A 114,944-nucleotide genomic window follows, 5' to 3' on the forward strand; every position below is an offset into this window, starting at 1 on the left:
TCTGTCAATTAACTACACCATATGTGGATGAGAGGGAAAGTATGACAATGGCCATAGAGTCTGTGTTAAAAAACGCGGGCATCAAAGTTTCGCCAATAACTATTTAGTTTACTGTGACTGATTGACTTGCAAACTCGCGATTGAAAGTAGTTCAGACATTTATGCTCCTTGGTTTAACGATAGCCCACTCGATCACGCGCATCACGACGCACGCTGCTCGCGCCATAGCTAAATGACTGAGATTTGTTTTAAACGTATCTAGTTTTATGTGCTTTTCTATTGCTTCGATAACCTTACTTAAATCCATATTATACCCTCAAATACCTTTTAAAACATTACCAGCTACTCTGTCCTGACTACAAACACAAATCGAGGAAGTGCTAGCATACACAATAGCAGACGACGGTAACCGCGTAACCGCGAATTAACGCAAGACCTATTTTAAGGGAGTGAACAGGCCCAGTATAGCTACGCCAATAAAACGGTCAACTACTGCGACACTCTGATGACTTGCGACTTTTGGCCATTTTCATACTTTTCCTCTCATCCACTTTTGACTACATCATTTAAGAATCTCATAGCTTCAAACAGTGAAAATGTTTGAAATAATGCAATTTTCCCAGCAATACATTGTTTTTATAAAGATTTGTTTGAATTCACTGATCGCCATGTTATGGAAAGCTCTAACAGATACTACACGTTAGTAAAAGATATTCAAGGGCCTTACATGGAAGGTTAATTACGCCTTGTCTAGTAAAACGTCCAGCTTGAAGCAGCTCGTTGTCATTAGGAGGCTCAGCAGCAATCATTCGACCTCCTATATTTGGATTTGGTGCAGCTACAATGAGAAAATTTGGATTCAAGCCCTCATGTCCAAATTAACATTAAAAATCATTTATTCTACCTCCCCGGTAGGCATTGGCTGATCCACGCAGAAATTGTGCAGAATACAACCAGCACTAAAGATCGCGCATACCTTTTCAGGTATGTAGCAAAGGTTCCCTCCAGTCGCGTCCAAGCAGCGGAACCGCATTTTTAAAATGCCATTGACACGTTCAATGACATTGCGCCCTAAATGATAAAGATAATCAATGAATGGCTTAAGTAAAACATAGGTCATTTAGAAGTCACATTATCTTAGAGGGGCAATACAATGGTTAGATAAGCATTGCAAAATGGCTTTAGATTACAAGAATTATCTAGCGCTGCGAACAACCCAATATTAGTTGGTATGTGACATCGATATGATCGGTTCACATTTCGCCGAGATTCGAATTTTTTGAAGTAATTTAAAACTGAGGTTCATCTACTAATCTATTGTGATAATCGCAATGCGCGGAAACTATTTCTTTTCAATTCCTCGTCAAAATGACGTAAGAGGTCGAGAGCCAGCCCCTCGCGCGCTTCAATTCAAAGTTTCCAACTAGGCTACCAACGATTAGGCTTAAACCCAAGGATTATTTCTCGTAAACTTTTCACCTGTCTAAGGCATAGTATTTATAGGTAACTAGCTGTTACCCGCGGCGTCGCTCGCGTGAAATAAGAACTTCCATCAAAATGATATAAAGAGTGGGTAGATTTTACTGATTCGACTAATATTTTTGTAGCACCCTGGGAGCGAAGGCACTCGGCCCCTAGAGATGCATTTTATATCACTTTACACGCGGACATTGTTCCATAAAAAGGGTTTTTTAGTTTTTGGCCGCCATTTAAAAACATGGCAACAAATCGAACCCAAAAGACCATTCAGCTCGTCTATAGGTTAAAGGAAACTAGTCTACTAAATATTCGCGAAATCGGTTGAAACGCGCGGACTTTGTTGCGTAGAGAAGATTTTTTTAAATTTCTGGGCGCCATTTTTTAAGATGACAGCGGATTGGAAAAATCTTTCTTAGCACGTGCCTAATACTTATGAGTAACGTCCCTGCAAAGATTCAGTCTTCTAGGGCAAGCGGTTTGGGCTGGGCGTTGATTATCAGTCAGTCTGTCAGTCAGTCAGTCAGTCAGTCAGGACTTTGATTTATATAGATATAGATAAACGTATTTGAAATGTTACGATTTAATTGTGAAAAACTTTACGGTTTAGCTCGCACATTCAAAATAGAGTTTTTACAATAAATATCATTGCTTGGAGGTTAATTATATGATAATTAATTACTTTTAAGTCGCAGCGGAAACAATTTTAATCAATATTTTCATGACCATAAAAACCCGGGCACTAAGTTCCTTTTTCCTAGCCACCAAATACCATAAAATATCTAAAAATATAACCAAACCAAACCTTTAATATGAAGGTTAAAATATAGACATAAAACATGGAAAATATATATTTTAATTAATTTCCGCCCACCTTAATTTTAACAAATTATCCTATAATTAACCTTGAATAAATGATATCAGAAGTGAGATGAGACTAGAAGTGAGGGGCTCTAGCATTGGTAGTATATCGTGGCACTAGTGAACAAATTTGAGGATTTTATTCGCCGCTTCCATCGCGCCTACACTACTGAGAAAAAAATTGGTCGACTTCCAAAAACATTTCCTACCCCATTCCCCTCAACCTAAAGCGCGGAACACGGACGGGGCTCCTTGAATCTACTTCGGCCGTCTACCGCCACGAGCGTCTCACGTTTTGGAGGGAAAATTCAAAAACCGCTACTAGAGGGCCAACCGTTGGTGTCTTATCAAGAATATTCACTTTCGCCGAGTGAAGAAGTTGGTTAGATCAGTACTTCTAGTCTCATCTCACTTCTGATGATATTTATTGAACAAAACTGTATTTTGAATGTGCCAGCTAAACCGTAAAGTTTAGCCTTTAATTGAGAATTGTGCCTTGAACAGAAGCTATTGAATTCCATTTTCTATCTCCAATTTCCCACGTTACTTTCCTCGCGAAAGTTCAATAGATCTTCTACAACAAGAGTCCTACAGTATGCGGATTTTTACTCCTATTATTTTCTCATCTGAAATTCGGAGGTGACCCGTTTCCGCGCAGTTCTATTTTTGACACCTTAAAAACCTCTAAACCCCTTTCAGCACAGTTTGCAAGCAAAGCATTTTTATTTTCTTGTAGATTACATTTTACAAGTTGGGAAAACCAAAATATTACCTCTCCGTGTCGAGATGATTATATAAACTTAAGTATCCAATGAAAACGTCCACCTTTTTGCCTCATCCTTTCCCGCGCTTTGCGCTTCCGCATTTCATCCTTACTCTCAACATTATCTTCCTCCGTTTTACATACAAAAATCAAATACTCACTAAAAGAAGAGGCAAAAACCTGCTGGCTCTTTACAACCACTAAATTTGACTTAATATCCAACTTCTAAAAACAAATATTTTCTGGTAGATAAAATAACAGCCAACAAGCAAAGAAAAATTCTCAAGAATGGCTCTCGCAAATTTAATAGGTCTATTTTCAACTAGGTGGGCGTATCTGATTAGATTTAAAATATACATGTATATTTTTGAAATTTTTGGTCTGGCTGTTATCTACACCTAGATGGTTTTCAGTGAAACAAACAAGGAGCATAAACACAATAGTGGAAGCTTCAGTCTTATTTAAAACATGTAAAACAATTATCATCTCTGCAAATAGCTTAAACATGTCTTTTTTACCAATGCCAAACCGTTTGGGTTTTTGTAAAGCAATCTCAGCACCAAAAAAACATTTTTTGATACAAAATAAATGTTTTATATTCTTATTAAGAATAAAACAAGAGGATAAAAAAGGTCTGTCCTCTCGTAATTTTTTAAACTTTTATCATGATTACTCTATACAACAGTAACATGGAGTATAAACCCATTAGTGGAAGCAGTATTTTTTTTCGAACCAATCTCGCTTAGGTTTATCCTCTCTAGACTTCGCTAAAAACGCATTACTCCTACGTAAAATATTAATAGACAGGCAAGGATTCATACCATTAAAGAAGGAGCTCAATATTATCCATATTTTCATTTCATATACAGAGAAAAGAAATTATTATGTTTCTGAGAGGAGCTTCCCATTTTGGTTGTTGTTTTGAAAAGTATATCGAAATGCACGGGCCTTGACAGATATATGAGGCAATGAAGGAAATATATCGCATGCACGGGCCTTGGTAGATATAGGAGGCGATGATAATCTCTCTCTTTGCACGAGAGGTTTATCTTTAATATTTAAATAAATATAATTATTTTTAATTATTTCAATCTTCAATAAATAACATTAATAATAGTTAAATCGTTTAAAATAAAGTTATACCTATTATCATCTCAAACTTTTCTAATATTGACGTTTAAAGTGAAGGGTACCCCTCTTGCCCGCTTTCGTCAAATTTTGGGGAATATATACGATTCGTTTCCATTATAATAGTAAGGAAAAAGCGCAATTGCGAAAACCTTTGGTGGCCGATCCCACCTTAGGGAGGCTAGACGTTTCTCGTAACCCTAGCTGATCGCCGCGTATATCCTAAAACCAAACGATGATAATGGAGTAGAAGCCAATGATACAGATTGGTGTCTATGTGGAATAGACGGAAGACCAGTGGATGGTGGTGTTAGAAGCCAGTGTAAGTGCAGACTGGAGTCAATGTGGGATTGACAAAGAACAGAAGATGGTGGTGTTGGAAGTCAGAAAAGTACCAGACTAGTGTTCATGTGGGATGGACGAAGACCAAACATGGTGGTGTGAGAACTCAAATATAGAGTAGCCAACGGAGAGAAATACAATTTTCCAAATTTCTGTGAACTGTCAATGCGGTCCGGAAATTGGGAACACGTTTGCTCCGATACGCAAACTGCGAACGCGGTCACGTGGGTGTAACAACGGACAGACAGACACACAGACAGACAGACACACACACAGACACGGCCGTTACAGAACCTCTCCTGGACTACGTCACACGGAGAGGTAAAAATTCGAAAACACTGATGCTTCGCGAGTTTAAATACGCGCGGGAACGTACTTTTTTCGAAAGTTTCCGCTTTCACTCGAAATTTTCACGCAACTCGCGCCTATGAAAACGAGCCCTCACCTCCTAGCCTCTCCCCTTCCGTTCCTTTGGGCGAGTGTGACGCGGTTTCTTGGATCAAGACTGTTTAAGACTCAAAAGTGAAAGTAAAAGTAAAAAATATGCGGCTTTACCTCCACACCCGTCTGTCCCACGCGCATTTCTTTTGATGTTTTTTTCGTGGATGTGGAGTTACAGACATACAGTAAGTCAGTGCTAGTCATTATTTCGTAGTCTCCGAAAATCAGATATCGTGTTTCTGTTGTTATGGTTCAAAACTATGGTGGGACGAGGAAAAATGTTTAGCCCTTGTGGGGATTGTATGAAAACTTCAAGAAGTTTGTGCAATAAAGACGAAAAGAGGAAATCAGATGAAGATGGGATTTTGAAAAATAAGCTTCCTATAAAGAAAGGAAAAGATGCCCCAGAATCAAATACAGTTCTTCAATGTCCAGAACTGGAGCCTGAAAAGGTTTAAAATAAGCTTTATGACACCAAGAAAATAAGGGTTTTGGAGCAGTGGCTGGAGGGAAGATCTTGGCTAACATATTCGGAGAATTCTGGAATGAAATGAATGTATGTACTCTTTTTTCCAAGATTTGTGAAGAGAAGAGAAATCCATTTGTTGCGGGTTGTAAAAATTTAAGAATTATGACTGTTAAAATCGCAAGGAAACCATCACCCATAAAACTTACACTGACAAGCTAAATATGACCACGAATCCTCAAAATCAGAAAATCAGAGTATCCCTCCTAAAAATGGACCATATAACTAGATCAAGGGTGGAGATAAAATTTCGAACTGTTCACTACGTGAAAAGTCAGGCAATTCATACAATCACTTTTCTGGTCTCTACGCATTGCAAGAAGCTAACGGGGTGGATCTTGGAAACCGTTACTTAACACATCACAATGTTGTTCCAGAATTTTGAAAGTTCATTGCCCAAAGTTTAAAGGAAGATGTAATTCGGAAATTAAACGAAACCGAAGTGTTTGGATTAATATTGGATGGCTCGACCGGTTGTTCGATGGAATATCATGAAATTGTTTATGTTACTTTCACGAGTGAAGAAGGCGATTCCACAGTGTGTCACCTTGGCGTGAAAGTAGTTGTGCTATGGACATTTTCAACTCTTTGACGAAGTTTTTCGATGAATCAAGGAACCGTTAAAGAAATGTTAGAAAAGGCAGACAAATATCGAAAAACATAGAATGCCGAATAGATTGAAGTTTACTGAACTTTATTAAATATAGTACAGAGGGCACTTATGTCGCGTACTTTATAATATAACTTTCAACTGTAAGATATTACATTGTATGTAATATCGAGTGTTAATTATTTTAATTATATTTAGAAGCATTTTAATGGTGTTTTAACTATTTTAAGGATATTTATGAGTATTTTTAACTAGCCTTAAGATTGAGCAGAAGTCAACTTATATAAACACGGGTCTTGACGACCGTGGAGAGGCGAGAGAAGTGAATTTGAAAACGGGTGAAGAGTTTCGCTTTTGCTTCACCATTTGAATCGCGTTTTTGTCAGGCAAATCGCGATTTACTGTTGAAGCGAAGCTCCTAAAAAAGCAACTGGAAAAGCTAGATTGAAAACGGGCCTTAAAGGTTTACCTTTTGTTTTTTTAACCTTTTCTTTTCGATCAGTTACATCTTTAGCACGGTTGTTTAATAAGTGTCTTAGGAACTTTTCTAAGATGACTTTGGGTAATTTAGGATTAAGACATTCATTACATTTCAATGAATTTGAAAAATACGGATATATAATATCCATGTAAGTTTGATAAGTTTTTGACGAGGAACTAGATTCCGGGAGAGTTAAACAAAATCTAAAACTAGACCCAACAAACAAACAAACAAAAAATGACTAGGGTATTGTAAGCCACCCCGATTTTGCGCTTCGATAAGGGCGTAAAGATTTGAATTGCGCTCACAATCGTTCAAAACTAATTTTCCTAAACATTCATGGCAGGTTGCATTTCCTGTGCAATCTTTACCAAATACCCACCAACTCGAGCGAAGTGCAGTTATCGATTTTGAAATTTATCTTTAGGAATACTCATTCAATTAATAAATAAAACTATGTCATTTACAGTATTTATAGTACCATTTGTGGCCAAGCGTTCTATACGGTTTAGAATTATTTTCAAAAAACCTGGCTGGGCGTTGGTGTTTTAAATAATTGATAAATTTCTGATTAATGTTCCAAAACTTTGTTGGCGACTAGGGGCTGTCAAAGAACACAGATACCGCTCATGATTTAGACATACGTAAATTATTTCAGCACTTCTAACTGAACTTAAAACTTGAATCCACAATCACCATCTTTTCCCACGCTTACGTTTAACTTTCCCGAAGCTTTTATACTCCCAATTTTTAGCTAGAATTCAATGGCTATGTTACAGGAAGGTACATCTGTTTGATAGTTATATCATTCGTTAGAGCACAACCCTCTCAATCTTGGTGTCATGGATTCGTTTTCAGGTTGACCCCTACAAGAAGAACTCCAGATTCCCGAAAGAGATAATCCATTTACCAGGATTCTATTAATGGTGGGAGTGCACAAACCCTGTTAGATAAGTCTTTAGATATCCAGAATCTAAATATCGAGGTCGTAGGTTCTAGACTCACGTTGAGCGCTAGGCTTCGTTTTTAAGTTTATCCCTAAAAATAGGACTCCAGATTCTCGAAAGAGATAATCCAGTTACAAGAATTTTATTGATGGTGGAATTATACGAGTCCGGCTAGTTCAGTCGGTAGAGCATGAGGCTCTTAATCTTCGGATCGTGGGCTCCAGCCCTACGATGAGCGGTTGGCATCGTTTTGAAATTTACCCTTACCAAAAAAAAAGAACTCCAGATTCCCGAATTTACAAAGAATTCAACTGATGGCGGAAATGTAAAAGCCAGGCAAGCTCAGTCGGTAGAGCACGAGATTAGTAATCTCGAGGTCGTGGATGTGAGACTCACGTTGGCCGCTAGAAATCGTTTTTAGAAACATACGTTCAAAAAAACTCCAGATTCTCGAAAAATTCTGTCAGTCAGTAAAGCACGAGACTCTTAATCTCAGGGTCATAGTTTCGAGCCCCACGCTGGGCACTAGGCATCGTTTTTAAGTTGACCCCTACAATAATCACTCCAGAATTTCGGAAAAGATAGTTCATTTACAAGAATTCTAATAATGGTGGAAATATATGAGCCCGGAAAGGTCAGTCGGTAGAGCATTAGAGTGTAAATTTCGGGGTTGTGGGTTCGATTTCCACGATGGGTGCTAGGCATCATTTTTAAGTTTACCCGTACAAAAAGAACTCCTGATTCTCGAAAGAGATAATCCATTTTCAAGAAAACTATTTGGGGTAGTGGGTTCCAGCCCCGCTTGGGGCGCTAGGCATCGTATTTAGCCACATCGAAGCCTGTCTTTGCGAGTCTTCTTGTTTGTCCGGACAGGTTGTGGCATAATGCCCTAAGAGTCCGCACTTATAGCATTCTACGTGACTTAAATCGTTTTGCTCTGACTTAAGCTGTGAAGGAGTCTTTGGTCTTTTGGTATTTCTTGCATTTGATGTCGCAACCTTTGATTTCGTGCCTCCCCGGCGGTTTAGTTAAAACCGCGGCTGTGGGAGAATTTCTTCTTCCACTGGATTCACGCGGGGTAGACTTTGCAGGATACAATGAGCTAGAGGGGGTCGCTCGTAAAATTTTTTCCGTTACGCGGCTCTTTTCTATAAAACTGCGCATTGTCCTTATGTTGTCGTTAAAGACATGGATTCGTATCTCGGGGAGGATATTTTTCTTGCAAATACCAACAAGTTCAGAGTCAGTGTACGGAACGCGTAGGTTTTGATTCATCGTGGTAATACTGGCGATATACGCGTCAAAAGAGACACTAGCAGGTTGTTTAAATTGCGCTATTTCTAGGCGGAGGGATTCCTCCACTCGTACCGAACAGAAATAGTCTCTAAACGCGCCTTTCACGGTACGCCACGTAATTGTTTAATTAGGCCTATTCAAGTCTCTAAACCAGATTAATGCACGGCCCCTCAATATTTGGGGAAGAAGCGCGATAATGTCAGATCCTGACATGCTGTGATAATCCGCGAATTCATTCAAAGTCCGAAGGAATTCCGGCGCGCTTTCACCTTCAACACCACTAAATATTAAGTGAGGGGGTGGTTTTGGCCTATTTTTGGCGGCTGGTGTAGTTCCTATGTTCGCTAACGTAGTCGCAAGTGTTTGAATTATTTGAGTCAAAACATTTGGCGCTGCACCTTGCGGTGGCGGCGGCGGAGGTTGGATTCCTCCTGCCGCTTGTCCTTGGCCATGCGTAGGACTAGTACCAAGTCTTGGAGGAACACTCCTCGGGGGAGTATAAGATCCCGATAACTGCGCGTTGAGCGCCGCGAACAAAGCTTGCGGATCAGCGGGATTCATGACGTGACAGTTAATTAGTTCAAGCACAAGATACAAGTAATGTTCACAAGTATGTGTTAAGTAGTACAAATGGTAAAGTCAGTCTTAACGGGTCCGGGCAAGCTCTCCACTTTATGTAACCGTAAAATTTAGTTGTAGGAAAGGGGGCCAAACTTCACGGCTCGCAAAGAATTTAAATTAAAACCAACCAATTAAGAAGTTCCCAGGTTCCCGTTTAAAGGACTTATTGTCCATGACTAACTATAATTACCAGATGGTCCATGGCGAAGTAATCGATAGGCACAGGTTGAATGCAAAAGAACTTTTATTAAACGTTCACGAAAAATAATAATCGGTTTTTTCCGCGAACACGGACTAGACTGCTCTCAAGGTCCATCCACACTACAGATATTTCGCACGCCTCGCACGCGTTGCCCGATCGCTAGCTTGGCAAAACAATAAGACGCCTTTTGCAAAATATTGCTGTGAAATATGACTCCTTTCCAAAATATTTCTGTAAAATATGGCGCTTTTTCCAAAATATTGCTGTAAAATATGACGCCTTTTCCAAAATAGTGCTGTAAAAAATGACGCCTTTTCCAAATGTTACCATTCATTTCCAAATAATTCGCGTAATTTTCCATAATTTGGCCTTTACGTTCATTTGCTTCCCAAATTATTTGAAGACTCTTGCAAAAACTTGATGATTACTTCATTTACAACCCAAATAGAATGCAACCTTTTCTGAAATATTTCTCGACTAAAATCAGCCTGTTCAAAAATTTTGATGATTACTTCTTTTACAACTCAAATAAAACGAGACCTTGTCCTAATTTGTTTCTCAGTTACAATCCACCTTTTCAAATACTATTAGCATAAATCTCATAATTTTTGTAGATTTACCTTTTCTTAGTAAGATCTAGAATAAGCTACAACACTATTTGTAAGATATAGCTCGGCTGCAGACGACGGAGTTAGGTTTTTCTGGAATTCTAGGGGAATATGGTAAATACATGCAATTTTAAAATTTTGCAAAATTTTTAGACCAACTTGCGGCGGGTTTACAATTTTTGTACCATTTTTTCCGAACTCCTCGTGGCCGAATTAGTCAGAAACCGCTGTTAGTTGAGTTAGTTAGATGAAGTGCAATCCTACCGCGTTTTCTCTCCTCTTTGTTTTCAATGCCGCTCTCCTATTCCAAGATTTAAAAATATCGTGGGGAATTTAAACCCCGAAAAATGTGTATAGTAGGTTTTGCCCAGGGAAATTACAATTATAGCTTAAGTAAATTTTTTGAACTAAGGATTACGGGTAATCATTTTTATAGGGTAGGGAATCAAGGTTCTATGGCTAAGATTTTCTGTAGAGGTAATCATTTAAGCACTTCTATACGCTACGGGTAATCGTTTTACCATTGATAAAGACTAAGCTAAAATAATTATAACATAAGTAAATTAATTGAATTATCGATTAAGAATAACCATTTCAGCGCAGTTAAGGTATTCTATAAGACTTCATACTGCTCTTAATGTATAAGGAGGGTTTTTTGTTTGGATGTAGTTTTTTTGTATTGTATTAATTGTTTCGAAACAATTCCACAGAACTACAATTCGGGCCCTCAATATGTGGTTAAAATTTCAAAAAGATCCACCCATTAGTTTATTGTATAAAAAATAAAGTTGCTAAGGGTGGTTTTCATTTGCATAAAATTAGTCAGTGTTTTTGGTGAAAAAGTTAAATTTTCCCATAGAAATAGCATGGAGATTTTCTCAAATTTAGCCATTTTGTGGCGACCCTTTTGAAATGAAATATTAGTTTGTTACGTTTGGGAACGGTTTTAAATCAAAATTTAAACCTTTTTCTAGGATCGTTTTTAAGGTTTTTGAGAAAAATTAAGTTTAAGTGCTAATTTTCATGTTTTTTAATTATTCTTTGACTTACGTTGTGCAGGCTACATCATTTATGACGTAGGTTTGGAAACTTTGTATAGAGGGAGAAACTAAATCTTTTGGGCAATGGCCGCCGCGTTTTGTCACCTTAAAGATTATTTTTGAGCTTTGAGAACGTTGATGAGCTTTAAAAGATCTGATTTTGATTTTAATATTTTTTGTAAGTAATACTTTATTTTGATTCAATACTAAAAAATTTTTGGGTACGATTTAGTCACTAATTAAATTTCATTTATTGATTGCTAAACCTCGGTCTTAGCAATAGTACTTTTCGGCTGTAGGTAGTACGGTAGGTAGAAGATATTTGCAGCTATAGTAATTTTTACTTCTCCGTGTGACGTAGTCCAGGAGAGGTTCTGTAACGGCCGTGTCTGTCTGTGTGTGTGTCTGTCTAACTGTCTGTGTGTGTGTCTGTCTGTCTGTCTGTCTGTCTGTCCGTTGTTACACCCACGAGACCGCGTTCGCAGTTTGCGTATCGGAGCAAACGTGTTCCCAATTTCTGGACCGCATTGACAGTTCACAGAAATTTGGAAAATTGTATTTCTCTCTGTTGGCTACTCTATACTTGAGTTCTCACACGGATATACGCGGCGATCAGATAGGGTTACGAAAAACGTCTAGCCTCCCTAAGTTGGGATCACCACCAAAGGTTTTCGCAATTGCGCTTTTTCCTTACTATTATAATGGAAACGAATCGTATATATACCCCAAAATTTTAGGAAAGCGGGCAAGAAGATTAAAATTGAAGATTAATATAATTAAAAATAATTATATTTATTTAAATATTAAAGATAAACCTCTCGTGCAAAGAGAGAGATTAAATCATTGCCTCCTATATCTACCAAGGCCCGTGCATGCGATATATTTATTTCATTGCCTCCTAAATCTATCAAGACCCGTGCATTGCGATGTATTTTTCAAAACAACAACAAAATGGGAAGCTCATCTCAGAAACATATAGCGATTTCCACTGACTGCATTAGAGCACTCTAAGTGCACTCTCGGCGCGTTTTCGTCCGCCACTGGGAACACGAGTGCAACACTTGCCCAGAATCGCGTTTTCCACTGACCCCAAAAACTGCCCGAGAATTGCTCTTTCGTGCTCCGAAAAATTAGACGGAGCGTCGGTGCTCGAGTATGACGTAATAAAATTAAAATGGCGGACCACGCGGAATCTCATAGAAGACAGGCACTCGCTTATGCTTATGCATTTCTGGATTCATCTTCTCAAAGTTCTGAAGATGAAGAATATGAGGTTTTTTACTTTAAAGATATTGCGCCTCGTCCTAAAACCAATAATTAAATCAGAGACGTTGTCAATCATTACTCAAAATAGATTTTTTGTAAATTAATTGAAATGTTAATTCTATTGGTTGGTTTCAGCCCATTTGCGTCAAGATATACACACTTTATTACAATTTCGTCTCCGGCGCCAATTTTGATTATTCAGAGCGCGCTCGGACCTCTCGATCGTGTTCCACTGACGAAACTATACTCTCTAAAACTCGCTGAGGGCAGTTACGTCATCCTAACCCTGAGAGCACTCTTTGGAGCAGTCAGTGGAAATCGCTAATAATAATTTCTTTTCTTTGCATATGAAATGAAAATATGGATAATATTGCGCTCCTTCTTTAATGGTATGAATCCTTGCCTGTCTATTAATATTTTACGTAGGAGTAATACGTTTTTAGCGAAGTCTAGAGAGGATAAAAATAAGCGAGATTGTTTCGAAAAAAAATACTGCTTCCACTAATGGGTTTATACTCCTTGTTACTGTTGTATAGAGTAATCACGATAAAAGCTTAAAAAATTACTAGAGGACAGACCTTTTTATCCTCTTGTTTTATTCTTAATAAGAATACAAAACATTTATTTTGTATCAAAAATATTTTTTGGTGCTAAGATTGCTTTAGAAAAATCCAAACGGTTAGGCATTGGTAAAAAAGACATGTGTAAGCTATTTGCAGAGATGATAATTGTTTTACATGTTTTAAATAAGACTGAAGCTTCCACTATTGTGTTTATGCGCCTTGTTTGTTTCACTGAAAACCATCTAGGTGTAGATAACAGACAGACCAAAAATTTCAAAAATATATATTTTAAATCTAATCAGATACGCCCACCTAGTTAAAAATAGACCTTTTAAATTTGCGGGAGCCATTCTTGAGAATTTTTCTTTGCTTGTCGGTTGTCAATTTATCTACCAGTAAATATTTGTGTTGGAAGTCGGATATTAAGTTAAATTAAGTGGTTGTAAAGAGCCAGCAGGTTTTTGCCGCTTCTTTTTGTGAGTATTTGATTTTTGTATGTAAAATGGAGGAAGATAATGTTGAGAGCAAGGATGAAATGCGGAAGCGCAAAGCGCGGGAAAGGATGAGGGCAAAAAGATCAGACCTTGAGTTTAAGAAGAGAGAAAATGAAAGGAGAAGAGTTTTAGCAGCTCAGAAAAAAGCTAAGGTTGAATGTACAGGTTCTAGTACGTCTAGTCCTAGTACCTGTTTTGCCATTAGTTCTATTGCGTCGTCAGTAGGCCACGATGGTAGTAAGATTGAAGGTACGGTTTCTAGTGTTTCTAGTCCTAATTTGTTTGTTGGTTCTATTGCGCCGCCAGTTGGCCACAGTAGAATGAAGGATAATGTATTAGACGGAAGTACAAGTGAAGTTGCTAAAAACCTAGCGTTAATTACTGCCGACGAAGCGATGAATTTAGTTAGTAATATTTCAGATAGTTCTGTAATGGTAGCCAACGATGAACAAGTACCTTCTACGTCTCATGGTAATGTTTATCCGTTAGAGAGAATGAGAATTTTGAGACAGAATGAAGAGTATAGAATGAAGGAGGCGCGATCAATGGCGAAAAAGCGGGAGAATGAGGCTTATCGTGAAAGGGAAAATCAGGTTGGCATACCTACCAAGAGAGTTAAAAGGTTTGATGAGTGGTATAGAGCAAGCGAACGAGTAAAGGACCAGTTGAGTAAGGCTAGTAAACGCCAAGATGCAGAGTACGTTGAAGCTGAACGTGTTAGAAATCAGTTGAGTAAGGCTAGTAAACGCCAAGATGCTGAGTACGTTGAAGCTGAACGTGTTAGAAATCAGTTGGGTAAGGCTAGTAAACGCCAAGATGCAGAGTACATTGAAGCTGAACGTGTTAGAAATCAGTTGAGTAAGGCTGCCAGTCGTGCAAATGTGGAGTTTAGGAACCCTGAATAGATTTTCTGTGGCAGAAAGAAGAAAAGATCCTGTGTTTATAGAGCAGACGTATTTTGAAAGCATAAAAGAAGGTCCAACGTGGCCATGTGAAGGGTGTTCAAATCTTTTTTTTAAAGCATCGGGTAGCTTAGTTGAGTCTAAAGTGTTTTTGGCAGTTCCTGGGATTCACGGTCGTGAATTGGGTGACAAAGTATTTTTATGTAGTGCTTCTAATAATGCTGTCAAGAAGAACGAAATCCCCAAGTTTTCCAGAGAAAATGGATTTGAATTTCCTGAAGTTCCGTCAGAACTAGTTAATTTGTCTCATTTGGAGGAAAGGATGATTTAACCACGAATACCTTTTATGCAAATAAGAAGGTTGGGTTGTGATAAACAAAGAGGGATTAAGGGAAACGTGGTCAACGTTCCTATAAATGTCGAGTCTACAGTGTCAGTGTTACCACGGTTACCTAGTGAAACAGATACTATTCAAATTGAGTTTATGAGGAGAATGCAATATAACACACCATATTTGTATGAAACTGTTAGGCCTAAAAAATTCACGAAGCTCTTAAGGTTTTGGTGAAAACACCGTTGTATATTAAGCATGGAATATCTGTAAGAGTCGATATATTGGATCCAATTCCAGAAGAACTTGAACTTATTGTTGACTAAAATGATCGTCAGTTAAATCAAGATGATATATTAAGGGAAAACCCAGTAGGGTCAGTGAATTTAGAGAACGAAAATGATAGCGATGATATGTGGAATGAAGTCAATGAAGCTAACGAATTTAATTTATTACCAGTTGGGAATCAAGACACGTTGTTAGTGTCATTGTCCGATTTCCTTCCGACTAACACCATGCATGTTAAGTTTGCTCCTGGTGAATATCAAACGCCAATGTCTTTGCTCTATGACGAGGACGCTGAGGAATTGTCATTCCCCATTATTTATGTCGGTCAGAAGAGAAACCTTAAGGTTAAAGGTAGGTTTGGGGATATTGCCAAGTGGGAGCTTCGTAATGTTGATCGACTTTGTGCCAAGAATGTCTCAAAATTGTTTTACGCTTTCGTTAAGTTGGAAACAATGAAAGTTAGTGAATCTATACAAGTGTGTATGAGAAAAACCAAGAGAAAAGATGTCTTTAATTACACTGCTGGGTTTTTATCTTCTGCTGGTGCACTTGATTCAATTGTTAAGCAGGATGACGGTTTTAGAATATTAGAGAAATTGCAGTCCTCGCCTTCATATTGGCAGCATAGGCAGAAAGAGTTGATGGCTATGATTAGGCAGCTTGGTACGGCTACATTTTTCATAACGTTTTCCGCTGCAGAAGGCAAATGGCCGAAGCTTTTGAACATACTGAGAGTGACCTCAGGTCTAGAACGCTTAGAGGGTAATGAAATTAGGAATTTAAGTTTTTCGGAAAAGGCCAAGTTGATTCAGAATGATCCTGTTACTTGTGCTAGATATTTTGACCACCGTTTAAGGGCTCTGCTTAAAGCTTTGCAAAAACTAGGTCCCCTTGGTGTTATTGAAGATTATTACTTTAGAGTTGAAATACAGCAAAGAGGGTCTCCCCATCAACATGGGTTGATATGGATTAAAGATGCGCCTAAGCTCAAAGATGATTTGTCGAATGTTAGAGAGGTAGAGGACTTTATTGATAAAGTTATTTCTTGCGCTGGTAAATTGAACGATGATAATGGTGATTTGTTAACGTCTTTGCAAATGCACAAGCACACGACAACTTTAAGGAAAAAGGTAAATAACAGTTCAGTTTGTAGTTTTGGAATTCCATTTCCTCCCATGCCTAGAACTATTGTTTATGATCCGAGTTTAAGAGAACCCGGTACTCTTGACGAAGAACTGAAATGTAAGAGGAATTCCAAAAAATTGAATGAACTTTTGCAATCGAAAGAAAAGGAATTTTGGGTAGATAGTTTCGAGGAGTTGTTGGCAAAGTTTCGAATGAGTGAAGAGGAATATATTAAATTAGTTACGTATGACATAAAAAAGAAAGTTGTTTTATTGAAAAGACACCCTAAAGATACTAGGGTTAATCCGTACAACCCGTGCACTTTGCGCCTTTGGCAAGCGAATATGGATATTCAGTTTGTACTTGATCGTTACGCTCTGGTTATGTATATTGTGTCTTATATAGGAAAATCTCAGCGTGGCATGTCAATGCTTTTACGTGAAGCTGCTAAACGAGCACAGTCAGATAAATGTACGGTAAAGCAAAAGTTTAAAGGGATAGCAAATCAGTTTTTGAATGCGCACAAGGTAAGCGCGCAAGAAGCGGCATATAGTGTTTTACAAATTCCAGTCTCTAGATGTAGTCGAGCCTGTATTTACGTTAATACAAATTTGCCCGAAAATCGAGTCCATATTCTCAAAAGCAAAACCGAGCTTGAACAGTTGTCAGAAGATAGTATGGACGTTTTCGCTTCTGGAATGTTGGACCATTATGTTCAAAGGGCAGATGATTTAGAGGCAGTAACGTTAGCTCAATTTGTGACGTGGTACGAGTTTTCCAAAAGTCGTAGAGTTGCAAAAACCCAAAATCATATTGATGACAATGAAAACCTTGAAGTTGAATGTGCTAAATGGTTGAAACTGAAAAATGATTCAGGTTCTTCTAAAATTATGCGGTATCGGAGATTCAATTTAGTGAAAGAACCCGAACAGTATTATCGTGAGCAAATAATGTTGTTCTCGCCTCGGCGTGATGACGTAGGGACATTTTGACAAAGGATCTGAAATCAGAGTATGAACTTAAACTTGAGATAATAATGGAATGTAGAAAAGAATTTCATAACGAAATTGACGAAGCGGCCATTGAACAGGCTGTCCGAGATTTCGAAAGTGAAGCTATTGACGCTGATCTTACCTATATTCAGCCTGAATTAGAACATCGAAATGAAATAGATAGATCTTTAATTGTTGAAGATTCTGAATTTCTAATAAATACGGTTCAGGAGTCTATAGGAAATATTACCCGTGATATTCTTGATGGTAATGTGGAAAGAACTATTGCTCCGTCAGTGACGTTAGTCAATGATTCTGAGTACAATGTACTTGTTAGAATACTGAATGTGAAACAGAAAGAAATATTTTACGAAGTTCTGCATCATTTAAAATGCAAGGAAACGCCTTTACGGCTATTTGTTACAGGAGGCGCTGGTGTTGGAAAAAGCGTTTTGATAAGTGCCATATTTGAAGCTGTTACTAGTTTTTACAATAAGCAGCCAGGGTCTAATTCCTCGGAAGTTAAAGTTTTGCGATGCGCACCTACCGGCAAGGCTGCCTTTAATATAGGTGGCGCTACTTTGCATAGTACCTTTTGTCTACCGGTTAGTCAATTTGCCGGGAATATTTCCAGGCTAGAAAGTGAAACTCTTCACAATTGTAGATTGATGTATGGTCAAGTGAAATTGGTAATTATTGACGAAATATCAATGGTTGGAGCCAAGGTTTTTAACCGAGTTAACGCGAGATTGCAAGAGATAATGGGTTGTCCAGATTATTTCGGTGGTGTATCTGTACTGTTAGTTGGAGATTTTAACCAACTTAGACCAGTGCGCGATCATTTCGCTTTTCAAAGTCAAAGTGATAGTGACAATCCATATGCGTCTTTAATTGGTAACCCAATATGGGAGGAATTCCTATTTAGTGAACTTGAAGAAATTATGAGGCAAAAAGATGATAAGAGGTTTGCGGAAGCTTTGAATAGAATGTCTGTGGGAACTATGAATCAGGATGATATTGACTTATTCGTAAGTTTAGAAGTAAACAGAGAGCTTGTACCGCCAAAAGAAGCGATACATCTTTTCCCTACTAACGTTGAAGTCAACCAATTTAACCAAGAGACTCTATTAAAATTGAGTACGGAAAAGTGCATTTCAATTTCAGTAGATGTTGTAAATGGTGATCTTAGTAGCGAAGTTAAAAGTAACATTCTTTCCCACGTTCAGACGTTAGCAACGTCTGATACGTATGGTCTTCCTAAAGAACTAACACTCGCCTGCGGTGCGAGATATATGATGACTAACAATGTCGATACGTCTGATGGACTAACGAATGGTGCGACAGGTTGGTTAAGGAAGATAGAGTACGGTAAAAATAGGCTCGGGGAACAAATTCCGTTCAGGGTTTGGATTGAGTTTGCTGATGCTTATGTTGGGAAGTGTTTGGGACAAAAGTGTCTTGGATTGTACGAGCAGAATAACTGTAACAGGACTTAGACTCCTGTCGAGAATGTTCTTAAGGCATTTAGTAGAAAATGGAGGCAAAATAATGTTTCAGTCTCTAGGAGACAGTTTCCTTTGGTAATTTTTGAGGCTATTACGATACACAAGAGTCAAGGCGATACATACTCGTCTGTAGTAGTGCATTGTAATCCCAGAAAGAAATTAGAGAGAACTCATTTATACGTTGCTTGTAGTAGGGCTAGAAACGCCTCCTTTTGTATATTGAGGGTAAATTTCAAGTTCCTAATGCTCCTAAAAACAATCAAGTAGAATTGGAACTTCAAAGATTGCGAGATACGAAGAGTATTGTATTACCGTTCTTGAACGAACAAGTTTACATTTATGTTCATAATGTGCAGTCCTTAAACGCACATTTGGAAGATATTTTAGCAGACAGTACCGTAATAAGAAATGCCCACTTATTATGCTTTGTTGAAACGTGGAAGAAGGAAACCGATGAGTTTCGTGTGCCATCCTTTAAGGAAGTGGGCGGTAATTATCTGCCAAGAACGGCACGTAGAATTGATTTTGGTTCTTCCATTTATTTAAAAGATACACCAGAAAATGTAGTTAACGATTTGGAAAATAGGGTTTTGCGAACCGATAGACCTTTCAGAAATTCGCATGTGGGACGCTGTTGGTTAGATGTTTCCATTGAAAAAGAACCGATGAGTGTGTAATAATTTGAGAAAATAACGATACTGAATTTTAAGTTAAAATCAAGTTTATTTACGGACCGAAGTCAATCGTTATAAATAAGTTCAAGTTAAAATCAAGACAAAATCAAGACAAAATCAAGACAAAATCAAGACAAAATCAAGACAAAATCAAGACTAGCTTATCAAAAACTTCGAATCTTAAATTACAGTTCGGTTACAATCTCTTATCTTATCGCATATATTTTAACATTGGTTTTTTAAGCTATACTAAAACACTTTAGGCCTAAAATCTATTTTTTCCGATTACTAGTTTTTTAATCTATTTTCTACAATCTCCCCGCCGATGGCGAATTAGTGAGTCCATCTTTAATTGATCTCCAGAGGACATATCAGGTCAATTGGTCTTTTGAGAATGACTTGTGATGGGAGCCGAATGGAGCACGAACGTAGTTTCCCATCTCGACCTTCGAATACTTCTTCGATGCGAACCATCTTCCACATATGTCGAGGAAGGTTGTCATCCTTTAGTAAGGCCAATTCTCCTGGTTTGACGTTGAGTGAAGAAGTCTTTTGGGATACTTGATGGGCGGATCTCAATTCCAATATATACTCCTTCCGCCACCGCTTCCAGAAATGATCAAGTAGCCGTTGTTGAAGTTTCCATCGCCGCCTTAATTCATCCTTCAATTCCTTGCTATTCAACTTGGGATCAGGAGGCAAGGAGGTTACACGGTGACCAGTGAGAAAGTGACTTGGCGTTAGTGGTTCTTCGTCGTACTCTTCGCCAACATAAGTTATTGGACGAGAATTTAGAACTGCTTCTACTTCCGTTAAAACTGTCGTCAATTCCTCGAATGATAAGAACGATCGGCCGAGTATCTTCTTTAGACAGGATTTCGTGGATCTGACTAAACGCTCGTAGAACCCGCCCCACCATGCGGCGCGTTCTACAATGTACTTCCAGACAACTCCTTGTTGTCCGAAGAACTCCTTCACTTCATCATTATTAATTCGTTTCCACAGCAACTGCAATTCTCGATCTGCTCGTTTGAATGTCAATGCATTGTCGCTGTAGACTACTTTGATCATTCCTCTTCGGGAGATAAACCTTCGAAAAGCCAGGAGGAACGACTTAGTCGACAGGTCCGACACCATCTCAAGATGCAACGCTCGCGTGACTCCACAAGTGAATAACGCTATATAAGATTTTTGTCTTTCATTTGCGCCTTTGGTAAATATAGGTCCTGCAAAGTCAAGACCTGTGACTTCAAACGGTTCCGCTTGTCGAACTCGGTCAGCTGGTAATGGTGCGGTCTCTTCTTTAGTCGGTTTAACCCTGAGCTTCTTACATATGAGACATCTACCGATTCTCTTCTTAACTTGCTGTCTGGCCTTTAAGATCCAAAACCTTTTCCGAATTTTGGCCATGGTGGAAGATGTTCCCAGATGTAATACTTTTTCGTGGGCGTAATCGATTTGCAACAACGAAAATTTATGTCCGTCGGGTAATATGATGGGATGTTTTTCATCATAAGAAAATGTAGAACATTGTAGGCGTCCCCCAATTCTGATTATTCCATCGTCATCGAGAATTGGGTTATACTTCAAAATAGTTGAGTTTTCTGCTAATCTCTGTTTGAGTTTTAGGCTATTTAGTTCTTCGGGAAAGCTCTGCTGTTGGGTTAATCTGATCCAATATAGTTCTGAGGTTTTCAATTCTTCGGCGGTTAGGACTCCGAAAGTTCTTGTTTCAGGAGTTTTCTTCAGATTAGAGACGTATCTCATGACCCAAGCAGTGACTCTTAGAACCCTTGAAATGGCACTGAAGTTTTCAAGTGTAAACATGGGTTCGAATTTTCTAACGTTGCAAAGATTTTGAGCAGTCGTTGTTTGCTTGGCTCTTAATTCTTCGCGTACGTCATCTTCTTCAATTACTGGTGTGTTTTTTGGCCAGTAAATTTCAGGCAGGCTGAGCCATGAAGGTCCTCTCCACCAATTGCGGTTCCTTGTCAGTTCATTGGCTGCTTGTCCTCTGCTGAGATAGTCTGCTGGATTTTCAAGGCCTGGACAATGATTCCATGATTGTGGCTCGCTCAGTTGTTGAATCTCGACGACTCGATTATTTACGAATGGCTTCCAACGACTGGCTTGGCCTTTAATCCAATGAATTGTGATATCCGAGTCACTCCAGTAGTATATTTTTGGGTTCTTGTCCTTAAAGTTATTTCGTATACGATGAGTGAATCTAGCACCAACAAGGGCGCCCATTAATTCGAGTCTCGGAATTGTAAGTTGTTTGATAGGGGCCACACGGCTTCGGGATCCAATGAGGCTAACAGTGATCAATCCATCCTTTGACATACTTCGCACATATAAACACGCTCCGTAAGCCCTTTGACTTGCGTCAGTGAAGCAGTGAAGTTGAACCGAAACTTCCAAAAATGAAGCGCTAGATGGTAAGTAACTCCTAGGGATTGTAAGTTCATTTAAGGTCGGCAAATCGCTGCACCATGATTTCCAACGACGAGTTAACTCGGATGGCAATTCTTCGTCCCAAGAGCACCCTTTCTCCCAAATGGCTTGGAACAAGATCTTGACAGTTATCGTGAAGGGCATTACGAGGCCAAGTGGGTCGAAGATTCTGGCGGAGGCGCTAAGTATGCACCTCTTTGTATCTTTAAGTGATGATATATACTCCAAAAGGCCTTCGACCTTAAAGAAGAAAACGTCCTTTTTCTTATCCCATGAGAGACCCAAAACCTTCAAAGCGCAAGGTGAAGCAAAGGAAATATCTTCTGTTGTCGGTTCAATCCATCCTTCCTTCCTCCATCGATCTTCAAGGTCTCTCGAGTTGCTTTGCCATTTTCTAAGCGACATATTGGCGTCCTTTAGGATTGCCTTGGCTTGTTTAGATTCTTCGAATGCGTCGTTATCGCTATGAGCTCCGGATATGAGGTCGTCCACGTATAAATCTTCGTTCAGCTTCTTGCAAGTAGTTTCATATTGACCTTCATATTTCTTCACATGATATCTTACGGTGGCAGACAGTAGGAATGGACTAGATGTCAGGCCAAAAAGTACTCTTGTAAAACAGTAGGTTTTGATTTCCATATCCTTCTCTGGCATTAATGGGTTCCTTGACCATAAGAATCTGACTGAGTTTCGGTCTTCCTGTTTTAGTGAAATTTGCAAAAAGGCTTGTGCAACGTCCGACATATATGCAACCTTGTACTTCCGAAACCTCACAAGCACGTCTAACAGGTCAGGGTTCAAGTTTGGACCGGATAAGAGGCATTCGTTTAAGGAAGGATTTCCAACATCGTGAGCTGAGCCATCAAAAACTATTCGGACTTTAGTGGTCGTCCTTTCACTTTTAATCACCGGTTGGTGAGGAAGGTAGAATAGTCTTGGTGTTCTTGAATCGTTTCCTGAGATTGTGACTTCTTTGATGATACCTTTATCTTCATATTCTTGGATGATTGACTGGTAATTGCTATATAGCAAAGGATCCCGACAAAATCTTCTCGTTAAACTCAAGAATCTCCTTTTTGCTCCAGAATAATTGCTGGTAAGTTCAAGGTGTTCATCTCTCCAAGGTAGTGAAACTTGATATCGTTGGTTTACGAATTGAATTCCTTGTTCGAACTTCCGTAAAGCTTCTTGATGTTCCATGGATGATTGATTTCCACTTTCCACTATGCCCAAGGACTCGATTTCCCAATGCGACCGAAGAATTTTATTGAGTTCTTCTTCTTGACTTACGACATTAGTGATTAATGTAGTAGATAATCCCGACGAAACTTGCATACTCAGTATAGATACAGGACCGTGTATCAACCAACCAAATTCGCTCTCAATAGATACCAAGTTCTCGTTCAGCCGTTCAATGTTTCCGTTTAGAAGGCTCCAATAATACTCTGTACCAATGAGGATGTGAATTTCATCACTGCAATCTTCGCCATTTGGTATTTGATCCGCGAACCGTAGTCTCCTTTGTCCAATTTCCTTTCCTATGACATTTCCAGGTACTTCGATTTTTGCCGTAGTGATTTCTTCAGACTCTACTGCTTCCAGCTTTATAACTTTTTCATTATAAAGACTCTTGATCGTGACTTCCACCCTTCGACAATGCATGGGTTTGGGGCTTTCGTTTCCAAACACATGGACTTGAAGAAGTTCTTCTCCAACAACGGGAAAGTTGAGATCATGGGAGGTACTGCGTTTGATGAACGTACGTTGGCTGCCTCCGTCTAGAAGTACTCGTATTAATTTCTCCCTTGTTCCGTTCTGAAGTCTTACTACGGCCGTTTGGAGTAAGATAGTATTCGCTCTTCGGGTACAGGATGATGCTGAGAGTTGTACCGTCATGTCTTTTGTTGTGTCTTCATTATTACCGTCCCTTTGGCCACAGACAGATATGTGATGTCTTTTTTGGCAGTGCGAACAAGCGAGTTTAACCCTGCAATCCCTTGCCAGATGTCTACCAGAAACGCAGACATAGCAACGGCCTTTCTTGAGTAAAATGGTTTTCCGTTTTTCGACCGTCTGATATTTCTCGCAGTTCTCCGAGCGGTGTGTGGCTTCTTCGCAGAACATGCAGGTTTCGGGTGTTTTTGAGAGAGTGTGTAAAGCAGCTGCAGAATGTTCTGATGGTGGTTTGAATCTCGGTGGGTAATCAAACTTATTACCAGTCTTGAATGGCTTGTGATCTGGAGGTCTATTATTTCTTCGAGTTTCTTCTGGTTCGTGGAGTCTTCGTACAGATCTTGTGTAAGACAAGGACCTTTCCCTACTCTCCACTTCGTGACGTATGAATGCCAACAATTGATTGACGTCCTCAGCCTCTTCTGATGATGGTTTTTGCCTGCAGTATTCCAAAGCGATATCCGGTGGAACTAACTTCAGGATAATAGAGCTAATTACTCCCGCGTACTTTCCAGTGGCTTCACCCAAATTTATGAGACTTCTGACTTCGATCTCGCAATGGTCGTACAACCTTCGAAGCGCAGCTAAGTCCGATGATCTTCTTACCGAGGACATGTCTAGAAGTCTGTTAGTGTGTGTGTTTCGGATAACATCCTTCATTCCAAATCGCTCCTTGAGGTTCTTGATTGCCAAAAAATAATTTTCTTCGCTCAAGGTTAATCCTGTTATAGAGTTAAGAGCCGTTCCTCCAAGATAAGATTTCAGGTACACGAACTTGTCAATGCTTCCCAGTGATTCGTCTTTATGGATTGCAACTTCGAACTGCGGCCAGAACTGCATCCACTGGCTTACTTCTCCATAAAACTTTCCAAGTTCCAGCTTAGGGAGTCTTGTCCTCGCGACGGGTCGTCTTACATCTTCATTACCCAAAACTGTGTCACTACTTGCCGTGCTACTTAGTCTTCGTCTACTGCGAGCTTCCGGTTGAAGGTTCCATTTAATCTTCGCCTTAGTCTTGATAACGTCTGTTTCATATACTTCAGATGCCAGTATGTCCGATTCTAGTTCTTCGTCATCGAGTTCGTTTTCGATAATGGCATTCAAATCCTTTAGTACCTTGTCTTTAGCGGCAATTTGTTCCAAAAGGCCGTCTAAGATCTCCGTCGAGGTTTCCTGTTCGTCGTCAATGATTTTCTCTATCTTGTTAATTAACTTCGACAACTGTTGCCTATGGACTGTCCGTTTCTTCTTATTTCGCTCGAATTGTCTCGCCGTTGATTCCGCCATTTAAATTCAGTACGTCCGAAAGGTTCTCGAAATTTCTTAATCCTTATTCTAGTCCGTTACTTTATAACTAGCCTTCTAAGTTCCCGGGTTTCGGCACCATGTAATAATTTGAGAAAATAACGATACTGAATTTTAAGTTAAAATCAAGTTTATTTACGGACCGAAGTCAATCGTTATAAATAAGTTCAAGTTAAAATCAAGACAAAATCAAGACAAAATCAAGACAAAATCAAGACAAAATCAAGACAAAATCAAGACAAAATCAAGACTAGCTTATCAAAAACTTCGAATCTTAAATTACAGTTCGGTTACAATCTCTTATCTTATCGCATATATTTTAACATTGGTTTTTTAAGCTATACTAAAACACTTTAGGCCTAAAATCTATTTTTTCCGATTACTAGTTTTTTAATCTATTTTCTACAGAGTGTTTGGTTGTTATACAAATCGCCCGGAGCGAGTTTAAGATTAGTGATTGAGGATTTTAATCCGTTATTCGATATTAGATATGATGCCTCTGTTCCAACAGTTTTTGTGGGAGATTTCAACATAAAGGCGAAAAGAACCGCTGACATATGAGATAGAGTTCCCACAAATCATTTTCAAAAAGAGGGGAAAGTAATGTTGTGTATCTAGTAGGCCAATAATAGAGCTAGATAAGATGCGATAAAGTAGATAAAAACAAGACTTATACATATATAAGCGTCGGCGGGAATAACGGGGGATCACTTGGGATCTTGACAGTAGAAGCAATTAGTAATAATTGTAGTAGTAGTAGTAATTGTAAAATATAACTAGCCATAAATGTAAATAAAAGTAGTTTTACCCAATGTAAATGTGTCTCACTTAAATACACAACAGATAAGATAAGAGAGTAGAAAATAGACTGGCCTACTGTTTAAATAATTAATAAAAAGTATACATTATAACATCTTCCTTTTCCATAAAATAGTCTTACAATACATAATTATCTGTTCTCTTTATTATTCTCAATATTTTTTTCTTTTATTGAAATCGTTTTGGTAAAGGTCTTGTCCATAACGTACTGGAGGGATACTAATACGGCCACGGCTGGTTCTAGGCTCGAAACGTCTCATTTTTAATTTGGATGTTTTAAATAAATTATTATTTAACTCTAATTACACGTGGTTTATCTCCGTAAATTTCTTTAATTTTCTAAATTACTTCACACCCGTGTATAATAATAGTTATGTTTGACATTTTTTACTTACTTGTCTCATATCAGAAAGTGCAGGATACTCATTTAGTACTCCAGACAAACTACTCTTTCCAATTACTTCCCTTCTGTCACTCATTGTTTTATCCATTTTGGAGTCGATTAAGACCCAGTCAATCTCGGATTTTTTCATTTCTAAGGCCATCTGCGATTTATGTGCGGCAATGCTTTCTTCGTCTTCGAATGTTGGAAAATCTGCTTCCGTAGGAGATGTTTCCAACGGAAAATTTTCAAGTTTGAACACTATATAATTAATTTATAAAACAACTAACCCATTAAATCGCAAGTCGATTGTTTTATACGAAAGAGACATTTGTTTTCTTCATTGGGTAAAATTCTTATAGCTTTTCATAACGATCATCGACGTGAAAATATGATTTTGGTTAAAGTAGTTTTTGAGTGAATTTTCGACCAGCTTGTTTTTTTATTCTCAGAAGGGGCCTTAAGAAAAACCTTCATATTATTAATCTTAGAAAACAAAATAGGCTGATAGAGGTGGGATTCGAATCCACGCCCCCGAAGAGACTGGTGCCTAAAACCAGCGCCTTAGAACACTCGGCCACTCTAGCTAGAATCAAACGTCACCTCAGACTAATAAGCAAATGGTTCATATTATTAATCGAAGTAAACAAAACAAGCTGATAGAGGTGGGATTCGATCCCACGCCCCGAACAGACTGGTGCCTAAAACTAGCGCCTTAGACCACTCGGCCACTCTACCTGGAAACAAAGGTCACCTTAGACTAATAAGAAAGAGCTTCATATTATTAATCCTAGAAAACAAAATAGGGTGATAGAGGTGGGATTCGAACCCATGCCCCCGAAGAGTCTGGTGCCTAAAACCAGCGCCTTAGACCACTCGGCCACTCTACCTGGAAACAAGGGTCACCTCAGACTAATAAAAAAGAGCTTCATATTATTAATCCTAGAAAACAAAATCGGCTGATAGAGGTGGGATTCGAATCCACGGCCCCGAAGAGACTGGTGCCTAAAACCAGCGCCTTAGAACACTCGGCCACTCTAGCTAGAAACAAACGTCACCTCAGACTAATAAGCAAAAGCTTCATATTATTAATCTTAGAAAACAAAATGGGCTGATAGAGGTGGGATTCGAATCCACGCGCCCGAAGAGACTGGTGCCTAAAACAAGCGCCTTAGACCACTCGGCCACTCTACCTAGAAACAAACGTCACCTCAGACTAATAAGCAAAAGATTCATATTATTAATGTTAGAAAACAAAATGGACTGATGGAGGTGGGATTCGACCCAACGCCCTCCGAAGAGAAAGATGCCTTAAAACAGCGTCTTAGACCACTCGGCCACTCTACCTGGATACAATAGACACCATAGACTAATAAGAAAAAGCTTCATATCATTAATCCTAGAAAACAAAATAGGCTGATAGACGTGGGATTTGAACCCACGCCCCCGAAGAGACTGGTGCCTAAAACCAGCGCCTCAGACCACTCAGCCACTCTACCGGAAAGCACTAGCAAACTCAGTCTATTAAGCAAAAGCTTCAAATTATTAATCTTAGAAAACAAAATGGCTGATAGAGGTGGGATTCGAACCCACGCTCCCGAAGAGACTGGTGCCAAAAACCAGCGCCTTTGCCCGCTCGGCCACTCTACCTTGAACAAACTTCTCCTCATACTAATAAGCAAATGGGTCATATTATTAATCGAAGTAAACAAAACAAGCAGATAGAGGTGGGATTCGATCCCACGAACCGAACAGACTGGTGCCAAATATCAGCTCCTTAAACCATTCGGCAACTCTAACTGGGAATCAAAAGTCTTCTCAGACTTATAAGCAAAAGCTTCATATTATTAATCCTAGAAAACAAAATAAACTGATAAAGGTGGGATTCGAACCCACGCCCCCGAAGAGACTGGTGCCTAAAACCAGCGCCTCAGACCACTCGGCCACTCTACCTAAAAGCAACAGCAAACTAAGTCTATTAAGCAAAGGCTTCATATTTTTAATCTTAGAAAACAAAATTGGCTGATAGAGGTGGGATTCGAATCCACGTCCCCGAAGAGACTGGTGCCTAAAACCCGCGCCTTAGACCACTCGGCCACTCTACCTGGAAACAAAAGTCACCTCATACTAATAAGCAAAAGATTCATATTATTAATCGAAGAAAACAAAACAAGCTGATAGAGGTGGGATTCGAACCCACGCCCCCGAAGAGACTGGTGCCTAAAACCAGCGCCTTAGACCACTCGGCCACTCTACCTGGATACAATAGACACCACAGACTAATAAGAAAAAGCTTCATATCATTAATCCTAGAAAACAAAATAGAAAAGAAAATAGGCTGACAAGGGTGGGATTCAATCCTACGCCCCCGAAGAGACTGGTGCCTAAAACCAGCCTCTTAGACGACTCGGCCACTCTACCTGGAAAGACAAGTCACCTCAGACTAATAAGCAAATGGTTCATATTATTAATCGAAGAAAACAAAACAAGCTGATAGAGGTGGGATTCGAACCCACGCCCCCGAAGAGACTGGTGCCTAAAACCAGCGCCTTAGACCACTCGGCCACTCTACCTGAAAACAAACGTCACCTCAGACTAATAAGCAAATGGTTCATATTATTAATCGAAGAAAACAAAACAAGCTGATAGGGGTTGGATTCGATCCCACGCCCCGAACAGACTGGTGCCAAAAGTCACAGCCTTAAACCACTCGGCCACTCTAACTGGGAATCAGAAGTCATCTCAGACTTATAAGCAAAAGCTTCATATTATTAATCCTAGAAAACATAATACGCTGATAGAGGTGGGATTCGAATCCACGCCCCCGAAGAGACTGGTGCCTAAAACCAGCGCCGTAGACCAAGAAACAAACGTCACCTCAGACTAATAAGCAAAAGATTCATTTTATTAATGTTAGAAAACAAAATGGACTGATAGAGGTGGGATTCGACCCCACGCCCTCCGAAGACAAAGGTGCCTTAAAACAGCGTCTTAGACCACTCGGCCACTCTACCTGAAAGCAATAGCAAAGTAAGTCTATTAAGCAAAGGCTTCATATTATTAATCCTAGAAAAAAAATAGGCTGATAGAGGTGGGATTTGAACCCACGCCCCCGAAGAGACTGGTGCCTAAAACCAGCGCCTTAGACCACTCGGCCACTCTACCTGAGAGCAATAGCAAACTCAGTCTATTAAGCAAAAGCTTCATATTATTAATCTTAGAAAAGAAAATAGGCTGACAAAGGTGGGATTCGATCCCACGCCCCCGAAGAGACTGGTGCCTAAAACCAGCGCCTTAGACCACTCGGCCACTCTACCTGAAAACAAACGTCACCTCAGACTAATAAGCAAATGGTTCATATTATTAATCGAAGAAATCAAAACAAGCTGATAGGGGTTGGATTCGATCCCACGCCCCGAACAGACTGGTGCCAAAAGTCACCGCCTTAAACCACTCGGCCACTCTAACTGGGAATCAGAAGTCATCTCAGACTTATAAGCAAAAGCTTCATATTATTAATCCTAGAAAACATAATACGCTGATAGAGGTGGGATTCGAATCCACGCCCCCGAAGAGACTGGTGCCTAAAAACAGCGCCGTAGACCAAGAAACAAACGTCACCTCAGACTATTAAGCAAAAGATTCATTTTATTAATGTTAGAAAACAAAATGGACTGATAGAGGTGGGATTCGAACCCACGCCCTCCGAAGACAAAGGTGCCTTAAAACAGCGTCTCAGACCACTTGGTCACACTACCTGAAAGCAATACCAAACTAAGTCTATTAACAAAGGCTTCATATTTTTAATCTTAGAAAACAAAACAAGCTGATAGATGTGGGATTCGAACCCACGCCCCCGAAGAGACTGGTGCCTAAAACCAGCGCCTTAGACCGCTCGGCCACTCTACCTGACAGCAATAGCAAACTCAGTCTATTAAGCAAAAGCTTCATATTATTAATCTTAGAAAACAAAATAGGCAGATAGAGGTGGGATTCGAATCCACGCCCCCGAAGAGACTGGTGCCAAAAACCAGCGCCTTAGAACACTCGGCCACTCAAACTAGAAACATACGTCACCTCAGACTAATAAGCAAATGGTTCATATTATTAATCGAAGTAAACAAAACAAGCTGATAGAGGTGGGATTCAATCCCACGCCCCGAACAGACTGGTGCCTAAAACCAGCGCCTTAGACCACTCGGCCACTCTACCTGGAAACAAAGGTCACCTCAGACTAATAAGCAAAAGATTCATATTATTAATCTTAGAAAACAAAATAGGCTGATAGAGGTGGGATTCGAACCAACGCCCACCGAAGAAAATGGTGCCTTAAACCAGCGTCTTAGACCACTCGGCCACGCTACCTGGAAACAATAGACACCACAGACTAATAAGAAAAAGCTTCATATTATTAATCCTAGAAAAAAAAATAAGCTGATTGAGGTGGGATTTGAACCCACGCCCCCGAAGTGACTGGTGCCTAAAACCAGCGCCTCAGACCACTCGTCCACTCTACCTGAGAGCATTAGCAAACTCAGTCTATTAAGCAAAAGCTTCATATTATTAATCTTAGAAAAGAAAATAGGCTGACAAAGGTGGGATTCGATCCCACGCCCCCGAAGAGACTGGTGCCTAAAACCAGCGCCTTAGACCACTCGGCCACTCAACCTGAAAACAAACGTCACCTCAGACTAATAAGCAAATGGTTCGTATTATTATTCGAAGAATACAAAACAAGCTGATAGGGGTTGGATTCGATCCCACGCTCCGAACAGACTGGTGCCAAAAGTCACCGCCTTAAACCATTCGGCCACTCTAACTGGGAATTAGAAGTCATCTCAGACTTATAAGCAAAAGCTTCATATTATTAATCTTAGAAAACAACATACGCTGATGGAGGTGGGATTCGAATCCACGCCCCCGAAGAGACTGGTGCCTAAACCCAGCGCCTTAGACCACTCGGCCACTCTACCTAGAAACAAACGTCACCTCAGACTAATAAGCAAAAGATTCATATTATTAATGTTAGAAAACAAAATGGACTGATAGAGTTGGGATTCGACCCCACGCCCTCCGAAGACAAAGGTGCCTTAAAACAGCGTCTTAGACCACTCGGCCACTCTACCTGAGAGCAATACCAAACTCAGTCTATTAAGCAAAAGCTTCATATTATTAGTCTTAGAAAACAAAATAGGCTGATAGAGGTGGGATTCGAACCCACGCCCCCGAAGAGACTGGTGCCTAAAACCAGCGCCTTAGACCACTCGGCCACTCTACCTGGTAACAAAGGTCACCTCAGACTAATAAGAAAGAGCTTCATATTATTAATCCTAGAAAACAAAATAGGCTGATAGAGGTGGAATTCGAACCCTCGCCCCCGAAGAGACTGGTGCCTAAAACCAGCGCCTTAGACCGCTCGGCCACTCTACCTTGAACAAAATTCACCTTATACTAATAAGCAAATAGGTCATATTATTAATCGAAGTAAACAAAACAAGCTGATAGAGGTGGGATTCGATCCCACGCCCCGAACAGACTGGTGCCAAAAATCAGCGCCTTAAACCACTCGGCCACTCTACCTAGAAACAAACGTCACCTCAGACTAATAGGCAAAAGATTCATATTATTAATGTTAGAAAACAAAATGGACTGATAGAGGTGGGATTCGACCCCACGCCCTCCGAAGGCAAAGGTGCCTTAAAACAGCGTCTTAGACCACTCGGCCACTCTTCCTGAGAGCAATAGCAAACTAAGTCTATTAAGCAAAGGCTTCATATTTTTATTCTTAGAAAACAAAATAGGCTGATAGAGGTGGGTTTCGAATCCACGCCCCCGAAGAGTCTGGTGCCTAAAACCAGTGCCTCAGACCACTCGGCCACTCTACCTGAGAGCAATAGCAAACTCAGTCTATTAAGTAAAAGCTTCATATTATTAGTCTTAGAAAACAAAATTGGCTGATAGAGGTGGGATTCGAACCCACGCCCCCGAAGAGACTGGTGCCTAAAACCAGCGCCTTAGACCGCTCGGCCACTCTACCTGGAAACAACAGTCACCTCATACTAATAAGCAAATAGGTCATATTATTAATCGAAGTAAACAAAACAAGCTGATAGAGGTGGGATTCGATCCCACGCCCCGAACAGACTGGTGCCAAAAATCAGCGCCTTAAACCACTCGGCCACTCTACCTAGAAACAAACGTCACCTCAGACTAATAAGCAAAAGATTCATATTATTAATGTTAGAAAACAAAATGGACTGATAGAGGTGGGATTCGACCCCACGCCCTCCGAAGGCAAAGGTGCCTTAAAACAGCGTCTCAGACCACTCGGTCACACTACCTGAAAGCAATACCAAACTAAGTCTATTAACAAAGGCTTCATATTTTTAATCTTAGAAAACAAAACAAGCTGATAGATGTGGGATTCGAACCCACGCCCCCGAAGAGACTGGTGCCTAAAACCAGCGCCTTAGACCGCTCGGCCACTCTACCTGACAGCAATAGCAAACTCAGTCTATTAAGCAAAAGCTTCATATTATTAATCTTAGAAAACAAAATAGGCAGATAGAGGTGGGATTCGAATCCACGCCCCCGAAGAGACTGGTGCCAAAAACCAGCGCCTTAGAACACTCGGCCACTCTACCTGGTAACAAAGGTCACCTCAGACTAATAAGAAAGAGCTTCATATTATTAATCCTAGAAAACAAAATAGGCTGATAGAGGTGGGATTCGAACCCTCGCCCCCGAAGAGACTGGTGCCTAAAACCAGCGCCTTAGACCGCTCGGCCACTCTACCTTGAACAAAATTCACCTTATACTAATAAGCAAATAGGTCATATTATTAATCGAAGTAAACAAAACAAGCTGATAGAGGTGGGATTCGATCCCACGCCCCGAACAGACTGGTGCCAAAAATCAGCGCCTTAAACCACTCGGCCACTCTACCTAGAAACAAACGTCACCTCAGACTAATAGGCAAAAGATTCATATTATTAATGTTAGAAAACAAAATGGACTGATAGAGGTGGGATTCGACCCCACGCCCTCCGAAGGCAAAGGTGCCTTAAAACAGCGTCTTAGACCACTCGGCCACTCTTCCTGAGAGCAATAGCAAACTAAGTCTATTAAGCAAAGGCTTCATATTTTTATTCTTAGAAAACAAAATAGGCTGATAGAGGTGGGTTTCGAATCCACGCCCCCGAAGAGTCTGGTGCCTAAAACCAGTGCCTCAGACCACTCGGCCACTCTACCTGAGAGCAATAGCAAACTCAGTCTATTAAGTAAAAGCTTCATATTATTAGTCTTAGAAAACAAAATTGGCTGATAGAGGTGGGATTCGAACCCACGCCCCCGAAGAGACTGGTGCCTAAAACCAGCGCCTTAGACCGCTCGGCCACTCTACCTGGAAACAACAGTCACCTCATACTAATAAGCAAATAGGTCATATTATTAATCGAAGTAAACAAAACAAGCTGATAGAGGTGGGATTCGATCCCACGCCCCGAACAGACTGGTGCCAAAAATCAGCGCCTTAAACCACTCGGCCACTCTACCTAGAAACAAACGTCACCTCAGACTAATAGGCAAAAGATTCATATTATTAATGTTAGAAAACAAAATGGACTGATAGAGGTGGGATTCGACCCCACGCCCTCCGAAGGCAAAGGTGCCTTAAAACAGCGTCTTAGACCACTCGGCCACTCTTCCTGAGAGCAATAGCAAACTAAGTCTATTAAGCAAAGGCTTCATATTTTTATTCTTAGAAAACAAAATAGGCTGATAGAGGTGGGTTTCGAATCCACGCCCCCGAAGAGTCTGGTGCCTAAAACCAGTGCCTCAGACCACTCGGCCACTCTACCTGAGAGCAATAGCAAACTCAGTCTATTAAGTAAAAGCTTCATATTATTAGTCTTAGAAAACAAAATTGGCTGATAGAGGTGGGATTCGAACCCACGCCCCCGAAGAGACTGGTGCCTAAAACCAGCGCCTTAGACCGCTCGGCCACTCTACCTGGAAACAACAGTCACCTCATACTAATAAGCAAATAGGTCATATTATTAATCGAAGTAAACAAAACAAGCTGATAGAGGTGGGATTCGATCCCACGCCCCGAACAGACTGGTGCCAAAAATCAGCGCCTTAAACCACTCGGCCACTCTACCTAGAAACAAACGTCACCTCAGACTAATAAGCAAAAGATTCATATTATTAATGTTAGAAAACAAAATGGACTGATAGAGGTGGGATTCGACCCCACGCCCTCCGAAGGCAAAGGTGCCTTAAAACAGCGTCTCAGACCACTCGGTCACACTACCTGAAAGCAATACCAAACTAAGTCTATTAACAAAGGCTTCATATTTTTAATCTTAGAAAACAAAACAAGCTGATAGATGTGGGATTCGAACCCACGCCCCCGAAGAGACTGGTGCCTAAAACCAGCGCCTTAGACCGCTCGGCCACTCTACCTGACAGCAATAGCAAACTCAGTCTATTAAGCAAAAGCTTCATATTATTAATCTTAGAAAACAAAATAGGCAGATAGAGGTGGGATTCGAATCCACGCCCCCGAAGAGACTGGTGCCAAAAACCAGCACCTTAGAACACTCGGCCACTCTACCTAGAAACATACGTCACCTCAGACTAATAAGCAAATGGTTCAAATTATTAATCGAAGTAAACAAAACAAGCTGATAGAGGTGGGATTCAATCCCACGCCCCGAACAGACTGGTGCCTAAAACCAGCGCCTTAGACCACTCGGCCACTCTACCTGGAAACAAAGGTCACCTCAGACTAATAAGCAAAAGATTCATATTATTAATCTTAGAAAACAAAATAGGCTGATAGAGGTGGGATTCGAACCAACGCCCCCCGAAGAAAATGGTGCCTTAAACCACCGTCTTAGACCACTCGGCCACTCTACCTGGAAACAAAGGTCACCTCAGACTAATAAGAAAAAGCTTCATATTATTAATCCTAGAAAAAAAAATAGGCTGATAGAGGTGGGATTTGAACCCACGCCCCGGAAGTGACTGGTGCCTAAAACCAGCGCCTCAGACCACTCGTCCACTCTACCTGAGAGCATTAGCAAACTCAGTCTATTAAGCAAAAGCTTCATATTATTAATCTTAGAAAAGAAAATAGGCTGACAAAGGTGGGATTCGATCCCACGCCCCCGAAGAGACTGGTGCCTAAAACCAGCGCCTTAGACCACTCGGCCACTCAACCTGAAAACAAACGTCACCTCAGACTAATAAGCAAATGGTTCGTATTATTATTCGAAGAATACAAAACAAGCTGATAGGGGTTGGATTCGATCCCACGCTCCGAACAGACTGGTGCCAAAAGTCACCGCCTTAAACCATTCGGCCACTCTAACTGGGAATTAGAAGTCATCTCAGACTTATAAGCAAAAGCTTCATATTATTAATCTTAGAAAACAACATACGCTGATGGAGGTGGGATTCGAATCCACGCCCCCGAAGAGACTGGTGCCTAAAACCAGCGCCTTAGACCACTCGGCCACTCTACCTAGAAACAACCGTCACCTCAGACTAATAAGCAAAAGATTCATATTATTAATGTTAGAAAACAAAATGGACTGATAGAGTTGGGATTCGACCCCACGCCCTCCGAAGACAAAGGTGCCTTAAAACAGCGTCTTAGACCACTCGGCCACTCTACCTGAGAGCAATACCAAACTCAGTCTATTAAGCAAAAGCTTCATATTATTAGTCTTAGAAAACAAAATAGGCTGATAGAGGTGGGATTCAAACCCACGCCCCCGAAGAGACTGGTGCCTAAAACCAGCGCCTTAGACCACTCGGCCACTCTACCTGGTAACAAAGGTCACCTCAGACTAATAAGAAAGAGCTTCATATTATTAATCCTAGAAAACAAAATAGGCTGATAGAGGTGGGATTCGAACCCTCGCCCCCGAAGAGACTGGTGCCTAAAACCAGCGCCTTAGACCGCTCGGCCACTCTACCTTGAACAAAATTCACCTTATACTAATAAGCAAATTGGTCATATTATTAATCGAAGTAAACAAAACAAGCTGATAGAGGTGGGATTCGATCCCACGCCCCGAACAGACTGGTGCCAAAAATCAGCGCCTTAAACCACTCGGCCACTCTACCTAGAAACAAACGTCACCTCAGACTAATAAGCAAAAGATTCATATTATTAATGTTAGAAAACAAAATGGACTGATAGAGGTGGGATTCGACCCCACGCCCTCCGAAGGCAAAGGTGCCTAAAAACAGCGTCTTAGACCACTCGGCCACTCTACCTGAAAGCAATAGCAAACTAAGTCTATTAAGCAAAGGCTTCATATTTTTATTCTTAGAAAACAAAATAGGCTGATAGAGGTGGGTTTCGAATCCACGCCCCCGAAGAGTCTGGTGCCTAAAACCAGTGCCTCAGACCACTCGGCCACTCTACCTGAGAGCAATAGCAAACTCAGTCTATTAAGTAAAAGCTTCATATTATTTGTCTTAGAAAACAAAATTGGCTGATAGAGGTGGGATTCGAACCCACGCCCCCGAAGAGACTGGTGCCTAAAACCAGCGCCTTAGACCGCTCGGCCACTCTACCTGGAAACAACAGTCACCTCATACTAATAAGCAAATGGTTCATATTATTAATCGAAGAAAACAAAACAAGCTGATAGAGGTGGGATTCGAACCCTCGCCCCCGAAGAGACTGGTGCCTAAAACCATCGAATTAGACCACTCGGCCACTCTACTTGGAAACAAAGGTCACCTCAGACTAATAAGAAAGAGCTTCATATTATTAATCCTAGAAAACAAAATTGGCTGATAGAGGTGGGATTCGAACCCACGCCCCCGAAGAGTCTGGTGCCTAAAACCAGCGCCTCAGACCACTCGGCCACTCTACCTGAAAGCAATATCAAACTCAGTCTATTAAGCAAAAGCTTCATATTATTAATCCTAGAAAACAAAATTGGCTGATAGAGGTGGGATTCGAACCCACGCCCCCAAAGAGACTGGTGCCTAAAACCAGCGCCTTAGACCACACGGCCACTCTACCTCACAGCAATAGCAAACTCAGTCTATAAATCAAAAGCTTCATATTTTTAATCTTAGAAAACAAAATAGGCTGATAGAGCTGGGTTTCGAATCCACGCCCCCGAAGAGACTGGTGCCTAAAACCAGCGCCTTAGACCACTCGGCTCATCGACCCAGAAACAAACGTCACCTCAGACTAATAAGCAAAAGATTCATATTATTAATGCTAGAAAATAAAATGGACTGATAGAGGTGGGATTCGAACCAACGCCCCCCGAAGACAATGTTGCCTTAAACCAGCGTCTTCGACCACTCGGCCACAATACCTGGAATTAATAAACACCACAGACTAATAAGAAAAAGCTTCATATTATTAATCCTAGAAAACAAAATAGGCTGATAGAGGTGGGATTCGAACCCTCGCCCCCGAAGAGACTGGTGCCTAAAACCAGCGCCTTAGACCGCTCGGCCACTCTACCTTGAACAAAATTCACCTTATACTAATAAGCAAATAGGTCATATTATTAATCGAAGTAAACAAAACAGGCTGATAGAGGTGGGATTCGATCCCACGCCCCGAACAGACTGGTGCCAAAAATCAGCGCCTTAAACCACTCGGCCACTCTACCTAGAAACAAACGTCACCTCAGACTAATAAGCAAAAGATTCATATTATTAATGTTAGAAAACAAAATGGACTGATAGAGGTGGGATTCGACCCCACGCCCTCCGAAGGCAAAGGTGCCTTAAAACAGCGTCTTAGACCACTCGGCCACTCTACCTGAGAGCAATAGCAAACTAAGTCTATTAAGCAAAGGCTTCATATTTTTATTCTTAGAAAACAAAATAGGCTGATAGAGGTGGATTTCGAATCCACGCCCCCGAAGAGTCTGGTGCCTAAAACCAGTGCCTCAGACCACTCGGCCACTCTACCTGAGAGCAGTAGCAAACTCAGTCTATTAAGTAAAAGCTTCATATTATTAGTCTTAGAAAACAAAATTGGCTGATAGAGGTGGGATTCGAACCCACGCCCCCGAAGAGACTGGTGCCTAAAACCAGCGCCTTAGACCGCTCGGCCACTCTACCTGGAAACAACAGTCACCTCATACTAATAAGCAAATGGTTCATATTATTAATCGAAGAAAACAAAACAAGCTGATAGAGGTGGGATTCGAACCCTCGCCCCCGAAGAGACTGGTGCCTAAAACCAGCGAATTAGACCACTCGGCCACTCTACTTGGAAACAAAGGTCACCTCAGACTAATAAGAAAGAGCTTCATATTATTAATCCTAGAAAACAAAATTGGCTGATAGAGGTGGGATTCGAACCCACGCCCCCGAGGAGTCTGGTGCCTAAAACCAGCGCCTCAGACCACTCGGCCACTCTACCTGAAAGCAATAGCAAACTCAGTCTATTAAGCAAAAGCTTCATATTATTAATCCTAGAAAACAAAATTGGCTGATAGAGGTGGGATTCGAACCCACGCCCCCAAAGAGACTGGTGCCTAAAACCAGCGCCTCAGACCACTCGGCCACTCTACCTGGAAAGAAAAGTCACCTCATACTAGTAAGCAAATGGTTCATATTATTAATCGAAGAAAATAAAACAAGCTGATAGAGGTGGGATTCGAACCCACGCCCCCGAAGAGACTGGTGCCTAAAACCAGTGCCTTAGACCGCTCGGCCACTCTACCTGGAAACAAAAGTCACCTCATACTAATAAGCAAATGGTTCATATTATTAATCGAAGAAAACAAAACAAGCTGATAGAGGTGGGATTCGAACCCACGCCCCCGAAGAGACTGGTGCCTAAAACCAGCGCCTTAGACCACACGGCCACTCTACCTCACAGCAATAGCAAACTCAGTCTATAAATCAAAAGCTTCATATTTTTAATCTTAGAAAACAAAATAGGCTGATAGAGCTGGGTTTCGAATCCACGCCCCCGAAGAGACTGGTGCCTAAAACCAGCGCCTTAGACCACTAGGCTCATCTACCCAGAAACAAACGTCACCTCAGACTAATAAGCAAAAGATTCATATTATTAATGCTAGAAAATAAAATGGACTGATAGAGGTGGGATTCGAACCAACGCCCCCCGAAGACAATGTTGCCTTAAACCTGCGTCTTCGACCACTCGGCCACAATACCTGGAATTAATAAACACCACAGACTAATAAGAAAAAGCTTCATATTATTAATCCTAGAAAACAAAATAGGCTGATAGAGGTGGGATTTGAACCCTCGCCCCCGAAGAGACTGGTGCCTAAAACCAGCGCCTCTGACCAAACAGCCACTCTACCTGAAAGCAATAGCAAACTCAGTCTATTAAGCAAAAGCTTCATATTATTAATGCTAGAAAACAAAATGGACTGATAGAGGTGGGATTCGAACCAACGCCCCCCGAAGACAATGTTGCCTTAAACCAGCGCCTTAGACCGCTCGGCCACTCTACCTTGAACAAAATTCATATCATACTAATAAACAAATGGGTCATATTATTAATCGAAGTAAACAAAACAAGCAGATAGAGGTGGGATTCGATCCCGCGAACCGAACAGACTGGTGCCAAAAATCAGCTCCTTAAACCATTCGGCCACTCTACCTGGAAACAAAGGTCACCTCAGACTAATAAGAAAGAGCTTCATATTATTAATCCTAGAAAACAAAATTGGCTGATAGAGGTGGGATTCGAACCCACGCCCCCAAAGAGACTGGTGCCTAAAACCAGCGCCTCAGACCACTCGGCCACTCTACCTGGAAAGAAAAGTCACCTCATACTAGTAAGCAAATGGTTCATATTATTAATCGAAGAAAACAAAACAAGCTGATAGAGGTGGGATTCGAACCCACGCCCCCGAAGAGACTGGTGCCTAAAACCAGCGCCTTAGACCACACGGCCACTCTACCTCACAGCAATAGCAAACTCAGTCTATAAAGCAAAAGCTTCATATTTTTAATTAAGAAAACAAAATAGGCTGATAGAGCTGGGTTTCGAATCCACGGCCCCGAAGAGACTGGTGCCTAAAACCAGCGCCTTAGACCACTCGGCTCATCTACCCAGAAACAAACGTCACCTCAGACTAATAAGCAAAAGATTCATATTATTAATGCTAGAAAACAAAATGGACTGATAGAGGTGGGATTCGAACCAACGCCCCCCGAAGACAATGTTTCCTTAAACCAGCGTCTTACACCACTCGGCCACAATACCTGGAATTAATAAACACCACAGACTAATAAGAAAAAGCTTCATATTATTAATCTTAGAAAACAAAATAGGCTGATAGAGGTGGGATTTGAACCCACGCCCCCGAAGAGACTGGTGCCTAAAACCAGCGCCTCTGACCACTCAGCCACTCTACCGGAAAGCACTAGCAAACTCAGTCTATTAAGCAAAAGCTTCATATTATTAATCTTAGAAAACAAAATGGCTGATAGAGGTGGGATTCGAACCCACGCTCCCGAAGAGACTGGACCCAAAACCCAGCACCTTTGCCCGCTCGGCCACTCTACCTTGAAGAAAATTCACCTCATACTAATAAGCAAATGGGTCATATTATTAATCGAAGTAAACAAAACAAGCAGATAGAGGTGGAATTCGATCCCACGAACCGAACAGACTGGTGCCAAAAATCAGCTCCTTAAACCATTCGGCCACTCTTACTGGGAATCAAAAGTCTTCTCAGACTTATAAGCAAAAGCTTCATATTATTAATCCTAGAAAACAAAATAAACTGATAAAGGTGGGATTCGGACCCACGCCCCCGAAGAGTCTGGTGCCTAAAACCAGCGCCTCAGACCACTCGGCCACTCTACCTGGAAACAACAGTCACCTCATACTAATAAGCAAAAGATTCATTTTATTAATGTTAGAAAACAAAATGGACTGATATAGGTGGGATTCGAATCCACGCCCTCCGAAGACAAAGGTGCCGTAAAACAGCGTCTAAGACCACTCGGCCACTCTACCTGAAAGAAATAGCTAACTAAGTCTATTAAGCAAAGGCTTCATATTTTTAATCTTAGAAAACAAAATTGGCTGATAGAGGTGGGTTTCGAATCCACGCCCCCGAAGAGACTGGTGCCTAAAACCAGCGCCTTAGACCACTCGGCCACTCTACCTAGAAACAAACGTCACCTCTGACTAATAAGCAAAAGATTCATATTATTAATGATAGAAAACAAAATGGACTGATAGAGGTGGGATTCGAACCAACGCCCCCCGAAGACAGTGTTGCCTTAAACCAGCGTCTTAGACCACTCGGCCACAATACCTGGAATTGATAAACACCACAGACTAATAAGAAAAAGCTTCATATTATTAATCCTAGAAAACAAAATAGGCTGATAGAGGTGGGATTTGAACCCACGCCCCCGAAGAGACTGGTGCCTAAAACCAGCGCCTCAGACCACTCAGCCACTCTACCGGAAAGCACTAGCAAAATCAGTCTATTAAGCAAAAGCTTCATATTATTAATCTTAGAAAACAAAATGGCTGATAGAGGTGGGATTCGAACCCACGCTTCCGAAGAGACTGGTGCCAAAAACCAGCGCCTTTGCCCGCTCGGCCACTCTACCTTGAACAAACTTCACCTCATACTAATAAGCAAATGGGTCATATTATTAATCGAAGTAAACAAAACAAGCAGATAGAGGTGGGATTCGATCCCACGAACCGAACAGACTGGTGCCAAATATCAGCTCCTTAAACCATTCGGCCACTCTAACTGGGAATCAAAAGTCTTCTCAGACTTATAAGCAAAAGCTTCATATTATTAATCCTAGAAAACAAAATAATCTGATAAAGGTGGGATTCGAACCCACGCCGCCGAAGAGTCTGGCGCCTAAAACCAGCGCCTCAGACCACTCAGCATCTCTACCTGAGAGCAATAGCAAACTCAGTCTATTAAGCAAAAGCTTCATATTATTAGTCTCAGAAAACAAAATAGGCTGATAGAGGTGGGATTCGAACCCACGCCCCCGAAGAGACTGGTGCCTAAAACCAGCGCCTTAGACCGCTCGGCCACTCTACCTGGAAACATCAGTCACCTCATACTAATAAGGAAAAGATTCATATTATTAATCGAAGAAAACAAAACAAGCTGATAGAGGTGGGATTCGAACCCACGCCCCCGAAGAGACTGGTGCCTAAAACCAGCGCCTTAGACCACTCGGCCACTCTACCTGGAAACAATAGACACCACAGACTAATAAGAAAAAGCTTCATATCATTAATCCTAGAAAACAAAATAGGCTGATAGACGTGGGATTTGAACCCACGCCCCCGAAAAGACTGGTGCCTAAAACCAGCGCCTTAGACCGCTCGGCCACTCTACCTGGAAAAAAAAGTCACCTCATACTAATAAGCAAATGGTTCATATTATTAATCGAAGAAAACAAAACAAGCTGAAAGAGGTGGGATTCGAACCCCACGCCCCCGAAGAGACTGGTGCCTAACACCAGCGCCTTAGACCACTCAGCCACTCTACCTTTAAACAAAAGTCACCTCAGACTAATAAGAAAGAGCTTCATATTATTAATCCTAGAAAACAAAATTGGCTGATAGAGGTGGGATTCGAACCCACGCCCCCGAGGAGTCTGGTGCCTAAAACCAGCGCCTCAGACCACTCGGCCACTCTACCTGAAAGCAATAGCAAACTCAGTCTATTAAGCAAAAGCTTCATATTATTAATCCTAGAAAACAAAATTGGCTGATAGAGGTGGGATTCGAACCCACGCCCCCAAAGAGACTGGTGCCTAAAACCAGCGCCTCAGACCACTCGGCCACTCTACCTGGAAAGAAAAGTCACCTCATACTAGTAAGCAAATGGTTCATATTATTAATCGAAGAAAATAAAACAAGCTGATAGAGGTGGGATTCGAACCCACGCCCCCGAAGAGACTGGTGCCTAAAACCAGTGCCTTAGACCGCTCGGCCACTCTACCTGGAAACAAAAGTCACCTCATACTAATAAGCAAATGGTTCATATTATTAATCGAAGAAAACAAAACAAGCTGATAGAGGTGGGATTCGAACCCACGCCCCCGAAGAGACTGGTGCCTAAAACCAGCGCCTTAGACCACACGGCCACTCTACCTCACAGCAATAGCAAACTCAGTCTATAAATCAAAAGCTTCATATTTTTAATCTTAGAAAACAAAATAGGCTGATAGAGCTGGGTTTCGAATCCACGCCCCCGAAGAGACTGGTGCCTAAAACCAGCGCCTTAGACCACTAGGCTCATCTACCCAGAAACAAACGTCACCTCAGACTAATAAGCAAAAGATTCATATTATTAATGCTAGAAAATAAAATGGACTGATAGAGGTGGGATTCGAACCAACGCCCCCCGAAGACAATGTTGCCTTAAACCTGCGTCTTCGACCACTCGGCCACAATACCTGGAATTAATAAACACCACAGACTAATAAGAAAAAGCTTCATATTATTAATCCTAGAAAACAAAATAGGCTGATAGAGGTGGGATTTGAACCCTCGCCCCCGAAGAGACTGGTGCCTAAAACCAGCGCCTCTGACCAAACAGCCACTCTACCTGAAAGCAATAGCAAACTCAGTCTATTAAGCAAAAGCTTCATATTATTAATGCTAGAAAACAAAATGGACTGATAGAGGTGGGATTCGAACCAACGCCCCCCGAAGACAATGTTGCCTTAAACCAGCGCCTTAGACCGCTCGGCCACTCTACCTTGAACAAAATTCATATCATACTAATAAACAAATGGGTCATATTATTAATCGAAGTAAACAAAACAAGCAGATAGAGGTGGGATTCGATCCCGCGAACCGAACAGACTGGTGCCAAAAATCAGCTCCTTAAACCATTCGGCCACTCTACCTGGAAACAAAGGTCACCTCAGACTAATAAGAAAGAGCTTCATATTATTAATCCTAGAAAACAAAATTGGCTGATAGAGGTGGGATTCGAACCCACGCCCCCAAAGAGACTGGTGCCTAAAACCAGCGCCTCAGACCACTCGGCCACTCTACCTGGAAAGAAAAGTCACCTCATACTAGTAAGCAAATGGTTCATATTATTAATCGAAGAAAACAAAACAAGCTGATAGAGGTGGGATTCGAACCCACGCCCCCGAAGAGACTGGTGCCTAAAACCAGCGCCTTAGACCACACGGCCACTCTACCTCACAGCAATAGCAAACTCAGTCTATAAAGCAAAAGCTTCATATTTTTAATTAAGAAAACAAAATAGGCTGATAGAGCTGGGTTTCGAATCCACGGCCCCGAAGAGACTGGTGCCTAAAACCAGCGCCTTAGACCACTCGGCTCATCTACCCAGAAACAAACGTCACCTCAGACTAATAAGCAAAAGATTCATATTATTAATGCTAGAAAACAAAATGGACTGATAGAGGTGGGATTCGAACCAACGCCCCCCGAAGACAATGTTTCCTTAAACCAGCGTCTTACACCACTCGGCCACAATACCTGGAATTAATAAACACCACAGACTAATAAGAAAAAGCTTCATATTATTAATCTTAGAAAACAAAATAGGCTGATAGAGGTGGGATTTGAACCCACGCCCCCGAAGAGACTGGTGCCTAAAACCAGCGCCTCTGACCACTCAGCCACACTACCGGAAAGCACTAGCAAACTCAGTCTATTAAGCAAAAGCTTCATATTATTAATCTTAGAAAACAAAATGGCTGATAGAGGTGGGATTCGAACCCACGCTCCCGAAGAGACTGGACCCAAAACCCAGCACCTTTGCCCGCTCGGCCACTCTACCTTGAAGAAAATTCATATCATACTAATAAACAAATGGGTCATATTATTAATCGAAGTAAACAAAACAAGCAGATAGAGGTGGGATTCGATCCCGCGAACCGAACAGACTGGTGCCAAAAATCAGCTCCTTAAACCATTCGGCCACTCTACCTGGAAACAAAGGTCACCTCAGACTAATAAGAAAGAGCTTCATATTATTAATCCTAGAAAACAAAATTGGCTGATAGAGGTGGGATTCGAACCCACGCCCCCAAAGAGACTGGTGCCTAAAACCAGCGCCTCAGACCACTCGGCCACTCTACCTGGAAAGAAAAGTCACCTCATACTAGTAAGCAAATGGTTCATATTATTAATCGAAGAAAACAAAACAAGCTGATAGAGGTGGGATTCGAACCCACGCCCCCGAAGAGACTGGTGCCTAAAACCAGCGCCTTAGACCACACGGCCACTCTACCTCACAGCAATAGCAAACTCAGTCTATAAAGCAAAAGCTTCATATTTTTAATTAAGAAAACAAAATAGGCTGATAGAGCTGGGTTTCGAATCCACGGCCCCGAAGAGACTGGTGCCTAAAACCAGCGCCTTAGACCACTCGGCTCATCTACCCAGAAACAAACGTCACCTCAGACTAATAAGCAAAAGATTCATATTATTAATGCTAGAAAACAAAATGGACTGATAGAGGTGGGATTCGAACCAACGCCCCCCGAAGACAATGTTTCCTTAAACCAGCGTCTTACACCACTCGGCCACAATACCTGGAATTAATAAACACCACAGACTAATAAGAAAAAGCTTCATATTATTAATCTTAGAAAACAAAATAGGCTGATAGAGGTGGGATTTGAACCCACGCCCCCGAAGAGACTGGTGCCTAAAACCAGCGCCTCTGACCACTCAGCCACTCTACCGGAAAGCACTAGCAAACTCAGTCTATTAAGCAAAAGCTTCATATTATTAATCTTAGAAAACAAAATGGCTGATAGAGGTGGGATTCGAACCCACGCTCCCGAAGAGACTGGACCCAAAACCCAGCACCTTTGCCCGCTCGGCCACTCTACCTTGAAGAAAATTCACCTCATACTAATAAGCAAATGGGTCATATTATTAATCGAAGTAAACAAAACAAGCAGATAGAGGTGGAATTCGATCCCACGAACCGAACAGACTGGTGCCAAAAATCAGCTCCTTAAACCATTCGGCCACTCTTACTGGGAATCAAAAGTCTTCTCAGACTTATAAGCAAAAGCTTCATATTATTAATCCTAGAAAACAAAATAAACTGATAAAGGTGGGATTCGGACCCACGCCCCCGAAGAGTCTGGTGCCTAAAACCAGCGCCTCAGACCACTCGGCCACTCTACCTGGAAACAACAGTCACCTCATACTAATAAGCAAAAGATTCATTTTATTAATGTTAGAAAACAAAATGGACTGATATAGGTGGGATTCGAATCCACGCCCTCCGAAGACAAAGGTGCCGTAAAACAGCGTCTAAGACCACTCGGCCACTCTACCTGAAAGAAATAGCTAACTAAGTCTATTAAGCAAAGGCTTCATATTTTTAATCTTAGAAAACAAAATTGGCTGATAGAGGTGGGTTTCGAATCCACGCCCCCGAAGAGACTGGTGCCTAAAACCAGCGCCTTAGACCACTCGGCCACTCTACCTAGAAACAAACGTCACCTCTGACTAATAAGCAAAAGATTCATATTATTAATGATAGAAAACAAAATGGACTGATAGAGGTGGGATTCGAACCAACGCCCCCCGAAGACAGTGTTGCCTTAAACCAGCGTCTTAGACCACTCGGCCACAATACCTGGAATTGATAAACACCACAGACTAATAAGAAAAAGCTTCATATTATTAATCCTAGAAAACAAAATAGGCTGATAGAGGTGGGATTTGAACCCACGCCCCCGAAGAGACTGGTGCCTAAAACCAGCGCCTCAGACCACTCAGCCACTCTACCGGAAAGCACTAGCAAAATCAGTCTATTAAGCAAAAGCTTCATATTATTAATCTTAGAAAACAAAATGGCTGATAGAGGTGGGATTCGAACCCACGCTTCCGAAGAGACTGGTGCCAAAAACCAGCGCCTTTGCCCGCTCGGCCACTCTACCTTGAACAAACTTCACCTCATACTAATAAGCAAATGGGTCATATTATTAATCGAAGTAAACAAAACAAGCAGATAGAGGTGGGATTCGATCCCACGAACCGAACAGACTGGTGCCAAATATCAGCTCCTTAAACCATTCGGCCACTCTAACTGGGAATCAAAAGTCTTCTCAGACTTATAAGCAAAAGCTTCATATTATTAATCCTAGAAAACAAAATAATCTGATAAAGGTGGGATTCGAACCCACGCCGCCGAAGAGTCTGGCGCCTAAAACCAGCGCCTCAGACCACTCAGCATCTCTACCTGAGAGCAATAGCAAACTCAGTCTATTAAGCAAAAGCTTCATATTATTAGTCTCAGAAAACAAAATAGGCTGATAGAGGTGGGATTCGAACCCACGCCCCCGAAGAGACTGGTGCCTAAAACCAGCGCCTTAGACCGCTCGGCCACTCTACCTGGAAACATCAGTCACCTCATACTAATAAGGAAAAGATTCATATTATTAATCGAAGAAAACAAAACAAGCTGATAGAGGTGGGATTCGAACCCACGCCCCCGAAGAGACTGGTGCCTAAAACCAGCGCCTTAGACCACTCGGCCACTCTACCTGGAAACAATAGACACCACAGACTAATAAGAAAAAGCTTCATATCATTAATCCTAGAAAACAAAATAGGCTGATAGACGTGGGATTTGAACCCACGCCCCCGAAAAGACTGGTGCCTAAAACCAGCGCCTTAGACCGCTCGGCCACTCTACCTGGAAAAAAAAGTCACCTCATACTAATAAGCAAATGGTTCATATTATTAATCGAAGAAAACAAAACAAGCTGAAAGAGGTGGGATTCGAACCCCACGCCCCCGAAGAGACTGGTGCCTAACACCAGCGCCTTAGACCACTCAGCCACTCTACCTTTAAACAAAAGTCACCTCAGACTAATAAGAAAGAGCTTCATATTATTAATCCTAGAAAACAAAATAGGCTGATAAAGGTGGGATTCGAACCCACCCCCCGGAGAGTCTGGTGCCTAAAACCAGCGCCTCTGACCACTCGGCCACTCTACCTGACAGCAATAGCAAACTCAGTCTATTAAGCAAAAGCTTCATATTATTAATCTAAGAAAAGAAAATAGGCTGATAAAGGTGGGATTCGAACCCACGCCCCCGAAGAGACTGGTGCCTAAAACCAGCGCCTTAGACCGCTCGGCCACTCTACCTGGAAACAAATGTTACCTCATACTAATAAGCAAATGGTTCATATTATTAATCGAAGAAAACAAAACAAGCTGATAGAGGTGGGATTCGAACCCACGCCCCCGAAGAGACTGGTGCCTAAAACCAGCGCCTTAGACCACCCGGCCACTCTATCTAGAAAAAAAAGGCACCTCATACTAATAAGCAAATGGTTCATATTATTAAACGAAGTAAACAAAACAAGCTGATAGAGGTGGGATTCGAACCCACGCCCCCGAAGAGACTGTTGCCAAAAATCAGCGCCTTAGACCACTCGGCCACTCTACCTGGAAAGAAAAGTCACCTCAGACTAATAAGAAAGAGCTTCATATTATTAATCTTAGAAAACAAAATAGGCTGATAGATGTGGGATTCGAATCCACGCCCCTGAAGAGACTGGTGACTAAAACCAGCGCCTTAGACCACTCGGCCACTCTACCTAGAAACAAACGTCACCTCAGACTAATAAGCAAAAGATTCATATTATTAATGTTAGAAAACAAAATGGACTGATAGAGGTGGGATTCGAACCCACGCCCCCGAAGAGACTGGTGCCTAAAACCAGCGCCTTAGACCGCTCGGCCACTCTATCTAGAATAAAAAGTCACCTCATACTAATAAGCAAATGGTTCATATTATTAATCGAAGTAAACAAAACAAGCTGATAGAGGTGGGATTCGATCCCACGCCCCGAACAGACTGGTGCCAAAAATCAGCGCCTTAGACCACTCGGCCACTCTAACTGGGAATCAAAAGTCTTCTCAGACTTATAAGCAAAAGCTTCATACTATTAATCCTAGAAAACAAAATAGGCTGATAGAGGTGGGATTCGAAGCCACGCCCCCGAAGAGAATGGTGCCTTAAACCAGCATCTTAGACCACTCGGCCACTCTACCTAAAAGCAATAGCAAACTAAGTCTATTAAGCAAAGGCTTCATATTTTTAATCTTAGAAAACAAAATAGGCTGATAGAGGTGGGATTCGAATCCACGCCCCCGAAGAGACTGGTGCCTAAAACCAGCGCCTTAGACCGCTCGGCCACTCTACCTGGAAACAAATGTCACCTCATACTAATAAGCAAATGGTTCATATTATTAATCGAAGAAAACAAAACAAGCTGATAGAGGTGGGATTCAAACCCACGCCCCCGAAGAGACTGGTGCCTAAAACCAGCGCCTTAGACCACTCGGCCACTCTACCTGGAAACAAAGGTCACCTCAGACTAATAAGAAAGAGCTTCATATTATTAATCTTAGAAAACAAAATAGGCTGATAGATGTGGGATTCGAATCCACGCCCCTGAAGAGACTGGTGCCTAAAACCAGCGCCTTAGACCACTCGGCCACTCTACCTAGAAACAAACGTCACCTCAGACTAATAAGCAAAAGATTCATATTATTAATATTAGAAAACAAAATGGACTGATAGAGGTGGGATTCGAACCAACGCCCCCGAAGAGACTGGTGCCTAAAACCAGCGCCTTAGACCGCTCGGCCACTCTATCTAGAAAAAAAAGGCACCCCATACTAATAAGCAAATGGTTCATATTATTAAACGAAGTAAACAAAACAAGCTGATAGAGGTGGGATTCGATCCCTTGCCCCGAACAGACTGGTGCCAAAAATCAGCGCCTTAGACCACTCGGCCACTCTAACTGGGAATCAAAAGTCTTCTCAGACTTATAAGCAAAAGCTTCATACTATTAATCCTAGAAAACAAAATAGGCTGATAGAGGTGGGATTCGAAGCCACGCCCCCGAAGAGTCTGGTGCCTAAAACCAGCGCCTCAGACCACTCGGCCACTCTACCTGACGGCAATAGCAAACTCAGTCTGTTAAGCAAAAGCTTCATATTATTAATCCTAGACAAATGGACTGATAGAGGTGGGATTCGAACCCACGCCCCCAAGAGACTGGTGCCTAAAACCAGCGCCTTAGACCGCTCAGCCACTCTACCTGGCAACAAAAGTCACCTCAGACTAATAAGAAAGAGCTTCATATTATTAATCCTAGAAAACAAAATAGGCTGATAAAGGTGGGATTCGAACCCACGCCCGCGAAGAGTCTGGTGCCTAAAACCAGCGCCTCTAACCACTCGGCCACTCTACCTGACAGCAATAGCAAACTCAGTCTATTAAGCAAAAGCTTCATATTATTAATCTTAGAAAAGAAAATAGGCTGATAAATGTGGGATTGGAACCCACGCCCCCGAAGAGACTGGTGCCTAAAACCAGCGCCTTAGACCACTCGGCCACTCTCCCTTTAAACAAACGTCACCTCAGACTAATAAGCAAATGGTTCATATTATTAATCGAAGAAAACAAAACAAGCTGATAGAGGTGGGATTCAATCCCACGCCCCGAAGAGACTGGTGCCAAAAATCACCGCCTTAAACCATTCGGCCACTCTAACTGGGAATCAGAAGTCATCTCAGACTTATAAGCAAAAGCTTCATATTATTAATGCTAGAAAATAAAATGGACTGATAGAGGTGGGATTCGAACCGACGCCCCCCGAAGACAATTTTGCCTTAAACCAGCGTCTTAGACCACTCGGCCGCTCTACCTTTAAACAATAGAGTCCACAGACTAATAAGAAAAAGCTTCATATTATTAATCCTAGAAATCAAAATAGGCTGATAGAGGTGGGATTTCAACCCACGCCCCCGAAGAGACTGGTGCCTAAAACCAGCGCCTTAGACCACTCGGCCACTCTACCTGAGAGCAATAGCAAACTCAGTCTATTAAGCAAAAGCTTCATATTATTAATCTTAGAAAAGAAAATAGGCTGACAAAGGTGGGATTCAATCCCACGCCCCCGAAGAGACTGGTGCCTAAAACCAGCGCCTTAGACCACTCGGCCACTCAACCTGAAAACAAACGTCACCTCAGACTAATAAGCAAATGGTTCGTATTATTATTCGAAGAATACAAAACAAGCTGATAGGGGTTGGATTCGATCCCACGCTCCGAACAGACTGGTGCCAAAAGTCACCGCCTTAAACCATTCGGCCACTCTAACTGGGAATTAGAAGTCATCTCAGACTTATAAGCAAAAGCTTCATATTATTAATCTTAGAAAACAACATACGCTGATGGAGGTTGGATTCGAATCCACGCCCCCGAAGAGACTGGTGCCTAAAACCAGCGCCTTAGACCACTCGGCCACTCTACCTAGAAACAAACGTCACCTCAGACTAATAAGCAAAAGATTCATATTATTAATGTTAGAAAACAAAATGGACTGATAGAGTTGGGATTCGACCCCACGCCCTCCGAAGACAAAGGTGCCTTAAAACAGCGTCTTAGACCACTCGGCCACTCTACCTGAGAGCAATACCAAACTCAGTCTATTAAGCAAAAGCTTCATATTATTAGTCTTAGAAAACAAAATAGGCTGATAGAGGTGGGATTTGAACCCACGCCCCCGAAGAGACTGGTGCCTAAAACCAGCGCCTTAGACCATTCGGCCACTCTACCTGGAAACAAAGGTCACCTCAGACTAATAAGAAAGAGCTTCATATTATTAATCCTAGAAAACAAAATAGGCTGATAGAGGTGGGATTCGCGCCCTCGCCCCCGAAGAGACTGGTGCCTAAAACCAGCGCCTTAGACCGCTCGGCCACTCTACCTTGAACAAAATTCACCTTATACTAATAAGCAAATAGGTCATATTATTAATCGAAGTAAACAAAACGAGCTGATAGAGGTGGGATTCGATCCCACGCCCTGAACAGACTGGTGCCAAAAATCAGCGCCTTAAACCACTCGGCCACTCTACCTAGAAACAAACGTCACCTCAGACTAATAAGCAAAAGATTCATATTATTAATGTTAGAAAACAAAATGGACTGATAGAGGTGGGATTCGACCCCACGCCCTCCGAAGGCAAAGGTGCCTTAAAACAGCGTCTTAGACCACTCGGCCACTCTACCTTAGAGCAATAGCAAACTAAGTCTATTAAGCAAAGGCTTCATATTTTTATTCTTAGAAAACAAAATAGGCTGATAGAGGTGGGTTTCGAATCCACGCCCCCGAAGAGTCTGGTGCCTAAAACCAGTGCCTCAGACCACTCGGCCACTCTACCTGAGAGCAATAGCAAACTCAGTCTATTAAGTAAAAGCTTCATATTATTAGTCTTAGAAAACAAAATTGGCTGATAGAGGTGGGATTCGAACCCACGCCCCCGAAGAGACTGGTGCCTAAAACCAGCGCCTTAGACCACTCGGCCACTCTACTTGGAAACAAAGGTCACCTCAGACTAATAAGAAAGAGCTTCATATTATTAATCCTAGAAAACAAAATTGGCTGATAGAGGTGGGATTCGAACCCACGCCCCCAAAGAGACTGGTGCCTAAAACCAGCGCCTCAGACCACTCGGCCACTCTACCTGGAAAGAAAAGTCACCTCATACTAGTAAGCAAATGGTTCATATTATTAATCGAAGAAAATAAAACAAGCTGATAGAGGTGGGATTCGAACCCACGCCCACGAAGCGACTGGTGCCTAAAACCAGCGCCTTAGACCACACGGCCACGCTACCTCACAGCAATAGCAAACTCAGTCTATAAATCAAAAGCTTCATATTTTTCATCTTAGAAAACAAAATAGGCTGATAGAGCTGGGTTTCGAATCCACGCCCCCGAAGAGACTGGTGCCTAAAACCAGCGCCTTAGACCACTCGGCTCATCTACCCAGAAACAAACGTCACCTCAGACTAATAAGCAAAAGATTCATATTATTAATGCTAGAAAATAAAATGGACTGATAGAGGTGGGATTCGAACCAACGCCCCCCGGAGACAATGTTGCCTTAAACCAGCGTCTTCGACCACTCGGCCACAATACCTGGAATTAATAAACACCACAGACTAATAAGAAAAAGCTTCATATTATTAATCCTAGAAAACAAAATAGGCTAATAGAGGTGGGATTTGAACCCTCGCCCCCGAAGAGACTGGTGCCTAAAAATAGCGCCTCTGACCAAACAGCCACTCTACCTGAAAGCTATAGCAAACTCAGTCTATTAAGCAAAAGCTTCATATTATTAATGCTAAAAAACAAAATGGACTGATAGAGGTGGGATTCGAACCAACGCCCCCCGAAGACAATGTTGCCTTAAACCAGCGCCTTAGACCGCTAGGCCACTCTACCTTGAACAAAATTCATATCATACTAATAAACAAATGGGTCATATTATTAATCGAAGTAAACAAAACAAGCAGATAGAGGTGGGATTCGATCCCGCGAACCGAACAGACTGGTGCCAAAAATCAGCTCCTTAAACCATTCGGCCACTCTACCTGGAAACAAAGGTCACCTCAGACTAATAAGAAAGAGCTTCATATTATTAATCCTAGAAAACAAAATTGGCTGATAGAGGTGGGATTCGAACCCACGCCCCCAAAGAGACTGGTGCCTAAAACCAGCGCCTCAGGCCACTCGGCCACTCTACCTGGAAAGAAAAGTCACCTCATACTAGTAAGCAAATGGTTCATATTATTAATCGAAGAAAACAAAACAAGCTGATAGAGGTGGGATTCGAACCCACGCCCCCAAAGAGACTGGTGCCTAAAACCAGCGCCTCAGACCACTCGGCCACTCTACCTGGAAAGAAAAGTCACCTCATACTAGTAAGCAAATGGTTCATATTATTAATCGAAGAAAACAAAACAAGCTGATAGAGCTGGGTTTCGAATCCACGCCCCCGAAGAGACTGGTGCCTAAAACCAGCGCCTTAGACCACTCGGCTCATCTACCCAGAAACAAACGTCACCTCAGACTAATAAGCAAAAGATTCATATTATTAATGCTAGAAAACAAAATGGACTGACTGAGGTGGGATTCGAACCAACGCCCCCGAAGACAGTGTTGCCTTAAACCAGCGTCTTAGACCACTCGGCCACAATACCTGGAATTGATAAACACCACAGACTAATAAGAAAAAGCTTCATATTATTAATCCTAGAAAACAAAATAAACTGATAAAGGTGGGATTCGAACCCACGCCCCCGAAGAGTCTGGTGCCTAAAACCAGCGCCTCAGACCACTCAGCCACTCTACCTGAGAGCAATAGCAAACTCAGTCTATTAAGCAAAAGCTTCATATTATTAGTCTCAGAAAACAAAATAGGCTGATAGAGGTGGGATTCGAACCCACGCCCCCGAAGAGACTGGTGCCTAAAACCAGCGCCTTAGACCGCTCGGCCACTCTACCTGGAAACAACAGTCACCTCATACTAATAAGCAAAAGATTCATTTTATTAATGTTAGAAAACAAAATGGACTGATATAGGTGGGATTCGACCCCACGCCCTCCGAAGACAAAGGTGCCTAAAACCAGCGCCTTAGACCACTCGGCCACTCTACCTGGATACAATAGACACCACAGACTAATAAGAAAAAGCTTCATATCATTAATCCTAGAAAACAAAATAGGCTGATAGACGTGGGATTCGAATCCACGCCCCTGAAGAGACTGGTGACTAAAACCAGCGCCTTAGACCACTCGGCCACTCTACCTAGAAACAAACGTCACCTCAGACTAATAAGCAAAAGATTCATATTATTAATGTTAGAAAACAAAATGGACTGATAGAGGTGGGATTCGAACCCACGCCCCCGAAGAGACTGGTGCCTAAAACCAGCGCCTTAGACCGCTCGGCCACTCTAACTGGGAATCAAAAGTCTTCTCAGACTTATAAGCAAAAGCTTCATACTATTAATCCTAGAAAACAAAATAGGCTGATAGAGGTGGGATTCGAAGCCACGCCCCCGAAGAGAATGGTGCCTTAAACCAGCATCTTAGACCACTCGGCCACTCTACCTAAAAGCAATAGCAAACTAAGTCTATTAAGCAAAGGCTTCATATTTTTAATCTTAGAAAACAAAATAGGCTGATAGAGGTGGGATTCAAATCCACGCCCCCGAAGAGACTGGTGCCTAAAACCAGCGCCTTAGACCGCTCGGCCACTCTACCTGGAAACAAATGTCACCTCATACTAATAAGCAAATGGTTCATATTATTAATCGAAGAAAACAAAACAAGCTGATAGAGGTGGGATTCGAACCCACGCCCCCGAAGAGACTGGTGCCTAAAACCAGCGCCTTAGACCACTCGGCCACTCTACCTGGAAACATGGGTCACCTCAGACTAATAAGAAAGAGCTTCATATTATTAATCTTAGAAAACAAAATAGGCTGATAGATGTGGGATTCGAATCCACGCCCCTGAAGAGACTGGTGCCTAAAACCAGCGCCTTAGACCACTCGGCCACTCTACCTAGAAACAAACGTCACCTCAGACTAATAATAAAAAGATTCATATTATTAATGTTAGAAAACAAAATGGACTGATAGAGGTGGGATTCGAACCAACGCCCCCGAAGAGACTGGTGCCTAAAACCAGCGCCTTAGACCGCTCGGCCACTCTATCTAGAAAAAAAAGGCACCTCATACTAATAAGCAAATGGTTCATATTATTAATCGAAGTAAACAAAACAAGCTGATAGAGGTGGGATTCGATCCCACGCCCCCGAAGTGACTGGTGCCTAAAACCAGCGCCTCAGACCACTCGTCCACTCTAAATGAGAGCATTAGCAAACTCAGTCTATTAAGCAAAAGCTTCATATTATTAATCTTAGAAAAGAAAATAGGCTGACAAAGGTGGGATTCGATCCCACGCCCCCGAAGAGACTGGTGCCTAAAACCAGCGCCTTAGACCACTCGGCCACTCAACCTGAAAACAAACGTCACCTCAGACTAATAAGCAAATGGTTCGTATTATTATTCGAAGAATACAAAACAAGCTGATAGGGGTTGGATTCGATCCCACGCTCCGAACAGACTGGTGCCAAAAGTCACCGCCTTAAACCATTCGGCCACTCTAACTGGGAATTAGAAGTCATCTCAGACTTATAAGCAAAAGCTTCATATTATTAATCTTAGAAAACAACATACGCTGATGGAGGTGGGATTCGAATCCACGCCCCCGAAGAGACTGGTGCCTAAAACCAGCGCCTTAGACCACTCGGCCACTCTACCTAGAAACAAACGTCACCTCAGACTAATAAGCAAAAGATTCATATTATTAATGTTAGAAAACAAAATGGACTGATAGAGTTGGGATTCGACCCCACGCCCTCCAAAGACAAAGGTGCCTTAAAACAGCGTCTTAGACCACTCGGCCACTCTACCTGAGAGCAATACCAAACTCAGTCTATTAAGCAAAAGCTTCATATTATTAGTCTTAGAAAACAAAATAGGCTGATAGAGGTGGGATTCGAACCCACGCCCCCGAAAGACTGGTGCCTAAAACCAGCGCCTTAGACCACTCGGCCACTCTACCTGGAAACAAAGGTCACCTCAGACTAATAAGAAAGAGCTTCATATTATTAATCCTAGAAAACAAAATAGGCTGATAGAGGTGGGATTCGAACCCTCGCCCCCGAAGAGACTGGTGCCTAAAACCAGCGCCTTAGACCGCTCGGCCAATCTACCTTGAACAAAATTCACCTTATACTAATAAGCAAATAGGTCATATTATTAATCGAAGTAAACAAAACAAGCTGATAGAGGTGGGATTCGATCCCACGCCCCGAACAGACTGGTGCCAAAAATCAGCGCCTTAAACCACTCGGCCACTCTACCTAGAAACAAACGTCACCTCAGACTAATAAGCAAAAGATTCATATTATTAATGTTAGAAAACAAAATGGACTGATAGAGGTGGGATTCGACCCCACGCCCTCCGAAGGCAAAGGTGCCTTAAAACAGCGTCTTAGACCACTCGGCCACTCTACCTGAGAGCAATAGCAAACTAAGTCTATTAAGCAAAGGCTTCATATTTTTATTCTTAGAAAACAAAATAGGCTGATAGAGGTGGGATTCGAACCCACGCCCCCGAAGAGACTGGTGCCTAAAACCAGCGCCTTAGACCGCTCGGCCACTCTACCTGGAAACAACAGTCACCTCATACTAATAAGCAAATGGTTCATATTATTAATCGAAGAAAACAAAACAAGCTGATAGAGGTGGGATTCGAACCCTCGCCCCCGAAGAGACTGGTGCCTAAAACCAGCGAATTATACCACTCGGCCACTCTACTTGGAAACAAAGGTCACCTCAGACTAATAAGAAAGAGCTTCATATTATTAATCCTAGAAAACAAAATTGGCTGATAGAGGTGGGATTCAAACCACGCCCCCGAAGAGTCTGGTGCCTAAAACCAGCGCCTCAGACCACTCGGCCACTCTACCTGATAGCAATAGCAAACTCAGTCTATTAAGCAAAAGCTTCATATTATTAATCTTAGAAAACAAAATGGCTGATGGAGGTGGGATTCGAACCCACGCCCCCGAAGAGACTGGTGCCTAAAACCAGCGCCTTAGAACCCTCGGCCACTCTACCTGGAAAAAAAGTCACCTCATATTAATAAGCAAATGGTTCATATTATTAATCGAAGTAAACAAAACAAGATGATAGAGGTGGGATTCGAACCCTCGCCCCCGAAGAGACTGGTGCCTAAAACCAGCGAATTAGACCACTCGGCCACTCTACTTGGAAACAAAGGTCACCTCAGACTAATAAGAAAGAGCTTCATATTATTAATCTTAGAAAACAAAATAGGCTGATAGATGTGGGATTCGAATCCACGCCCCTGAAGAGACTGGTGCCTAAAACCAGCGCCTTAGACCACTCGGCCACTCTACCTAGAAACAAACGTCACCTCAGACTAATAATAAAAAGATTCATATTATTAATGTTAGAAAACAAAATGGACTGATAGAGGTGGGATTCGAACCAACGCCCCCGAAGAGACTGGTGCCTAAAACCAGCGCCTTAGACCGCTCGGCCACTCTATCTAGAAAAAAAAGGCACCTCATACTAATAAGCAAATGGTTCATATTATTAATCGAAGTAAACAAAACAAGCTGATAGAGGTGGGAATCGATCCCACGCCCCGAACAGACTGGTGCCAAAAATCAGCGCCTTAGACCACTCGGCCACTCTAACTGGGAATCAAAAGTCTTCTCAGACTTATAAGCAAAAGCTTCATACTATTAATCCTAGAAAACAAAATAGGCTGATAGAGGTGGGATTCGAAGCCACGCCCCCGAAGAGTCTGGTGCCTAAAACCAGCGCCTCAGACCACTCGGCCACTCTACCTAGAAACAAACGTCACCTTAGACTAATAAGCAAATGGTTCATATTATTAATCGAAGTAAACAAAACAAGCTGATAGAGGTGGGATTCGATCCCACGCCCCGAACAGACTGGTGCCTAAAACCAGCGCCTTGGACCACTCGGCCACTCTACCTGGAAACAAAGGTCACCTCAGACTAATAAGAAAAAGATTCATATTATTAATCTTAGAAAACAAAATAGGCTGATAGAGGTGGGATTCGAACCAACGCCCCCCGAAGAAAATGGTGCCTTAAACCAGCGTCTTAGACCACTCGGCCACGCTACCTGGAAACAATAGACACCACAGACTAATAAGAAAAAGCTTCATATTATTAATCCTAGAAAAAAAAATAGGCTGATACAGGTGGGATTTGAACCCACGCCCCCGAAGTGACTGGTGCCTAAAACCAGCGCCTCAGACCACTCGTCCACTCTAAATGAGAGCATTAGCAAACTCAGTCTATTAAGCAAAAGCTTCATATTATTAATCTTAGAAAAGAAAATAGGCTGACAAAGGTGGGATTCGATCCCACGCCCCCGAAGAGACTGGTGCCTAAAACCAGCGCCTTAGAACACTGGGCCACTCAACCTGAAAACAAACGTCACCTCAGACTAATAAGCAAATGGTTCGTATTATTATTCGAAGAATACAAAACAAGCTGATAGGGGTTGGATTCGATCCCACGCTCCGAACAGACTGGTGCCAAAAGTCACCGCCTTAAACCATTCGGCCACTCTAACTGGGAATTAGAAGTCATCTCAGACTTATAAGCAAAAGCTTCATATTATTAATCTTAGAAAACAACATACGCTGATGGAGGTGGGATTCAAATCCACGCCCCCGAAGAGACTGGTGCCTAAAACCAGCGCCTTAGACCACTCGGCCACTCTACCCAGAAACAAACGTCACCTCAGACTAATAAGCAAAAGATTCATATTATTAATGTTAGAAAACAAAATGGACTGATAGAGTTGGGATTCGACCCCACGCCCTCCAAAGACAAAGGTGCCTTAAAACAGCGTCTTAGACCACTCGGCCACTCTACCTGATAGCAATAGCAAACTCAGTCTATTAAGCAAAAGCTTCATATTATTAATCTTAGAAAACAAAATGGCTGATGGAGGTGGGATTCGAACCCACGCCCCCGAAGAGACTGGTGCCTAAAACCAGCGCCTTAGAACCCTCGGCCACTCTACCTGGAAAAAAAGTCACCTCATATTAATAAGCAAATGGTTCATATTATTAATCGAAGTAAACAAAACAAGATGATAGAGGTGGGATTCGAACCCTCGCCCCCGAAGAGACTGGTGCCTAAAACCAGCGAATTAGACCACTCGGCCACTCTACTTGGAAACAAAGGTCACCTCAGACTAATAAGAAAGAGCTTCATATTATTAATCTTAGAAAACAAAATAGGCTGATAGATGTGGGATTCGAATCCACGCCCCTGAAGAGACTGGTGCCTAAAACCAGCGCCTTAGACCACTCGGCCACTCTACCTAGAAACAAACGTCACCTCAGACTAATAATAAAGAGATTCATATTATTAATGTTAGAAAACAAAATGGACTGATAGAGGTGGGATTCGAACCAACGCCCCCGAAGAGACTGGTGCCTAAAACCAGCGCCTTAGACCGCTCGGCCACTCTATCTAGAAAAAAAAGGCACCTCATACTAATAAGCAAATGGTTCATATTATTAATCGAAGTAAACAAAACAAGCTGATAGAGGTGGGAATCGATCCCACGCCCCGAACAGACTGGTGCCAAAAATCAGCGCCTTAGACCACTCGGCCACTCTAACTGGGAATCAAAAGTCTTCTCAGACTTATAAGCAAAAGCTTCATACTATTAATCCTAGAAAACAAAATAGGCTGATAGAGGTGGGATTCGAAGCCACGCCCCCGAAGAGTCTGGTGCCTAAAACCAGCGCCTCAGACCACTCGGCCACTCTACCTAGAAACAAACGTCACCTTAGACTAATAAGCAAATGGTTCATTTTATTAATCGAAGTAAACAAAACAAGCTGATAGAGGTGGGATTCGATCCCACGCCCCGAACAGACTGGTGCCTAAAACCAGCGCCTTGGACCACTCGGCCACTCTACCTGGAAACAAAGGTCACCTCAGACTAATAAGAAAAAGATTCATATTATTAATCTTAGAAAACAAAATAGGCTGATAGAGGTGGGATTCGAACCAACGCCCCCCGAAGAAAATGGTGCCTTAAACCAGCGTCTTAGACCACTCGGCCACGCTACCTGGAAACAATAGACACCACAGACTAATAAGAAAAAGCTTCATATTATTAATCCTAGAAAAAAAAATAGGCTGATACAGGTGGGATTTGAACCCACGCCCCCGAAGTGACTGGTGCCTAAAACCAGCGCCTCAGACCACTCGTCCACTCTAAATGAGAGCATTAGCAAACTCAGTCTATTAAGCAAAAGCTTCATATTATTAATCTTAGAAAAGAAAATAGGCTGACAAAGGTGGGATTCGATCCCACGCCCCCGAAGAGACTGGTGCCTAAAACCAGCGCCTTAGAACACTGGGCCACTCAACCTGAAAACAAACGTCACCTCAGACTAATAAGCAAATGGTTCGTATTATTATTCGAAGAATACAAAACAAGCTGATAGGGGTTGGATTCGATCCCACGCTCCGAACAGACTGGTGCCAAAAGTCACCGCCTTAAACCATTCGGCCACTCTAACTGGGAATTAGAAGTCATCTCAGACTTATAAGCAAAAGCTTCATATTATTAATCTTAGAAAACAACATACGCTGATGGAGGTGGGATTCAAATCCACGCCCCCGAAGAGACTGGTGCCTAAAACCAGCGCCTTAGACCACTCGGCCACTCTACCCAGAAACAAACGTCACCTCAGACTAATAAGCAAAAGATTCATATTATTAATGTTAGAAAACAAAATGGACTGATAGAGTTGGGATTCGACCCCACGCCCTCCAAAGACAAAGGTGCCTTAAAACAGCGTCTTAGACCACTCGGCCACTCTACCTGAGAGCAATACCAAACTCAGTCTATTAAGTAAAAGCTTCATATTATTAGTCTTAGAAAACAAAATAGGCTGATAGAGGTGGGATTCGAACCCACGCCCCCGAAAGACTGGTGCCTAAAACCAGCGCCTTAGACCACTCGGCCACTCTACCTGGAAACAAAGGTCACCTCAGACTAATAAGAAAGAGCTTCATATTATTAATCCTAGAAAACAAAATAGGCTGATAGAGGTGGGATTCGAACCCTCGCCCCCGAAGAGACTGGTGCCTAAAACCAGCGCCTTAGACCGCTCGGCCACTCTACCTTGAACAAAATTCACCTTATACTAATAAGCAAATAGGTCATATTATTAATCGAAGTAAACAAAACAAACTGATAGAGGTGGGATTCGATCCCACGCCCCGAACAGACTGGTGCCAAAAATCAGCGCCTTAAACCACTCGGCCACTCTACCTAGAAACAAACGTCACCTCAGACTAATAAGCAAAAGATTCATATTATTAATGTTAGAAAACAAAATGGACTGATAGAGGTGGGATTCGACCCCACGCCCTCCGAAGGCAAAGGTGCCTTAAAACAGCGTCTTAGACCACTCGGCCACTCTACCTGAGAGCAATAGCAAACTAAGTCTATTAAGCAAAGGCTTCATATTTTTATTCTTAGAAAACAAAATAGGCTGATAGAGGTGGGATTCGAACCCTCGCCCCCGAAGAGACTGGTGCCTAAAACCAGCGAATTAGACCACTCGGCCACTCTACTTGGAAACAAAGGTCACCTCAGACTAATAAGAAAGAGCTTCATATTATTAATCCTAGAAAACCAAATTGGCTGATAGACGTGGGATTCGAACCCACGCCCCCGAAGAGTCTGGTGCCTAAAACCAGCGCCTCAGACCACTCGGCCACTCTACCTGATAGCAATAGCAAACTCAGTCTATTAAGCAAAAGCTTCATATTATTAATCTTAGAAAACAAAATGGCTGATAGAGGTGGGATTCGAACCCACGCCCCCGAAGAGACTGGTGCCTAAAACCAGCGCCTTAGACCCCTCGGCCACTCTACCTGGAAAAAAAGTCACCTCATATTAATAAGCAAATGGTTCATATTATTAATCGAAGTAAACAAAACAAGATGATAGAGGTGGGATTCGAACCCTCGCCCCCGAAGAGACTGGTGCCTAAAACCAGCGAATTAGACCACTCGGCCACTCTACTTGGAAACAAAGGTCACCTCAGACTAATAAGAAAGAGCTTTATATTATTAATCCTAGAAAACAAAATTGGCTGATAGAGGTGAGATTCGAACCCACGCCCCCAAAGAGACTGGTGCCTAAATCCAGCGCCTCAGACCACTCGGCCACTCTACCTGGAAAGAAAAGTCACCTCATACTAGTAAGCAAATGGTTCATATTATTAATCGAAGAAAATAAAACAAGCTGATAGAGGTGGGATTCGAACCCACGCCCCCGAAGAGACTGGTGCCTAAAACCAGTGCCTTAGACCGCTCGGCCACTCTACCTGGAAAGAAAAGTCACCTCATACCAGTAAGCAAATGGTTCATATTATTAATCGAAGAAAACAAAACAAGCTGATAGAGGTGGGATTCGAACCCACGCCCCCGAAGAGACTGGTGCCTAAAACCAGCGCCTTAGACCACACGGCCACTCTACCTCACAGCAATTGCAAACTCAGTCTATAAATCAAAAGCTTCATATTTTTAATCTTAGAAAACAAAATAGGCTGATAGAGCTGGGTTTCGAATCCACGCCCCCGAAGAGACTGGTGCCTAAAACCAGCGCCTTAGACCACTCGGCTCATCTACCCAGAAACAAACGTCACCTCAGACTAATAAGCAAAAGATTCATATTATTAATGCTAGAAAATAAAATGGACTGGTAGAGGTGGGATTCGAACCAACGCCCCCCGAAGACAATGTTGCCTTAAACCAGCGCCTTAGACCGCTCGGCCACTCTACCTTGAACAAAATTCATATCATACTAATAAACAAATGGGTCATATTATTAATCGAAGTAAACAAAACAAGCAGATAGAGGTGGGATTCGATCCCGCGAACCGAACAGACTGGTGCCAAAAATCAGCTCCTTAAACCATTCGGCCACTCTACCTGGAAACAAAGGTCACCTCAGACTAATAAGAAAGAGCTTCATATTATTATTCCTAGAAAACAAAATTGGCTGATAGAGGTGGGATTCGGACCCACGCCCCCGAAGAGTCTGGTGCCTAAAACCAGCGCCTCAGACCACTCAGCCACTCTACCTGAGAGCAATAGCAAACTCAGTCTATTAATCAAAAGCTTCATATTATTAGTATTAGAAAACAAAATAGGCTGATAGAGGTGGGTTTCGAACCCACGCCCCCGAAGAGACTGGTGCCTAAAACCAGCGCCTTAGACCGCTCGGCCACTCTACCTGGAAACAACAGTCACCTCATACTAATAAGCAAAAGATTCATTTTATTAATGTTAGAAAACAAAATGGACTGATATAGGTGGGATTCGACCCCACGCCCTCCGAAGACAAAGTGCCGTAAAACAGCGTCTAAGACCACTCGGCCACTCTACCTGAAAGAAATAGCTAACTAAGTCTATTGAGCAAAGGCTTCATATTTTTAATCTTAGAAAACAAAATTGGCTGATAGAGGTGGGTTTCGAATCCACGCCCCCGAAGAGACTGGTGCCTAAAACCAGCGCCTTAGACCACTCGGCCACTCTACCTAGAAACAAACGTCACCTCAGACTAATAAGCAAAAGATTCATTTTATTAATGATGGAAAACAAAATGGACTGATAGAGGTGAGATTCGAACCAACGCCCCCCGAAGACAGTGTTGCCTTAAACCAGCGTCTTAGACCACTCGGCCACAATACCTGGAATTGATAAACACCACAGACTAATAAGAAAAAGCTTCATATTATTAATCCTAGAAAACAAAATAGGCTGATAGAGGTGGGATTTGAACCCACGCCCCCGAAGAGACTGGTGCCTAAAACCAGCGCCTCAGCCCACTCAGCCACTCTACCGGAAAGCACTAGCAAACTCAGTCTATTAAGCAAAAGCTTCATATTATTAATCTTAGAAAACAAAATGGCTGATAGAGGTGGGATTCGAACCCACGCTCCCGAAGAGACTGGTGCCAAAAACCAGCGCCTTTGCCCGCTCGGCCACTCTACCTTGAACAAACTTCACCTCATACTAATAAGCAAATGGGTCATATTATTAATCGAAGTAAACAAAACAAGCAGATAGAGGTGGGATTCGATCCCACGAACCGAACAGACTGGTGCCAAATATCAGCTCCTTAAACCATTTGGCCACTCTAACTGGGAATCAAAAGTCTTCTCAGACTTATAAGCAAAAGCTTCATATTATTAATCCTAGAAAACAAAATAAACTGATAAAGGTGGGATTCTAACCCACGCCCCCGAAGAGTCTGGTGCCTAAAACCAGCGCCTCAGACCACTCAGCCACTCTACCTGAGAGCAATAGCAAACTCAGTCTATTAAGCAAAAGCTTCATATTATTAGTCTCAGAAAACAAAATAGGCTGATAGAGGTGGGATTCGAACCCACGCCCCCGAAGAGACTGGTGCCTAAAACCAGCGCCTTAGACCGCTCGGCCACTCTACCTGGAAACAACAGTCACCTCATTCTAATAAGCAAAAGATTCATATTATTAATCGAAGAAAACAAAACAAGCTGATAGAGGTGGGATTCGAACCCACGCCCCCGAAGAGACTGGTGCTTAAAACCAGCGCCTTAGACCACTCGGCCACTCTACCTGGAAACAATAGACACCACAGACTAATAAGAAAAAGCTTCATATCATTAATCCTAGAAAACAAAATAGGCTGATAGACGTGGGATTTGAACCCACGCCCCCGAAAAGACTGGTGCCTAAAACCAGCGCCTTAGACCGCTCGGCCACTCTACCTGGAAACAAAAGTCACCTCAGACTAATAAGAAAGAGCTTCATATTATTAATCCTAGAAAACAAAATAGGCTGATAAAGGTGGGATTCGAACCCACCCCCCGGAGAGTCTGGTGCCTAAAACCAGCGCCTCAGACCACTCGGCCACTCTACCTGACAGCAATAGCATACTCAGTCTATTAAGCAAAAGCTTCATATTATTAATCTTAGAAAAGAAAATAGGCTGATAAAGGTGGGATTCGAACCCACGCCCCCGAAGAGACTGGTGCCTAAAACCAGCGCCTTAGACCGCTCGGCCACTCTACCTGGAAACAAATGTCACCTCATACTAATAAGCAAATGGTTCATATTATTAATCGAAGAAAACAAAACAAGCTGATATAGGTGGGATTCGAACCCACGCCCCCGAAGAGACTGGTGCCTAAAACCAGCGCCTTAGACCACCCGGCCAGTCTACCTGGAAACAAAGGTCACCTCAGACTAATAAGAAAGAGCTTCATATTATTAATCTTAGAAAACAAAATAGGCTGATAGATGTGGGATTCGAATCCACGCCCCTGAAGAGACTGGTGACTAAAACCAGCGCCTTAGACCACTCGGCCACTCTACCTAGAAACAAACGTCACCTCAGACTAATAAGCAAAAGATTCATATTATTAATGTTAGAAAACAAAATGGACTGATAGAGGTGGGATTCGAACCCACGCCCCCGAAGAGACTGGTGCCTAAAACCAGCGCCTTAGACCGCTCGGCCACTCTATCTAGAATAAAAAGTCACCTCATACTAATAAGCAAATGGTTCATATTATTAATCGAAGTAAACAAAACAAGCTGATAGAGGTGGGATTCGATCCCACGCCCCGAACAGACTGGTGCCAAAAATCAGCGCCTCAGACCACTCGGCCACTCTAACTGGGAATCAAAAGTCTTCTCAGACTTATAAGCAAAAGCTTCATACTATTAATCCTAGAAAACAAAATAGGCTGATAGAGGTGGGATTCGAAGCCACGCCCCCGAAGAGAATGGTGCCTTAAACCAGCATCTTAGACCACTCGGCAACTCTACCTAAAAGCAATAGCAAACTAAGTCTATTAAGCTCAGGCTTCATATTTTTAATCTTAGAAAACAAAATAGGCTGATAGAGGTGGGATTCGAATCCACGCCCCCGAAGAGACTGGTGCCTAAAACCAGCGCCTTAGACCGCTCGGCCACTCTACCTGGAAACAAATGTCACCTCATACTAATAAGCAAATGGTTCATATTATTAATCGAAGAAAACAAAACAAGCTGATATAGGTGGGATTCGAACCCACGCCCCCGAAGAGACTGGTGCCTAAAACCAGCGCCTTAGACCACCCGGCCACTCTACCTGGAAACAAAGGTCACCTCAGACTAATAAGAAAGAGCTTCATATTATTAATCTTAGAAAACAAAATAGGCTGATAGATGTGGGATTCGAATCCACGCCCCTGAAGAGACTGGTGACTAAAACCAGCGCCTTAGACCACTCGGCCACTCTACCTAGAAACAAACGTCACCTCAGACTAATAAGCAAAAGATTCATATTATTAATGTTAGAAAACAAAATGGACTGATAGAGGTGGGATTCGAACCCACGCCCCCGAAGAGACTGGTGCCTAAAACCAGCGCCTTAGACCGCTCGGCCACTCTATCTAGAATAAAAAGTCACCTCATACTAATAAGCAAATGGTTCATATTATTAATCGAAGTAAACAAAACAAGCTGATAGAGGTGGGATTCGATCCCACGCCCCGAACAGACTGGTGCCAAAAATCAGCGCCTCAGACCACTCGGCCACTCTAACTGGGAATCAAAAGTCTTCTCAGACTTATAAGCAAAAGCTTCATACTATTAATCCTAGAAAACAAAATAGGCTGATAGAGGTGGGATTCGAAGCCACGCCCCCGAAGAGAATGGTGCCTTAAACCAGCATCTTAGACCACTCGGCCACTCTACCTAAAAGCAATAGCAAACTAAGTCTATTAAGCTCAGGCTTCATATTTTTAATCTTAGAAAACAAAATAGGCTGATAGAGGTGGGATTCGAATCCACGCCCCCGAAGAGACTGGTGCCTAAAACCAGCGCCTTAGACCGCTCGGCCACTCTACCTGGAAACAAATGTCACCTCATACTAATAAGCAAATGGTTCATATTATTAATCGAAGAAAACAAAACAAGCTGATAGAGGTGGGATACGAACCCACGCCCCCGAAGAGGCTGGTACCTAAAACCAGCGCCGTAGACCACTAGGCCACTCTACCTGGAAACAAAGGTCACCTCAGACTAATAAGAAAGAGCTTCATATTATTAATCTTAGAAAACAAAATAGGCTGATAGATGTGGGATTCGAATCCACGCCCCTGAAGAGACTGGTGCCTAAAACCAGCGCCTTAGACCACTCGGCCACTCTACCTAGAAACAAACGTCACCTCAGACTAATAAGCAAAAGATTCATATTATTAATGTTAGAAAACAAAATGGACTGATAGAGGTGGGATTCGAACCAACGCCCCTTAAGAGACTGGTGCCTAAAACCAGCGCCTTAGACCGCTCGGCCACTCTATATAGAAAAAAAGGCACCACATACTAATAAGCAAATGGTTCATATTATTAATCGAAGTAAACAAAACAAGCTGATATAGGTGGGATTCGATCCCACGCCCCGAACAGACTGGTGCCTTAAACCAGCGTCTTAGACCACTCGGCCACTCTACCTAAAAGCAATAGCAAACTAAGTCTATTAAGCAAAGGCTTCATATTTTTAATCTTAGAAAACAAAATACGCTGATAGAGGTGGGATTCGAATCCACGCCCCCGAAGAGACTGGTGCCTAAAACCCGCGCCTTAGACCACTCGGCCACTCTACATGGAAACAAAAGTCACCTCATACTAATAAGCAAAAGATTCATATTATTAATCGAAGAAAACAAAACAAGCTGATAGACGTGGGATTCGAACCCACGCCCCCAAGAGACTGGTGCCTAAAACCAGCGCCTTAGACCGCTCGGCCACTCTAACTGGAAACAAAAGTCACCTCATACTAATAAGCAAATGGTTCATATTATTAATCGAAGAAAACAAAACAAGCTGAAAGAGGTGGGATTCGAACCCACGCCCCCGAAGAGACTGATGCCTAAAACCAGCGCCTCAGACCACTCGGCCACTCTACCTGACAGCAATAGCAAACTCAGTCTATTAAGCAAAAGCTTCATATTATTAATCTTAGAAAAGAAAATAGGCTGATAAATGTGGGATTGGAACCCACGCCCCCGAAGAGACTGGTGCCTAAAACCAGCGCCTTAGACCACTCGGCCACTCTCCCTTTAAACAAACGTCACCTCAGACTAATAAGCAAATGGTTCATATTATTAATCGAAGAAAACAAAACAAGCTGATAGAGGTGGGATTCGATCCCACGCCCCGAAGAGACTGGTGCCAAAAATCACCGCCTTAAACCATTCGGCCACTCTAACTGGGAATCAGAAGTCATCTCAGACTTATAAGCAAAAGCTTCATATTATTAATGCTAGAAAATAAAATGGACTGATAGAGGTGGGATTCGAACCGACGCCCCCCGAAGACAATTTTGCCTTAAACCAGCGTCTTAGACCACTCGGCCGCTCTACCTGGATACAATAGACTCCACAGACTAATAAGAAAAAGCTTCATATTATTAATCCTAGAAATCAAAATAGGCTGATAGATGTGGGATTTCAACCCACGCCCCCGAAGAGACTGGTGCCTAAAACCAGCGCCTTAGACCACTCGGCCACTCTACCTGAAAGCAATAGCAAACTCAGTCTATTAAGCAAAAGCTTCATATTATTAATCTTAGAAAAGAAAACAGGCTGATAAAGGTGGGATTCGATCCCACGCCCCCGAAGAGACTGGTGCCTAAAACCAGCGCCTTAGACCACTCGGCCACTCTACCTGAAAACAAACGTCACCTCAGACTAATAAGCAAATGGTTCATATTATTAATCGAAGAAAACAAAACAAGCTGATAGGGGTTGGATTCGATCCCACGTCCCGAACAGACTGGTGCCAAAAGTCACCGCCTTAAACCACTCGGCCACTCTAACTGGGAGTCAGAAGTCATCTCAGACTTATAAGCAAAAGCTTCATATTATTAATCCTAGAAAACATAATATGCTGATAGAGGTGGGATTCGAATCCACGCCCCCGAAGAGACTGGTGCCTAAAACCAGCGCCGTAGACCAAGAAACAAACGTCACCTCAGACTATTAAGCAAAAGATTCATTTTATTAATGTTAGAAAACAAAATGGACTGATAGAGGTGGGATTCGAACCCACGCCCTCCGAAGACAAAGGTGCCTTAAAACAGCGTCTCAGACCACTCGGTCACACTACCTAAAAGCAATACCAAACTAAGTCTATTAACAAAGGCTTCATATTTTTAATCTTAGAAAACAAAACAAGCTGATAGATGTGGGATTCGAACCCACGCCCCCGAAGAGACTGGTGCCTAAAACCAGCGCCTTAGACCGCTCGGCCACTCTACCTGACAGCAATAGCAAACTCAGTCTATTAAGCAAAAGCTTCATATTATTAATCTTAGAAAACAAAATAGGCAGATAGAGGTGGGATTCGAATCCACGCCCCCGAAGAGACTGGTGCCAAAAACCAGCGCCTTAGAACACTCGGCCACTCTACCTAGAAACAAACGTCACCTCAGACTAATAAGCAAATGGTTCATATTATTAATCGAAGTAAACAAAACAAGCTGATAGAGGTGGGATTCGATCCCACGCCCCGAACAGACTGGTGCCTAAAACCAGCGCCTTCGACCACTCGGCCACTCTACCTGGAAACAAAGGTCACCTCAGACTAATAAGCAAAAGATTCATATTATTAATCTTAGAAAACAAAATAGGCTGATAGAGGTGGGACTCGAACCAACGCCCCCCGAAGAAAATGGTGCCTTAAACCAGCGTCTTAGACCACTCGGCCACGCTACCTGGAAACAATAGACACCACAGACTAATAAGAAAAAGCTTCATATTATTAATCCTAGAAAAAAAAATAGGCTGATAGAGGTGGGATTTGAACCCTCGCCCCCGAAGTGACTGGTGCCTAAAACCAGCGCCTCAGACCACTCGTCCACTCTACCTGAGAGCATTAGCAAACTCAGTCTATTAAGCAAAAGCTTCATATTATTAATCTTAGAAAAGAAAATAGGCTGACAAAGGTGGGATTCGATCCCACGCCCCCGAAGAGACTGGTGCCTAAAACCAGCGCCTTAGACCACTCGGCCACTCAACCTGAAAACAAACGTCACCTCAGACTAATAAGCAAATGGTTCGTATTATTATTCGAAGAATACAAAACAAGCTGATTGGGGTTGGATTCGATCCCACGCTCCGAACAGACTGGTGCCAAAAGTCACCGCCTTAAACCATTCGGCCACTCTAACTGGGAATTAGAAATCATCTCAGACTTATAAGCAAAAGCTTCATATTATTAATCTTAGAAAACAACATACGCTGATGGAGGTGGGATTCGAATCCACGCCCCCGAAGAGACTGGTGCCTAAAACCAGCGCCTTAGACCACTCGGCCACTCTACCTAGAATCAAACGTCACCTCAGACTAATAAGCAAAAGATTCATATTATTAATGTTAGAAAACAAAATGGACTGATAGAGTTGGGATTCGACCCCACGCCCTCCGAAGACAAAGGTGCCTTAAAACAGCGTCTTAGACCACTCGGCCACTCTACCTGAGAGCAATACCAAACTCAGTCTATTAAGCAAAAGCTTCATATTATTAGTCTTAGAAAACAAAATAGGCTGATAGAGGTGGGATTCGAACCCACGCCCCCGAAGAGACTGGTGCCTAAAACCAGCGCCTTAGACCACTCGGCCACTCTACCTGGAAACAAAGGTCACCTCAGACTAATAAGAAAGAGCTTCATATTATTAATCCTAGAAAACAAAATAGGCTGATAGAGGTGGGATTCGAACCCTCGCCCCCGATTAGACTGGTGCCTAAAACCAGCGCCTTAGACCGCTAGGCCACTCTACCTTGAACAAAATTCACCTTATACTAATTAGCAAATAGGTCATATTATTAATCGAAGTAAACAAAACAAGCTGATAGAGGTGGGATTCGATCCCACGCCCCGAACAGACTGGTGCCTAAAATCAGCGCCTTAGACCACTCGGCCACTCTACCTAGAAACAAACGTCACCTCAGACTAATAAGCAAAAGATTCATATTATTAATGTTAGAAAACAAAATGGACTGATAGAGGTGGGATTCGACCCCACGCCCTCCGAAGGCAAAGGTGCCTTAAAACAGCGTCTTAGACCACTCGGCCACTCTACCTGAGAGCAATAGCAAACTAAGTCTATTAAGCAAAGGCTTCATATTTTTATTCTTAGAAAACAAAATAGGCTGATAGAGGTGGGTTTCGAATCCACGCCCCCGAAGAGTCTGGTGCCTAAAACCAGTGCCTCAGACCACTCGGCCACTCTACCTGAGAGCAATAGCAAACTCAGTCTATTAAGTAAAAGCTTCATATTATTAGTCTTAGAAAACAAAATTGGCTGATAGAGGTGGGATTCGAACCCACGCCCCCGAAGAGACTGGTGCCTAAAACCAGCGCCTTAGACCGCTCGGCCACTCTACCTGGAAACAACAGTCCCCTCATACTAATAAGCAAATGGTTCATATTATTAATCGAAGAAAACAAAACAAGCTGATAGAGGTGGGATTCGAACCCTCGCCCCCGAAGAGACTGGTGCCTAAAACCAGCGAATTAGACCACTCGGCCACTCTACTTGGAAACAAAGTTCACCTCAGACTAATAAGAAAAAGCTTCATATTATTAATCCTAGAAAACAAAATTGGCTGATAGAGGTGGGATTCGAACCCACGCCCCCGAAGAGTTTGGTGCCTAAAACCAGCTCCTCAGACCACTCGACCACTCTACCTGAAAGCAATAGCAAACTCAGTCTATTAAGCAAAAGCTTCATATTATTAATCTTAGAAAACAAAATGGCTGATAGAGGTGGGATTCGAACCCACGCCCCCGAAGAGACTGGTGCCTAAAACCAGCGCCTTAGACCCCTCGGCCACTCTACCTGGAAAAAAAGTCACCTCATACTAATAAGCAAATGGTTCATATTATTAATCGAAGTAAACAAAACAAGCTGATAGAGGTGGGATTCGAACCCTCGCCCCCGAAGAGACTGGTGCCTAAAACCAGCGAATTAGACCACTCGGCCACTCTACTTGGAAACAAAGGTCACCTCAGACTAATAAGAAAGAGCTTCATATTATTAATCCTAGAAAACAAAATTGGCTGATAGAGGTAAGATTCGAACCCACGCCCCCAAAGAGACTGGTGCCTAAAACCAGCGCCTCAGACCACTCGGCCACTCTACCTGGAAAGAAAAGTCACCTCATACTAGTAAGCAAATGGTTCATATTATTAATCGAAGAAAATAAAACAAGCTGATAGAGGTGGGATTCGAACCCACGCCCCCGAAGAGACTGGTGCCTAAAACCAGAGCCTTAGACCGCTCGGCCACTCTACCAGCAAACAAAAGTCACCTCATACTAATAAGCAAATGGTTCATATTATTAATCGAAGAAAACAAAACAAGCTGATAGAGGTGGGATTCGAACCCACGCCCCCGAAGAGACTGGTGCCTAAAACCAGCGCCTTAGACCACACGGCCACTCTACCTCACAGCAACAGCAAACTCAGTCTATAAATCAAAAGCTTCATATTTTTAATCTTAGAAAACAAAATAGGCTGATAGAGCTGGGTTTCGAATCCACGCCCCCGAAGAGACTGGTGCCTAAAACCAGCGCCTTAGACCACTCGGCTCATCTACCCAGAAACAAACGTCACCTCAGACTAATAAGCAAAAGATTCATATTATTAATGCTAGAAAATAAAATGGACTGATAGAGGTGGGATTCGAACCAACGCCCCCCGAAGAGACTGGTGCCTAAAACCAGCGCCTTAGACCGCTCGGCCACTCTACCTGGAAACAACAGTCACCTCATACTAATAAGCAAATGGTTCATATTATTAATCGAAGTAAACAAAACAAGCTGATAGAGGTGGGATTCGAACCCTCGCCCCCGAAGAGACTGGTGCCTAAAACCAGCGAATTAGACCACTCGGCCACTCTACTTGGAAACAAAGTTCACCTCAGACTAATAAGAAAAAGCTTCATATTATTAATCCTAGAAAACAAAATTGGCTGATAGAGGTGGGATTCGAACCCACGCCCCCGAAGAGTTTGGTGCCTAAAACCAGCGCCTCAGACCACTCGACCACTCTACCTGAAAGCAATAGCAAACTCAGTCTATTAAGCAAAAGCTTCATATTATTAATCTTAGAAAACAAAATGGCTGATAGAGGTGGGATTCGAACCCACGCCCCCGAAGAGACTGGTGCCTAAAACCAGCGCCTTAGACCCCTCGGCCACTCTACCTGGAAAAAAAGTCACCTCATACTAATAAGCAAATGGTTCATATTATTAATCGAAGTAAACAAAACAAGCTGATAGAGGTGGGATTCGAACCCTCGCCCCCGAAGAGACTGGTGCCTAAAACCAGCGAATTAGACCACTCGGCCACTCTACTTGGAAACAAAGGTCACTTCAGACTAATAAGAAAGAGCTTCATATTATTAATCCTAGAAAACAAAATTGGCTGATAGAGGTAAGATTCGAACCCACGCCCCCAAAGAGACTGGTGCCTAAAACCAGCGCCTCAGACCACTCGGCCACTCTACCTGGAAAGAAAAGTCACCTCATACTAGTAAGCAAATGGTTCATATTATTAATCGAAGAAAATAAAACAAGCTGATAGAGGTGGGATTCGGACCCACGCCCCCGAAGAGACTGGTGCCTAAAACCAGTGCCTTAGACCGCTCGGCCACTCTACCTGGAAACAAAAGTCACCTCATACTAATAAGCAAATGGTTCATATTATTAATCGAAGAAAACAAAACAAGCTGATAGAGGTGGGATTCGAACCCACGCCCCCGAAGAGACTGGTGCCTAAAACCAGCGCCTTAGACCACACGGCCACTCTACCTCACAGCAACAGCAAACTCAGTCTATAAATCAAAAGCTTCATATTTTTAATCTTAGAAAACAAAATAGGCTGATAGAGCTGGGTTTCGAATCCACGCCCCCGAAGAGACTGGTGCCTAAAACCAGCGCCTTAGACCACTCGGCTCATCTACCCAGAAACAAACGTCACCTCAGACTAATAAGCAAAAGATTCATATTATTAATGCTAGAAAATAAAATGGACTGATAGAGGTGGGATTCGAACCAACGCCCCCCGAAGACAATGTTGCCTTAAACCAGCGTCTTCGACCACTCGGCCACAATACCTGGAATTAATAAACACCACAGACTAATAAGAAAAAGCTTCATATTATTAATCCTAGAAAACAAAATAGGCTGATAGAGGTGGGATTTGAACCCTCGCCCCCGAAGAGACTGGTGCCTAAAACCAGCGCCTCTGACCAAACAGCCACTCTACCTGAAAGCAATAGCAAACTCAGTCTATTAAGCAAAAGCTTCATATTATTAATGCTAGAAAACAAAATGGACTGATAGAGGTGGGATTCGAACCAACGCCCCCCGAAGACAATGTTGCCTTAAACCAGCGCCCTAGACCGCTCGGCCACTCTACCTTGAACAAAATTCATAACATACTAATAAACAAATAGGTCATATTATTAATCGAAGTAAACAAAACAAGCAGATAGAGGTGGGATTCGATCCCGCGAACCGAACAGACTGGTGCCAAAAATCAGCTCCTTAAACCATTCGGCCACTCTACCTGGAAACAAAGGTCACCTCAGACTAATAAGAAAGAGCTTCATATTATTAATCCTAGAAAACAAAATTGGCTGATAGAGGTGGGATTCGAACCCACGCCCCCAAAGAGACTGGTGCCTAAAACCAGCGCCTCAGACCACTCGGCCACTCTACCTGGAAAGAAAAGTCACCTCATACTAGTAAGCAAATGGTTCATATTATTAATCGAAGAAAACAAAACAAGCTGATAGAGGTGGGATTCGAACCCACGCCCCCGAAGAGACTGGTGCCTAAAACCAGCGCCTTAGACCACACGGCCACTCTACCTCACAGCAATAGCAAACTCAGTCTATAAAGCAAAAGCTTCATATTTTTAATCTTAGAAAACAAAATAGGCTGATAGAGCTGGGTTTCGAATCCACGCCCCCGAAGAGACTGGTGCCTAAAACCAGCGCCTTAGACCACTCGGCTCATCTACCCAGAAACAAACGTCACCTCAGACTAATAAGCAAAAGATTCATATTATTAATGCTAGAAAATAAAATGGACTGATAGAGGTGGGATTCGAACCCACGCCCCCGAAGAGACTGGTGCCTAAAACCAGCGCCTTAGACCACACGGCCACTCTACCTCACAGCAATAGCAAACTCAGTCTATAAAGCAAAAGCTTCATATTTTTAATCTTAGAAAACAAAATAGGCTGATAGAGCTGGGTTTCGAATCCACGCCCCCGAAGAGACTGGTGCCTAAAACCAGCGCCTTAGACCACTCGGCTCATCTACCCAGAAACAAACGTCACCTCAGACTAATAAGCAAAAGATTCATATTATTAATGCTAGAAAATAAAATGGACTGATAGAGGTGGGATTCGAACCCACGCCCCCGAAGAGACTGGTGCCTAAAACCAGCGCCTTAGACCACACGGCCACTCTACCTCACAGCAACAGCAAACTCAGTCTATAAATCAAAAGCTTCATATTTTTAATCTTAGAAAACAAAATAGGCTGATAGAGCTGGGTTTCGAATCCACGCCCCCGAAGAGACTGGTGCCTAAAACCAGCGCCTTAGACCACTCGGCTCATCTACCCAGAAACAAACGTCACCTCAGACTAATAAGCAAAAGATTCATATTATTAATGCTAGAAAATAAAATGGACTGATAGAGGTGGGATTCGAACCAACGCCCCCCGAAGACAATGTTGCCTTAAACCAGCGTCTTCGACCACTCGGCCACAATACCTGGAATTAATAAACACCACAGACTAATAAGAAAAAGCTTCATATTATTAATCCTAGAAAACAAAATAGGCTGATAGAGGTGGGATTTGAACCCTCGCCCCCGAAGAGACTGGTGCCTAAAACCAGCGCCTCTGACCAAACAGCCACTCTACCTGAAAGCAATAGCAAACTCAGTCTATTAAGCAAAAGCTTCATATTATTAATGCTAGAAAACAAAATGGACTGATAGAGGTGGGATTCGAACCAACGCCCCCCGAAGACAATGTTGCCTTAAACCAGCGCCCTAGACCGCTCGGCCACTCTACCTTGAACAAAATTCATAACATACTAATAAACAAATAGGTCATATTATTAATCGAAGTAAACAAAACAAGCAGATAGAGGTGGGATTCGATCCCGCGAACCGAACAGACTGGTGCCAAAAATCAGCTCCTTAAACCATTCGGCCACTCTACCTGGAAACAAAGGTCACCTCAGACTAATAAGAAAGAGCTTCATATTATTCATCCTAGAAAACAAAATTGGCTGATAGAGGTGGGATTCGAACCCACGCCCCCAAAGAGACTGGTGCCTAAAACCAGCGCCTCAGACCACTCGGCCACTCTACCTGGAAAGAAAAGTCACCTCATACTAGTAAGCAAATGGTTCATATTATTAATCGAAGAAAACAAAACAAGCTGATAGAGGTGGGATTCGAACCCACGCCCCCGAAGAGACTGGTGCCTAAAACCAGCGCCTTAGACCACACGGCCACTCTACCTCACAGCAATAGCAAACTCAGTCTATAAAGCAAAAGCTTCATATTTTTAATCTTAGAAAACAAAATAGGCTGATAGAGCTGGGTTTCGAATCCACGCCCCCGAAGAGACTGGTGCCTAAAACCAGCGCCTTAGACCACTCGGCTCATCTACCCAGAAACAAACGTCACCTCAGACTAATAAGCAAAAGATTCATATTATTAATGCTAGAAAACAAAATGGACTGATAGAGGTGGGATTCGAACCAACGCCCCCCGAAGACAATGTTGCCTTAAACCAGCCACCACAATACCTGGAATTAATAAACACCACAGACTAATAAGAAAAAGCTTCATATTATTAATCTTAGAAAACAAAATAGGCTGATAGAGGTGGGATTTGAACCCACGCCCCCGAAGAGACTGGTGCCTAAAACCAGCGCTTCTGACCACTCAGCCACTCTACCGGAAAGCACTAGCAAACTCAGTCTATTAAGCAAAAGCTTCATATTATTAATCTTAGAAAACAAAATGGCTGATAGAGGTGGGATTCGAACCCACGCTCCCGAAGAGACTGGTGCCAAAAACCAGCGCCTTTGCCCGCTCGGCCACTCTACCTTGAACAAAATTCACCTCATACTAATAAGCAAATGGGTCATATTATTAATCGAAGTAAACAAAACAAGCAGATAGAGGTGGTATTCGATCCCACGAACCGAACAGACTGGTGCCAAAAATCAGCTCCTTAAACCATTCGGCCACTCTTACTGGGAATCAAAAGTCTTCTCAGACTTATTAGCAAAAGCTTCATATTATTAATCCTAGAAAACAAAATAGGCTGATAGAGGTGGGTTTCGAACCCACGCCCCCGAAGAGACTGGTGCCTAAAACCAGCGCCTTAGACCGCTCGGCCACTCTACCTGGAAACAACAGTCACCTCATACTAATAAGCAAAAGATTCATTTTATTAATGTTAGAAAACAAAATGTACTGATATAGGTGGGATTCGACCCCACGCCCTCCGAAGACAAAGGTGCCGTAAAACAGCGTCTAAGACCACTCGGCCACTCTACCTGAAAGAAATAGCTAACTAAGTCTATTAAGCAAAGGCTTCATATTTTTAATCTTAGAAAACAAAATTGGCTGATAGAGGTGGGTTTCGAATCCACGCCCCCGAAGAGACTGGTGCCAAAAACCAGCGCCTTTGCCCGCTCGGCCACTCTACCTTGAACAAACTTCACCTCATACTAATAAGCAAATGGGTCATATTATTAATCGAAGTAAACAAAACAAGCAGATAGAGGTGGGATTCGATCCCACGAACCGAGCAGACTGGTGCCAAATATCAGCTCCTTAAACCATTCGGCCACTCTAACTGGGAATCAAAAGTCTTCTCAGACTTATAAGCAAAAGCTTCATATTAATAATCCTAGAAAACAAAATAAACTGATAAAGGTGGGATTCGAACCCACGCCCCCGAAGAGTCTGGTGCCTATAACCAGCGCCTCAGACCACTCAGCCACTCTACCTAAGAGCAATAGCAAACTCAGTCTATTAAGCAAAAGCTTCATATTATTAGTCTCAGAAAACAAAATAGGCTGATAGAGGTGGGATTCGAACCCACGCCCCCGAAGAGACTGGTGCCTAAAACCAGCGCCTTAGACCGCTCGGCCACTCTACCTGGAAACAACAGTCACCTCATACTAATAAGCAAAAGATTCATTTTATTAATGTTAGAAAACAAAATGTACTGATATAGGTGGGATTCGACCCCACGCCCTCCGAAGACAAAGGTGCCGTAAAACAGCGTCTAAGACCACTCGGCCACTCTACCTGAAAGAAATAGCTAACTAAGTCTATTAAGCAAAGGCTTCATATTTTTAATCTTAGAAAACAAAATTGGCTGATAGAGGTGGGTCTCGAATCCACGCCCCCGAAGAGACTGGTGCCTAAAACCAGCGCCTTAGACCACTCGGCCACTCTACCTAGAAACAAACGTCACCTCAGACTAATAAGCAAAAGATTCATATTATTAATGATAGAAAACAAAATGGACTGATAGAGGTGGGATTCGAACCAACGCCCCCCGAAGACAGTGTTGCCTTAAACCAGCGTCTTAGACCACTCGGCCACAATACCTGGAATTGATAAACACCACAGACTAATAAGAAAAAGCTTCATATTAATAATCCTAGAAAACAAAATAAACTGATAAAGGTGGGATTCGAACCCACGCCCCCGAAGAGTCTGGTGCCTATAACCAGCGCCTCAGACCACTCAGCCACTCTACCTAAGAGCAATAGCAAACTCAGTCTATTAAGCAAAAGCTTCATATTATTAGTCTCAGAAAACAAAATAGGCTGATAGAGGTGGGATTCGAACCCACGCCCCCGAAGAGACTGGTGCCTAAAACCAGCGCCTTAGACCGCTCGGCCACTCTACCTGGAAACAACAGTCACCTCATACTAATAAGCAAAAGATTCATTTTATTAATGTTAGAAAACAAAATGGACTGATATAGGTGGGATTCGACCCCACGCCCTCCGAAGACAAAGGTGCCTAAAACCAGCGCCTTAGACCACTCGGCCACTCTACCTGGATACAATAGACACCACAAACTAATAAGAAAAAGCTTCATATCATTAATCCTAGAAAACAAAATAGGCTGATAGACGTGGGATTTGAACCCACGCCCCCGAAGAGACTGGTGCCTAAAACCAGCGCCTTAGACCGCTGGGCCACTCTACCTGGAAACAAAAGTCACCTCATACTAATAAGCAAATGGTTCATATCATTAATCCTAGAAAACAAAACAAGCTGAAAGAGGCGGGATTCGAACCCCACGCCCCCGAAGAGACTGGTGCCTAACACCAGCGCCTTAGACCACTCGGCCACTCTACCTGTAGACAAAAGTCACCTCAGACTAATAAGAAAGAGCTTCATATTATTAATCCTAGAAAATAAAACAAGCTGATAGAGGTGGGATTCGGACCCACGCCCCCGAAGAGACTGGTGCCTAAAACCAGTGCCTTAGACCGCTCGGCCACTCTACCTGGAAACAAAAGTCACCTCATACTAATAAGCAAATGGTTCATATTATTAATCGAAGAAAACAAAACAAGCTGATAGAGGTGGGATTCGAACCCACGCCCCCGAAGAGACTGGTGCCTAAAACCAGCGCCTTAGACCACACGGCCACTCTACCTCACAGCAACAGCAAACTCAGTCTATAAATCAAAAGCTTCATATTTTTAATCTTAGAAAACAAAATAGGCTGATAGAGCTGGGTTTCGAATCCACGCCCCCGAAGAGACTGGTGCCTAAAACCAGCGCCTTAGACCACTCGGCTCATCTACCCAGAAACAAACGTCACCTCAGACTAATAAGCAAAAGATTCATATTATTAATGCTAGAAAATAAAATGGACTGATAGAGGTGGGATTCGAACCAACGCCCCCCGAAGACAATGTTGCCTTAAACCAGCGTCTTCGACCACTCGGCCACAATACCTGGAATTAATAAACACCACAGACTAATAAGAAAAAGCTTCATATTATTAATCCTAGAAAACAAAATAGGCTGATAGAGGTGGGATTTGAACCCTCGCCCCCGAAGAGACTGGTGCCTAAAACCAGCGCCTCTGACCAAACAGCCACTCTACCTGAAAGCAATAGCAATCTCAGTCTATTAAGCAAAAGCTTCATATTATTAATGCTAGGAAACAAAATGGACTGATAGAGGTGGGATTCGAACCAACGCCCCCCGAAGACAATGTTGCCTTAAACCAGCGCCCTAGACCGCTCGGCCACTCTACCTTGAACAAAATTCATAACATACTAATAAACAAATAGGTCATATTATTAATCGAAGTAAACAAAACAAGCAGATAGAGGTGGGATTCGATCCCGCGAACCGAACAGACTGGTGCCAAAAATCAGCTCCTTAAACCATTCGGCCACTCTACCTGGAAACAAAGGTCACCTCAGACTAATAAGAAAGAGCTTCATATTATTAATCCTAGAAAACAAAATTGGCTGATAGAGGTGGGATTCGAACCCACGCCCCCAAAGAGACTGGTGCCTAAAACCAGCGCCTCAGACCACTCGGCCACTCTACCTGGAAAGAAAAGTCACCTCATACTAGTAAGCAAATGGTTCATATTATTAATCGAAGAAAACAAAACAAGCTGATAGAGGTGGGATTCGAACCCACGCCCCCGAAGAGACTGGTGCCTAAAACCAGCGCCTTAGACCACACGGCCACTCTACCTCACAGCAATAGCAAACTCAGTCTATAAAGCAAAAGCTTCATATTTTTAATCTTAGAAAACAAAATAGGCTGATAGAGCTGGGTTTCGAATCCACGCCCCCGAAGAGACTGGTGCCTAAAACCAGCGCCTTAGACCACTCGGCTCATCTACCCAGAAACAAACGTCACCTCAGACTAATAAGCAAAAGATTCATATTATTAATGCTAGAAAATAAAATGGACTGATAGAGGTGGGATTCGAACCCACGCCCCCGAAGAGACTGGTGCCTAAAACCAGCGCCTTAGACCACACGGCCACTCTACCTCACAGGAATAGCAAACTCAGTCTATAAAGCAAAAGCTTCATATTTTTAATCTTAGAAAACAAAATAGGCTGATAGAGCTGGGTTTCGAATCCACGCCCCCGAAGAGACTGGTGCCTAAAACCAGCGCCTTAGACCACTCGGCTCATCTACCCAGAAACAAACGTCACCTCAGACTAATAAGCAAAAGATTCATATTATTAATGCTAGAAAATAAAATGGACTGATAGAGGTGGGATTCGAACCCACGCCCCCGAAGAGACTGGTGCCTAAAACCAGCGCCTTAGACCACACGGCCACTCTACCTCACAGCAACAGCAAACTCAGTCTATAAATCAAAAGCTTCATATTTTTAATCTTAGAAAACAAAATAGGCTGATAGAGCTGGGTTTCGAATCCACGCCCCCGAAGAGACTGGTGCCTAAAACCAGCGCCTTAGACCACTCGGCTCATCTACCCAGAAACAAACGTCACCTCAGACTAATAAGCAAAAGATTCATATTATTAATGCTAGAAAATAAAATGGACTGATAGAGGTGGGATTCGAACCAACGCCCCCCGAAGACAATGTTGCCTTAAACCAGCGTCTTCGACCACTCGGCCACAATACCTGGAATTAATAAACACCACAGACTAATAAGAAAAAGCTTCATATTATTAATCCTAGAAAACAAAATAGGCTGATAGAGGTGGGATTTGAACCCTCGCCCCCGAAGAGACTGGTGCCTAAAACCAGCGCCTCTGACCAAACAGCCACTCTACCTGAAAGCAATAGCAAACTCAGTCTATTAAGCAAAAGCTTCATATTATTAATGCTAGAAAACAAAATGGACTGATAGAGGTGGGATTCGAACCAACGCCCCCCGAAGACAATGTTGCCTTAAACCAGCGCCCTAGACCGCTCGGCCACTCTACCTTGAACAAAATTCATAACATACTAATAAACAAATAGGTCATATTATTAATCGAAGTAAACAAAACAAGCAGATAGAGGTGGGATTCGATCCCGCGAACCGAACAGACTGGTGCCAAAAATCAGCTCCTTAAACCATTCGGCCACTCTACCTGGAAACAAAGGTCACCTCAGACTAATAAGAAAGAGCTTCATATTATTCATCCTAGAAAACAAAATTGGCTGATAGAGGTGGGATTCGAACCTACGCCCCCAAAGAGACTGGTGCCTAAAACCAGCGCCTCAGACCACTCGGCCACTCTACCTGGAAAGAAAAGTCACCTCATACTAGTAAGCAAATGGTTCATATTATTAATCGAAGAAAACAAAACAAGCTGATAGAGGTGGGATTCGAACCCACGCCCCCGAAGAGACTGGTGCCTAAAACCAGCGCCTTAGACCACACGGCCACTCTACCTCACAGCAATAGCAAACTCAGTCTATAAAGCAAAAGCTTCATATTTTTAATCTTAGAAAACAAAATAGGCTGATAGAGCTGGGTTTCGAATCCACGCCCCCGAAGAGACTGGTGCCTAAAACCAGCGCCTTAGACCACTCGGCTCATCTACCCAGAAACAAACGTCACCTCAGACTAATAAGCAAAAGATTCATATTATTAATGCTAGAAAACAAAATGGACTGATAGAGGTGGGATTCGAACCAACGCCCCCCGAAGACAATGTTGCCTTAAACCAGCCACCACAATACCTGGAATTAATAAACACCACAGACTAATAAGAAAAAGCTTCATATTATTAATCTTAGAAAACAAAATAGGCTGATAGAGGTGGGATTTGAACCCACGCCCCCGAAGAGACTGGTGCCTAAAACCAGCGCTTCTGACCACTCAGCCACTCTACCGGAAAGCACTAGCAAACTCAGTCTATTAAGCAAAAGCTTCATATTATTAATCTTAGAAAACAAAATGGCTGATAGAGGTGGGATTCGAACCCACGCTCCCGAAGAGACTGGTGCCAAAAACCAGCGCCTTTGCCCGCTCGGCCACTCTACCTTGAACAAAATTCACCTCATACTAATAAGCAAATGGGTCATATTATTAATCGAAGTAAACAAAACAAGCAGATAGAGGTGGTATTCGATCCCACGAACCGAACAGACTGGTGCCAAAAATCAGCTCCTTAAACCATTCGGCCACTCTTACTGGGAATCAAAAGTCTTCTCAGACTTATTAGCAAAAGCTTCATATTATTAATCCTAGAAAACAAAATAGGCTGATAGAGGTGGGTTTCGAACCCACGCCCCCGAAGAGACTGGTGCCTAAAACCAGCGCCTTAGACCGCTCGGCCACTCTACCTGGAAACAACAGTCACCTCATACTAATAAGCAAAAGATTCATTTTATTAATGTTAGAAAACAAAATGTACTGATATAGGTGGGATTCGACCCCACGCCCTCCGAAGACAAAGGTGCCGTAAAACAGCGTCTAAGACCACTCGGCCACTCTACCTGAAAGAAATAGCTAACTAAGTCTATTAAGCAAAGGCTTCATATTTTTAATCTTAGAAAACAAAATTGGCTGATAGAGGTGGGTTTCGAATCCACGCCCCCGAAGAGACTGGTGCCAAAAACCAGCGCCTTTGCCCGCTCGGCCACTCTACCTTGAACAAACTTCACCTCATACTAATAAGCAAATGGGTCATATTATTAATCGAAGTAAACAAAACAAGCAGATAGAGGTGGGATTCGATCCCACGAACCGAGCAGACTGGTGCCAAATATCAGCTCCTTAAACCATTCGGCCACTCTAACTGGGAATCAAAAGTCTTCTCAGACTTATAAGCAAAAGCTTCATATTAATAATCCTAGAAAACAAAATAAACTGATAAAGGTGGGATTCGAACCCACGCCCCCGAAGAGTCTGGTGCCTATAACCAGCGCCTCAGACCACTCAGCCACTCTACCTAAGAGCAATAGCAAACTCAGTCTATTAAGCAAAAGCTTCATATTATTAGTCTCAGAAAACAAAATAGGCTGATAGAGGTGGGATTCGAACCCACGCCCCCGAAGAGACTGGTGCCTAAAACCAGCGCCTTAGACCGCTCGGCCACTCTACCTGGAAACAACAGTCACCTCATACTAATAAGCAAAAGATTCATTTTATTAATGTTAGAAAACAAAATGTACTGATATAGGTGGGATTCGACCCCACGCCCTCCGAAGACAAAGGTGCCGTAAAACAGCGTCTAAGACCACTCGGCCACTCTACCTGAAAGAAGTAGCTAACTAAGTCTATTAAGCAAAGGCTTCATATTTTTAATCTTAGAAAACAAAATTGGCTGATAGAGGTGGGTTTCGAATCCACGCCCCCGAAGAGACTGGTGCCTAAAACCAGCGCCTTAGACCACTCGGCCACTCTACCTAGAAACAAACGTCACCTCAGACTAATAAGCAAAAGATTCATATTATTAATGATAGAAAACAAAATGGACTGATAGAGGTGGGATTCGAACCAACGCCCCCCGAAGACAGTGTTGCCTTAAACCAGCGTCTTAGACCACTCGGCCACAATACCTGGAATTGATAAACACCACAGACTAATAAGAAAAAGCTTCATATTAATAATCCTAGAAAACAAAATAAACTGATAAAGGTGGGATTCGAACCCACGCCCCCGAAGAGTCTGGTGCCTATAACCAGCGCCTCAGACCACTCAGCCACTCTACCTAAGAGCAATAGCAAACTCAGTCTATTAAGCAAAAGCTTCATATTATTAGTCTCAGAAAACAAAATAGGCTGATAGAGGTGGGATTCGAACCCACGCCCCCGAAGAGACTGGTGCCTAAAACCAGCGCCTTAGACCGCTCGGCCACTCTACCTGGAAACAACAGTCACCTCATACTAATAAGCAAAAGATTCATTTTATTAATGTTAGAAAACAAAATGGACTGATATAGGTGGGATTCGACCCCACGCCCTCCGAAGACAAAGGTGCCTAAAACCAGCGCCTTAGACCACTCGGCCACTCTACCTGGATACAATAGACACCACAAACTAATAAGAAAAAACTTCATATCATTAATCCTAGAAAACAAAATAGGCTGATAGACGTGGGATTTGAACCCACGCCCCCGAAGAGACTGGTGCCTAAAACCAGCGCCTTAGACCGCTGGGCCACTCTACCTGGAAACAAAAGTCACCTCATACTAATAAGCAAATGGTTCATATCATTAATCCTAGAAAACAAAACAAGCTGAAAGAGGCGGGATTCGAACCCCACGCCCCCGAAGAGACTGGTGCCTAACACCAGCGCCTTAGACCACTCGGCCACTCTACCTGTAGACAAAAGTCACCTCAGACTAATAAGAAAGAGCTTCATATTATTAATCCTAGAAAACAAAACAAGCTGAAAGAGGTGGGATTCGAACCCCACGCCCCCGAACAGACTGGTGCCAAAAATCAGCGACTTAGACCACTCGGCCACTCTAACTGGGAAACAAAAGTCTTCTCAGACTTATAAGCAAAAGCTTCATACTATTAATCCTAGAAAACAAAATAGGCTGATAGAGGTGGGATTCGAAGCCACGCCCCCGAAGAGTCTGGTGCCTAAAACCAGCGCCTCAGACCACTCGGCCACTCAACCTGACAGCAAAGGCAGACTCAGTCTGTTAAGCAAAAGCTTCATATTATTAATCCTAGACAAATGGACTGATAGAGGTGGGATTCGAACCCACGCTCCCCGAAGAGAATGGTGCCTTAAACCAGCGTCTTAGACCACTCGGCCACTCTACCTAAAAGCAATAGCAAACTAAGTCTATTAAGCAAAGGCTTCATATTTTTAATCTTAGAAAACAAAATAGGCTGATAGAGGTGGGATTCGAATCCACGCCCCCGAAGAGACTGGTGCCTAAAACCCGCGCCTTAGACCACTCGGCCACTCTACCTGGAAACAAAAGTCACCTCATACTAATAAGCAAATGGTTCATATTATTAATCGAAGAAAACAAAACAAGCTGAAAGAGGTGGGATTCGAACCCCACGCCCCCGAAGAGACTGGTGCCTAACACCAGCGCCTTAGACCACTCGGCCACTCTACCTTTAAACAAAAGTCACCTCAGACTAATAAGAAAGAGCTTCATATTATTAATCCTAGAAAACAAAATAGGCAGATAAAGGTGGGATTCGAACCCACCCCCCGGAGAGTCTGGTGCCTAAAACCAGCGCCTCAGACCACTCGGCCACTCTACCTGACAGCAATAGCAAACTCAGTCTATTAAGCAAAAGCTTCATATTATTAATCTTAGAAAAGAAAATAGGCTGATAAAGGTGGGATTCGAACCCACGCCCCCGAAGAGTCTGGTGCCTATAACCAGCGCCTCAGACCACTCAGCCACTCTACCTAAGAGCAATAGCAAACTCAGTCTATTAAGCAAAAGCTTCATATTATTAGTCTCAGAAAACAAAATAGGCTGATAGAGGTGGGATTCGAACCCACGCCCCCGAAGAGACTGGTGCCTAAAACCAGCGCCTTAGACCGCTCGGCCACTCTACCTGGAAACAACAGTCACCTCATACTAATAAGCAAAAGATTCATTTTATTAATGTTAGAAAACAAAATGGACTGATATAGGTGGGATTCGACCCCACGCCCTCCGAAGACAAAGGTGCCTAAAACCAGCGCCTTAGACCACTCGGCCACTCTACCTGGATACAATAGACACCACAAACTAATAAGAAAAAGCTTCATATCATTAATCCTAGAAAACAAAATAGGCTGATAGACGTGGGATTTGAACCCACGCCCCCGAAGAGACTGGTGCCTAAAACCAGCGCCTTAGACCGCTGGGCCACTCTACCTGGAAACAAAAGTCACCTCATACTAATAAGCAAATGGTTCATATCATTAATCCTAGAAAACAAAACAAGCTGAAAGAGGCGGGATTCGAACCCCACGCCCCCGAAGAGACTGGTGCCTAACACCAGCGCCTTAGACCACTCGGCCACTCTACCTGTAGACAAAAGTCACCTCAGACTAATAAGAAAGAGCTTCATATTATTAATCCTAGAAAATAAAACAAGCTGATAGAGGTGGGATTCGGACCCACGCCCCCGAAGAGACTGGTGCCTAAAACCAGTGCCTTAGACCGCTCGGCCACTCTACCTGGAAACAAAAGTCACCTCATACTAATAAGCAAATGGTTCATATTATTAATCGAAGAAAACAAAACAAGCTGATAGAGGTGGGATTCGAACCCACGCCCCCGAAGAGACTGGTGCCTAAAACCAGCGCCTTAGACCACACGGCCACTCTACCTCACAGCAACAGCAAACTCAGTCTATAAATCAAAAGCTTCATATTTTTAATCTTAGAAAACAAAATAGGCTGATAGAGCTGGGTTTCGAATCCACGCCCCCGAAGAGACTGGTGCCTAAAACCAGCGCCTTAGACCACTCGGCTCATCTACCCAGAAACAAACGTCACCTCAGACTAATAAGCAAAAGATTCATATTATTAATGCTAGAAAATAAAATGGACTGATAGAGGTGGGATTCGAACCAACGCCCCCCGAAGACAATGTTGCCTTAAACCAGCGTCTTCGACCACTCGGCCACAATACCTGGAATTAATAAACACCACAGACTAATAAGAAAAAGCTTCATATTATTAATCCTAGAAAACAAAATAGGCTGATAGAGGTGGGATTTGAACCCTCGCCCCCGAAGAGACTGGTGCCTAAAACCAGCGCCTCTGACCAAACAGCCACTCTACCTGAAAGCAATAGCAATCTCAGTCTATTAAGCAAAAGCTTCATATTATTAATGCTAGAAAACAAAATGGACTGATAGAGGTGGGATTCGAACCAACGCCCCCCGAAGACAATGTTGCCTTAAACCAGCGCCCTAGACCGCTCGGCCACTCTACCTTGAACAAAATTCATAACATACTAATAAACAAATAGGTCATATTATTAATCGAAGTAAACAAAACAAGCAGATAGAGGTGGGATTCGATCCCGCGAACCGAACAGACTGGTGCCAAAAATCAGCTCCTTAAACCATTCGGCCACTCTACCTGGAAACAAAGGTCACCTCAGACTAATAAGAAAGAGCTTCATATTATTAATCCTAGAAAACAAAATTGGCTGATAGAGGTGGGATTCGAACCCACGCCCCCAAAGAGACTGGTGCCTAAAACCAGCGCCTCAGACCACTCGGCCACTCTACCTGGAAAGAAAAGTCACCTCATACTAGTAAGCAAATGGTTCATATTATTAATCGAAGAAAACAAAACAAGCTGATAGAGGTGGGATTCGAACCCACGCCCCCGAAGAGACTGGTGCCTAAAACCAGCGCCTTAGACCACACGGCCACTCTACCTCACAGCAATAGCAAACTCAGTCTATAAAGCAAAAGCTTCATATTTTTAATCTTAGAAAACAAAATAGGCTGATAGAGCTGGGTTTCGAATCCACGCCCCCGAAGAGACTGGTGCCTAAAACCAGCGCCTTAGACCACTCGGCTCATCTACCCAGAAACAAACGTCACCTCAGACTAATAAGCAAAAGATTCATATTATTAATGCTAGAAAATAAAATGGACTGATAGAGGTGGGATTCGAACCCACGCCCCCGAAGAGACTGGTGCCTAAAACCAGCGCCTTAGACCACACGGCCACTCTACCTCACAGGAATAGCAAACTCAGTCTATAAAGCAAAAGCTTCATATTTTTAATCTTAGAAAACAAAATAGGCTGATAGAGCTGGGTTTCGAATCCACGCCCCCGAAGAGACTGGTGCCTAAAACCAGCGCCTTAGACCACTCGGCTCATCTACCCAGAAACAAACGTCACCTCAGACTAATAAGCAAAAGATTCATATTATTAATGCTAGAAAATAAAATGGACTGATAGAGGTGGGATTCGAACCCACGCCCCCGAAGAGACTGGTGCCTAAAACCAGCGCCTTAGACCACACGGCCACTCTACCTCACAGCAACAGCAAACTCAGTCTATAAATCAAAAGCTTCATATTTTTAATCTTAGAAAACAAAATAGGCTGATAGAGCTGGGTTTCGAATCCACGCCCCCGAAGAGACTGGTGCCTAAAACCAGCGCCTTAGACCACTCGGCTCATCTACCCAGAAACAAACGTCACCTCAGACTAATAAGCAAAAGATTCATATTATTAATGCTAGAAAATAAAATGGACTGATAGAGGTGGGATTCGAACCAACGCCCCCCGAAGACAATGTTGCCTTAAACCAGCGTCTTCGACCACTCGGCCACAATACCTGGAATTAATAAACACCACAGACTAATAAGAAAAAGCTTCATATTATTAATCCTAGAAAACAAAATAGGCTGATAGAGGTGGGATTTGAACCCTCGCCCCCGAAGAGACTGGTGCCTAAAACCAGCGCCTCTGACCAAACAGCCACTCTACCTGAAAGCAATAGCAAACTCAGTCTATTAAGCAAAAGCTTCATATTATTAATGCTAGAAAACAAAATGGACTGATAGAGGTGGGATTCGAACCAACGCCCCCCGAAGACAATGTTGCCTTAAACCAGCGCCCTAGACCGCTCGGCCACTCTACCTTGAACAAAATTCATAACATACTAATAAACAAATAGGTCATATTATTAATCGAAGTAAACAAAACAAGCAGATAGAGGTGGGATTCGATCCCGCGAACCGAACAGACTGGTGCCAAAAATCAGCTCCTTAAACCATTCGGCCACTCTACCTGGAAACAAAGGTCACCTCAGACTAATAAGAAAGAGCTTCATATTATTCATCCTAGAAAACAAAATTGGCTGATAGAGGTGGGATTCGAACCCACGCCCCCAAAGAGACTGGTGCCTAAAACCAGCGCCTCAGACCACTCGGCCACTCTACCTGGAAAGAAAAGTCACCTCATACTAGTAAGCAAATGGTTCATATTATTAATCGAAGAAAACAAAACAAGCTGATAGAGGTGGGATTCGAACCCACGCCCCCGAAGAGACTGGTGCCTAAAACCAGCGCCTTAGACCACACGGCCACTCTACCTCACAGCAATAGCAAACTCAGTCTATAAAGCAAAAGCTTCATATTTTTAATCTTAGAAAACAAAATAGGCTGATAGAGCTGGGTTTCGAATCCACGCCCCCGAAGAGACTGGTGCCTAAAACCAGCGCCTTAGACCACTCGGCTCATCTACCCAGAAACAAACGTCACCTCAGACTAATAAGCAAAAGATTCATATTATTAATGCTAGAAAACAAAATGGACTGATAGAGGTGGGATTCGAACCAACGCCCCCCGAAGACAATGTTGCCTTAAACCAGCCACCACAATACCTGGAATTAATAAACACCACAGACTAATAAGAAAAAGCTTCATATTATTAATCTTAGAAAACAAAATAGGCTGATAGAGGTGGGATTTGAACCCACGCCCCCGAAGAGACTGGTGCCTAAAACCAGCGCTTCTGACCACTCAGCCACTCTACCGGAAAGCACTAGCAAACTCAGTCTATTAAGCAAAAGCTTCATATTATTAATCTTAGAAAACAAAATGGCTGATAGAGGTGGGATTCGAACCCACGCTCCCGAAGAGACTGGTGCCAAAAACCAGCGCCTTTGCCCGCTCGGCCACTCTACCTTGAACAAAATTCACCTCATACTAATAAGCAAATGGGTCATATTATTAATCGAAGTAAACAAAACAAGCAGATAGAGGTGGTATTCGATCCCACGAACCGAACAGACTGGTGCCAAAAATCAGCTCCTTAAACCATTCGGCCACTCTTACTGGGAATCAAAAGTCTTCTCAGACTTATTAGCAAAAGCTTCATATTATTAATCCTAGAAAACAAAATAGGCTGATAGAGGTGGGTTTCGAACCCACGCCCCCGAAGAGACTGGTGCCTAAAACCAGCGCCTTAGACCGCTCGGCCACTCTACCTGGAAACAACAGTCACCTCATACTAATAAGCAAAAGATTCATTTTATTAATGTTAGAAAACAAAATGTACTGATATAGGTGGGATTCGACCCCACGCCCTCCGAAGACAAAGGTGCCGTAAAACAGCGTCTAAGACCACTCGGCCACTCTACCTGAAAGAAATAGCTAACTAAGTCTATTAAGCAAAGGCTTCATATTTTTAATCTTAGAAAACAAAATTGGCTGATAGAGGTGGGTTTCGAATCCACGCCCCCGAAGAGACTGGTGCCAAAAACCAGCGCCTTTGCCCGCTCGGCCACTCTACCTTGAACAAACTTCACCTCATACTAATAAGCAAATGGGTCATATTATTAATCGAAGTAAACAAAACAAGCAGATAGAGGTGGGATTCGATCCCACGAACCGAGCAGACTGGTGCCAAATATCAGCTCCTTAAACCATTCGGCCACTCTAACTAGGAATCAAAAGTCTTCTCAGACTTATAAGCAAAAGCTTCATATTAATAATCCTAGAAAACAAAATAAACTGATAAAGGTGGGATTCGAACCCACGCCCCCGAAGAGTCTGGTGCCTATAACCAGCGCCTCAGACCACTCAGCCACTCTACCTAAGAGCAATAGCAAACTCAGTCTATTAAGCAAAAGCTTCATATTATTAGTCTCAGAAAACAAAATAGGCTGATAGAGGTGGGATTCGAACCCACGCCCCCGAAGAGACTGGTGCCTAAAACCAGCGCCTTAGACCGCTCGGCCACTCTACCTGGAAACAACAGTCACCTCATACTAATAAGCAAAAGATTCATTTTATTAATGTTAGAAAACAAAATGTACTGATATAGGTGGGATTCGACCCCACGCCCTCCGAAGACAAAGGTGCCGTAAAACAGCGTCTAAGACCACTCGGCCACTCTACCTGAAAGAAGTAGCTAACTAAGTCTATTAAGCAAAGGCTTCATATTTTTAATCTTAGAAAACAAAATTGGCTGATAGAGGTGGGTTTCGAATCCACGCCCCCGAAGAGACTGGTGCCTAAAACCAGCGCCTTAGACCACTCGGCCACTCTACCTAGAAACAAACGTCACCTCAGACTAATAAGCAAAAGATTCATATTATTAATGATAGAAAACAAAATGGACTGATAGAGGTGGGATTCGAACCAACGCCCCCCGAAGACAGTGTTGCCTTAAACCAGCGTCTTAGACCACTCGGCCACAATACCTGGAATTGATAAACACCACAGACTAATAAGAAAAAGCTTCATATTAATAATCCTAGAAAACAAAATAAACTGATAAAGGTGGGATTCGAACCCACGCCCCCGAAGAGTCTGGTGCCTATAACCAGCGCCTCAGACCACTCAGCCACTCTACCTAAGAGCAATAGCAAACTCAGTCTATTAAGCAAAAGCTTCATATTATTAGTCTCAGAAAACAAAATAGGCTGATAGAGGTGGGATTCGAACCCACGCCCCCGAAGAGACTGGTGCCTAAAACCAGCGCCTTAGACCGCTCGGCCACTCTACCTGGAAACAACAGTCACCTCATACTAATAAGCAAAAGATTCATTTTATTAATGTTAGAAAACAAAATGGACTGATATAGGTGGGATTCGACCCCACGCCCTCCGAAGACAAAGGTGCCTAAAACCAGCGCCTTAGACCACTCGGCCACTCTACCTGGATACAATAGACACCACAAACTAATAAGAAAAAACTTCATATCATTAATCCTAGAAAACAAAATAGGCTGATAGACGTGGGATTTGAACCCACGCCCCCGAAGAGACTGGTGCCTAAAACCAGCGCCTTAGACCGCTGGGCCACTCTACCTGGAAACAAAAGTCACCTCATACTAATAAGCAAATGGTTCATATCATTAATCCTAGAAAACAAAACAAGCTGAAAGAGGCGGGATTCGAACCCCACGCCCCCGAAGAGACTGGTGCCTAACACCAGCGCCTTAGACCACTCGGCCACTCTACCTGTAGACAAAAGTCACCTCAGACTAATAAGAAAGAGCTTCATATTATTAATCCTAGAAAACAAAACAAGCTGAAAGAGGTGGGATTCGAACCCCACGCCCCCGAACAGACTGGTGCCAAAAATCAGCGACTTAGACCACTCGGCCACTCTAACTGGGAAACAAAAGTCTTCTCAGACTTATAAGCAAAAGCTTCATACTATTAATCCTAGAAAACAAAATAGGCTGATAGAGGTGGGATTCGAAGCCACGCCCCCGAAGAGTCTGGTGCCTAAAACCAGCGCCTCAGACCACTCGGCCACTCAACCTGACAGCAAAGGCAGACTCAGTCTGTTAAGCAAAAGCTTCATATTATTAATCCTAGACAAATGGACTGATAGAGGTGGGATTCGAACCCACGCTCCCCGAAGAGAATGGTGCCTTAAACCAGCGTCTTAGACCACTCGGCCACTCTACCTAAAAGCAATAGCAAACTAAGTCTATTAAGCAAAGGCTTCATATTTTTAATCTTAGAAAACAAAATAGGCTGATAGAGGTGGGATTCGAATCCACGCCCCCGAAGAGACTGGTGCCTAAAACCCGCGCCTTAGACCACTCGGCCACTCTACCTGGAAACAAAAGTCACCTCATACTAATAAGCAAATGGTTCATATTATTAATCGAAGAAAACAAAACAAGCTGAAAGAGGTGGGATTCGAACCCCACGCCCCCGAAGAGACTGGTGCCTAACACCAGCGCCTTAGACCACTCGGCCACTCTACCTTTAAACAAAAGTCACCTCAGACTAATAAGAAAGAGCTTCATATTATTAATCCTAGAAAACAAAATAGGCAGATAAAGGTGGGATTCGAACCCACCCCCCGGAGAGTCTGGTGCCTAAAACCAGCGCCTCAGACCACTCGGCCACTCTACCTGACAGCAATAGCAAACTCAGTCTATTAAGCAAAAGCTTCATATTATTAATCTTAGAAAAGAAAATAGGCTGATAAAGGTGGGATTCGAACCCACGCCCCCGAAGAGACTGGTGCCTAAAACCAGCGCCTTAGACCGCTCGGCCACTCTACCTGGAAACAAATGTCACCTCATACTAATAAGCAAATGGTTCATATTATTAATCGAAGAAAACAAAACAAGCTGATAGAGGTGGGATTCGAACCCACGCCCCCGAAGAGACTGGTGCCTAAAACCAGCGCCTTAGACCACCCGGCCACTCTACCTGGAAACAAAGGTCACCTCAGACTAATAAGAAAGAGCTTCATATTATTAATCTTAGAAAACAAAATAGGGTGATAGATGTGGGGTTCGAATCCACGCCCCTGAAGAGACTGGTGCCTAAAACCAGCGCCTTAGACCACTCGGCCACTCTACCTAGAAACAAACGTCACCTCAGACTAATAAGCAAAAGATTCATATTATTAATGTTAGAAAACAAAATGGACTGATAGAGGTGGGATTCGAACCAACGCCCCCGAAGAGACTGGTGCCTAAAACCAGCGCCTTAGACCGCTCGGCCACTCTATCTAGAAAAAAAAGGCACCTCATACTAATAAGCAAATGGTTCATATTATTTATCGAAGTAAACAAAACAAGCTGATAGAGGTGGGATTCGATCCCACGCCCCGAACAGACTGGTGCCAAAAATCAGCGCCTTAGACCACTCGGCCACTCTAACTGGGAATCAAAAGTCTTCTCAGACTTATAAGCAAAAGCTTCATACTATTAATCCTAGAAAACAAAATAGGCTGATAGAGGTGGGATTCGAAGCCACGCCCCCGAAGAGAATGGTGCCTTAAACCAGCATCTTAGACCACTCGGCCACTCTACCTAAAAGCAATAGCAAACTAAGTCTATTAAGCAAAGGCTTCATATTTTTAATCTTAGAAAACAAAATAGGCTGATAGAGGTGGGATTCGAATCCACGCCCCCGAAGAGACTGGTGCCTAAAACCAGCGCCTTAGACCGCTCGGCCACTCTACCTGGAAACAAATGTCACCTCATACTAATAAGCAAATGGTTCATATTATTAATCGAAGAAAACAAAACAAGCTGATAGAGGTGGGATTCGAACCCACGCCCCCGAAGAGATTGATGCCTAAAACCAGCGCCTTAGACCACTTGGCCAATCTACCTGGAAACAAAGGTCACCTCAGACTAATAAGAAAGAGCTTCATATTATTAATCTTAGAAAACAAAATAGGCTGATAGATGTGGGATTCGAATCCACGCCCCTGAAGAGACTGGTGCCTAAAACCAGCGCCTTAGACCACTCGGCCACTCTACCTAGAAACAAACGTCACCTCAGACTAATAAGCAAAAGATTCATATTATTAATGTTAGAAAACAAAATGGACTGATAGAGGTGGGATTCGAACCAACGCCCCCGAAGAGACTGGTGCCTAAAACCAGCGCCTTAGACCGCTCGGCCACTCTATCTAGAAAAAAAAGGCACCTCATACTAATAAGCAAATGGTTCATATTATTAATCGAAGTAAACAAAACAAGCTGATAGAGGTGGGATTCGATCCCACGCCCCGAACAGACTGGTGCCAAAAATCAGCGCCTTAGACCACTCGGCCACTCTAACTGGGAATCAAAAGTCTTCTCAGACTTATAAGCAAAAGCTTCATACTATTAATCCTAGAAAACAAAATAGGCTGATAGAGGTGGGATTCGAAGCCACGCCCCCGAAGAGTCTGGTGCCTAAAACCAGCGCCTCAGACCACTCGGCCACTCTACCTGACGGCAATAGCAAACTCAGTCTGTTAAGCAAAAGCTTCATATTATTAATCCTAGACAAATGGACTGATAGAGGTGGGATTCGAACCCACGCTCCCCGAAGAGAATGGTGCCTTAAACCAGCGTCTTAGACCACTCGACCACTCTACCTAAAAGCAATAGCAAACTAAGTCTATTAAGCAAAGGCTTCATATTTTTAATCTTAGAAAACAAAATAGGCTGATAGAGGTGGGATTCGAATCCACGCCCCCGAAGAGACTGGTGCCTAAAACCCGCGCCTTAGACCACTCGGCCACTCTACCTGGAAACAAAAGTCACCTCATACTAATAAGCAAATGGTTCATATTATTAATCGAAGAAAACAAAACAAGCTGAAAGAGGTGGGATTCGAACCCCACGCCCCCGAAGAGACTGGTGCCTAACACCAGCGCCTTAGACCACTCGGCCACTCTACCTTTAAACAAAAGTCACCTCAGACTAATAAGAAAGAGCTTCATATTATTAATCCTAGAAAACAAAATAGGCAGATAAAGGTGGGATTCGAACCCACCCCCCGGAGAGTCTGGTGCCTAAAACCAGCGCCTCAGACCACTCGGCCACTCTACCTGACAGCAATAGCAAACTCAGTCTATTAAGCAAAAGCTTCATATTATTAATCTTAGAAAAGAAAATAGGCTGCTAAAGGTGGGATTCGAACCCACGCCCCCGAAGAGACTGGTGCCTAAAACCAGCGCCTTAGACCGCTCGGCCACTCTACCTGGAAACAAATGTCACCTCATACTAATAAGCAAATGGTTCATATTATTAATCGAAGAAAACAAAACAAGCTGATAGAGGTGGGATTCGAACCCACGCCCCCGAAGAGACTGGTGCCTAAAACCAGCGCCTTAGACCACCCGGCCACTCTACCTGGAAACAAAGGCCACCTCAGACTAATAAGAAAGAGCTTCATATTATTAATCTTAGAAAACAAAATAGGGTGATAGATGTGGGGTTCGAATCCACGCCCCTGAAGAGACTGGTGCCTAAAACCAGCGCCTTAGACCACTCGGCCACTCTACCTAGAAACAAACGTCACCTCAGACTAATAAGCAAAAGATTCATATTATTAATGTTAGAAAACAAAATGGACTGATAGAGGTGGGATTCGAACCAACGCCCCCGAAGAGACTGGTGCCTAAAACCAGCGCCTTAGACCGCTCGGCCACTCTATCTAGAAAAAAAAAGGCACCTCATACTAATAAGCAAATGGTTCATATTATTTATCGAAGTAAACAAAACAAGCTGATAGAGGTGGGATTCGATCCCACGCCCCGAACAGACTGGTGCCAAAAATCAGCGCCTTAGACCACTCGGCCACTCTAACTGGGAATCAAAAGTCTTCTCAGACTTATAAGCAAAAGCTTCTACTATTAATCCTAGAAAACAAAATAGGCTGATAGAGGTGGGATTCGAAGCCACGCCCCCGAAGAGAATGGTGCCTTAAACCAGCATCTTAGACCACTCGGCCACTCTACCTAAAAGCAATAGCAAACTAAGTCTATTAAGCAAAGGCTTCATATTTTTAATCTTAGAAAACAAAATAGGCTGATAGAGGTGGGATTCGAATCCACGCCCCCGAAGAGACTGGTGCCTAAAACCAGCGCCTTAGACCGCTCGGCCACTCTACCTGGAAACAAATGTCACCTCATACTAATAAGCAAATGGTTCATATTATTAATCGAAGAAAACAAAACAAGCTGATAGAGGTGGGATTCGATCCCACGCCCCGAACAGACTGGTGCCAAAAATCAGCGCCTTAGACCACTCGGCCACTCTAACTGGGAATCAAAAGTCTTCTCAGACTTATAAGCAAAAGCTTCATACTATTAATCCTAGAAAACAAAATAGGCTGATAGAGGTGGGATTCGAAGCCACGCCCCCGAAGAGTCTGGTGCCTAAAACCAGCGCCTCAGACCACTCGGCCACTCTACCTGACGGCAATAGCAAACTCAGTCTGTTAAGCAAAAGCTTCATATTATTAATCCTAGACAAATGGACTGATAGAGGTGGGATTCGAACCCACGCTCCCCGAAGAGAATGGTGCCTTAAACCAGCGTCTTAGACCACTCGACCACTCTACCTAAAAGCAATAGCAAACTAAGTCTATTAAGCAAAGGCTTCATATTTTTAATCTTAGAAAACAAAATAGGCTGATAGAGGTGGGATTCGAATCCACGCCCCCGAAGAGACTGGTGCCTAAAACCCGCGCCTTAGACCACTCGGCCACTCTACCTGGAAACAAAAGTCACCTCATACTAATAAGCAAATGGTTCATATTATTAATCGAAGAAAACAAAACAAGCTGAAAGAGGTGGGATTCGAACCCCACGCCCCCGAAGAGACTGGTGCCTAACACCAGCGCCTTAGACCACTCGGCCACTCTACCTTTAAACAAAAGTCACCTCAGACTAATAAGAAAGAGCTTCATATTATTAATCCTAGAAAACAAAATAGGCAGATAAAGGTGGGATTCGAACCCACCCCCCGGAGAGTCTGGTGCCTAAAACCAGCGCCTCAGACCACTCGGCCACTCTACCTGACAGCAATAGCAAACTCAGTCTATTAAGCAAAAGCTTCATATTATTAATCTTAGAAAAGAAAATAGGCTGCTAAAGGTGGGATTCGAACCCACGCCCCCGAAGAGACTGGTGCCTAAAACCAGCGCCTTAGACCGCTCGGCCACTCTACCTGGAAACAAATGTCACCTCATACTAATAAGCAAATGGTTCATATTATTAATCGAAGAAAACAAAACAAGCTGATAGAGGTGGGATTCGAACCCACGCCCCCGAAGAGACTGGTGCCTAAAACCAGCGCCTTAGACCACCCGGCCACTCTACCTGGAAACAAAGGTCACCTCAGACTAATAAGAAAGAGCTTCATATTATTAATCTTAGAAAACAAAATAGGGTGATAGATGTGGGGTTCGAATCCACGCCCCTGAAGAGACTGGTGCCTAAAACCAGCGCCTTAGACCACTCGGCCACTCTACCTAGAAACAAACGTCACCTCAGACTAATAAGCAAAAGATTCATATTATTAATGTTAGAAAACAAAATGGACTGATAGAGGTGGGATTCGAACCAACGCCCCCGAAGAGACTGGTGCCTAAAACCAGCGCCTTAGACCTCTCGGCCACTCTATCTAGAAAAAAAAGGCACCTCATACTAATAAGCAAATGGTTCATATTATTTATCGAAGTAAACAAAACAAGCTGATAGAGGTGGGATTCGATCCCACGCCCCGAACAGACTGGTGCCAAAAATCAGCGCCTTAGACCACTCGGCCACTCTAACTGGGAATCAAAAGTCTTCTCAGACTTATAAGCAAAAGCTTCTACTATTAATCCTAGAAAACAAAATAGGCTGATAGAGGTGGGATTCGAAGCCACGCCCCCGAAGAGAATGGTGCCTTAAACCAGCATCTTAGACCACTCGGCCACTCTACCTAAAAGCAATAGCAAACTAAGTCTATTAAGCAAAGGCTTCATATTTTTAATCTTAGAAAACAAAATAGGCTGATAGAGGTGGGATTCGAATCCACGCCCCCGAAGAGACTGGTGCCTAAAACCAGCGCCTTAGACCGCTCGGCCACTCTACCTGGAAACAAATGTCACCTCATACTAATAAGCAAATGGTTCATATTATTAATCGAAGAAAACAAAACAAGCTGATAGAGGTGGGATTCGATCCCACGCCCCGAACAGACTGGTGCCAAAAATCAGCGCCTTAGACCACTCGGCCACTCTAACTGGGAATCAAAAGTCTTCTCAGACTTATAAGCAAAAGCTTCATACTATTAATCCTAGAAAACAAAATAGGCTGATAGAGGTGGGATTCGAAGCCACGCCCCCGAAGAGAATGGTGCCTTAAACCAGCATCTTAGACCACTCGGCCACTCTACCTAAAAGCAATAGCAAACTAAGTCTATTAAGCAAAGGCTTCATATTTTTAATCTTAGAAAACAAAATAGGCTGATAGAGGTGGGATTCGAATCCACGCCCCCGAAGAGACTGGTGCCTAAAACCAGCGCCTTAGACCGCTCGGCCACTCTACCTGGAAACAAATGTCACCTCATACTAATAAGCAAATGGTTCATATTATTAATCGAAGAAAACAGAACAAGCTGATAGAGGTGGGATTCGAACCCACGCCCCCGAAGAGACTGATGCCTAAAACCAGCGCCTTAGACCACTTGGCCAATCTACCTGGAAACAAAGGTCACCTCAGACTAATAAGAAAGAGCTTCATATTATTAATCTTAGAAAACAAAATAGGCTGATAGATGTGGGATTCGAATCCACGCCCCTGAAGAGACTGGTGCCTAAAACCAGCGCCTTAGACCACTAGGCCACTCTACCTAGAAACAAACGTCACCTCAGACTAATAAGCAAAAGATTCATATTATTAATGTTAGAAAACAAAATGGACTGATAGAGGTGGGATTCGAACCAACGCCCCCGAAGAGACTGGTGCCTAAAACCAGCGCCTTAGACCGCTCGGCCACTCTATCTAGAAAAAAAAGGCACCTCATACTAATAAGCAAATGGTTCATATTATTAATCGAAGTAAACAAAACAAGCTGATAGAGGTGGGATTCGATCCCACGCCCCGAACAGACTGGTGCCAAAAATCAGCGCCTTAGACCACTCGGCCACTCTAACTGGGAATCAAAAGTCTTCTCAGACTTATAAGCAAAAGCTTCATACTATTAATCCTAGAAAACAAAATAGGCTGATAGAGGTGGGATTCGAAGCCACGCCCCCGAAGAGTCTGGTGCCTAAAACCAGCGCCTCAGACCACTCGGCCACTCTACCTGACGGCAATAGCAAACTCAGTCTGTTAAGCAAAAGCTTCATATTATTAATCCTAGACAAATGGACTGATAGAGGTGGGATTCGAACCCACGCTCCCCGAAGAGAATGGTGCCTTAAACCAGCGTCTTAGACCACTCGACCACTCTACCTAAAAGCAATAGCAAACTAAGTCTATTAAGCAAAGGCTTCATATTTTTAATCTTAGAAAACAAAATAGGCTGATAGAGGTGGGATTCGAATCCACGCCCCCGAAGAGACTGGTGCCTAAAACCCGCGCCTTAGACCACTCGGCCACTCTACATGGAAACAAAAGTCACCTCATACTAATAAGCAAAAGATTCATATTATTAATCGAAGAAAACAAAACAAGCTGATAGAGGTGGGATTCGAACCCACGCCCCCGAAGAGACTGGTGCCTAAAACCAGCGCCTTAGACCACTCGGCCACTCTACCTGGAAACAATAGACACCACAGACTAATTAGAAAAAGCTTCATATCATTAATCCTAGAAAACAAAATGGGCTGATAGACGTGGGATTCGAACCCACGCCCCCAAGAGACTGGTGCCTAAAACCAGCGCCTTAGACCGCTCGGCCACTCTAACTGGAAACAAAAGTCACCTCATACTAATAAGCAAATGGTTCATATTATTAATCGAAGAAAACAAAACAAGCTGAAAGAGGTGGGATTCGAACCCCACGCCCCCGAAGAGACTGGTGCCTAACACCAGCGCCTTAGACCACTCGGCCACTCTACCTGGAAACAAAAGTCACCTCAGACTAATAAGAAAGAGCTTCATATTATTAATCCTAGAAAACAAAATGGGCTGATAAAGGTGGGATTCGAACCCACGCCCCCGAAGAGTCTGGTGCCTAAAACCAGCGCCTCAGACCACTCGGCCACTCTACCTGACAGCAATAGCAAACTCAGTCTATTAAGCAAAAGCTTCATATTATTAATCTTAGAAAAGAAAATAGGCTGATAAATGTGGGATTGGAACCCACGCCCCCGAAGAGACTGGTGCCTAAAACCAGCGCCTTAGACCACTCGGCCACTCTCCCTTTAAACAAACGTCACCTCAGACTAATAAGCAAATGGTTCATATTATTAATCGAAGAAAACAAAACAAGCTGATAGAGGTGGGATTCGATCCCACGCCCCGAAGAGACTGGTGCCAAAAATCACCGCCTTAAACCATTCGGCCACTCTAACTGGGAATCAGAAGTCATCTCAGACTTATAAGCAAAAGCTTCATATTATTAATGCTAGAAAATAAAATGGACTGATAGAGGTGGGATTCGAACCGTCGCCCCCCGAAGACAATTTTGCCTTAAACCAGCGTCTTAGACCACTCGGCCGCTCTACCTGGAAACAATAGACTCCACAGACTAATAAGAAAAAGCTTCATATTATTAATCCTAGAAATCAAAATAGGCTGATAGAGGTGGGATTTCAACCCACGCCCCCGAAGAGACTGGTGCCTGAAACCAGCGCCTCTGACCACTCGACCACTCTACCTGAAAGCAATAGCAAACTCAGTCTATTAAGCAAATGGTTCATATTATTAATCGAAGAAAAGAAAATAGGCTGATAAAGGTGGGATTCAATCCCACGCCCCCGAAGAGACTGGTGCCTAAAACCAGCGCCTTAGACCACTCGACCACTCTACCTGAAAAGAAACGTCACCTCAGACTAATAAGCAAATGGTTCATATTATTAATCGAAGAAAACAAAACAAGCTGATAGAGGTGGGATTCGATCCCACGCCCCGAACAGACTGGTGCCAAAAATCACCGCCTTAAACCATTCGGCCACTCTAACTTTTTTTATGCCCTGCTTTAAAAACCTTTGTACGATTAAATATGTGTGATGAGGAAGACAAAGAGCACATACAAGCAACAGTATTTTTCATGGAAATGGTTCGCAAATGGTTCGAAATCCACGAGGTCCATAATAAAACTTATGCCATCCTTCTAAGAGTGCCAAATAAGTTGCCGTTTACAGAGATAAGCGACGAAAGACTTGATTGGCTTGTAGAAGAATTCCTTCCTTTTATTGCCATGATGCAGGAAAATGCAACAAACACAAGCGACTGCTTCACCAAAGAAACTTTTGAAGCCATACAAACTACCTCAAGATCCACTGTTGGAGTCGTACGATATTTGTTAAATAGTGGGTTTCACTACATTTTCACCCGAAAACTTTCAAGCGATGGGGTTGAGGAAACGTATTGTCATATAAGGCGCTCTGGTGGATATAACGACCAAATGGATGTTCGGTCATTCTCTTTAAGCCTCGAACATCACCTGCGAATTGGAATTTTGGTAGGCACTGGTTACTCTAACTGCAGCCGTGCCTCTACATCTAAAGCAGTTGTGGATCATGAAGGCGATACTACTCAAATTGCAGCAAATGTCTCAGACAATAGTACAGATCTCAACTTGCCTAGTCATTTGAATATGATATTAAACAGAATGGAGAACTTAACCATTTCGGATAACTCACATGTTACTATTAGAAATTTATCAATTGCGATGATTGGAGGTTATCTAGTAAAAATTGCTCATGAAACAACTAATTGTTTAGATTGCATTGAAAAACTATTTCAACCTACTTCCAATGCACCACATTTAGTTCTAATTAGAGAACAAGATCGTGGTGGTTTGAATTCGCCTTCGCGATTATTACTAGCGTCGCTAGCGCTCGTAACAGATTTTGCACAAGGGTCTTACATTTATTTCCACGGAACAAACCTCTTCAAAATTATATGCAAGCAATTTTAGCACATTTTAGAAAGCCTTTTAAATGTCATTGCGGCAATACAGAATTATCAAAAAAACTTCTTGAAAAATATTTGAGACCTCTTTTTACAAACTATGCTAACGATGCAACTGATAGAGTGGGAAGTTTCAAGAAACATAATAAAAAGATTTTATCCCTAAAGGTACTAAAAGTTTAGAAAATATACCTGTTAAAGTATACAAATCGAAATAACTTATGTAATTAATGTTTCAAATAAACTTTCTAAGTTCAATAACAACGCACTATTGCTTTTGCATAAATAGGAATATTACATATCAATTTAATTAGGTAAATACACAATTAATTCACCCTTAAATTATTTTTCGTTGAAATAGATAAAAATCTGTAAATTGCATACAATATGAAATAACTATTTAGCCAATATTGGATATCTAGTCAAGATCAATTTCAATAGTGAGAACAAGACCACGAAAAACTTTGAAAAATCGCGCCCGCTATTGAGGCAAAACGACAATCCTATACAAGCCAAAGTCCCCCCTAGTTTTAGAGGCGCTTTCCTCGCTCCCGAGCGAAGCGTCTTTGGGGAGGGAGGGAGGTTGGTAGGGGAAAAACACGTTTATTGGGAGAGAGAGCTTTCAGCAAGTAGGATATATAATAGGCCTTTTTAAAAAGTTCCCTGTACAAACGATGTAATGGGGGAGGAAAGCGGAGATGGAAGGCATTTTTCCCTCCCGCTTTTCTGCGCGCGCCCCATGTGAAACGTCATTTTTTAAATCGCCTATTATACAGGCTCCTTGGTCTCCGGCCTTCTATCACGGTAGTAATAGCATTGATAAAGAATGCGCGTGGGGAAATTTGTTTTCACGCTATAGGATAGGCAACACCCTATCTCGGACGGCAGCTTATTCTGTATATACAGCTACAGTCTGGTTTTAGAAGCAAACATTCAACAATCACGTGTATATTTAACCTATTTGAGAACCTTCTAGAACATTTAAGCAAGGACTTATATGTAATCATCGTCTTCGTGGACCTAACTAAAGCCTTTGACACAGTCCAACACGCTATTTTGCTAAGAGATTTGCAAAAATCGGGAGTCACTGGAAAAGCGCTAACGTGGCATAAAAATTATCTCCAAGGCAGGGAGCAGAGTGTTTGCCATAATGGCTTCTCCGCCAAAAAGCTTACCATTACCCACGGAGTTCCTCAAGGCGTGTTCTGGGCCCATTGCTATTCAATCTATATACTTCAAAAATCCATGAAGCGCTCGAGCACACGGAAGCCCATGAATATGCTGATGACACCGCTATAATAGCCTCCAACAAAAACCTAGAAAATCTAATAATAGACGTCGATAACGACTTAGATAAACTGAATAAGACGTTAAAATCCAGGGGACTGTTAATAAATCTAGAGAAAACTAAATTCATGATTCTCGCCCCAAAACCCAAGATGAGATTACACTCTAAAAACATTGACAGCATCTATAATGGACGGATCATGCGTGTGCAATCTTTTAAATACCTAGGTGTTTGGTTAGATGAACAATTAAACTGGACTCACCAAATAGATTACATTACGAAGAAGGTCCGATCCAGGATTTGGCTCCTCAAACCACTACAGAACAGCCTAGATATCGATACACTACGGATGCTATACATTGCGTGCATTCAGCCGATAATAGACTATGGAAATATCTTCTACTAACGCTAGTAAAACAATACATGCACAATTGCACGCCTTGTATACTTCCTGCTCAAAATTAATTGCCAAAGCCAAAAAGTTCTCATCGGCCACACTGGCATTGACAACCGCCAAAATAGACACACCTTATCAAAGATACCTGATGGCTATCTTAATATTAATGTATAAATCAAAAATGGCCATGTTCCCCAGTACCTATTACTTCATTTCCCTAAATTACTAAAACGCAGTACGCGTAATGAATTAAATTTTTATGTGCAAACTTTTAACTCTAAGTATAGAAATAAAAGCACTAAACACAAAGGCGTCAGCCTTTGGAATGACCTACACAACAATATTAAAGGCTCAACTTCTATAAATATTTTTAAAAGAGAAATTAATAATTATGTTAAGGTCATTTCACTGTAAAATACTATAACTTCTAATAATTTAACCTAAGGTACATCTTTGTAAATAAGAATCACTCTTAAAGATTGCTCCTGAATAAAAGCATTTATTTATTTATTTATTTTATTTTTATTTATACTCTGTTACAACATCGGTTGTCAGCACGCGATAATACATAGTATTATGTATCCCGGTGTCTAGTGCATCAGGTGAAAGAAGCTTCAGCAGCTTAAATAGAGTTAAATCATTCACGCGAACATATATGCAGGAAAAGTAGATTGTCCAATCTAACCTTGATTTCTATAAATAGAGACCTACAAACAACAAATTAAGAGAAAGTCCGTTACTAGTTGACAAATTTGCCAGTAAGAGCAACAGACGAATAAATTTTTTTCAGTAATGTTTTGCAGAAATCTGTCTATTGTCTAATTATGCTATAATACTGAACTTTAATACATTATACTTCTCTATATCAATAATATGGTAAAAATAGTTGTTAATTGAATGTTATCGACTCTGTGGAACTAAAGTTTTTCCTTGAAATTTTAGAAGGAGCCCCAAATCTTCCTTAGCCTATCTGCAAAAAAATCCTGGCGGCGCCACTGTGGTTCAGCGCTTTCAGGGCGGCCTGACTGTCTGTAAATTCTCACAGTCCGTCTGATATACCCTTTCTTGATGCAGTAGTCCACGCAATAACAGACGGTCCGTGACATTTAGGCGCCGCTACTTAGGCGCTGGTTATTTGGGCGCCGCCATTTAGCCGCCAAGACAATTAGGCTTTGTGGCATTTAGGCGCTGTGACATGTAGGCGCCAAGACAATTCGGCGCCGTGACATTTACGTGCCAATAATTTTTCCACTATTTCTTCTAAAAATCCGTAATGACCTCTCAATTTGGCAACCCGTGTATTGTCCCTGTGCGTCACTGCAATCCCCATTAAAGGACACGAAACCTTCCCAGGTAGCAATTCACCATGCAAATTACGAGTATTTTGAGTGATCTTAGTGTATATAATGTGTTTGGGTTTTTCATAAGTGTAAAACACGTGGAGTATACGTTGAATATATCACATTAATAGCGCTGATGATTTAGGACGTGTAAAACACGTGGAGCATAGGTGGATAATATCACGTTAATTTTGGTGTTGAATTAGGGAGTGTAAAACACGCGGGTTATAGGTTGAAACTATCACGTTAATTGTGGAGTATATTTAGACGTGTAAAACACGTGGAGTTTTGGTAGAACACTTCACGTTAATTTGGTGCGTATGTAAAGCGTGTACAACACGTGGAGTATAGGTTGAAAATATCACGTTAATAGAGCGGATGATTTAGGACGTGTAAAACAAGTGAATAATATCACGTTAATTGTGTTGATTTAGGGAGTGTAAAACACGTGGGGATTAGGTTGAAACTACCACGCTAGTTGTGTTGTATATTTAGACGCATAAAACACGTGGAGTTTTGGTTGAACACATCACGTTAATTAGGTGGCGATTTAAAGCGTGTACAACACGTGGAGTATAGGTTGAAAATATCACGTTAATAGAGCTGATGATTTAGGATATTGTAAAACGCGTGGGGAATAGGTTGAAACTATCACATTAATTGTGGTGTATATTTAGACGTGTAAAACACTTGGAGTTTTGGTTGAACTCAGCACGTTAATTTGGTGGGGATTCAAAGGGCCACTCGTACGCTGAACGGCCCCTATGCTTTCCTGCATATCCTCCCTTTAAATATCATTGTAATGTGGTGAAATCTATCGGGAGTTAGTCGTACTAAAAGGAAAGGGAGTCTCCCTTGTCAACCCTCCTTACTTATCCCTTTCATTTTCCCCCTTCTGTCGTCCCCTAAAACCTTCAACTGGTTGTAAAATTCTGAAAAATTCTACTACTGAGGAATCAGGGTAATTTTATTTCGCCATCTAGTGGTATTTAGTTTCCATTTTTTTATTCAATTATAACCATACATTACTTTTTAGAAATTTTATCAATGCTAAATCATTTATTTAAAAATAAAAGGAACAACTTTTGTTTTTACTTAAAATTTATTGATTACTTTAATATCCGCTAGGGAATAACTGGTTTAAATAATTGCAACGGTTTTACTTTTCGAAATTTTAACGGTATAACGAACTCTCACTAAAATTCTAAAGCCCTCCAAACCCCTTAAGACACCCTGATATTTTGTATGTCTATCTTAGCTTCCCTCAGTCCTAGCAGGGGTCCGAGTCAGGAGTAGAAAATACCGAGAAGGGCAAGCCTTTTATAGGGTAATGGCAGCCCTCTGCCTTCGACTGTATTAAGCTCTATGGGGAAATAACATGGGGTGCCTGCCATTAGTCTACTGTTAAATTTCACCTTTTCAAACTCCAATAGGGGACACAAAAGCACCTCTTGTAGTTCACGCTTTAACAATTCAATGAGAATCAGAAGAGATGTACTCAGAAGTAAAAACGTTCCACATCGTCCCATCAAAGAAAGGCGAGGGGCCGGCCATCCTTGACAGCGCTAAATTTATTTCAAGTAATCCATAATCGGTGCACCGTGACCTAGTGATTAGTCCCTCGAAGAAGGCTTTGGTTTCTTCACCTTTTAGCTTCAATAATAGAGCCTTTTATTCCGAATTTATTATTACTTCCTTTGTGTTATTTGTAAACGTTTTTTTATTTTTAAAAATGTACTGTAGGGCATTTTGTTGGGAGTGCATAATGCAAAGGCAAGACGTAAGATAATAGGAAAAAAGTAATAATAGAAATCTTAAAAACGTAACGAACGTCAATATTTGAGGTATAGTAGAATCCATCGTTCGATTGACTAGAGATTTGCGCATAAGAAAGGGTTTTCTAAGGGGAAATTTACCTATTACAAGTTTGGTGGTGTCTACTATAAAATTAAATTCATGGGGTCTACTGGCCTTGTGCCCACTTAATTAATTAAAAATGTTCAAAGGTTAACTATTTTAAGTGGGCAATGTCCAATTTTTAAAATTAACGTGCTTGGGCTCCACAGGCCACATGTCCAAGCAGTTTTAAAAAAAAATCGTAGTTTCTCAGTCTGATTCTGAGTATTGAGAAGAGTCGGCTTCTGCAATTTCAAATCGGCTTCGTTGAATTTTGGGCAGCTCCTCCTTTGTCGGGGCGTCCACCATACCGCGATGTGGGTGTATTAGTTTTGGGTCGTCATGACCAAAATTAATTTTTTTTTCAAGTTTCCCTGTTCGAAATCAAACTAACTTTAGTTTCGTCTAGTTAAGCAATACTATTTCTTAGAAATGTCCGGTCCTTTACTTCAAATTTCACTCTGTTTTCAAATATGAGATCTAATAGCTCTGGAATATAACTGTAAGTTTTAGGCTCCAAAACTTTGACAGTGTGCCAAGTTTTAGAGCGTTTACTGTATCTTCGAGTGTCCCTTTATAAGAAAAATTATCTCAGAGAAGTTAAAAGCATTGCCAAGATATACGAAAATTACCGTAGGGTTTTGTCTTTCGTCACAGCTTGCTTTCGCCCTACATGATGGTTATGGTCCAAAATAGCTAAGGTTATTCGTAACTGATAACCCTTAAAACTACAAGTTAAAAAGAGAAGTTCTGCATTTACGTTTGGTATACTGTGTTGCAAAAAAGGTTGGTATGGCCAAAGTACAGTGGACTAATTTAAGTGGAAAATGTTCTATGGCTTTACAAGTTATGATTTGAGTGTTTTACGGAAGAACCCTTAAGTAAGAAACTGAAATCAATGCTAATTTAATTAAGGGCTCATCCCTTAAACACTAGGCAGTGTCCCATAAGGCAAAATAGGGTTTCCACCATTTTCAACTCAAAATTACCCAAAGAACATCCCACCGTACTTCGGTGTAATCACCCTTTCTTGGAACACCCTGTTTAATATACGAGTGCTTTCAAAATTCAATTTAGGCGTGTTTAATAAAATTGAATGACCTTAATGAAACTCTTTTTGGGGCATACATCAACATTGGGCTGTTTAAGTTTTCACAAATCCCGTTTGTCTATAGGAAACACCATATACCCAAAATTTTTCACACGCATCGTCATTGGTGCAAATTGTATAACGACTTTTATATGTTACAATACCAGTAATTTAAAAAATATGGCATTCGTTCAAGAGTACGCGGGTTTAGAACAATACGCCTGAGAGCGTTCAATGCGCATGACCCTTGTTTAAGCCACGGATTACTCTCAAGTTGTTCAACCGTTAAATCACCGTGATCGCAGCTAAATTTGCCTGCTTTAGGCATATTCCAGTCGTGAACATTTGTCACATGGAACAGACTAGTACTCCAAAGTTCCTGACAACAAAGGGAGGGTGAAATGGAAAATTAAATGATTTTTTATAGATTCATCTACTAATTATAAGATCAATATGCATAGTGGAACGTCCAAGCAACAACGCCGAGTGATTTCAAAATTGCAATTAGTTTGGGATTTCATGGATAATTGTAAATAAGTGCCTCCAACCAATCGCGTAACGCCTTGCCTTTTTATTAACAAAACTATCTAGACAAGCTACGTATCGAATTAAATCTATTGCGAGATTCGATAAAATTTGTGCGCGACGTCACAATTGTGTCCCGAGATATGGAGCGTGACACGAGAACTTGGTTACCCGATTAATCGGAGATACTTATAAAATTATCCATGAAATCTCAAACTAATTGCAATTTTAAAATAATTCTATAATTAGTAGAAGAATCGATAAAAACACTTAATTTTCCTTTTCACCCTCCCTTTAATAACATTGAATAAAATAGTTAAATCGTTGAAATCAAACTCATTTCTTAATACTCGCATTGCTTGTGGAATGCCGTTACACCAAATTGAAGAATACCAGATGTGGTTTCGTAAATGAGGTGCCCAATGTGCTAGGTCTTTGCACCCTTTCTCCTTAGCGCTCTACACATATATGTTTCGTATTTCTTATTTAATAGCGATATTTTTAAGCATTCTTACATCAGTTATGCTTGCCAAAATATTTTTCCCCCCATGCCCAACATCATGAGAGTGTTTGACTTTCTGGTCGAATAGTGATCCAGCCTTTCCACAATTTTCTGTTATTCGTTAATTGCTTATTTATGGCTTTTAAGATCTGGGTATTTATCTTACTCATTTCCTTTTCAATTGAAACATGACCATCTGTCACAATCTCTTTAATTTTAATATTATGCTGATTTGCTAAGTCAATTGTTTCTTTGACTGCTAACTTGAAAGCTAAAAATTCCATATTCGGGCTTTTGCCGTCAGCGTGTCTAACGTCACGGTTGTTAAAAGCGATGACCTTTTGTGTTGAATAGTCTGCTAATGAGTAAGTGCAGTACATGGCAGTGTGGCCTGATGGGAACATTAATACAATGTTTTATTCTTAGCCTGATTGATATCATTTGTAACAAGTTGGGAAAACCAAAATATTACCTCTCCGAGTCAAGAGGTCTACTACTACTACTACAAAGTTATTTACCTAGATATGGAATTATTTCTCTTTTTGAAGTAAAAATTTACGAAATATTGAAGCAGTATTCCAAGCATAGCGAATATACAGTAAAGCAGACGACATTTTACATCCAATAAGGATAAATCTTGGACACATGGAAATCAGTTAATGGCAAAAAGAACAGGAAATGAAGTCTACGCTTCAGCTGTTTACCCTATACTCTGATAGCTACATTCACAACTGGTTAGCAGTGTAAACACTATCGTCTCGTCTCACCTCAACAATATTCTTAGTTTGCCAACATAAGTGTTAACGTTAAATAATACCAAAGCTAAATTGTAGCTAGACGCACTGATAGTCAATGCGCACCTTAAAGAGAATAAAACTCTGTAGCTTAGCCCTACTAATCTAATTGCCACCATGATCTTTTCTTCTATTATAAAATCTTAACCTGATTATTTAAGAGTGTATTTAACTTTCGGCTCACTCTGAACCGTTGATGTCTCTTCATTTCAGACACGAAAATCAAAACCCAAAGTTTACTTCACCTCAGGCCTCAATTATTTACTCTATATTTCACTAAGCTTATTGCAAGTCATACTACCCGCCGGAGTCTAGATCTTAGCTTTCTTCATGAATTTACTAAACCAAGGATTATTCTATATACAGATGTAGTATAGCTTATGTAATATATAAACAGCCATTTCAAATAATAATATTAAAAAAATCTTTGGAATATCAAAATGAAACAGAGCTTTAAAGCTACAAAAGCACTAAATGCATCATAATTACGAAAAGTATTTCATCATATTCACTTTATATTAAGGATAAAGGGAATATTATGGTTCTGTAGGATTTCTTTACACATCAAAACAAAACGAACTTTTAACGCAGCGCACTGCGGCACTAGTGTAATAACGGACGGACACGCACAGACAATAACATAGACTGCTTTTTAACTCTTTCCGTATTAATTTTGAATTGAGAAACAAGATTATCTTAAATATTAAAATAAATATAATTAATATTTAATATTTTCTTCGTTAGTTATTCGCCTTATTGAACGTTACATCGTTTTAAAAAAGAACAATTAAACATTCTTGAGAGACTTGACTAATATTGGCGTTTGAAATGAAGCATACGCCGGTTGCTTCGCCTTACTAAAATAGGTAGTATATAATGGTTTCGAATCGCAGCTATGGATAAGAACAGCGCAATTGCGTGAACCTTTGGTGGAAGCCCCACCTTAGGGAGGCCGGACGTTTCTCGTAACCCTAGCCGATCCCCGCGTATGTCTTAACCTTAAGGATGCTGATGGAGTAGAAGCCAGGTGTGCAGACTGGTGTCCATGTGGAATGGAAAAAAACAATGACCAGAAGATGGTGGTGTGTAGAAACCAGTGTGTACAGACTGGTGTCCATGTGGGATGGACAAAGACTAGAAGATGGTGGGGATTAGAAGCCAGTGTTTACAGACTGGTGTTCCATGTGGGATGGACAAAGACCAGAAGATGGTGGTGTGTGCAGACTGGTGTCCAAGTGGGATGGACGAAGAGCAGAAAATGGTGGTAAGTAGAAGCCAGTGTGTACAGACTGGTGTCCATATGGCATGGAAAAAGAGCCAAAATGATGGTGGACTATAGAAGCCAGTGGGTAAAGACTGGTGTCCATATGAGAGGGACAAATGGCCAGAAGATGGTGGTGTTAGACTGGTAATGGATAATAGCTATGGTAAGTTGAATACAATTTTCCAAATTTCCGGGAACTGTAAATCCGGTCCGGAATTTGGGAAAACGTTTGCTCCGATTTGAAAATTTCGAGATACAAGTTGTTGTGTATCTAGTAGGCCAATAATAGAGCTAGATAAGATGCGATAAAATAGATAAAAAACAAGACTTATACATATATAAGCGTCGGCGGGAATAACGGGGGATCACTTGGGATCTTGACAGTAGAAGCATAATGACAGTAGTAATTGTAAAATAGAACTTGCCATATATGTAAATAAAAGTAGTTTTACCTAAAGTAAATGTGTCTCACTAAAATACACAACAAAATGGCGACGGAGGCGAGATCCTGGTGAGACGAAAACTAGACCCCAAGAGTCAGCCTTCACACCATCTGACGAACAAGTACTACCATGAGGAAGACAGCACGTTACCATGTCAATATTAGGACGATTAGAACCATTCGACGGGACGCAAGAGCCATGGAACCAGTACGCAGAGAGATTAGACGCATACTTTTTGGCAGGGTTGGCAAAAATCCGGATTTTTCTTGAAAAAGCCACTGGTATGGTTTTTTGCTGGTTTAAACCGGATTTTATTGGATTTATCTGGCTTTTTTTAAACTACTCTCTAGTGCTTAATTTTAGCACTTCTTTTTACATTTAGTGCGCTAGTTGTCTTCTGCTAGGCCGTCTAATTGAGAATAATTTTTATTGTACATAAATGTTGATAAAACTATAGACATTTCCCATAGAGATGAGTAGGGCCCCTGATTTAATCGGGATTTTTCAATCCAACCCCACCCATATCGGGTCGGAAAATGCTAGGTCGGGTTGGGTGAGAAAATTACTTAAAATATTTTGCTGGTCGGGTCGGTTAGGGTTATCATACCGTTTACCCGGGTAGTTATTTTTATTATCTTCAATACGGCAGGGTTGGGCCCGGTTAGGCATTATTGTGATCTTCAATAGGGCAGCTAGGGTCGGGCCCTGGTAGGCTTTTTGTGATCTTCAATAGGGCAGGGTCTGATAAATATTTTTCTAAATGCGCGGTCCGACCGAACAATTTAGCGTTGCAAAAAATTCAACTCAGTCTCACGAGTTTCGGGTGGGTCAGTGGGAGAAAGGCGCGTCAAACTAACCCACAATGTATGGGAATCGACCATTTCGATGAAATAAAGAGGTAAAGACATGTGGGTCAAACGTTTCCTTCCATCTCACTTTATGGTGCCTGCGCTGTACTCTATTATTATATTTTTTGAAAAATCCACTGGATTTTTCATCGTGGTTTAAACCGGTTTAATCCAGGTGGATAAAACCGGACTGGATACCAGCGTGCCAACCCTGCTTTTTGGCGAACGATATCACCCATTCACCCTCATGGAAAAGAAAAGAGCGATACTCA

The 114,944-nt window shown here is 42.3% G+C and overlaps 2 protein-coding genes and 240 non-coding genes across 242 annotated transcripts in view; 1 reads left to right on the forward strand and 241 right to left on the reverse strand.

Annotated features, from left to right (window-relative positions):
* Positions 1-19,830: 19,830 nt before the first annotated feature.
* Positions 19,831-25,176, reverse strand: LOC149658839 (uncharacterized). The gene has a single exon (XM_089844015.1). It carries the CDS (start codon positions 25,174-25,176, stop codon positions 19,831-19,833), a length of 5,346 nt encoding a protein of 1,781 aa, XP_089700141.1.
* A 1,876-nt stretch (positions 25,177-27,052) lies between these two features.
* On the reverse strand, positions 27,053-27,133 carry TRNAL-UAG (transfer RNA leucine (anticodon UAG)). The gene has a single exon. It is a non-coding gene; the product is annotated as a tRNA-Leu (tRNA).
* Positions 27,134-27,203: 70 nt separating this feature from the next.
* TRNAL-UAG (transfer RNA leucine (anticodon UAG)) lies at positions 27,204-27,285 on the reverse strand. The gene has a single exon. It is a non-coding gene; the product is annotated as a tRNA-Leu (tRNA).
* A 527-nt stretch (positions 27,286-27,812) lies between these two features.
* TRNAL-UAG (transfer RNA leucine (anticodon UAG)) lies at positions 27,813-27,894 on the reverse strand. The gene has a single exon. It is a non-coding gene; the product is annotated as a tRNA-Leu (tRNA).
* Positions 27,895-27,963: 69 nt separating this feature from the next.
* On the reverse strand, positions 27,964-28,045 carry TRNAQ-UUG (transfer RNA glutamine (anticodon UUG)). The gene has a single exon. It is a non-coding gene; the product is annotated as a tRNA-Gln (tRNA).
* Positions 28,046-28,266: 221 nt separating this feature from the next.
* On the reverse strand, positions 28,267-28,348 carry TRNAL-UAG (transfer RNA leucine (anticodon UAG)). Its single transcript has one exon. It is a non-coding gene; the product is annotated as a tRNA-Leu (tRNA).
* A 222-nt stretch (positions 28,349-28,570) lies between these two features.
* TRNAL-UAG (transfer RNA leucine (anticodon UAG)) lies at positions 28,571-28,652 on the reverse strand. Its single transcript has one exon. It is a non-coding gene; the product is annotated as a tRNA-Leu (tRNA).
* A 234-nt stretch (positions 28,653-28,886) lies between these two features.
* On the reverse strand, positions 28,887-28,968 carry TRNAL-UAG (transfer RNA leucine (anticodon UAG)). Its single transcript has one exon. It is a non-coding gene; the product is annotated as a tRNA-Leu (tRNA).
* Positions 28,969-29,478: 510 nt separating this feature from the next.
* TRNAL-UAG (transfer RNA leucine (anticodon UAG)) lies at positions 29,479-29,560 on the reverse strand. The gene has a single exon. It is a non-coding gene; the product is annotated as a tRNA-Leu (tRNA).
* A 70-nt stretch (positions 29,561-29,630) lies between these two features.
* Positions 29,631-29,712, reverse strand: TRNAL-UAG (transfer RNA leucine (anticodon UAG)). Its single transcript has one exon. It is a non-coding gene; the product is annotated as a tRNA-Leu (tRNA).
* A 510-nt stretch (positions 29,713-30,222) lies between these two features.
* Positions 30,223-30,304, reverse strand: TRNAL-UAG (transfer RNA leucine (anticodon UAG)). The gene has a single exon. It is a non-coding gene; the product is annotated as a tRNA-Leu (tRNA).
* Positions 30,305-30,526: 222 nt separating this feature from the next.
* Positions 30,527-30,607, reverse strand: TRNAL-UAG (transfer RNA leucine (anticodon UAG)). The gene has a single exon. It is a non-coding gene; the product is annotated as a tRNA-Leu (tRNA).
* Positions 30,608-30,982: 375 nt separating this feature from the next.
* TRNAL-UAG (transfer RNA leucine (anticodon UAG)) lies at positions 30,983-31,064 on the reverse strand. The gene has a single exon. It is a non-coding gene; the product is annotated as a tRNA-Leu (tRNA).
* Positions 31,065-31,591: 527 nt separating this feature from the next.
* Positions 31,592-31,673, reverse strand: TRNAL-UAG (transfer RNA leucine (anticodon UAG)). The gene has a single exon. It is a non-coding gene; the product is annotated as a tRNA-Leu (tRNA).
* A 221-nt stretch (positions 31,674-31,894) lies between these two features.
* TRNAQ-UUG (transfer RNA glutamine (anticodon UUG)) lies at positions 31,895-31,975 on the reverse strand. The gene has a single exon. It is a non-coding gene; the product is annotated as a tRNA-Gln (tRNA).
* Positions 31,976-32,350: 375 nt separating this feature from the next.
* TRNAL-UAG (transfer RNA leucine (anticodon UAG)) lies at positions 32,351-32,432 on the reverse strand. The gene has a single exon. It is a non-coding gene; the product is annotated as a tRNA-Leu (tRNA).
* A 70-nt stretch (positions 32,433-32,502) lies between these two features.
* On the reverse strand, positions 32,503-32,583 carry TRNAQ-UUG (transfer RNA glutamine (anticodon UUG)). The gene has a single exon. It is a non-coding gene; the product is annotated as a tRNA-Gln (tRNA).
* Positions 32,584-32,805: 222 nt separating this feature from the next.
* TRNAL-UAG (transfer RNA leucine (anticodon UAG)) lies at positions 32,806-32,887 on the reverse strand. The gene has a single exon. It is a non-coding gene; the product is annotated as a tRNA-Leu (tRNA).
* Positions 32,888-33,109: 222 nt separating this feature from the next.
* Positions 33,110-33,191, reverse strand: TRNAL-UAG (transfer RNA leucine (anticodon UAG)). Its single transcript has one exon. It is a non-coding gene; the product is annotated as a tRNA-Leu (tRNA).
* Positions 33,192-33,260: 69 nt separating this feature from the next.
* Positions 33,261-33,341, reverse strand: TRNAQ-UUG (transfer RNA glutamine (anticodon UUG)). The gene has a single exon. It is a non-coding gene; the product is annotated as a tRNA-Gln (tRNA).
* A 375-nt stretch (positions 33,342-33,716) lies between these two features.
* Positions 33,717-33,798, reverse strand: TRNAL-UAG (transfer RNA leucine (anticodon UAG)). Its single transcript has one exon. It is a non-coding gene; the product is annotated as a tRNA-Leu (tRNA).
* Positions 33,799-33,868: 70 nt separating this feature from the next.
* Positions 33,869-33,949, reverse strand: TRNAQ-UUG (transfer RNA glutamine (anticodon UUG)). Its single transcript has one exon. It is a non-coding gene; the product is annotated as a tRNA-Gln (tRNA).
* A 375-nt stretch (positions 33,950-34,324) lies between these two features.
* TRNAL-UAG (transfer RNA leucine (anticodon UAG)) lies at positions 34,325-34,406 on the reverse strand. Its single transcript has one exon. It is a non-coding gene; the product is annotated as a tRNA-Leu (tRNA).
* A 70-nt stretch (positions 34,407-34,476) lies between these two features.
* Positions 34,477-34,557, reverse strand: TRNAQ-UUG (transfer RNA glutamine (anticodon UUG)). The gene has a single exon. It is a non-coding gene; the product is annotated as a tRNA-Gln (tRNA).
* A 222-nt stretch (positions 34,558-34,779) lies between these two features.
* On the reverse strand, positions 34,780-34,861 carry TRNAL-UAG (transfer RNA leucine (anticodon UAG)). The gene has a single exon. It is a non-coding gene; the product is annotated as a tRNA-Leu (tRNA).
* A 222-nt stretch (positions 34,862-35,083) lies between these two features.
* TRNAL-UAG (transfer RNA leucine (anticodon UAG)) lies at positions 35,084-35,164 on the reverse strand. The gene has a single exon. It is a non-coding gene; the product is annotated as a tRNA-Leu (tRNA).
* Positions 35,165-35,234: 70 nt separating this feature from the next.
* TRNAL-AAG (transfer RNA leucine (anticodon AAG)) lies at positions 35,235-35,317 on the reverse strand. The gene has a single exon. It is a non-coding gene; the product is annotated as a tRNA-Leu (tRNA).
* A 222-nt stretch (positions 35,318-35,539) lies between these two features.
* TRNAL-UAG (transfer RNA leucine (anticodon UAG)) lies at positions 35,540-35,621 on the reverse strand. Its single transcript has one exon. It is a non-coding gene; the product is annotated as a tRNA-Leu (tRNA).
* Positions 35,622-35,843: 222 nt separating this feature from the next.
* On the reverse strand, positions 35,844-35,925 carry TRNAL-UAG (transfer RNA leucine (anticodon UAG)). Its single transcript has one exon. It is a non-coding gene; the product is annotated as a tRNA-Leu (tRNA).
* A 223-nt stretch (positions 35,926-36,148) lies between these two features.
* Positions 36,149-36,230, reverse strand: TRNAL-UAG (transfer RNA leucine (anticodon UAG)). Its single transcript has one exon. It is a non-coding gene; the product is annotated as a tRNA-Leu (tRNA).
* A 70-nt stretch (positions 36,231-36,300) lies between these two features.
* On the reverse strand, positions 36,301-36,382 carry TRNAL-UAG (transfer RNA leucine (anticodon UAG)). The gene has a single exon. It is a non-coding gene; the product is annotated as a tRNA-Leu (tRNA).
* Positions 36,383-36,451: 69 nt separating this feature from the next.
* Positions 36,452-36,532, reverse strand: TRNAQ-UUG (transfer RNA glutamine (anticodon UUG)). The gene has a single exon. It is a non-coding gene; the product is annotated as a tRNA-Gln (tRNA).
* A 375-nt stretch (positions 36,533-36,907) lies between these two features.
* On the reverse strand, positions 36,908-36,989 carry TRNAL-UAG (transfer RNA leucine (anticodon UAG)). Its single transcript has one exon. It is a non-coding gene; the product is annotated as a tRNA-Leu (tRNA).
* A 222-nt stretch (positions 36,990-37,211) lies between these two features.
* Positions 37,212-37,293, reverse strand: TRNAL-UAG (transfer RNA leucine (anticodon UAG)). Its single transcript has one exon. It is a non-coding gene; the product is annotated as a tRNA-Leu (tRNA).
* A 70-nt stretch (positions 37,294-37,363) lies between these two features.
* On the reverse strand, positions 37,364-37,445 carry TRNAL-UAG (transfer RNA leucine (anticodon UAG)). Its single transcript has one exon. It is a non-coding gene; the product is annotated as a tRNA-Leu (tRNA).
* Positions 37,446-37,820: 375 nt separating this feature from the next.
* On the reverse strand, positions 37,821-37,902 carry TRNAL-UAG (transfer RNA leucine (anticodon UAG)). The gene has a single exon. It is a non-coding gene; the product is annotated as a tRNA-Leu (tRNA).
* A 69-nt stretch (positions 37,903-37,971) lies between these two features.
* Positions 37,972-38,052, reverse strand: TRNAQ-UUG (transfer RNA glutamine (anticodon UUG)). Its single transcript has one exon. It is a non-coding gene; the product is annotated as a tRNA-Gln (tRNA).
* A 375-nt stretch (positions 38,053-38,427) lies between these two features.
* TRNAL-UAG (transfer RNA leucine (anticodon UAG)) lies at positions 38,428-38,509 on the reverse strand. The gene has a single exon. It is a non-coding gene; the product is annotated as a tRNA-Leu (tRNA).
* Positions 38,510-38,731: 222 nt separating this feature from the next.
* TRNAL-UAG (transfer RNA leucine (anticodon UAG)) lies at positions 38,732-38,813 on the reverse strand. The gene has a single exon. It is a non-coding gene; the product is annotated as a tRNA-Leu (tRNA).
* Positions 38,814-38,883: 70 nt separating this feature from the next.
* Positions 38,884-38,965, reverse strand: TRNAL-UAG (transfer RNA leucine (anticodon UAG)). The gene has a single exon. It is a non-coding gene; the product is annotated as a tRNA-Leu (tRNA).
* A 70-nt stretch (positions 38,966-39,035) lies between these two features.
* Positions 39,036-39,117, reverse strand: TRNAL-UAG (transfer RNA leucine (anticodon UAG)). Its single transcript has one exon. It is a non-coding gene; the product is annotated as a tRNA-Leu (tRNA).
* A 70-nt stretch (positions 39,118-39,187) lies between these two features.
* On the reverse strand, positions 39,188-39,269 carry TRNAL-UAG (transfer RNA leucine (anticodon UAG)). The gene has a single exon. It is a non-coding gene; the product is annotated as a tRNA-Leu (tRNA).
* Positions 39,270-40,099: 830 nt separating this feature from the next.
* TRNAL-UAG (transfer RNA leucine (anticodon UAG)) lies at positions 40,100-40,181 on the reverse strand. The gene has a single exon. It is a non-coding gene; the product is annotated as a tRNA-Leu (tRNA).
* Positions 40,182-40,251: 70 nt separating this feature from the next.
* Positions 40,252-40,333, reverse strand: TRNAL-UAG (transfer RNA leucine (anticodon UAG)). Its single transcript has one exon. It is a non-coding gene; the product is annotated as a tRNA-Leu (tRNA).
* Positions 40,334-40,707: 374 nt separating this feature from the next.
* Positions 40,708-40,789, reverse strand: TRNAL-UAG (transfer RNA leucine (anticodon UAG)). Its single transcript has one exon. It is a non-coding gene; the product is annotated as a tRNA-Leu (tRNA).
* A 372-nt stretch (positions 40,790-41,161) lies between these two features.
* Positions 41,162-41,243, reverse strand: TRNAL-UAG (transfer RNA leucine (anticodon UAG)). The gene has a single exon. It is a non-coding gene; the product is annotated as a tRNA-Leu (tRNA).
* A 223-nt stretch (positions 41,244-41,466) lies between these two features.
* Positions 41,467-41,548, reverse strand: TRNAL-UAG (transfer RNA leucine (anticodon UAG)). The gene has a single exon. It is a non-coding gene; the product is annotated as a tRNA-Leu (tRNA).
* Positions 41,549-41,771: 223 nt separating this feature from the next.
* TRNAL-UAG (transfer RNA leucine (anticodon UAG)) lies at positions 41,772-41,853 on the reverse strand. The gene has a single exon. It is a non-coding gene; the product is annotated as a tRNA-Leu (tRNA).
* Positions 41,854-41,922: 69 nt separating this feature from the next.
* TRNAQ-UUG (transfer RNA glutamine (anticodon UUG)) lies at positions 41,923-42,004 on the reverse strand. The gene has a single exon. It is a non-coding gene; the product is annotated as a tRNA-Gln (tRNA).
* A 373-nt stretch (positions 42,005-42,377) lies between these two features.
* Positions 42,378-42,459, reverse strand: TRNAL-UAG (transfer RNA leucine (anticodon UAG)). Its single transcript has one exon. It is a non-coding gene; the product is annotated as a tRNA-Leu (tRNA).
* Positions 42,460-42,529: 70 nt separating this feature from the next.
* Positions 42,530-42,611, reverse strand: TRNAL-UAG (transfer RNA leucine (anticodon UAG)). The gene has a single exon. It is a non-coding gene; the product is annotated as a tRNA-Leu (tRNA).
* A 70-nt stretch (positions 42,612-42,681) lies between these two features.
* Positions 42,682-42,763, reverse strand: TRNAL-UAG (transfer RNA leucine (anticodon UAG)). Its single transcript has one exon. It is a non-coding gene; the product is annotated as a tRNA-Leu (tRNA).
* Positions 42,764-42,986: 223 nt separating this feature from the next.
* On the reverse strand, positions 42,987-43,068 carry TRNAL-UAG (transfer RNA leucine (anticodon UAG)). Its single transcript has one exon. It is a non-coding gene; the product is annotated as a tRNA-Leu (tRNA).
* A 70-nt stretch (positions 43,069-43,138) lies between these two features.
* TRNAL-UAG (transfer RNA leucine (anticodon UAG)) lies at positions 43,139-43,220 on the reverse strand. The gene has a single exon. It is a non-coding gene; the product is annotated as a tRNA-Leu (tRNA).
* Positions 43,221-43,290: 70 nt separating this feature from the next.
* Positions 43,291-43,372, reverse strand: TRNAL-UAG (transfer RNA leucine (anticodon UAG)). Its single transcript has one exon. It is a non-coding gene; the product is annotated as a tRNA-Leu (tRNA).
* Positions 43,373-43,442: 70 nt separating this feature from the next.
* On the reverse strand, positions 43,443-43,524 carry TRNAL-UAG (transfer RNA leucine (anticodon UAG)). The gene has a single exon. It is a non-coding gene; the product is annotated as a tRNA-Leu (tRNA).
* Positions 43,525-44,354: 830 nt separating this feature from the next.
* TRNAL-UAG (transfer RNA leucine (anticodon UAG)) lies at positions 44,355-44,436 on the reverse strand. Its single transcript has one exon. It is a non-coding gene; the product is annotated as a tRNA-Leu (tRNA).
* A 70-nt stretch (positions 44,437-44,506) lies between these two features.
* Positions 44,507-44,588, reverse strand: TRNAL-UAG (transfer RNA leucine (anticodon UAG)). Its single transcript has one exon. It is a non-coding gene; the product is annotated as a tRNA-Leu (tRNA).
* Positions 44,589-44,962: 374 nt separating this feature from the next.
* Positions 44,963-45,044, reverse strand: TRNAL-UAG (transfer RNA leucine (anticodon UAG)). Its single transcript has one exon. It is a non-coding gene; the product is annotated as a tRNA-Leu (tRNA).
* Positions 45,045-45,415: 371 nt separating this feature from the next.
* Positions 45,416-45,497, reverse strand: TRNAL-UAG (transfer RNA leucine (anticodon UAG)). Its single transcript has one exon. It is a non-coding gene; the product is annotated as a tRNA-Leu (tRNA).
* Positions 45,498-45,567: 70 nt separating this feature from the next.
* On the reverse strand, positions 45,568-45,649 carry TRNAL-UAG (transfer RNA leucine (anticodon UAG)). The gene has a single exon. It is a non-coding gene; the product is annotated as a tRNA-Leu (tRNA).
* A 374-nt stretch (positions 45,650-46,023) lies between these two features.
* TRNAL-UAG (transfer RNA leucine (anticodon UAG)) lies at positions 46,024-46,105 on the reverse strand. The gene has a single exon. It is a non-coding gene; the product is annotated as a tRNA-Leu (tRNA).
* A 372-nt stretch (positions 46,106-46,477) lies between these two features.
* TRNAL-UAG (transfer RNA leucine (anticodon UAG)) lies at positions 46,478-46,559 on the reverse strand. Its single transcript has one exon. It is a non-coding gene; the product is annotated as a tRNA-Leu (tRNA).
* A 223-nt stretch (positions 46,560-46,782) lies between these two features.
* On the reverse strand, positions 46,783-46,864 carry TRNAL-UAG (transfer RNA leucine (anticodon UAG)). The gene has a single exon. It is a non-coding gene; the product is annotated as a tRNA-Leu (tRNA).
* A 223-nt stretch (positions 46,865-47,087) lies between these two features.
* On the reverse strand, positions 47,088-47,169 carry TRNAL-UAG (transfer RNA leucine (anticodon UAG)). The gene has a single exon. It is a non-coding gene; the product is annotated as a tRNA-Leu (tRNA).
* A 69-nt stretch (positions 47,170-47,238) lies between these two features.
* On the reverse strand, positions 47,239-47,320 carry TRNAQ-UUG (transfer RNA glutamine (anticodon UUG)). The gene has a single exon. It is a non-coding gene; the product is annotated as a tRNA-Gln (tRNA).
* Positions 47,321-47,693: 373 nt separating this feature from the next.
* On the reverse strand, positions 47,694-47,775 carry TRNAL-UAG (transfer RNA leucine (anticodon UAG)). Its single transcript has one exon. It is a non-coding gene; the product is annotated as a tRNA-Leu (tRNA).
* A 70-nt stretch (positions 47,776-47,845) lies between these two features.
* On the reverse strand, positions 47,846-47,927 carry TRNAL-UAG (transfer RNA leucine (anticodon UAG)). The gene has a single exon. It is a non-coding gene; the product is annotated as a tRNA-Leu (tRNA).
* Positions 47,928-47,997: 70 nt separating this feature from the next.
* TRNAL-UAG (transfer RNA leucine (anticodon UAG)) lies at positions 47,998-48,079 on the reverse strand. Its single transcript has one exon. It is a non-coding gene; the product is annotated as a tRNA-Leu (tRNA).
* A 223-nt stretch (positions 48,080-48,302) lies between these two features.
* Positions 48,303-48,383, reverse strand: TRNAL-UAG (transfer RNA leucine (anticodon UAG)). The gene has a single exon. It is a non-coding gene; the product is annotated as a tRNA-Leu (tRNA).
* Positions 48,384-48,453: 70 nt separating this feature from the next.
* Positions 48,454-48,535, reverse strand: TRNAL-UAG (transfer RNA leucine (anticodon UAG)). The gene has a single exon. It is a non-coding gene; the product is annotated as a tRNA-Leu (tRNA).
* A 70-nt stretch (positions 48,536-48,605) lies between these two features.
* TRNAL-UAG (transfer RNA leucine (anticodon UAG)) lies at positions 48,606-48,687 on the reverse strand. Its single transcript has one exon. It is a non-coding gene; the product is annotated as a tRNA-Leu (tRNA).
* Positions 48,688-48,757: 70 nt separating this feature from the next.
* TRNAQ-UUG (transfer RNA glutamine (anticodon UUG)) lies at positions 48,758-48,839 on the reverse strand. Its single transcript has one exon. It is a non-coding gene; the product is annotated as a tRNA-Gln (tRNA).
* A 222-nt stretch (positions 48,840-49,061) lies between these two features.
* On the reverse strand, positions 49,062-49,143 carry TRNAL-UAG (transfer RNA leucine (anticodon UAG)). The gene has a single exon. It is a non-coding gene; the product is annotated as a tRNA-Leu (tRNA).
* A 374-nt stretch (positions 49,144-49,517) lies between these two features.
* On the reverse strand, positions 49,518-49,599 carry TRNAL-UAG (transfer RNA leucine (anticodon UAG)). The gene has a single exon. It is a non-coding gene; the product is annotated as a tRNA-Leu (tRNA).
* A 70-nt stretch (positions 49,600-49,669) lies between these two features.
* TRNAL-UAG (transfer RNA leucine (anticodon UAG)) lies at positions 49,670-49,751 on the reverse strand. The gene has a single exon. It is a non-coding gene; the product is annotated as a tRNA-Leu (tRNA).
* Positions 49,752-49,821: 70 nt separating this feature from the next.
* TRNAL-UAG (transfer RNA leucine (anticodon UAG)) lies at positions 49,822-49,903 on the reverse strand. Its single transcript has one exon. It is a non-coding gene; the product is annotated as a tRNA-Leu (tRNA).
* A 70-nt stretch (positions 49,904-49,973) lies between these two features.
* Positions 49,974-50,055, reverse strand: TRNAL-UAG (transfer RNA leucine (anticodon UAG)). Its single transcript has one exon. It is a non-coding gene; the product is annotated as a tRNA-Leu (tRNA).
* Positions 50,056-50,277: 222 nt separating this feature from the next.
* TRNAL-UAG (transfer RNA leucine (anticodon UAG)) lies at positions 50,278-50,359 on the reverse strand. The gene has a single exon. It is a non-coding gene; the product is annotated as a tRNA-Leu (tRNA).
* A 66-nt stretch (positions 50,360-50,425) lies between these two features.
* On the reverse strand, positions 50,426-50,506 carry TRNAL-UAG (transfer RNA leucine (anticodon UAG)). Its single transcript has one exon. It is a non-coding gene; the product is annotated as a tRNA-Leu (tRNA).
* Positions 50,507-50,576: 70 nt separating this feature from the next.
* Positions 50,577-50,658, reverse strand: TRNAL-UAG (transfer RNA leucine (anticodon UAG)). The gene has a single exon. It is a non-coding gene; the product is annotated as a tRNA-Leu (tRNA).
* A 527-nt stretch (positions 50,659-51,185) lies between these two features.
* TRNAL-UAG (transfer RNA leucine (anticodon UAG)) lies at positions 51,186-51,267 on the reverse strand. The gene has a single exon. It is a non-coding gene; the product is annotated as a tRNA-Leu (tRNA).
* Positions 51,268-51,946: 679 nt separating this feature from the next.
* On the reverse strand, positions 51,947-52,028 carry TRNAL-UAG (transfer RNA leucine (anticodon UAG)). Its single transcript has one exon. It is a non-coding gene; the product is annotated as a tRNA-Leu (tRNA).
* Positions 52,029-52,249: 221 nt separating this feature from the next.
* Positions 52,250-52,330, reverse strand: TRNAQ-UUG (transfer RNA glutamine (anticodon UUG)). Its single transcript has one exon. It is a non-coding gene; the product is annotated as a tRNA-Gln (tRNA).
* Positions 52,331-52,705: 375 nt separating this feature from the next.
* Positions 52,706-52,787, reverse strand: TRNAL-UAG (transfer RNA leucine (anticodon UAG)). The gene has a single exon. It is a non-coding gene; the product is annotated as a tRNA-Leu (tRNA).
* A 70-nt stretch (positions 52,788-52,857) lies between these two features.
* TRNAL-UAG (transfer RNA leucine (anticodon UAG)) lies at positions 52,858-52,939 on the reverse strand. The gene has a single exon. It is a non-coding gene; the product is annotated as a tRNA-Leu (tRNA).
* Positions 52,940-53,921: 982 nt separating this feature from the next.
* TRNAL-UAG (transfer RNA leucine (anticodon UAG)) lies at positions 53,922-54,003 on the reverse strand. Its single transcript has one exon. It is a non-coding gene; the product is annotated as a tRNA-Leu (tRNA).
* A 70-nt stretch (positions 54,004-54,073) lies between these two features.
* TRNAL-UAG (transfer RNA leucine (anticodon UAG)) lies at positions 54,074-54,155 on the reverse strand. Its single transcript has one exon. It is a non-coding gene; the product is annotated as a tRNA-Leu (tRNA).
* Positions 54,156-54,529: 374 nt separating this feature from the next.
* TRNAL-UAG (transfer RNA leucine (anticodon UAG)) lies at positions 54,530-54,611 on the reverse strand. The gene has a single exon. It is a non-coding gene; the product is annotated as a tRNA-Leu (tRNA).
* Positions 54,612-54,681: 70 nt separating this feature from the next.
* TRNAL-UAG (transfer RNA leucine (anticodon UAG)) lies at positions 54,682-54,763 on the reverse strand. The gene has a single exon. It is a non-coding gene; the product is annotated as a tRNA-Leu (tRNA).
* Positions 54,764-55,138: 375 nt separating this feature from the next.
* TRNAL-UAG (transfer RNA leucine (anticodon UAG)) lies at positions 55,139-55,220 on the reverse strand. The gene has a single exon. It is a non-coding gene; the product is annotated as a tRNA-Leu (tRNA).
* Positions 55,221-55,443: 223 nt separating this feature from the next.
* Positions 55,444-55,525, reverse strand: TRNAL-UAG (transfer RNA leucine (anticodon UAG)). The gene has a single exon. It is a non-coding gene; the product is annotated as a tRNA-Leu (tRNA).
* A 70-nt stretch (positions 55,526-55,595) lies between these two features.
* On the reverse strand, positions 55,596-55,677 carry TRNAL-UAG (transfer RNA leucine (anticodon UAG)). Its single transcript has one exon. It is a non-coding gene; the product is annotated as a tRNA-Leu (tRNA).
* Positions 55,678-55,747: 70 nt separating this feature from the next.
* Positions 55,748-55,829, reverse strand: TRNAL-UAG (transfer RNA leucine (anticodon UAG)). The gene has a single exon. It is a non-coding gene; the product is annotated as a tRNA-Leu (tRNA).
* Positions 55,830-55,899: 70 nt separating this feature from the next.
* On the reverse strand, positions 55,900-55,981 carry TRNAL-UAG (transfer RNA leucine (anticodon UAG)). Its single transcript has one exon. It is a non-coding gene; the product is annotated as a tRNA-Leu (tRNA).
* A 222-nt stretch (positions 55,982-56,203) lies between these two features.
* On the reverse strand, positions 56,204-56,285 carry TRNAL-UAG (transfer RNA leucine (anticodon UAG)). Its single transcript has one exon. It is a non-coding gene; the product is annotated as a tRNA-Leu (tRNA).
* A 222-nt stretch (positions 56,286-56,507) lies between these two features.
* Positions 56,508-56,589, reverse strand: TRNAL-UAG (transfer RNA leucine (anticodon UAG)). Its single transcript has one exon. It is a non-coding gene; the product is annotated as a tRNA-Leu (tRNA).
* A 223-nt stretch (positions 56,590-56,812) lies between these two features.
* TRNAL-UAG (transfer RNA leucine (anticodon UAG)) lies at positions 56,813-56,893 on the reverse strand. The gene has a single exon. It is a non-coding gene; the product is annotated as a tRNA-Leu (tRNA).
* Positions 56,894-57,114: 221 nt separating this feature from the next.
* TRNAQ-UUG (transfer RNA glutamine (anticodon UUG)) lies at positions 57,115-57,195 on the reverse strand. Its single transcript has one exon. It is a non-coding gene; the product is annotated as a tRNA-Gln (tRNA).
* A 223-nt stretch (positions 57,196-57,418) lies between these two features.
* TRNAL-UAG (transfer RNA leucine (anticodon UAG)) lies at positions 57,419-57,500 on the reverse strand. The gene has a single exon. It is a non-coding gene; the product is annotated as a tRNA-Leu (tRNA).
* A 372-nt stretch (positions 57,501-57,872) lies between these two features.
* Positions 57,873-57,954, reverse strand: TRNAL-UAG (transfer RNA leucine (anticodon UAG)). Its single transcript has one exon. It is a non-coding gene; the product is annotated as a tRNA-Leu (tRNA).
* A 221-nt stretch (positions 57,955-58,175) lies between these two features.
* Positions 58,176-58,257, reverse strand: TRNAL-UAG (transfer RNA leucine (anticodon UAG)). Its single transcript has one exon. It is a non-coding gene; the product is annotated as a tRNA-Leu (tRNA).
* Positions 58,258-58,327: 70 nt separating this feature from the next.
* On the reverse strand, positions 58,328-58,409 carry TRNAL-UAG (transfer RNA leucine (anticodon UAG)). Its single transcript has one exon. It is a non-coding gene; the product is annotated as a tRNA-Leu (tRNA).
* Positions 58,410-58,631: 222 nt separating this feature from the next.
* On the reverse strand, positions 58,632-58,713 carry TRNAL-UAG (transfer RNA leucine (anticodon UAG)). Its single transcript has one exon. It is a non-coding gene; the product is annotated as a tRNA-Leu (tRNA).
* A 70-nt stretch (positions 58,714-58,783) lies between these two features.
* TRNAL-UAG (transfer RNA leucine (anticodon UAG)) lies at positions 58,784-58,864 on the reverse strand. The gene has a single exon. It is a non-coding gene; the product is annotated as a tRNA-Leu (tRNA).
* Positions 58,865-59,543: 679 nt separating this feature from the next.
* TRNAL-UAG (transfer RNA leucine (anticodon UAG)) lies at positions 59,544-59,625 on the reverse strand. Its single transcript has one exon. It is a non-coding gene; the product is annotated as a tRNA-Leu (tRNA).
* A 222-nt stretch (positions 59,626-59,847) lies between these two features.
* Positions 59,848-59,929, reverse strand: TRNAL-UAG (transfer RNA leucine (anticodon UAG)). The gene has a single exon. It is a non-coding gene; the product is annotated as a tRNA-Leu (tRNA).
* Positions 59,930-60,150: 221 nt separating this feature from the next.
* TRNAL-UAG (transfer RNA leucine (anticodon UAG)) lies at positions 60,151-60,232 on the reverse strand. Its single transcript has one exon. It is a non-coding gene; the product is annotated as a tRNA-Leu (tRNA).
* Positions 60,233-60,302: 70 nt separating this feature from the next.
* TRNAL-UAG (transfer RNA leucine (anticodon UAG)) lies at positions 60,303-60,384 on the reverse strand. Its single transcript has one exon. It is a non-coding gene; the product is annotated as a tRNA-Leu (tRNA).
* Positions 60,385-60,606: 222 nt separating this feature from the next.
* TRNAL-UAG (transfer RNA leucine (anticodon UAG)) lies at positions 60,607-60,688 on the reverse strand. The gene has a single exon. It is a non-coding gene; the product is annotated as a tRNA-Leu (tRNA).
* Positions 60,689-60,758: 70 nt separating this feature from the next.
* TRNAL-UAG (transfer RNA leucine (anticodon UAG)) lies at positions 60,759-60,839 on the reverse strand. The gene has a single exon. It is a non-coding gene; the product is annotated as a tRNA-Leu (tRNA).
* A 679-nt stretch (positions 60,840-61,518) lies between these two features.
* Positions 61,519-61,600, reverse strand: TRNAL-UAG (transfer RNA leucine (anticodon UAG)). The gene has a single exon. It is a non-coding gene; the product is annotated as a tRNA-Leu (tRNA).
* A 223-nt stretch (positions 61,601-61,823) lies between these two features.
* On the reverse strand, positions 61,824-61,904 carry TRNAL-UAG (transfer RNA leucine (anticodon UAG)). The gene has a single exon. It is a non-coding gene; the product is annotated as a tRNA-Leu (tRNA).
* A 70-nt stretch (positions 61,905-61,974) lies between these two features.
* Positions 61,975-62,056, reverse strand: TRNAL-UAG (transfer RNA leucine (anticodon UAG)). Its single transcript has one exon. It is a non-coding gene; the product is annotated as a tRNA-Leu (tRNA).
* A 69-nt stretch (positions 62,057-62,125) lies between these two features.
* Positions 62,126-62,206, reverse strand: TRNAQ-UUG (transfer RNA glutamine (anticodon UUG)). The gene has a single exon. It is a non-coding gene; the product is annotated as a tRNA-Gln (tRNA).
* Positions 62,207-62,581: 375 nt separating this feature from the next.
* Positions 62,582-62,663, reverse strand: TRNAL-UAG (transfer RNA leucine (anticodon UAG)). Its single transcript has one exon. It is a non-coding gene; the product is annotated as a tRNA-Leu (tRNA).
* Positions 62,664-62,732: 69 nt separating this feature from the next.
* Positions 62,733-62,814, reverse strand: TRNAL-UAG (transfer RNA leucine (anticodon UAG)). Its single transcript has one exon. It is a non-coding gene; the product is annotated as a tRNA-Leu (tRNA).
* Positions 62,815-63,187: 373 nt separating this feature from the next.
* Positions 63,188-63,269, reverse strand: TRNAL-UAG (transfer RNA leucine (anticodon UAG)). Its single transcript has one exon. It is a non-coding gene; the product is annotated as a tRNA-Leu (tRNA).
* Positions 63,270-63,339: 70 nt separating this feature from the next.
* TRNAL-UAG (transfer RNA leucine (anticodon UAG)) lies at positions 63,340-63,421 on the reverse strand. Its single transcript has one exon. It is a non-coding gene; the product is annotated as a tRNA-Leu (tRNA).
* A 677-nt stretch (positions 63,422-64,098) lies between these two features.
* TRNAL-UAG (transfer RNA leucine (anticodon UAG)) lies at positions 64,099-64,180 on the reverse strand. The gene has a single exon. It is a non-coding gene; the product is annotated as a tRNA-Leu (tRNA).
* A 222-nt stretch (positions 64,181-64,402) lies between these two features.
* TRNAL-UAG (transfer RNA leucine (anticodon UAG)) lies at positions 64,403-64,484 on the reverse strand. The gene has a single exon. It is a non-coding gene; the product is annotated as a tRNA-Leu (tRNA).
* Positions 64,485-64,707: 223 nt separating this feature from the next.
* On the reverse strand, positions 64,708-64,789 carry TRNAL-UAG (transfer RNA leucine (anticodon UAG)). The gene has a single exon. It is a non-coding gene; the product is annotated as a tRNA-Leu (tRNA).
* A 69-nt stretch (positions 64,790-64,858) lies between these two features.
* Positions 64,859-64,940, reverse strand: TRNAQ-UUG (transfer RNA glutamine (anticodon UUG)). The gene has a single exon. It is a non-coding gene; the product is annotated as a tRNA-Gln (tRNA).
* A 221-nt stretch (positions 64,941-65,161) lies between these two features.
* On the reverse strand, positions 65,162-65,243 carry TRNAL-UAG (transfer RNA leucine (anticodon UAG)). The gene has a single exon. It is a non-coding gene; the product is annotated as a tRNA-Leu (tRNA).
* Positions 65,244-65,313: 70 nt separating this feature from the next.
* Positions 65,314-65,395, reverse strand: TRNAL-UAG (transfer RNA leucine (anticodon UAG)). Its single transcript has one exon. It is a non-coding gene; the product is annotated as a tRNA-Leu (tRNA).
* Positions 65,396-65,465: 70 nt separating this feature from the next.
* TRNAL-UAA (transfer RNA leucine (anticodon UAA)) lies at positions 65,466-65,547 on the reverse strand. Its single transcript has one exon. It is a non-coding gene; the product is annotated as a tRNA-Leu (tRNA).
* A 70-nt stretch (positions 65,548-65,617) lies between these two features.
* On the reverse strand, positions 65,618-65,699 carry TRNAL-UAG (transfer RNA leucine (anticodon UAG)). Its single transcript has one exon. It is a non-coding gene; the product is annotated as a tRNA-Leu (tRNA).
* A 70-nt stretch (positions 65,700-65,769) lies between these two features.
* TRNAL-UAG (transfer RNA leucine (anticodon UAG)) lies at positions 65,770-65,850 on the reverse strand. Its single transcript has one exon. It is a non-coding gene; the product is annotated as a tRNA-Leu (tRNA).
* Positions 65,851-65,920: 70 nt separating this feature from the next.
* TRNAL-UAG (transfer RNA leucine (anticodon UAG)) lies at positions 65,921-66,002 on the reverse strand. The gene has a single exon. It is a non-coding gene; the product is annotated as a tRNA-Leu (tRNA).
* Positions 66,003-66,376: 374 nt separating this feature from the next.
* On the reverse strand, positions 66,377-66,458 carry TRNAL-UAG (transfer RNA leucine (anticodon UAG)). The gene has a single exon. It is a non-coding gene; the product is annotated as a tRNA-Leu (tRNA).
* A 374-nt stretch (positions 66,459-66,832) lies between these two features.
* Positions 66,833-66,914, reverse strand: TRNAL-UAG (transfer RNA leucine (anticodon UAG)). Its single transcript has one exon. It is a non-coding gene; the product is annotated as a tRNA-Leu (tRNA).
* Positions 66,915-66,984: 70 nt separating this feature from the next.
* TRNAL-UAG (transfer RNA leucine (anticodon UAG)) lies at positions 66,985-67,066 on the reverse strand. The gene has a single exon. It is a non-coding gene; the product is annotated as a tRNA-Leu (tRNA).
* A 222-nt stretch (positions 67,067-67,288) lies between these two features.
* TRNAL-UAG (transfer RNA leucine (anticodon UAG)) lies at positions 67,289-67,370 on the reverse strand. The gene has a single exon. It is a non-coding gene; the product is annotated as a tRNA-Leu (tRNA).
* Positions 67,371-67,744: 374 nt separating this feature from the next.
* TRNAL-UAG (transfer RNA leucine (anticodon UAG)) lies at positions 67,745-67,826 on the reverse strand. Its single transcript has one exon. It is a non-coding gene; the product is annotated as a tRNA-Leu (tRNA).
* A 70-nt stretch (positions 67,827-67,896) lies between these two features.
* TRNAL-UAG (transfer RNA leucine (anticodon UAG)) lies at positions 67,897-67,978 on the reverse strand. Its single transcript has one exon. It is a non-coding gene; the product is annotated as a tRNA-Leu (tRNA).
* Positions 67,979-68,048: 70 nt separating this feature from the next.
* TRNAL-UAG (transfer RNA leucine (anticodon UAG)) lies at positions 68,049-68,130 on the reverse strand. The gene has a single exon. It is a non-coding gene; the product is annotated as a tRNA-Leu (tRNA).
* Positions 68,131-68,654: 524 nt separating this feature from the next.
* TRNAL-UAG (transfer RNA leucine (anticodon UAG)) lies at positions 68,655-68,735 on the reverse strand. The gene has a single exon. It is a non-coding gene; the product is annotated as a tRNA-Leu (tRNA).
* A 70-nt stretch (positions 68,736-68,805) lies between these two features.
* TRNAL-UAG (transfer RNA leucine (anticodon UAG)) lies at positions 68,806-68,887 on the reverse strand. The gene has a single exon. It is a non-coding gene; the product is annotated as a tRNA-Leu (tRNA).
* A 527-nt stretch (positions 68,888-69,414) lies between these two features.
* TRNAL-UAG (transfer RNA leucine (anticodon UAG)) lies at positions 69,415-69,496 on the reverse strand. Its single transcript has one exon. It is a non-coding gene; the product is annotated as a tRNA-Leu (tRNA).
* A 70-nt stretch (positions 69,497-69,566) lies between these two features.
* TRNAL-UAG (transfer RNA leucine (anticodon UAG)) lies at positions 69,567-69,648 on the reverse strand. Its single transcript has one exon. It is a non-coding gene; the product is annotated as a tRNA-Leu (tRNA).
* A 510-nt stretch (positions 69,649-70,158) lies between these two features.
* On the reverse strand, positions 70,159-70,240 carry TRNAL-UAG (transfer RNA leucine (anticodon UAG)). The gene has a single exon. It is a non-coding gene; the product is annotated as a tRNA-Leu (tRNA).
* Positions 70,241-70,462: 222 nt separating this feature from the next.
* TRNAL-UAG (transfer RNA leucine (anticodon UAG)) lies at positions 70,463-70,543 on the reverse strand. Its single transcript has one exon. It is a non-coding gene; the product is annotated as a tRNA-Leu (tRNA).
* A 375-nt stretch (positions 70,544-70,918) lies between these two features.
* On the reverse strand, positions 70,919-71,000 carry TRNAL-UAG (transfer RNA leucine (anticodon UAG)). The gene has a single exon. It is a non-coding gene; the product is annotated as a tRNA-Leu (tRNA).
* Positions 71,001-71,222: 222 nt separating this feature from the next.
* On the reverse strand, positions 71,223-71,304 carry TRNAL-UAG (transfer RNA leucine (anticodon UAG)). Its single transcript has one exon. It is a non-coding gene; the product is annotated as a tRNA-Leu (tRNA).
* Positions 71,305-71,527: 223 nt separating this feature from the next.
* TRNAL-UAG (transfer RNA leucine (anticodon UAG)) lies at positions 71,528-71,609 on the reverse strand. Its single transcript has one exon. It is a non-coding gene; the product is annotated as a tRNA-Leu (tRNA).
* A 221-nt stretch (positions 71,610-71,830) lies between these two features.
* On the reverse strand, positions 71,831-71,911 carry TRNAL-UAG (transfer RNA leucine (anticodon UAG)). The gene has a single exon. It is a non-coding gene; the product is annotated as a tRNA-Leu (tRNA).
* A 375-nt stretch (positions 71,912-72,286) lies between these two features.
* Positions 72,287-72,368, reverse strand: TRNAL-UAG (transfer RNA leucine (anticodon UAG)). Its single transcript has one exon. It is a non-coding gene; the product is annotated as a tRNA-Leu (tRNA).
* A 373-nt stretch (positions 72,369-72,741) lies between these two features.
* TRNAL-UAG (transfer RNA leucine (anticodon UAG)) lies at positions 72,742-72,823 on the reverse strand. The gene has a single exon. It is a non-coding gene; the product is annotated as a tRNA-Leu (tRNA).
* A 373-nt stretch (positions 72,824-73,196) lies between these two features.
* On the reverse strand, positions 73,197-73,278 carry TRNAL-UAG (transfer RNA leucine (anticodon UAG)). Its single transcript has one exon. It is a non-coding gene; the product is annotated as a tRNA-Leu (tRNA).
* Positions 73,279-73,348: 70 nt separating this feature from the next.
* On the reverse strand, positions 73,349-73,430 carry TRNAL-UAG (transfer RNA leucine (anticodon UAG)). Its single transcript has one exon. It is a non-coding gene; the product is annotated as a tRNA-Leu (tRNA).
* Positions 73,431-73,652: 222 nt separating this feature from the next.
* On the reverse strand, positions 73,653-73,735 carry TRNAL-UAG (transfer RNA leucine (anticodon UAG)). Its single transcript has one exon. It is a non-coding gene; the product is annotated as a tRNA-Leu (tRNA).
* A 222-nt stretch (positions 73,736-73,957) lies between these two features.
* Positions 73,958-74,039, reverse strand: TRNAL-UAG (transfer RNA leucine (anticodon UAG)). Its single transcript has one exon. It is a non-coding gene; the product is annotated as a tRNA-Leu (tRNA).
* A 69-nt stretch (positions 74,040-74,108) lies between these two features.
* TRNAL-UAG (transfer RNA leucine (anticodon UAG)) lies at positions 74,109-74,190 on the reverse strand. Its single transcript has one exon. It is a non-coding gene; the product is annotated as a tRNA-Leu (tRNA).
* Positions 74,191-74,563: 373 nt separating this feature from the next.
* On the reverse strand, positions 74,564-74,645 carry TRNAL-UAG (transfer RNA leucine (anticodon UAG)). Its single transcript has one exon. It is a non-coding gene; the product is annotated as a tRNA-Leu (tRNA).
* A 70-nt stretch (positions 74,646-74,715) lies between these two features.
* Positions 74,716-74,797, reverse strand: TRNAL-UAG (transfer RNA leucine (anticodon UAG)). The gene has a single exon. It is a non-coding gene; the product is annotated as a tRNA-Leu (tRNA).
* Positions 74,798-75,627: 830 nt separating this feature from the next.
* On the reverse strand, positions 75,628-75,709 carry TRNAL-UAG (transfer RNA leucine (anticodon UAG)). Its single transcript has one exon. It is a non-coding gene; the product is annotated as a tRNA-Leu (tRNA).
* A 70-nt stretch (positions 75,710-75,779) lies between these two features.
* Positions 75,780-75,861, reverse strand: TRNAL-UAG (transfer RNA leucine (anticodon UAG)). Its single transcript has one exon. It is a non-coding gene; the product is annotated as a tRNA-Leu (tRNA).
* Positions 75,862-76,083: 222 nt separating this feature from the next.
* TRNAL-UAG (transfer RNA leucine (anticodon UAG)) lies at positions 76,084-76,165 on the reverse strand. The gene has a single exon. It is a non-coding gene; the product is annotated as a tRNA-Leu (tRNA).
* Positions 76,166-76,387: 222 nt separating this feature from the next.
* TRNAL-UAG (transfer RNA leucine (anticodon UAG)) lies at positions 76,388-76,469 on the reverse strand. Its single transcript has one exon. It is a non-coding gene; the product is annotated as a tRNA-Leu (tRNA).
* Positions 76,470-77,299: 830 nt separating this feature from the next.
* TRNAL-UAG (transfer RNA leucine (anticodon UAG)) lies at positions 77,300-77,381 on the reverse strand. The gene has a single exon. It is a non-coding gene; the product is annotated as a tRNA-Leu (tRNA).
* Positions 77,382-77,451: 70 nt separating this feature from the next.
* Positions 77,452-77,533, reverse strand: TRNAL-UAG (transfer RNA leucine (anticodon UAG)). The gene has a single exon. It is a non-coding gene; the product is annotated as a tRNA-Leu (tRNA).
* A 361-nt stretch (positions 77,534-77,894) lies between these two features.
* Positions 77,895-77,976, reverse strand: TRNAL-UAG (transfer RNA leucine (anticodon UAG)). The gene has a single exon. It is a non-coding gene; the product is annotated as a tRNA-Leu (tRNA).
* Positions 77,977-78,045: 69 nt separating this feature from the next.
* On the reverse strand, positions 78,046-78,127 carry TRNAQ-UUG (transfer RNA glutamine (anticodon UUG)). The gene has a single exon. It is a non-coding gene; the product is annotated as a tRNA-Gln (tRNA).
* A 221-nt stretch (positions 78,128-78,348) lies between these two features.
* TRNAL-UAG (transfer RNA leucine (anticodon UAG)) lies at positions 78,349-78,430 on the reverse strand. Its single transcript has one exon. It is a non-coding gene; the product is annotated as a tRNA-Leu (tRNA).
* A 678-nt stretch (positions 78,431-79,108) lies between these two features.
* TRNAL-UAG (transfer RNA leucine (anticodon UAG)) lies at positions 79,109-79,190 on the reverse strand. Its single transcript has one exon. It is a non-coding gene; the product is annotated as a tRNA-Leu (tRNA).
* Positions 79,191-79,413: 223 nt separating this feature from the next.
* Positions 79,414-79,495, reverse strand: TRNAL-UAG (transfer RNA leucine (anticodon UAG)). The gene has a single exon. It is a non-coding gene; the product is annotated as a tRNA-Leu (tRNA).
* Positions 79,496-79,870: 375 nt separating this feature from the next.
* TRNAL-UAG (transfer RNA leucine (anticodon UAG)) lies at positions 79,871-79,952 on the reverse strand. Its single transcript has one exon. It is a non-coding gene; the product is annotated as a tRNA-Leu (tRNA).
* A 223-nt stretch (positions 79,953-80,175) lies between these two features.
* Positions 80,176-80,257, reverse strand: TRNAL-UAG (transfer RNA leucine (anticodon UAG)). The gene has a single exon. It is a non-coding gene; the product is annotated as a tRNA-Leu (tRNA).
* A 223-nt stretch (positions 80,258-80,480) lies between these two features.
* TRNAL-UAG (transfer RNA leucine (anticodon UAG)) lies at positions 80,481-80,562 on the reverse strand. Its single transcript has one exon. It is a non-coding gene; the product is annotated as a tRNA-Leu (tRNA).
* A 70-nt stretch (positions 80,563-80,632) lies between these two features.
* Positions 80,633-80,714, reverse strand: TRNAL-UAG (transfer RNA leucine (anticodon UAG)). The gene has a single exon. It is a non-coding gene; the product is annotated as a tRNA-Leu (tRNA).
* Positions 80,715-81,544: 830 nt separating this feature from the next.
* Positions 81,545-81,626, reverse strand: TRNAL-UAG (transfer RNA leucine (anticodon UAG)). Its single transcript has one exon. It is a non-coding gene; the product is annotated as a tRNA-Leu (tRNA).
* A 70-nt stretch (positions 81,627-81,696) lies between these two features.
* Positions 81,697-81,778, reverse strand: TRNAL-UAG (transfer RNA leucine (anticodon UAG)). The gene has a single exon. It is a non-coding gene; the product is annotated as a tRNA-Leu (tRNA).
* Positions 81,779-82,000: 222 nt separating this feature from the next.
* TRNAL-UAG (transfer RNA leucine (anticodon UAG)) lies at positions 82,001-82,082 on the reverse strand. The gene has a single exon. It is a non-coding gene; the product is annotated as a tRNA-Leu (tRNA).
* Positions 82,083-82,304: 222 nt separating this feature from the next.
* On the reverse strand, positions 82,305-82,386 carry TRNAL-UAG (transfer RNA leucine (anticodon UAG)). The gene has a single exon. It is a non-coding gene; the product is annotated as a tRNA-Leu (tRNA).
* An 830-nt stretch (positions 82,387-83,216) lies between these two features.
* Positions 83,217-83,298, reverse strand: TRNAL-UAG (transfer RNA leucine (anticodon UAG)). Its single transcript has one exon. It is a non-coding gene; the product is annotated as a tRNA-Leu (tRNA).
* A 70-nt stretch (positions 83,299-83,368) lies between these two features.
* TRNAL-UAG (transfer RNA leucine (anticodon UAG)) lies at positions 83,369-83,450 on the reverse strand. The gene has a single exon. It is a non-coding gene; the product is annotated as a tRNA-Leu (tRNA).
* A 361-nt stretch (positions 83,451-83,811) lies between these two features.
* TRNAL-UAG (transfer RNA leucine (anticodon UAG)) lies at positions 83,812-83,893 on the reverse strand. The gene has a single exon. It is a non-coding gene; the product is annotated as a tRNA-Leu (tRNA).
* Positions 83,894-83,962: 69 nt separating this feature from the next.
* Positions 83,963-84,044, reverse strand: TRNAQ-UUG (transfer RNA glutamine (anticodon UUG)). The gene has a single exon. It is a non-coding gene; the product is annotated as a tRNA-Gln (tRNA).
* A 221-nt stretch (positions 84,045-84,265) lies between these two features.
* TRNAL-UAG (transfer RNA leucine (anticodon UAG)) lies at positions 84,266-84,347 on the reverse strand. The gene has a single exon. It is a non-coding gene; the product is annotated as a tRNA-Leu (tRNA).
* Positions 84,348-85,025: 678 nt separating this feature from the next.
* Positions 85,026-85,107, reverse strand: TRNAL-UAG (transfer RNA leucine (anticodon UAG)). Its single transcript has one exon. It is a non-coding gene; the product is annotated as a tRNA-Leu (tRNA).
* A 223-nt stretch (positions 85,108-85,330) lies between these two features.
* On the reverse strand, positions 85,331-85,412 carry TRNAL-UAG (transfer RNA leucine (anticodon UAG)). Its single transcript has one exon. It is a non-coding gene; the product is annotated as a tRNA-Leu (tRNA).
* Positions 85,413-85,787: 375 nt separating this feature from the next.
* TRNAL-UAG (transfer RNA leucine (anticodon UAG)) lies at positions 85,788-85,869 on the reverse strand. The gene has a single exon. It is a non-coding gene; the product is annotated as a tRNA-Leu (tRNA).
* A 223-nt stretch (positions 85,870-86,092) lies between these two features.
* Positions 86,093-86,174, reverse strand: TRNAL-UAG (transfer RNA leucine (anticodon UAG)). Its single transcript has one exon. It is a non-coding gene; the product is annotated as a tRNA-Leu (tRNA).
* A 525-nt stretch (positions 86,175-86,699) lies between these two features.
* TRNAL-AAG (transfer RNA leucine (anticodon AAG)) lies at positions 86,700-86,782 on the reverse strand. Its single transcript has one exon. It is a non-coding gene; the product is annotated as a tRNA-Leu (tRNA).
* A 222-nt stretch (positions 86,783-87,004) lies between these two features.
* TRNAL-UAG (transfer RNA leucine (anticodon UAG)) lies at positions 87,005-87,087 on the reverse strand. Its single transcript has one exon. It is a non-coding gene; the product is annotated as a tRNA-Leu (tRNA).
* A 70-nt stretch (positions 87,088-87,157) lies between these two features.
* Positions 87,158-87,238, reverse strand: TRNAL-UAG (transfer RNA leucine (anticodon UAG)). The gene has a single exon. It is a non-coding gene; the product is annotated as a tRNA-Leu (tRNA).
* Positions 87,239-87,460: 222 nt separating this feature from the next.
* TRNAL-UAG (transfer RNA leucine (anticodon UAG)) lies at positions 87,461-87,542 on the reverse strand. The gene has a single exon. It is a non-coding gene; the product is annotated as a tRNA-Leu (tRNA).
* Positions 87,543-87,765: 223 nt separating this feature from the next.
* Positions 87,766-87,847, reverse strand: TRNAL-UAG (transfer RNA leucine (anticodon UAG)). Its single transcript has one exon. It is a non-coding gene; the product is annotated as a tRNA-Leu (tRNA).
* A 223-nt stretch (positions 87,848-88,070) lies between these two features.
* Positions 88,071-88,152, reverse strand: TRNAL-UAG (transfer RNA leucine (anticodon UAG)). The gene has a single exon. It is a non-coding gene; the product is annotated as a tRNA-Leu (tRNA).
* Positions 88,153-88,222: 70 nt separating this feature from the next.
* Positions 88,223-88,304, reverse strand: TRNAL-UAG (transfer RNA leucine (anticodon UAG)). The gene has a single exon. It is a non-coding gene; the product is annotated as a tRNA-Leu (tRNA).
* Positions 88,305-89,134: 830 nt separating this feature from the next.
* On the reverse strand, positions 89,135-89,216 carry TRNAL-UAG (transfer RNA leucine (anticodon UAG)). The gene has a single exon. It is a non-coding gene; the product is annotated as a tRNA-Leu (tRNA).
* A 70-nt stretch (positions 89,217-89,286) lies between these two features.
* Positions 89,287-89,368, reverse strand: TRNAL-UAG (transfer RNA leucine (anticodon UAG)). Its single transcript has one exon. It is a non-coding gene; the product is annotated as a tRNA-Leu (tRNA).
* Positions 89,369-89,590: 222 nt separating this feature from the next.
* TRNAL-UAG (transfer RNA leucine (anticodon UAG)) lies at positions 89,591-89,672 on the reverse strand. The gene has a single exon. It is a non-coding gene; the product is annotated as a tRNA-Leu (tRNA).
* Positions 89,673-89,894: 222 nt separating this feature from the next.
* Positions 89,895-89,976, reverse strand: TRNAL-UAG (transfer RNA leucine (anticodon UAG)). Its single transcript has one exon. It is a non-coding gene; the product is annotated as a tRNA-Leu (tRNA).
* An 830-nt stretch (positions 89,977-90,806) lies between these two features.
* TRNAL-UAG (transfer RNA leucine (anticodon UAG)) lies at positions 90,807-90,888 on the reverse strand. The gene has a single exon. It is a non-coding gene; the product is annotated as a tRNA-Leu (tRNA).
* Positions 90,889-90,958: 70 nt separating this feature from the next.
* TRNAL-UAG (transfer RNA leucine (anticodon UAG)) lies at positions 90,959-91,040 on the reverse strand. Its single transcript has one exon. It is a non-coding gene; the product is annotated as a tRNA-Leu (tRNA).
* A 361-nt stretch (positions 91,041-91,401) lies between these two features.
* On the reverse strand, positions 91,402-91,483 carry TRNAL-UAG (transfer RNA leucine (anticodon UAG)). Its single transcript has one exon. It is a non-coding gene; the product is annotated as a tRNA-Leu (tRNA).
* Positions 91,484-91,552: 69 nt separating this feature from the next.
* TRNAQ-UUG (transfer RNA glutamine (anticodon UUG)) lies at positions 91,553-91,634 on the reverse strand. The gene has a single exon. It is a non-coding gene; the product is annotated as a tRNA-Gln (tRNA).
* A 221-nt stretch (positions 91,635-91,855) lies between these two features.
* TRNAL-UAG (transfer RNA leucine (anticodon UAG)) lies at positions 91,856-91,937 on the reverse strand. The gene has a single exon. It is a non-coding gene; the product is annotated as a tRNA-Leu (tRNA).
* A 678-nt stretch (positions 91,938-92,615) lies between these two features.
* On the reverse strand, positions 92,616-92,697 carry TRNAL-UAG (transfer RNA leucine (anticodon UAG)). Its single transcript has one exon. It is a non-coding gene; the product is annotated as a tRNA-Leu (tRNA).
* Positions 92,698-92,920: 223 nt separating this feature from the next.
* Positions 92,921-93,002, reverse strand: TRNAL-UAG (transfer RNA leucine (anticodon UAG)). The gene has a single exon. It is a non-coding gene; the product is annotated as a tRNA-Leu (tRNA).
* A 375-nt stretch (positions 93,003-93,377) lies between these two features.
* On the reverse strand, positions 93,378-93,459 carry TRNAL-UAG (transfer RNA leucine (anticodon UAG)). Its single transcript has one exon. It is a non-coding gene; the product is annotated as a tRNA-Leu (tRNA).
* Positions 93,460-93,682: 223 nt separating this feature from the next.
* On the reverse strand, positions 93,683-93,764 carry TRNAL-UAG (transfer RNA leucine (anticodon UAG)). Its single transcript has one exon. It is a non-coding gene; the product is annotated as a tRNA-Leu (tRNA).
* Positions 93,765-94,289: 525 nt separating this feature from the next.
* Positions 94,290-94,372, reverse strand: TRNAL-AAG (transfer RNA leucine (anticodon AAG)). Its single transcript has one exon. It is a non-coding gene; the product is annotated as a tRNA-Leu (tRNA).
* A 222-nt stretch (positions 94,373-94,594) lies between these two features.
* TRNAL-UAG (transfer RNA leucine (anticodon UAG)) lies at positions 94,595-94,677 on the reverse strand. Its single transcript has one exon. It is a non-coding gene; the product is annotated as a tRNA-Leu (tRNA).
* A 70-nt stretch (positions 94,678-94,747) lies between these two features.
* TRNAL-UAG (transfer RNA leucine (anticodon UAG)) lies at positions 94,748-94,828 on the reverse strand. The gene has a single exon. It is a non-coding gene; the product is annotated as a tRNA-Leu (tRNA).
* Positions 94,829-94,898: 70 nt separating this feature from the next.
* On the reverse strand, positions 94,899-94,980 carry TRNAL-UAG (transfer RNA leucine (anticodon UAG)). Its single transcript has one exon. It is a non-coding gene; the product is annotated as a tRNA-Leu (tRNA).
* Positions 94,981-95,050: 70 nt separating this feature from the next.
* TRNAL-UAG (transfer RNA leucine (anticodon UAG)) lies at positions 95,051-95,132 on the reverse strand. The gene has a single exon. It is a non-coding gene; the product is annotated as a tRNA-Leu (tRNA).
* A 70-nt stretch (positions 95,133-95,202) lies between these two features.
* Positions 95,203-95,284, reverse strand: TRNAL-UAG (transfer RNA leucine (anticodon UAG)). The gene has a single exon. It is a non-coding gene; the product is annotated as a tRNA-Leu (tRNA).
* Positions 95,285-95,354: 70 nt separating this feature from the next.
* Positions 95,355-95,436, reverse strand: TRNAL-UAG (transfer RNA leucine (anticodon UAG)). The gene has a single exon. It is a non-coding gene; the product is annotated as a tRNA-Leu (tRNA).
* A 374-nt stretch (positions 95,437-95,810) lies between these two features.
* Positions 95,811-95,892, reverse strand: TRNAL-UAG (transfer RNA leucine (anticodon UAG)). The gene has a single exon. It is a non-coding gene; the product is annotated as a tRNA-Leu (tRNA).
* Positions 95,893-96,114: 222 nt separating this feature from the next.
* Positions 96,115-96,196, reverse strand: TRNAL-UAG (transfer RNA leucine (anticodon UAG)). Its single transcript has one exon. It is a non-coding gene; the product is annotated as a tRNA-Leu (tRNA).
* A 70-nt stretch (positions 96,197-96,266) lies between these two features.
* Positions 96,267-96,348, reverse strand: TRNAL-UAG (transfer RNA leucine (anticodon UAG)). Its single transcript has one exon. It is a non-coding gene; the product is annotated as a tRNA-Leu (tRNA).
* A 222-nt stretch (positions 96,349-96,570) lies between these two features.
* TRNAL-UAG (transfer RNA leucine (anticodon UAG)) lies at positions 96,571-96,652 on the reverse strand. Its single transcript has one exon. It is a non-coding gene; the product is annotated as a tRNA-Leu (tRNA).
* A 66-nt stretch (positions 96,653-96,718) lies between these two features.
* TRNAL-AAG (transfer RNA leucine (anticodon AAG)) lies at positions 96,719-96,801 on the reverse strand. The gene has a single exon. It is a non-coding gene; the product is annotated as a tRNA-Leu (tRNA).
* A 222-nt stretch (positions 96,802-97,023) lies between these two features.
* On the reverse strand, positions 97,024-97,106 carry TRNAL-UAG (transfer RNA leucine (anticodon UAG)). Its single transcript has one exon. It is a non-coding gene; the product is annotated as a tRNA-Leu (tRNA).
* A 70-nt stretch (positions 97,107-97,176) lies between these two features.
* TRNAL-UAG (transfer RNA leucine (anticodon UAG)) lies at positions 97,177-97,257 on the reverse strand. Its single transcript has one exon. It is a non-coding gene; the product is annotated as a tRNA-Leu (tRNA).
* Positions 97,258-97,327: 70 nt separating this feature from the next.
* TRNAL-UAG (transfer RNA leucine (anticodon UAG)) lies at positions 97,328-97,409 on the reverse strand. The gene has a single exon. It is a non-coding gene; the product is annotated as a tRNA-Leu (tRNA).
* A 70-nt stretch (positions 97,410-97,479) lies between these two features.
* TRNAL-UAG (transfer RNA leucine (anticodon UAG)) lies at positions 97,480-97,561 on the reverse strand. Its single transcript has one exon. It is a non-coding gene; the product is annotated as a tRNA-Leu (tRNA).
* A 70-nt stretch (positions 97,562-97,631) lies between these two features.
* On the reverse strand, positions 97,632-97,713 carry TRNAL-UAG (transfer RNA leucine (anticodon UAG)). Its single transcript has one exon. It is a non-coding gene; the product is annotated as a tRNA-Leu (tRNA).
* Positions 97,714-97,783: 70 nt separating this feature from the next.
* TRNAL-UAG (transfer RNA leucine (anticodon UAG)) lies at positions 97,784-97,865 on the reverse strand. The gene has a single exon. It is a non-coding gene; the product is annotated as a tRNA-Leu (tRNA).
* Positions 97,866-98,239: 374 nt separating this feature from the next.
* Positions 98,240-98,321, reverse strand: TRNAL-UAG (transfer RNA leucine (anticodon UAG)). The gene has a single exon. It is a non-coding gene; the product is annotated as a tRNA-Leu (tRNA).
* A 222-nt stretch (positions 98,322-98,543) lies between these two features.
* TRNAL-UAG (transfer RNA leucine (anticodon UAG)) lies at positions 98,544-98,625 on the reverse strand. Its single transcript has one exon. It is a non-coding gene; the product is annotated as a tRNA-Leu (tRNA).
* Positions 98,626-98,691: 66 nt separating this feature from the next.
* On the reverse strand, positions 98,692-98,774 carry TRNAL-AAG (transfer RNA leucine (anticodon AAG)). The gene has a single exon. It is a non-coding gene; the product is annotated as a tRNA-Leu (tRNA).
* A 222-nt stretch (positions 98,775-98,996) lies between these two features.
* TRNAL-UAG (transfer RNA leucine (anticodon UAG)) lies at positions 98,997-99,079 on the reverse strand. The gene has a single exon. It is a non-coding gene; the product is annotated as a tRNA-Leu (tRNA).
* A 70-nt stretch (positions 99,080-99,149) lies between these two features.
* On the reverse strand, positions 99,150-99,230 carry TRNAL-UAG (transfer RNA leucine (anticodon UAG)). Its single transcript has one exon. It is a non-coding gene; the product is annotated as a tRNA-Leu (tRNA).
* Positions 99,231-99,300: 70 nt separating this feature from the next.
* TRNAL-UAG (transfer RNA leucine (anticodon UAG)) lies at positions 99,301-99,382 on the reverse strand. Its single transcript has one exon. It is a non-coding gene; the product is annotated as a tRNA-Leu (tRNA).
* A 70-nt stretch (positions 99,383-99,452) lies between these two features.
* TRNAL-UAG (transfer RNA leucine (anticodon UAG)) lies at positions 99,453-99,534 on the reverse strand. Its single transcript has one exon. It is a non-coding gene; the product is annotated as a tRNA-Leu (tRNA).
* A 70-nt stretch (positions 99,535-99,604) lies between these two features.
* Positions 99,605-99,686, reverse strand: TRNAL-UAG (transfer RNA leucine (anticodon UAG)). Its single transcript has one exon. It is a non-coding gene; the product is annotated as a tRNA-Leu (tRNA).
* Positions 99,687-99,756: 70 nt separating this feature from the next.
* TRNAL-UAG (transfer RNA leucine (anticodon UAG)) lies at positions 99,757-99,838 on the reverse strand. The gene has a single exon. It is a non-coding gene; the product is annotated as a tRNA-Leu (tRNA).
* Positions 99,839-100,211: 373 nt separating this feature from the next.
* Positions 100,212-100,293, reverse strand: TRNAL-UAG (transfer RNA leucine (anticodon UAG)). The gene has a single exon. It is a non-coding gene; the product is annotated as a tRNA-Leu (tRNA).
* Positions 100,294-100,667: 374 nt separating this feature from the next.
* On the reverse strand, positions 100,668-100,749 carry TRNAL-UAG (transfer RNA leucine (anticodon UAG)). The gene has a single exon. It is a non-coding gene; the product is annotated as a tRNA-Leu (tRNA).
* A 70-nt stretch (positions 100,750-100,819) lies between these two features.
* Positions 100,820-100,901, reverse strand: TRNAL-UAG (transfer RNA leucine (anticodon UAG)). The gene has a single exon. It is a non-coding gene; the product is annotated as a tRNA-Leu (tRNA).
* Positions 100,902-101,123: 222 nt separating this feature from the next.
* On the reverse strand, positions 101,124-101,205 carry TRNAL-UAG (transfer RNA leucine (anticodon UAG)). The gene has a single exon. It is a non-coding gene; the product is annotated as a tRNA-Leu (tRNA).
* A 222-nt stretch (positions 101,206-101,427) lies between these two features.
* Positions 101,428-101,509, reverse strand: TRNAL-UAG (transfer RNA leucine (anticodon UAG)). Its single transcript has one exon. It is a non-coding gene; the product is annotated as a tRNA-Leu (tRNA).
* A 66-nt stretch (positions 101,510-101,575) lies between these two features.
* Positions 101,576-101,658, reverse strand: TRNAL-AAG (transfer RNA leucine (anticodon AAG)). Its single transcript has one exon. It is a non-coding gene; the product is annotated as a tRNA-Leu (tRNA).
* Positions 101,659-101,880: 222 nt separating this feature from the next.
* On the reverse strand, positions 101,881-101,962 carry TRNAL-UAG (transfer RNA leucine (anticodon UAG)). The gene has a single exon. It is a non-coding gene; the product is annotated as a tRNA-Leu (tRNA).
* Positions 101,963-102,032: 70 nt separating this feature from the next.
* On the reverse strand, positions 102,033-102,113 carry TRNAL-UAG (transfer RNA leucine (anticodon UAG)). The gene has a single exon. It is a non-coding gene; the product is annotated as a tRNA-Leu (tRNA).
* A 70-nt stretch (positions 102,114-102,183) lies between these two features.
* On the reverse strand, positions 102,184-102,266 carry TRNAL-UAG (transfer RNA leucine (anticodon UAG)). Its single transcript has one exon. It is a non-coding gene; the product is annotated as a tRNA-Leu (tRNA).
* Positions 102,267-102,336: 70 nt separating this feature from the next.
* On the reverse strand, positions 102,337-102,418 carry TRNAL-UAG (transfer RNA leucine (anticodon UAG)). Its single transcript has one exon. It is a non-coding gene; the product is annotated as a tRNA-Leu (tRNA).
* Positions 102,419-103,097: 679 nt separating this feature from the next.
* On the reverse strand, positions 103,098-103,179 carry TRNAL-UAG (transfer RNA leucine (anticodon UAG)). The gene has a single exon. It is a non-coding gene; the product is annotated as a tRNA-Leu (tRNA).
* A 10,796-nt stretch (positions 103,180-113,975) lies between these two features.
* Positions 113,976-114,944, forward strand: part of LOC149659080 (uncharacterized) — a 2,514-nt gene continuing 1,545 nt past the window's right edge. Inside the window, exons 1-2 of the mRNA XM_089844016.1 lie at positions 113,976-114,031; positions 114,874-114,944. The exon at positions 114,874-114,944 is cut by the window's right edge and continues 448 nt beyond it. Coding sequence (XP_089700142.1) covers positions 113,976-114,031; positions 114,874-114,944 — 127 coding nt within the window. The remainder of the gene's footprint in view (positions 114,032-114,873) is intronic.

The sequence above is a fragment of the Phalangium opilio genome, unplaced genomic scaffold, assembly GCF_054372755.1.
Source record: "Phalangium opilio isolate 3A_F unplaced genomic scaffold, DU_Popi_V2 ptg000073l_1, whole genome shotgun sequence".
NCBI classification, from domain to species: domain Eukaryota; kingdom Metazoa; phylum Arthropoda; class Arachnida; order Opiliones; family Phalangiidae; genus Phalangium; species Phalangium opilio.

What these genes read in the sequence shown, in the direction of transcription:
- LOC149658839 (XM_089844015.1), bottom strand. Translation starts at nt 25,176, where the DNA reads ATGGCGGAATCAACGGCGAGACAATTCGAGCGAAATAAGAAGAAACGG.